Source organism: Eutrigla gurnardus (genome assembly GCF_963514095.1).
Source record: "Eutrigla gurnardus genome assembly, chromosome: 21".
In the NCBI taxonomy this organism is placed as follows: Eukaryota; Metazoa; Chordata; class Actinopteri; order Perciformes; family Triglidae; genus Eutrigla; species Eutrigla gurnardus.
Window position 1 is genome coordinate 12,148,849 of NC_139932.1, and position 103,000 is coordinate 12,251,848.

Here is a 103,000-nt window from a genome sequence, read left to right on the forward strand (position 1 = left end):
ACCATGTGGAGGGTGAGAAAGCAAGAAAAGTATTCTGTCCTTCTTTCTCTGTTCACACACACAAACACTCAAACTATTCTGCTCTGCAAAGAGAAGACATTTAAATATAAATTAATGGTGCGTTAGCTCGTACAGGAGGAAGAAAGCAGCTCGCACTGTAAAAGTAACTTAACTTTTATTTTAGGGAAGACGAGAGAATTAGCTGAACAGAACCGTCTTTTGTGTTACTGCTGCAGCTTACAGTTATTTTCATCATTGAGTCCAACATTTTCAAAGTACTTTGGGAAGCGGAAAAAAAAAGGGTGCAGTTCTGCTGGCGGCTCTGCCTTTCAAAAGAGGCAGTGATGGCAGCTTCAGCTTGGAGCCTTTTTAACAGCATGATGTGTTGCTTGTTTTAGCTGATAAATGGTCCACAGCATCTTCAGTTTATAATATAACACAACAGAGAGAAGCAGCAAATCTGGGGAGCTGAAAGGTTCGGCATTCATGTTCAGCAGTTTAACTAATCCATTAAATCGACTTATGCTTTCAGAACTACTTTGTCTGCTCATGTAAAATGAAGATATCATTTTAGGGGGGGGATTAAATGATCAGCAGCATAAAAACAATACATTTTATTCTTGTGGGATTTCTGTTTTGAGATCAAATCACTGTTGAATCCACAATAACAATGCGTTGGTGTTCAATTACTGAAGAGCCAACAACTCTTGCTTTGAAAACTGTCGGATTGCAGAACCACAAAAACAACAATGATAAGCATGACCAGCGAGAACAAAAAACAGACATTTATCCAGACAGACTAAGCGATGGGAAGGACACCCCATCATTAGTGGAGTTGGACCACAAACTCGCAACGATTCTCAGGCTAAGACTTCAAATCCTCACCATGCAGAGACAGCGATAAGGGAGAAAAACAGACAGATCCTCCCTGTTCAAAGCCTCAAAATCCCCTCATCATACGTCAGCCGGATGCCAACACATTATCAGACAAAAACACACATCACATACTATTGCCTAATAAGACTTCATAAACAGGATTAGCTGTAAGCGTCTGGGTTATTATTATTATTTATACCAGAAGAGAACAAATAGGCTGGGTGAGTTCTTTCCTAACGTACTTTTTCCCTTCCAAAACCGCACATTCACAGTGTTCCCAAAATACACTGTGGTTTGCTAAATGGTATTTAGGGAACAGAGCCTAGACAACAGACGCACACACAGCTGTTTTCTCTTCAACATCTATGATTCCTGTGACCAAAATATAACGTCTAAGGACCGTTTTCCTGTGAACCTCCCAGATTCGGGGCGACATTTCCGATAGCAAATCTGGCATTTAAAAAAAAAAAAAAAAAAAAAAAAGTTGTAATGTGCTTGTTTCTTCTCCAGTTCATTTTCATACCAGTTACCCTGCTGCTGACGGCAAAACCGTGTCAACAAGAAAGCTTCACAAACGCTCCCTCATTACAAAGCTCTCAAAGAATTCATCACACACACATGCACACGCACACGGGGTCCGCAGCCTTTAGGCTCGCCAAGTCCGTCTGACCAGTGGTCTGTCTGAACTGACCCATTTACAGAGAGAGAGAGAGAGACAGAGAGAGGTCAAGTAAGACGGTGTGTATTATGAAGGCCACAGTTTAAATGAGGGCTCTTTGTGTGTGTGTGTGTGTGTGTGTGTGTGTGTGTGTGTGTGTGTGTGTGTGTGTGTGTGTGTGTGTGTGGGAGGGAAGTGGACATGCATGTCTTTGTGTGCAGGAAATAGTTGGGTGTAATTAGCCATATTGCAGCCACTGTGTGTATGTTATTGTGAATTAGCGTCAGGGGAAGATATCCGTGTGGCTTCACGCTGCCCTTGAGGGAAAATAGATGGACTATTCTCACATTAAGAACATTCTTTCGTTAAATAAAAGCTCGATAATCTAGTTGGTAGCATCGTGAAATGTCAAATAACACTCAGCTTTGGTGCTCAGTGTATTTGTTTTTTTTTATAATTCTAATAAATAGGAGGAGGAAATCATTTTAGAGAAGATCAGAATCTGCTAACAAACATCACATTGGGACAAACAGACAGCAGTTTGCAGACTCAAAGTTTATAAGATTAGATAAGTGACTATTTTCAGCATTTTAATGCTATAAAAGCTGCATGCTATATTTAAGGCCCTCACTCACACTCAGCTCTTTGTTTTGATTGCTGTGTTTTGGAGTTGTCTTGAGTTAAGTTTAATTCTTCTAGGATAAACTATTTGTCAAAATTCATCTTCTGTCGATTGGCCAATCGAAATGTTAAAGGGAGATCCAACACGGCTAAATCACTATCTAGCTCATTAATGGAAAAAATCTGTGTACGTACTTTCAAACAACCAGGCATGCCGAGACACACAAAGACACTACGGCTAAAAGAGTGTTTAGTTGAGGGTGTGGCGAGTGTGTGTGTGTGTGTGTGTGTGTGTGTGTGTGTGTGTCAAATGGAAAGTGTGTATGTGGAAGTCATGTCATGTTTTTTATTCTCTTTAGATGCCATGTAATTGGTTTGCCATCCATGCCAAACCGTTTAATCTTATACCTTACAGCTATTTTAGTTTCCCTTTCAATTCTTAAAATGTCTGAGGTGTTTTCCAAAAAGCAATGTTGGACTGCACAACTCACAAAACATCCGGGTACTCACTGAGCTTAAGTGGCAGATGTAATCCGACCTTATCTTATATTTTATTTCTTAAACATTAGATCCCCTGTGCAGGGTTTCCTGCATTATATGATAGAACGCCACTAATGTGAGGAGAAATAACTACAGTTTTAATGAAATATAATAGGCTTATTGAGCCTACAGCTCACTCTTAACCGCACAGATGACTTTTAGTCTCGCGCGTTGAGTTTCATGACCTCGAGGCGTGATGGTCCTAATTATACCTTAAAAGCATGACACCGTTTCTGTGGAAGCGTCTTAAGTTCAGCAGAGCAGAGGAGAAACGCATTAAGGTCAGTCAGTGAAGTGTACGTTTCCCAAATCATGTGATGTGTAACCGTGTACCATCGGTTAACCAAGCTGGCTTAAGTGAAAAGAGTCACGATTATCCTGCCAAAATAGTCACGATATAAACTCGATAATCATCAAAATATGGGAACTTGAAGCAGCTAAATCTGGCCTATTACCCTTTAAACAGTATGAGAAAATCAAAATGGAGCAGCAGAGAATAGCAGAGATGTCAGAACAGAAAAGGTTTCTCTCACTGGTGTTCCTATCAGTGTAATGTTTCTCTGGGATGTCTCATAAACACACGACGACAAGAGGATACCTTCTCCACGAGTCTGGTAACTCGTGATGTGTAACGCGAGCTGGTCCCTCTCTCTCTCTGGGAGCTCTATATTTCATGATGGGTGCAGGTTACATCTCTGAGCTGGGGGGTGGCGTGTGTGTGTGTATGTGTGTGTTTGTTTAAGTAATGCGTGTGTGTGTGTTTGTTTGCAGGCCTATAGGAAACATGACGCTGCTCAATCGACGGTGAAGGGGCGATGGTGTCAGGGGGTTTCTGGGTGTGTGGAACAGAGGTGGAAGGAGACAGGGATCCTGTTTTCCATCATGTACGGTGGAATCCCTGACAATCTCAAGTGACACCAACTGACACTACACTTGACCTATACAGGGCTCCATCATACAGCAACACACACACACACACACATCACACACACTAATAGGTCATTAGTTATTTATTGTGGATGCACGTTTAAGTGCCATTGCCCTGGTAAAATGCGTCTTAAGATGTGCCGCAAACCTTAAATCATCAGATAATGAGCAACACAACATGAAATGGCCTCAAGTTATCATTCGCCTAAAATCACAAACAGTGGAGTTTTTAGTATAATCCTAACTCATCAAGTTATATTGATTTGTTTAACATCTGGAGGTTTTGTTAAATATGGGACAATAAAATAAAAAAATGCATTTCTGGACCCACTGACTGATGCCATGTAGTAGGAACGTGGAGAAACTGTGTGTATATATTGGATAGGAAAGCAGTAACCGCAGATGAAGTGAAACGACTGAGTCGTACAAAAACACACACGCGTACGTACATGCGCACACACACATACGCACATCCTAAAAAAAGACCTGCATTTGCCTCTTGTTCTCTCTTCAGAGGGGAAGTATGGCCTTTTTACATATTCTCCTGTTTTTGTTTTTCAGTCTCTTTCGCTCTCTCAGATAAAACAAAGAGCAGTTGAACTACTCTGTGTGTGTGTGTGTGTGTGTGTGTGTGTGTGTGTGTGTGTGTGTGTGTGTGTAGGCAGCTGACACCCTCACAGCAACAGAGCAGGGGTTGTTGAAGCATACAGCACTCAACAAAAAAAAAACAATATGTGGAGTTTTGGGGGAGGGGGGGGATGCAAAGTAGTAAACACACAATGCAATGAATACACACACATACACAAAGACTGGACTCACCTCTTGTCAGGACGTGCAACTGACTGGTGTTTCGTCCTCACAGCCAAATTAGGACAGGAGCTGAACATTTGGACATAACAGAAAGAGAGAGACGGTCAAGACCGGCCTGGGGACAATCAACAGTGTTTGTGTCTCAGGTTCTTGCACAATGATGAAGCCAGTCATTCAGGACGGAGACACTTCATTTAGTCACTCAGACTAATAACTACATCTCAAGATCTACAGCGTGAGTGTGTGTGTGTGTGTGTGTGAGTGTGTGTGTGGGTAATTGAACTCTTGCTGGTGTCCATGTGATGCACGGTGAATGTGTCTCTTGTTGAACCACACACACACACACACACACACACACACACACACACACACACACACACACACACACACACACACACACACACACACACACACACACACACACACACACACACACACACACACACACACACACACACACACACACACACACACACACACACACACACACACACAGTAGCTCTTGTGGAAAGTGAGTAAAGGATCCCCATGATCACTATCATCATCGTAAATATCCCTAACATGTCATCTTCCACCATCATTTATCCTTCAGATCTCCTGATAATGACAGGATAACAAGGCAAGTAGCCTGTCAGTCAAAGGCACACAACACTGAAGTCATTCCTTGGGCTCAACATGACCCTCGGTCAGCTCCACTGTGTGACATTGGTGTATTACGCTGCTATCACAGAATTCACAAAAGGCAAAGCCATTTCTTCCATATCTTTGCTCAGGCATTAAAAGCATCTTTTAGTAAACAAATAAGCTTTGCAGCACATGAATCAAATGATGGCTGTCCTTTTCTTTGGAAAGTCGCTTCAAATAACTCTTTCAAACAACCTTAAGTCTTGTGAAAGGAAGAGGGCTCTCATTTAAACCATGGGCTTGGAATTCCAGGAAGATTTTGATGTTGGTCTCATTGACTTGACTTCTGACAAAATCTACAGTAATGGAGTAACCGTATGTAACTGTCGGTTTGGGCTTCAACAAACCACACTGAAGCATCTCTACATCAAACAGGTTCAGAGTCAACGTGCACCTGTTGTAGATTTAGAACTTATCTGTAACACTTGATTTTAAAGATTTAACCTGAGGAACAATGGCTTATCCTAAAATAACACTCTCCATGCTATCATTAACTCAACTGTCAGTCTACTGCAGTACAACTGAGCTCGTACCGTGGCACTTGCAACTGCAAAACAACTTGACCTTTCTCTGTTGACCTTTTAGCTGCGAGTGCTATATATTTCTATGAATTATATCGCTGTGCTGCAGGCCATTTCTGCAGCAGCAACATAAGAGGATATGGCAGTCTGCTGTTGTGATGTAACTACATTGCAGCTGATGATGTAACCGGCTCTGCAGACAGATTGAAGCTGCACAACACGCACACACACACACACACAGCATAGTGAGAGAAAGAAAGTGTGAGAGAATAAGTAAAAGAACAAGTGAGAGAGAGAAAGAGTGAGAGAACAAATGAGACAAAGACAGAAAGAAACACGCTGGTCAGACAATAGACTGCAGTCTGGGTCTGTGGATGCTAGAATTACACACACACTCACACACACAGCTATGTCGACTGGCAAGTACTACTGAACTGAAATCAATCAATGACTCGTAGGCTGTGCAGTCCAATCCACAATGTGTGCAAACGTACAGGTGTGTGCGTTAGGATCGCCCTGGGAATCCCAGGCCTGCAAGACGCCTGCTGGATGTAACACAATGCCTTGTCAACATGCTATAGGCAGCGAACGCCACAGTGATTTCATCGCTCATGTTCCATCTATAAACAAGTTACAAACACACTACCCGTTTGCAGACTTTTGATCTGGCGACCACTGGTCCCTGCCGTTTTCCACAGCGCTACAATAAAGTGGCACCTCGTAGCATCTCACACCTGACTGACAACTATCTTGTGTGTTATGGATTCACAAAGCAAGCACCCTTCATTGTTACGTAGTAAACAGTGAAGTACATTCATTACACAGCGCTGCCACACACATATCTGACCTGGATACCTGAGTGCCTGCAGGTGAAATAAACATTAAATCATTGGCTACAGTCCGAGCGCAGTCAAGCCCAACAATTACAACAGCAGATGAGACTGTAGATGGTAATTTCCACTGGTGAGATTGTTTCATAATAATATTTTCGAATGAAATATAATCTGAACAGTTCTGCTTTCTCAGCCTTGCATGAGCATTTCTGATGATGATTTTAAAGGCCTATTTGTCTGTCCTGACTGTGCTACGTGTTAACATTATGGACTCCTATGCGGGACTCTGCCAGAGCGGGGAGGGCGGTTAATTTAGGGGTCAAATTATGATCGCAGTGGAAAATCTGGATGAGTGATGACAGCGTTAGTCGGACATTGGACCAGACGTGCTGGCTGGATGGCAAAGCACGTTGGATAATTGGATGACCTGCCAAAACTGTGAGCCTGACCGCCTGCTGAAGCCTGCAACGGTTTCCACCCACCCCTCACCTCTCCCCAATGGACACAAAATAGGTAGAGAACACTGGCTTTAAAATAGAAAAAAGCAGAGCACAGAAGAAAGGGAGTGACACAAGCAGACAGAATTTAGACCTGAAACCTCTGTTACCCATCAGCCAACTGGCATCTCAAATGTCAACATGCATCTTGCAGACATGTAATGTTTTGCAAAGTCAAACTGATGATGATTAACCTTGAAGACGACAACCTAAACAGTCAGTTTGCTGTGTGCCATATTAATTAGCGTCGTGATTTGAGGGCGAGGTGGACCGTCACGGCTATAAAAAACACCGTGGGATGGGAATACGGTTGAGTTGCAGCTCTCGTTGAGTGGAGGTTTGCTGAGGCTGAATATAATGTGTTTACAACACATTAGTGTCACGTACGTTGGTAACGTTAAACCATAGTAACACAGTGCGGAGCAGACGTAAAGTGTGTGTTTTTCACTCCTAAAAAGGACATGTTCCGTGCGGCGCCGTAAATCACTTTAAATGCAGCTAATAGTGTAGTTAGCCTCCGTGTAGATGCACTCGCGGTGTTTGAAGACAAACCTCCGTGGTTTAGTTCACACACAGCTCCTGCTGCTGCGGCTAGCTCGCTTCATGCTAACCACATAGTAAGCTAGCGTTGAGCTACCGGCAGGCACAAAGAGCCCACACAGCTGGCCCTAATTAATACCCGATCAATGCTGTCCGTACACACACACACACACAACATGCTCGGTCTTACCTCCTTGACAGCGCCGGCAGCTCCAATCCTCCCCGACACACACTCACACATACACACACACGGGCAAACGAAATGTGATTTAATACTGCATTGAGCTAGCCCGGTCCACTGTCTGGAGGAGATGCTCTGTGTCTGCTCAGCGATGTTTGAGGCATTAGCTTTTTTTCCTTTCAGTCTCTCACTGTAAAAATACAACTTCAGGCCAGGGCCCGTAAACCACAGTGTAAACGCGCCATGACATTTTTTAAGCCGATAAACGTAGCCGACAACGACGAGGAAATAAAGCGGGCTTGCGTGTAACTCCACTGAACAAGTGAATACAAATTAAAAAAACACAATGTCACAGCAAAACGTATCGACATTTCATGCAGTGGCGCGGTATATCGCATATAAAAACAAACTGCCGAGCTGAATGCATAGAACTGTATCTACCTCTAGTGGACATTACAGCCCACTACAGGAAAACAATACAATGAGCTTGCGCTTTTGCACCACCTTTACGGTTATACGCGCAGAATGATGGACACTAAATAAACGTGACGTCGCACAACCAGGAACCAATTGGCATCCAGGATGAGCGGCTACAGATAACGGACCCCAAAATGCCTCCGTCCGCTGTAGTCAACGGCCGCGTCTGATGAGAATTACGCGACTCGTTACTCGAAACGTTATGATTTTAGGTGTGTGCCACACAGGGAGAGGAACATGCCGGCCACCGACGTAGGAATGCACTGAAGTAAGTCACACGCTGTCGTACACAAAACACCTAACGGTTAGCTTAATGCTACTGGGAGTGTAAAAGCTAGCTGTCATTGTAACATGAAGCTAACGTTAACTATCGATAAATGACAACATAATTAATACAGAACAGATTCTCGCTAGTATTAGTGAGGCGTTGTTTGGCGTGGTTACGTGTGCCACGTTTTAAACAGCCGTTAGCAGCTATTCCAACGTAGCTGTCTATGTGTTCTTAATCAAAACACCCCATAGACTTAACATTCGTCCTAATGATGAGTTGTGTCTGACCCACGGACGTCTGTCTGTCTCCTCCAGTCGGTGAGATGTCTCTGGCTCAGAGGGTTTTGCTGACCTGGGTCTTCACCCTGGTCTTCCTCATCATGCTAGTGCTGAAACTGGACGGCAAGGTAAGTGTGTTTTCTCTCTTTCTCTTCATACTTGTCAGTCGTTTTTAATCAAGACAGTTGTCCATTTACTTTAAATCCCTAGTGAGCTGGATCTTATTTGTGAGTGATCAATGTGATTTTACCCCCAGGAGTCAAATCCTCTCTCTCTCTCTGTGAGTGATTAAAGGTTATGGTTTCCTCCCTCCAGGTCCAGTGGAACTGGTTCCTCATCTTCCTTCCGGTCTGGGTATTTGACGGCATCCTCATCCTCATGCTTGCTATCAAGATGGCAGGCCGTTGCAAGCCCGGCTACGACCCGCGCAACGGCTCCCCGGACCTGCGTCTGCGTGCCTGGTACCTGACGGCCATGCTGCTCAAACTGGGCTTCTGCCTGACGCTGTGCGCCAAGCTGGAGAAGCTCGCGGATTTAAAGCTGACATTTGTGTGCATACCACTGTGGACCCTGTTACTGGGGGCACTGGTGGAGCTGGGGCTGAATATCTTCCCTGAGAGGAGAGAGGCCTAAAAGAGGGGATGAATCATTACACTGATTTAAAAAAAAAGAATAGATTTGAGGTTGTATGACCAAGACTTTGTGAAATTGGATGTTTTCTTTTAGCCGGTTTCCATAGAGGCTCAAGAAACGAATGACATCATCTCAGATATTAGTATTTATCTTAAGAAGAAGAGACTTACACATAAGAATCGTAGTGTGTTCAGTATGCTATGAGGGCTTCAAAACGGCAGGGAGCTTGCTGGCTGTCTGTTCATTTAAAATGTAAAAGAAAAAAGGCAAAGAAACAAAGAAATGTATACGACTACTGTGAAGCCTACACTGGAAGAAACAATGACAACCTCCACATGTTTACTTTTGTCCTGTTAAAGAATCTCACACAGGGAGGAACCGAATGGTATTTAATTTTCTCCACTTCCTTTATTTAAGCTGAATAATGTTAACTGTCACTCTTGGTACCGAAGTCATGGCGTACGCTTTAGATATTGTGTGGCTGTATTTAAGCACAAACTTCTTTTTCATTCCTGAACTGTTTAAAGTTATAAATGTTGTGACAATAGCTCGGGTTGGCTGCACTGACATAAGGAAATTGGGATAATTTTAAGAAATTCTTCATCCTGGAACAACTTGTGGTTTTCCTCCAGGCTGCCCTGTCTGCTCTGGACAAGGTCTCTTTTGTGCCATGTAAATCATCATGTGCCCCATGATAATAAGTAAGCTGTTATTACTCAAGGTCCGTACGAGGTCACTCGGAAAAACACCTCGGCGTGTATCCTGCTAACGATCATGTTGCTACTGTATATGACATTTGATTATTGGGGTTCAAATGTGCATCAGAATGCTTTCTATCAGCAGTTTCTGGTGGGATGTCATCATGGATTCATATTTTATCTTTATGGTACGGCTGACACTGCAGATGACTGATATTTGTTCTGTGCCATCTGATTGTTTATTAGTATTTTAAGTATATTTTTTGCACTACATTGAAATGAAAAGGTGACAGGTCATTTGAGTTTGAAAGTATTTGATAATGGATGCACGTCTTGTGAAAATAAATGGATTCTGTACGTTGAACTGTGGCTATTTGTCTCAGATGGTCATAAAAATACAAAGTGTTTCCATGCTCAGACGTTACGTGGCAGGTACAGGATTGATAGTTTCATATTTCATTGTCAAAGAGGTGAAATGATCCAATATTTACAAAAAAAAGCAAATGTTGGAGTTACAACTACAAGAACTTTTATTTTTCTCAAGAACCCTCAGATTTATCTTGTCACACATTGGAGGACTTGGAGTATTTTAAGGATTTAAACCAGGTAACATGAGTACATCAGTACTAAAAATCTACAGCAGACAGTTTTCTACTTTTACTTTTGGTACTTGGTATATATTTATCTGATAATAACATTTAATACAGTATTGTTTTAGGCTTGTATTTCATGTTTTAGGGGTGTTAACTTGAATGATGAGTGCTATTTCTAGATAATTAGTACGGCGGCACTAGAGGGAGCATGTTTAAAGACTGGACAGTCTGTGTGTCTCAAGACTTTTCCCTCCCAGACGCTTGTTCTATCTGCTCCCAACTTCCTGCCTCACTCCCACTCCGTAAAGGTCAATCGAGCTTCTCTGGCATTCCTGCTGTGTGAGAGAGAGAGAGAGAGAGAGAGAGATAGAGAGCATGAAAGAGAGAGAGGAAGAGGGCTTGTTTTGAGGCCTATTTGACCTGACAAACACCAGCCTTGGATAACGGGGCCGCTGCATTGTGGTGTGTACGAGTTGTCTGCTCCAATCTCGGCAGCTAAATATCGCTGAGCTCATTGCTGCAGACTGCAGTGAGTGGGTGGCTTGCATAACAGCAACACAGAGAGGGAAAACAAAGGGCGGGTATATATTAATAAAAAGAGGTGCTACAGCAGTGGGCTGTTGAATGTACTTCTGATATTGGTGTGATATAAATATTACACCTTAGAGCAGCTTTAATCAATAATCAATATTCTACTTGTATGTATGTATGTATGTGTGTATATACACACACACACACACACACACACTATTTGTACGTGAAAGCAGGCAGACATCATTATTTCTAATAACCCAATTCTTCATTATCAATATAACCTTATTGATATTAAAAGATCAATGTGAACTCATAAGATGATAATGTCAGTGTTGTGTTCACAATTTATCACCATGCATATACATTTACGACATCCCTCTTTACATTCAGGCTATTAATTTGCAATACTGCTTTCTACAAATGTACTTTATTTTATAATTTGTCTATAATGTTTCTCGCACAATTTCACGTGTTGGATGCTCTATAGCACTCCTAGTGGTCAAACACGGTCTCCCACATGCGTACAATATTTGATATGCATGTTTTTTTTTTCTTTTTTACATATGGACATTCATAAGAAGAAAGTAATGTCTTTTTTTTAACCATCCAGACGGGAAAACATCAACTCGCACCACAACATTTTCCATACACTGAACCTTTTATTAGCTAGGCTCATATTTAAAGTAGAAACCACACTACAAGTTTTTTTTCCTCTTTACAAAAACGTCTTATGTACACTACAGTGCTGACAGTTAGAAATCACAGAAATAAAATAGAAAAAAAAATGATGAGATAAATAAAACTGGGAAAACAACGCCAGCCCATGAAGACTTTGTTGTTTTCAACCATAATCATCACATTTGTACAAAAAATATAGATGTCAGATTTTCTTTTCTTTCTTTTTTTTTTTAAACATCTGAAACCCAAAAGCATAAAAAGAGCTGCAGAGCGCCTCGCGACCAGCATCAAGTGCTTAATCATCACCTCGCTCTCCCCAAAGCCACAAAGCGAAGAGTTCTGTCTCACAAATTAAGTCCTCAGAGGGGAGCTGACCGAGAGAGCCCAAGGTTTATGTTTAATTTTCCACAATTTTCCAGACTGGCGGTGAGAATAATCATCAAAAATCACAACCCTGCTTTTAGGTCATCGTCCCACAAAGCCACAAAGTTTGACTCGTCCCAACTTAGACCACAGATATTTGGAGGGTTGTCAGCAGCTTCAGAGACCAATTTAAGGCTTTGCTCTCATTTTCCAGGGAAAACTTAAAAAACTGGGGACAGAACTCCTTCTCTCGTGGCTCTGGACCATTTAGTAGTTCACAGTTAAGGACAGGCACTGGGGAAATGTTGTGGGCTACATTAGCAAGTGGGCTGTACTCCAATGTTGATAGTAAAATCAAGACAATCAATGGGGGGGGGGAAAGAATCAAGTTTTCAACATCAAAGTGAGAAGAGTTTGATTCTAAAATCAGATATTCACTGCTTGGAAAAACATATTCATAGAATTTCAATAATTTATTGTACTTTTTTAAAAACACAAGAGGTCACTTCAGTCGCTGGTTGATAAATAAAACATTCTAACAGACAGGATCCTCCACACTGTGGAGAAGTTGGACTTCAGTTAAATAGATAAATAGTGCTTTTGGAATGAAGTCTTGACAGTGTGCATTCTGTGTCTTGGGAGCTTTGCGTCCATAAAGAACATAAACTATTGTATCACAGAAGTCTTGACGCCTGAACGATAAACATAATTGTCTTGGAAGAACCGGAAAATCGCCATGTTGATCATCCGACATGATCAGCATCTTTAATAACTGTTTAAAACGCAGCGGTTATGTTCATGTTACAAAGTGCTGGAGAAGCCTTGACCTTCTGCATCCGTGTGGTATTGCTCTGCCCGTTCTGTTGTTCTCATCCAAACTTTACGGCGCTGCATAGGTTCTAATACGATGCTGCAGATTGAATATTTCAATGACCCTGATTTAGGCTTGTTTTTAGGAGACAAATATATCAGTGGATGTGTCCTGAATGGGTTTTTTTGTTTTGTTCCTGAGACTCTGAAGGCCGGTCTGCGTAACAGCCTTGGGCCCGGGTCAAATTAGTCCTTGGCTGAACAGCAAGTCCTCCGCTTCCAAAATTAGGAGTACCCTGGTACACATCCAACAGTCACTGAAAACCACAGCAAAGTTACACTAAGAGCTCTGCCACTGGCACTGAGGGCTACAGGTACAAGATAGCTGCAACACTTTTTTAAGGAGTAGTTTGACATGTTGGTGAAACACACTTATTTGCTACGTTAGATTAGCTTCTGTGAATTAAACATGTTTTAAGGAATTTCAACAAATCTATTCTAAATTTGGACACTTTTTTTTTAAACTGCAAACAAATATCGGTTTCAAATATCCGATTAGCAATCATCGGTATCGGCTCTGAAAAAGCTATATGGGTCGACCCCTAGAAAATAAGACCAACTAGTGATAGCAGCAGATTAGCTTAGTTTAGCACAGAGACTGGAAACAGGGGGCAAACTCCAACTCCCAGTACCTCGGGAGCTCACTAATTAACATGCAAGTGTAAAAACTACAGATGGCGGCTTTACAGTGGGTTAGGCGCCAGACTATTTCTTGGCCAAGAGCGGTAACTTGTAACTAGTCGCCGCATGTGGTCTGGTTTCTCACAGTGTTGCCAGTCTTTATGTTAAGCTGAACTAACTGGCTTCTGGCTCCGGCTTCACTTAGCACATAAACATGAGAGGGATATTGATCCTGTCATCTAACGGTCGCCAAGACCGCAAATAAACACGTTTCCCGAATGTCAAACTATTCCTTTAAAAGGTGACTCATTTTATGTTCCTACTGATATAGATCAGTATATTTATAATTGACATGGGGGTGGTGGTTCTCTTTTTTTCTTAATAGCACTAAAAACTGCACTAATATTCTTTCTGGACAATAAAACACTGGAACTGATTAGAAAAATCCCAACAGGATTCAATAGAACATTACTGACTTTTATCAATAGCTTTCAAATCAGAATAAAAATACTGATATGGGGAAATGCATTCCTATTTCTATTCAGCAGATTATTGCAGAGCATTATTGCTCAAAGTACAATATCATGGAGACATACTGCGATATATTGTATTGATTAAGATGCATCGATACAATATAGTGGAGGAAATGCAGTGATATTACATCAATACAATAGTGTATTGTATAATATCACGATTTGACCCATCATTATTCAACAAACAGTCTTGGGCACAAAGGATATACTAGAAAAAAAGCCACAAAATGGAAGCATTAGCTGCAAGTTTCACAAAAAGGTCATCCTCTCAACCTTTTTTTATATAAATATCCAACATAAAATTTCTCTTTTTTTTCTCCTTCCTATCTCTGATAGCTCACTTCAAAAACAGCAGTTTGGCAGACTAGGGAGCTCATTCAAAGCTTGAGCCTGAATAATATCTTTTAAAGTCACTGGTGCAGCCATACATGACCGACGGTCCAACACTACCAATCCAACCAATTCTCAATATTTCTGACCCAGTACAACCCAAGCATTTAATACAATCTAAAGCAGTCCAGTCAAGAGGTCTGGGGTGAATACAAGTCAGACTCTGCTTTATAAACTACGATACTGTGTTCATGCCGATACACAACGTCCTCCTCATTATTTCCTTTTTACATCGTTTTACAACATCACAACCAAAATAAAACCCTTCTACATATAGTCATTTAAAAACGGCATCGTTATGTACAAAAACTACTATAAAATCTGTTTCTGCTCCTCTTCATGCGTCAGGGGAGGGAGGGCAGAAGGGGAAGGCTGAGGGGGAAGTGGAGGTGGAAGAGAAGGAGGAGGGGGAGGCGGTGAGGAAGAAGGAGGAGGCGGGTGAGGGAAAGACTGAGGCTGGTATTGTGGCTGTAGCGGGTAAGAACCGGGGGGTTGTGAGAGGTAAGACTGAGGGGGGAGGAAGTGGTGAGGGGAGTAGTGGGGATGCTGAGGGGGGAAGAAAGAGTTGGCGTGGGAGACGAACTGGTGATGTTGAGAAAGGTGAGGAGGAAGGGACTGGGAGCTGGTGAGGGGAGGCTGGTAGTACAGCTGGGACTGTGCAGGGATGTTTGGCTGGTGTGGCGGATGCAGGTGAAGCTGGCTCATGTGGACTGAATGCGGTGGGGCTGTCGGACTGTGATAAGAGTTCAGAGGTTGAGGCTGTGCAGGCAGAACGGGACTGGATAACGGATTAGGGGGGAGGATTGGCGGTCTGTGAGGAAGATGGGAGTGTGGCATGTGAGGGGAAAAAGAGGAGGGGAGCATGTGTGAGAGGTGAGGAGGTGGGAGGTGCTGGGGCGTGTATTGCTGCATGTACATTCCTTGCCTCCCGGGGTCCTGTGACGGATGCATCTGTGGATCCACTGACATCCTCGTGTCCGCGCCGTGAGTCCATCTCTCTTGGAGCGTGTGTGTCCGTAAGTCTTTCGCCGCTCGAGCTGCCATGTGCGTCCACGTGTCGACTTGTGAACTCGCAGTAGCGTGTGTTTGTACATCCACGGCAGGTGACCCGTGTGACGGCGGCCACGGCCGCGTGTCTGAGGGCACGTCTGGATTCGGGTGAAGTGAGCCTTTCGGTCGGTCTGATCGAGAGGAGGAAGGCAGTCGGGAAGAGGAAGAGTCCACTGCAGGCTTGGGACCGGTCAGGGAAGATGAAGCAGGGGATGTAGAAGATGAAGAGGATGGATTGGGAGCAGATAAAGGGGAGCGCAAAGGAGCAACAGCTGAAGGCGACGAAGAAGAGGAAGACTTAGAGATGGGTGATTTAGGAGTTGAAGACGAGGATCTGGCACTGGAAGACATCATTCTGCTGTCCGAATGATGGTAATGGTGGTGATGATGAAGGTGCTTTGATGATGCTGCTTTGGGTTTTGTTTCCTGATGAAGAGGATGAGGGTGAGATGAAGGCAATTTATTCTTGCACAGAGGAGGCGCTGGAAGTTCTGCTTTGACCTTTGCAGGAGGTGAATCCTGCCGTTTGGGTTTTCCTTCTTCTTTTCCCTTCACCTTCTCCACCTCTTTGTATGGAGTGCTGCTCATGTCCGAGCCCACTGAGAGAGCGGGCTGAAACAAATGAGGATGATCATCCTCTTCCTCCTTTTTGGCAGCCAGCAACGTCCTGTTTTCCGCCACACCAACCTCCTCCTTTATCCTCTCCTTCATTCCTTTCTCATCCTTCCTCTCTACCTCTTTTTCCTCCACCGTTTTCGTCTCCTCCATCAATTCAACCTGCTTTTCCTCTTCCTTCACCTCCTCCTCCTCCTCCTCCGGCTCCTCTCCCGCTCCATGGTAGTATTGTCTTAGCCGGACGTGCCATGCCAGGCTGCAGACAGACGACACGGTCTTGAACTGGTGGACCACGTTGCGAGGGATGAAATAGACATCATCGTGGCACAGGCGGATGCGAGCGTAGTGGATCCCCTCGCGACGCATCTGGTTCAGTTTGGCATCATCCACCCACTGCACACACTGTAAAGACAGGAGGGTTCAGATACAGGTATGCTCTAAAAATAACATCTTTTGACACTGATATGTATTTTTAATATCAGTCCTCGTGTTATTATTCTTTCCGAACATTGTTCAGCACAGTAAATACATGTCTTGTTGTCATAAAAACTTAAATTGTAGATAATAAATTGCAAATTTCCTGCAGTTCCACATTGCTCCACAAAGCGGCAGCATCCACATCTTATTAATTTAGCCTCCCCCAGCATTAGATAGTGTTATATTACAACAGTGAATAATAACTCTGTCTAATTTGGGAGATAATAAAGTTTATTTTACTGCCTTCAGTGTGTGTGTGTGTGTGTGTGTGTGTGTGTGTGTGTGTGTGTGATGTAAAAACCTGAGACAGCGGAGGTTCGTGCAGGTCCAACTGCAGCCTCTGAACTACATGAGGGAAATCACCAGCATGGAAACACACGACGTCTTTGGTTACACGAGGAGGCTCCGAGCTGAAAAGGAGGGAGGGAGGGACACAGCAAGAAGGATTACCTGATATCTCCTGGGAGAGTAAGCTGCATAAACTCCGACTGAGCGTGTGTTGCCTCAAACCAAACAGCCGAGACTACCTGTGCCCAACAGTGTGACGACATGCTGCCCCACCAGCCTACCTTTCTCCACCCCGTACAGCCTTCAGCACCCCCACGGCTGCTGTGGTCTGTCGTTCAAAACCCTGACCGATGTGGTCGGCGTGGGCCCGAGTCCGGTCCTCGAACAGCATCTCTCTGGGCTCGCTGGTCCTGGGCAGCGACTGCAGAAGGTTCTTCACCTCGTTAGTGGAGCTGCAACGGGACAGAAATAAACACTGTAAAGTGAGAGGTAGAAAAAAACTACACAAGAGCATCCACACAATTCTACAAAGAGATTTCCCCAGTCTCTGCTTCCCTGCTGTCTAAATAAAGAACAAAATGACTAAAGGTGAGTGAACAGCTTTGTTTATTTTCTTTGTCTCCCGACCGCTGTGGCAGAAATAAAAGCACCAGACAGTCTTTATCTGTTGGTATTGTTGTTATCTTTGTTGACTTGCTCATTGATGTAATCCAGACGCCACGGTATGACAGAGGGAGCAGAGAGAAATGGTGAAACCCTGCATTAATGTGGATATAATAAACATTCTTGTTGTGTAGTGGGGTAGTGCTGGAGCAATTTAAATAAGACATCAACTGCTCATTCCTATATCAAACAATAATGCAATGTCATAAAATGGTAAAAAAAAAAGTATTTCACACGAATTCCAAAGGTCCAGTTTGACATATTCAAAATGACTTTTTTGGTTTGATTAACACCCCAAACCCCCAAATATTCAATTAATTATATATTTAGAAAATGACACATTTGCAACAAAAATCATGTCACATTTTATTATTATTTAACAATTTTCCTTGAAAGATATCTTAACATTAATACATGATCAAACTAGCTGCTTAATATTTTTGTCAATCAATAAATCAATGAAGTGTTTCTACTTTCCTCTGACCCTATTTTGGTGCTTCATAGCATTCCGGAACGTGTCACTTTTGATAATCAAAAAAATAAATAACAGATTTTGCTGCTTTACTCTGATTCATGCAGTTGTGAATTAAATACAAACTGAGGATGTAACCTTGGGTTCGAGGAAAATACAATGGGAATTTTTGCACTATTTTTTCATATTTTAGAGAATGAATATAACAGTAAGTTGCAGCTCTAGAAATGTTTTGACGTGGGTGAAAACACACTGTGGTTATTCTAAAACATCCTTATGGTGCAACGTCCAAACTAGAGGTTTCACAGCAGTGTAAAAACATTTAATATCTGCAGATACACAAATGATACCCGAGCTTTTTCCAGCTACAGAATATCTTTTTCTTCACATGCAAAAGCATTTCCAAAAACGGCTTTCCTGGCATGGTTAAAATGGTAAATAAAAAAATACTAGTCATGGGAAAAAACAGGAAATAGGTAATATCCTCTGTGTGCTTAGTGACAAGTAAAAGTGTTCGAACACGTCTACACTTGGCTTCGTGCATGCAATCTGAGAAGCTGAGGAGTAGAAGCAAAAAAAAAAAAAAAACGAGCCGTGTTGCCAAACAATAGAAGTACTGCAGTCAGCTCACTACTGGATCAGTGACTCACACTGGAGCTGCAGTCAGATTTATAAAAAAAAGAGTGTAAACACACACACACACACACAGAGTCTGTGAGAGATTCCTTTGAGAGTGTAACACAGACAGAAAAGCAGCAAGACTACCCGTGCTGAACACTTAATTGTGCATTCATTCATTCAGAGATAAGAGGAGAGGCAGGAGCTGATGGAAGAGGAGGAGAGAAGCAGAGGAAAGAGAGTAGGGGGAATGAACACACACACACACACACACACACACACACACACACACACACACACACACACACACACACACACACACACACACACACACACACACACACACACACACACACACACACACACACACACACACACACACACACACACACACACACACACACACACACACACACACACACACACACATCTCAGTGTGTTTGAGCCGACTGCAGGCTGAAAGTAATGAATGTAAAACCAGGAAACCTGGTAAGTGAAACACTGAAAAGAAGAGTGCTGAATGTGCACATCTCGAATGATATCTGAAGTCTACCGTCTCCCTCCTCGCCACGTGAGGCCCTGTTGTTCTGGCACAATGCATGCCAGGGCTGCATGTGGGAATTACGTCTCTGCACCAAGTCGTCATGGTAGATTCCCGTGCATTTATTAAAGAAGAAGAGGAGAGGTGGGGAGCGGAGGGATAAGGCAGTAAATGGAGTGTAAAGAGGAGGGAGAAAGGGGAAACCACTCATATTTGACACTCAGATTATATTAAATATTTAATTGTAGTCTAGCCAAAACAATATGTTTGTCTAACTTACAAAAACACAGGTTATAGGCTTTACAAGCAAAAATACTCTTCAATATTGACTGGGAACTATTCATTAAAAATGTTAAAAGTGTACAGCCGGCACATTCTTCACCAATTAAGAGTTTGTTTTGGTCCACACTGTTAGTCCAAAAAGTGGAAAGACTTTTCCAGAGTGGTGAGTGATACTTTGGTACAGTCCAGTTTGGGTGACGTGTTTGAAGATGCTCCGCCTCTCAACCAGCTGATCTTGCACTCACCCGGCCGGTTATGGGCCAAATATTTTGTCAAAGCTAGAGAAATCAACACTGGACATACAAGGCTCGACACTAACAGTTGCCAGGTTGCCATAAACAACCATTTTGAGAAATTGACAACCAATTCTTGGTCTTTGGTTGCAATCAATCGCCAGCGTGGACAGCAAGCAGCAAAATGTAACCCCAAAAATAAATTTATTTTTTAATGAATACCAGCATTGGTAGTATTTAAGTATTGTTGTAACAGTCAGAACCAGACAGTGCTGAACATGCGTTGGGGCGTTAAACTCACGGCTCACGTTACATTATTAGCCTTTATTCTTGTTTGCCACATCTTTATTATTATACTGACATATAACTGGAAATACAGTGGTCATTTTTTGTCTCCTTATATTTTTAGTATTTAAGAAACTATGCAGTTTCAGCAACCAAAAGCTGATGCCTGTCTGCCTGCCAGCCTAGCAACCTCTTTTAAAAGTCAATGTCGAGTCCTGACATACACAATAGTGAATGTGAGTGCAGGGGAATTAAATGTTTGCTTTTGTCTGACCAAAAGAACCCAATATTTAATTTGAGTAAAGCAGTAAACCATCATGAGGAGAAGCTGGAACTGGAAAACGTTTTGAGGTTTATCTTAAAAACAAATGAGACTTTATTAAATTATTCTAAAAAAAACAGTTAATAAACCTTCTGTTGCTTGAATTATGATTAATCAAATGATCATTTCCTCTCTCTCCTTGAGACTGAGCATGTTGGTGTTTTTATGTCTTGCTGATAGCTGTCCGGACTCACGCTGTCTGTCATTGGTCATGCAGTCTGTATGTGAACAGGAAAAGCATGCTGTGTCAGACCTCTGTCCTGTTTGCAACTGCTGCTCGCCACGGCTGCTGCCGCTGTTACTATGCAATTATTGTAAATCCCTGGAAGCACGGTGCTCTTTCACTACGAGCTGAAATACTTGGGTTTATTTTCATCGTTCGACCACTATAATCAAGCTGAATTCTCAGACTGAGAGTCTCAGTGCCGTCGGAAATGCGTAACAGCTCGACCTTTTCACTGAATACCAGCGCGAAAACGAAGAGATGCAGAGAGGAGGCGTTCCTCGTACACAAAGAGCCTTCCTTCAATACAACATACGCTCAAACTGTAGACAAGGTCTCGCTGCAAACAACATTGCTTCCTCTCTTCCGATATTTCTTTCAAACAGATATTTAGAGGCAGCTGAGGACAGAGAAATGCGAGGGAAGTTGATAAAAGAGAAGGAAAGAGGAGTTTGAGGAAGAAAAGAGAGATCCCACAGGCGGGAGATTATGTGAAAAATCGCACCATGAGATGTAGATGTCATTTTGTTTTCATATTTCATGGTGATTTACAGTCGAGTGATGTATTGAGACGCACAGGAGAGAAAGGAATGGTTTAACCACCTCACTGTCTTTATCCATCTATCTGTGTCTCTATAAAAACAGATTCTTTCAGCCCCAGCTGTTACTCAAGTGTTTCTGACAACACTCACACACACTCATCCCCTTTAAAACACTGTGCATCAACACGTTGAACATGTTTATGCAACAAAATGCATTTTATTCCTCTCGCATCCAGGAATCCCTGACTGAATAAACTTTGATGCATTTATATGCAACAATCAACTAGTGCTGCAACTAACAATTATTTGTCTTTCGCAATGCTGAAGCCCAATGAAACACGCTTTTTTGTCCAAACATTAGACCAAAGATATTCAGTTCATCATATAAAAACAGAGAAAAGCAGCAAATCCTCACAATTTAGAAGCGGTAACCAATGCATGGTTGGTATTTCTGCTTGAAAGTTGGTTATTTTTCAGCTCTTAAATCAGAAAACTAATTGAAAAATCCCAAGATCTTATTATGAATATTGCTGTGATCACCAATCAACGGAGACAAGAGAGAAATAAATGTGGATGGGGGGAATATGTGTGTGTCGTCCCGTGCTTGGCTGGTTGCCATGTGAAGTAGTGTCTGGCTCCATTAGCATAACGATGATCTCATCTGAGCAGTGAGCTACATACCGCTCTCATCAGACACACGCGCATCCTCTCTAATGGTCTCGCTCGGAGAAATCCTGCGTCTGTGTGTGCGCGCGTGAGACCGAGCTTATGTGCGGGCGACAATGACACTGTGACAGACGCAAACAGAGAGGGTGTAATTGCTGCATCCGGCGCTGCTCGGCTACAACAAAGCGTCACGCTGCTACCGCGGCTGCTGCTTCAAATGTGCGAGCTTTGTTAACGTTTTCCACAATTAGTCCCTGTGTGCGGCGCGAAGAGTACGGAGGCGAGCTGGCTCAATAAAAAAAAAAAAAAAGGTACAGGCACAAGCACCAGAGACTTGTAGCGAGCACAAACATTCATAGAGAACCAAAATCCCTGCTAATTCTGTCTCGCTGCAGAGCTTAAGTAGGATCAAACATATCGTCTGGCTTCATTTGTGTTTATTTATGTAATGTGCAATTAACTGCAGTGTACGCACCGTTTTCTTTTAAAAGGGGACTTTGGTATATCAGCAACAGGTATCATCTGTTCTCCCGGTCTGACCCACATGATTGGACCGTCGTCACTCTCTGTGGGATCCATCGTCCTCAGACTGGAGAACGTTCCCCACGGGAGAGTCCGCTGCAGCCAGACAGACAAAAATGGAAAGAAATGAAAGCAGTTACAACATCACTCACTTCCCCAGTTTAACCAAGTCAAGTATTTTATTCATTCCAGAGACTCCCAGAAAGAAATCTCACGCGTGGAATTTTCCCCTTCCCCCGGCAAAACTTGTCACCGAGATGCTTCAGAGGGCGCCGAATCAGAGCCAAAGCCCTCAACAGATAGAAAGTGCCAGAGGACGTGCATCTTTTGATATTCAGCATACGACGCCACTCCTCTACATCGCATGCAGGAGATTTGAAGTGTCGACGCAGAATGGCAAATGGAAGAGAAGCTCATCATTCCTGTGTTTCAGGGACATCAGTTCACACAGTATTTTGATGATCTGTTCCTACCCGCACGCACTTTTAAAGAGAACCAACTTCCTGAGCTGAAAGCTGGAAGCTGCTGCACACCTGACAACTTAACGTCTCTTCTTTGCCATCCACCAATTTGAATATTAAGCACCTTGTCGGTGTTTGTGACGAGCAGAGCAACATTTCTGCCGTTCAGGTTCCAAATAGTCAGTGATGTAAATGCATTAAAATATCTGGGCTTCGATCCACCCATTCTGTTGCTGTGCAGCCGTACTGCCATTCATCCTGTCCCGACTCACCTTCAGGAAGGGTGAATCCTCCAGCATGCCGAGGAATTCTGGGAAATAATCCCCGACCTCCTCGTCCACGGCTCCCACCAGGCTGATCTGTCTCATTGCCCCGGCTCTGTATGTCCCATTACTGTACGTTTTCTTCACCTGCAGCAACAACAGGAGAAATAAATATTAGATGATATTGCAATGCAGGAAGGTGAGATTGATTACTCGCTTGCTCATTTCTTATCAAAAATATATTCTTATTTTATTTATTTTTAGAGGTGAATCTGGAAAAATTTCGACATATCGAGTTGATATGAACCCAAATACCCTGATTTTGGTGGGTGACGTATACATATAGACATACTGTTTGTGTGTGTGTGTGTGTGTGTGTGTGTGTGTGTGTGTGTGTGTGTGTGTGTGTGTGTGTGTGTGTGTGTGTGTGTGTGTGTGTGGTTTCACTTGATGTTTCTGCTCCACCAGTATGACTTAACGGACTGTTTGCTGCTCTTCACTTGGCTGACAGAGCAGTGTATATGTGTGTGTGTCCAATAACCTTGGCCCTCAACAGTCTTTTTGTGTGTGTGTGTGTGTGTGTGTGTGTGTGTGTGTGTGTGTGTGTGTGTGTGTGTGTGTGTGTGCGTGCGTGCATGCGTGTAGTACGTGCAGCATGTGGACTGCATGCTGTACTCTTGGCTGATCAGGATTTGTGTGTGTGTGTTGGCCAGATCCTTGGCTGCATGCCTCCAGTGAGTCACCACTTGACAACAAGGCAGAGATAAAGAGAGAGAGAGAGAGAGAGAGAGAGAGTGAGGGGAAGAGAGACAGACCAGAGGGAGGGTGAGGATTCACTGTAGGGAAAGAACGAGGGACAGATGGAGAGAAGTGGCGAGAGAGAGAGAGAAAGTTTCGGGAAGACAAGCTGTCAAAGAGACAGAGATAACAGCAAGTGAGAAAACATGGAGGCGAGGATGGAAATAACTCAAAAGGGGAGTAATAACAGAATGAGGGTAAGCAGGTGAAAATGAAGATAATGTGTTTTTTGGAAGATAAACGAGAGAGCAATGGCAGGAGGAAAAAAAGAGGGGAAGCAGACAGAGTAGGAAACATCAGATAAGGAAAAAAGGCAAAGATGATAAAGATACAAAAAAAGGAGGGAGGCAGAAGGAGCGTGACCAGGAGGGAGGAGAGACGAGGGCAGGTTAGACAGGATGGAGGGAGGGAGGTGAAGAAGTAATGAAGACAGAAACAATGAACTGGAAATAAAAGGGGGAAGGTGCTCGGCAGTTCCCAGGCGTGTCCTTGAGCAAGGCACTAAATTCCAAAACGGCTGCTCAGAGGCCAATCATGTTGGACTATAGCTGAAAGCAGCTCTCAGGTGTGTCGTCTGTGTGTTTTGTTGGTGGTCCAGTAACTCGGTTAATTATACAGGCTGGATGATTAATAGAGATCGGCCACAATAACTGGATTATGGGGGTTGAAAAGTTATTTAAAAATTTAGATAAAACTCATCACAAAAGTGACACGGATGATTACAGGTGTTCATAATCAGCTTTAGGCACATTAATGTTTAGCAAACAGACTCTAACCCAACAAATACGGAATCTATATCAAGATTGATAGAAGAAGATTTTTTAGGAGCTTAAAAATCAACAGATAGTATTTTTATTCTCATCACAGACATTGGGTACACCCTGGACAGGACGCCAGTCTATCACAGGGCTCTGATCTACTATCAATTAACAAAATAAATCAGTTCATAATGCGTAGACAGGCTGAGCCATGTGGTGCGTTTGTTCACTTAATTTTGTTGCCTCTGTGCCCCGACACTAACTGTGTAATATCCTCCTAAGATGCTGATGACTAAAAGCTTGAAATACTCACTCTCCACATGCGTACAAACATCTCAACTTTAAATAGTCTCACTGAGTCAATGACCTAGATACTGAGAGGAAAATGTGTGCACACACAGATTCAAATGCCTTAATGCTTACAAGCATGTGTGACGAGCGCATTCACTTCCCTGCATATTTTCATAACAGTGTGTGCTTATAAGAGTGTCTTCCCTTCCTGTGTATTTGTGTGTGTGTGTTTATACAATGCATAATTTAACGGCAGAATAACTCCCACGTTGGCAAAGGGAACGTTCTCTCACTATCAACCTGTGATAGTGAGCGGTGTTCCCGGTGGCGCTGGGAAACACTACCTCTGCCTCAAATAAATAGATAGTTTGTGTGTAATAAGTGAAGGCAAACAGAAGGAAACAGGAAATGTGCCTGACTTCCTCTGTGTGATACTGTTCAAGATGCTCCGGTACTTCCTTGCCTCTGCGTACGTGCATGTCAACACACTCGATGGGTAAAAGTGTGACAACAAATGACCAACAACATTTATGTTTCTTTGACTGCTAAACGTGACAATAATTCAAAATGGGCGATACTAATGTCTCAAAGCATTAAAACTATAAATAAATACTAACAAGCCAATAATAATAATTAAAAAAAAAAGGATCTGGACTTAAAAAGAATGAAAACAGACTAATAACTTCTATTAATCTAAAATGTATTGCGTTTCATTTGGTATTCGAGGTGCGCAAATTTAGAGCCGACGTCATTATATATAATTATAATTACCGTCATCTCTCCCCTGCCGTCACCTTCTCTGGTGATAAGGGGTGATTCTCAGTCCCTGTCTACTCCCCACTTGCCGTTTTACTCAGATTATCCGTTGTCTCCATCAACCGCTCCCTCTCCTCCTCTCCCTCCCTCCCATATAGTGCTCACGTCCCTGTTGGGAAGTCTATTAGATCATGCTTTGCTCTTTCCTGGTCTCCTTTCCGTCACTGGTTCAGCCACTTGTTAATTCTATAACAAGTTTCCCTCCTTTCGTCAACACATCCTTCACTCTGTCTGGCTGAGACTTTCATGTCCTTACATCATCTCACGACTCAATCTGACCTCAACACAACCTCTGAATGTCTGCCCACTTCTTCCGCTCTTTCCCAGCTCTGCGTCTCCGTCTTTCGAAAATCATTATGTCGAGTCAGTCTCTAAAGCACCACACATTAGTGCCTGCGTCACAACAAAGTGTTCTGACTGGCTGGTGCTTCATACTTTTCTGATATAGTCTCTTCCTTGGCTAACCGTAAAACACTGGCATGTGAACGCACAAACACAAATGGCAACAGTGCTGACGGCGTTTACCGGAGGAGGAGCGTTAGGTTTCCATGACGATGCAGGTGTTATCAGTGGTAATCGCCGTCACACACACACACACACACACACACACACACACACACACTCCTCCATTTCTTCATTTGGGGCTTCACCTGTTGGTAGTTTCATCTACCAATAATAATTTACCACAAAACTCCGAATCATCAGTCTCAACGTATTTCTCACAGAATCCACAAGTGATTCTATCCAAATCAAATGTTTTATGCAAGAAAAAAATGATTTTCAGATTTAAAGCGTATGCCTTTGGTTGTAAGAGGAATTGGAGAAGACAAATATTGTTTTCCGACTTTCCTTGCCTTTTGGGATAACATTCTGTTCATAAATCATTTCCAATACATTTTAACTGCTTGATGCTTATATAAACCTTTTGAGTAATTGTTCAAAGGGGAATTATTATATCATCGAACAGAACATTTGAAATAAAATTTACCAAATAATTTCGTTATATGTCCAATTCCTTTTTCCAACCATGCCCCGAACCATCTGTGAGCTTCACATAAGATGGGATTGTTTTGGATGCTCTAATAGAGCTACAGTATGAGTATACACATGAGCACAATGTGAGCACAGATTAGTAGAAAATCGAAAAAAAACTGCACTCTGTTCTTTCGCCTTGTATTAATCTGATGCTGTAAATAAATTATTACTTAGTGACTAAACCGGAAAGACCAAATTACCTCACTGTCGAAGCACATCATGTATTTTACTGTGGGGCTGTACTTGCCCTGAGAAAATGGAGTGCTGTAATCTTCTATAATCCTTAGCACCACTGAAAATGCCTTCAGTCAGGTACTGAATACAAAACACTGCAGCCTGAACGGCGGCAAAGCAACTTTGAAACCTGCAGTCAAATTCGGAACACACACACGGCTCATTATAAAGTACGACTGCGTGGGTGATTGTGTGTCCTACTCCAGCAGCCCAAGAATGAGAAGAAGCAGAGCTGTAAGCGAGAACGAATGCACAAACACCAAAGGACAATGCGAGCTGTTGCAAATCTCTAAATTCTTCCCTTCTGTTCATCTCACACATGCACATTACAGAAAGCAGCTGTTCCAGTCGTTGGCAACTGGAACAGAGGACCAAACAACAGAGCAGGAACATAAAAAGTAAAGGGATAAAAGCGAGAGAGAATAACAGACTAATGCGGATGGAGGGAGACACTGAGAGAGATAAGGCGAAAAAGAAAGGTGGTGGGAACATGTGTGAGAGAAATCATTAATCTGTGTGTAGCTGTGCTGTTGTGTAGATATCAGTGTGCATGCTCACATCTGTTTGTGCGTGTGTAGCCTGTATGTCTACATCCCAAGGTCACTGCTGAGAGCTAGGAGGGAGGGAAAAAAATTAACAAGACCAGTGGACAATGACGTTAGCCCTGCAAGGAACACTACTCTTAAAGGGACAGCTCAGGGCACGGGTCTGCAGGGGGAAACTCAGTTTAGACAATGGACAGTCTGAATGTTTAATTCATTCATTATCCTGGTATCATGTATTCAGTCACATGCAGAGATAAAAAGGCGGGTTTGTTGAAGCAGAGCCGACCAAAACCGAAACAAACACACAGAATAACATTATGAATATTTCAAAAAAAAGAAAAGAGTAAATGCCAGGAGGAGAGCAATCGAGAACATAAACTGCTCTACACCCTGTAGTAGTACACACACACGCATGCACATGCACACACATGCACACACATGCACACACATGCACACACATGCACACACACACACACACGCAGGTAGCTGCCTTCACTCACATTGAAAAAGAGCAGGCAGTATCTCTACGCAAAGCCACTCGGGAGCTTTGAGGCAACAAAAGGCTTTTCATTAGTGAACTATAGACGTGGGACAGCTCTAACTGAAGAGGTCTAGCTGTGTCGCTGTGCTCAGAGGGAGACAATCCAGACAGACACCACCAGCAATACACACAAACACAGGCATCTTGTTTTTCCAGTTCCAGTCCTCAAAAGGTTGCGTAGCGTGCCAAGGAGGGGGATCGAGGCTCCCATACTTGTGCTTTACAAAAGGAAGAAAAACTCCCCATTTTGCTGGTGTTGACTCTTCTTACTGAGCTTTCACAGTTTAGAACTTCACTTCTTGCTTTCACACCCTCTTGCTACCCTTTGTCACTTTCCTATTATATCAACCAGTTCTTAATTATTTTGTAGCCCATTGCACTCTCACCACCTTTTACCACTTGCATCTCCACTGACATCTCTCACCTTTCTCTCTCTCTATATGTTGTCCTCTTGCTTTCTGCTTCCTTCCTTCATATCACTTTGCTTTCTAACATTAACAGTCCCCACCTGTGCACTACACAAAACTCTACCATCATTATTAAAGGGGCAATATATGACATTAAGGACATCAACACAGGAATAAACTCCTATTTTCGATGTAAAGATACAGTGGAGTAATGTCTACACGATTCGCTCTCCGTCTGCGTGTGTTGTTATCCGAGCTTCTCCTTGCTTTGTTGACATACTGTAGCTTGGCTGACAACGCAGGTTTTTAGTGCATGTGAGCGTGCACGCTGGCTAGCTCATCGCTGTTCTGCATGAAGCATAGCAACAGGTTCCCTCTCCGATAAACACTGTAAGCACGTTTGACGTTGTTTGTGCTGTTCGAGCCGTTAGTAACGTTCGCAACAAGCTGCCGGCTCACGTTGCCACATTGAGAGCCAGCGAGAGGTAATTGATATGCACTCAATATCGGATCTCGCACGTTTAGCGTTGACATTTGCTCTGAGAAATTTGACATTTGTAAAAACGCCAAAACATGTTTAATGCTGGACGGATTGAGACAGCTGCTGAAACCAGATGGTTAAACAATTCAACTTTCCATCTGCATACAGCAGTCATCAGGTCTTTTCCTTCAACCAATCCCTCCCACAAGATCCCATCATCCTCTCCCTCGGCTTCTACAGTTTCAATATTTTCCCTTCCCTCCATTTCTTATCCTCTCGAGCCTTCCTTCTTCATTGACAAACAGAATTTCACATAAATTCTTCTTGGGTGCAGTTTCCCATAAAATTATATAAAACTGGCCGACACTGAGACACTCTTTGTATTCCAAAAATCAGTGAAATATCGCTTCTCAAACAAAACCTAAGGTGTTTATTCATGTGTGTGCACCTCTCTGTGCATGAACAACCCATTTCATGTGAAGACAATTTCAGAGAAGATTAGTAGGCCTCCAGCTCTTCCTGTGAGTGTCCCTGCATGTGTGAGAAAGTCTGAAAACAAAAACACGCTGTGTAGACAGCTGGAACTGTAACATGCCATCATTATTTCCTGTTGCAGTTCACCTACAGTGTCTGCCCTCCATCATCAAATAACACTCAGAGCATCATGGGACTTCATCAGAAAAAGGAAGATTTGAGGTTTTCTATGACCACAGACCACAGACAAAGTCCTCGACAGTGTCTCAACAGGTCCCGTGTTCATGGACAGTTGTGATATTGCGATACTGTTGCAGCAGATTATATACAGAGGACAGAATGTAAGAGGCTTAGAAGCACTGGGCTCTTGCGATTTTGGACTTCAGACCTTTATTTTTTTATTTATTTTTTTTACTTTTCATGTCTGAAAGCTCACCATCTGCTCTGTGCTCTCTGCATCTGCAGCTCCAGAACTGAACAACCAAAAACAAAACTGTGTAAATCAGTTTTGCAGATGAGTGATAACGTCAGTTCAGATGCAGGCCAGCGTGCATTTGTCCCACCGATGTTCAGCCCCACACACGCATTCTTCATGTGTATGTGATTGTGTCTGACTGACCTGAGAGTAGAAATTAACCATAGTGGTGGTTTCGATGTCCTTCTTAGCCAGTATTTCCATTTTGACCGGAGCCGATGGGAACTTGGTTGAGAAGTAATCCAAGAAGTCGGGCAGGTAGCCAGCTTCTCCGTGGACGATCCCCATGACGTAATGAGCTGCCTAAAAACAGTAAGGACAGTAATGACATGCAGTTATAATGTTAGAAAGAAACACCTACAAATTAAACAAACAATAAGGTTTAAGTGCATGGATCTATCTGGTTGATATGTGTACCTGGGATGAGTCCTCGCTGAAAGCCAAGGTGACAAACTCCTGGGCAAATCTCTGCCTCTGGGCCATGGAGAGAGAGGAGAGCTGGGACGCATAGGCGTGGGCCACCAGAGCCCCTCCGTTAGGCTGATTCTCTATGTGGATGTACTGGGCAAACTCCAGGCCCGCCATGCCAGGATAGGTGCACTGAAGCTGGTGTTTGATTTGGGAAGGTTGTGGTGTCTTCATGGAGGTCGATGGAAGGTTCAGAGAGTTGAGGAGGGAGCAGTTAAAGAGGGATTTGGGGGCAAGAGGGGGAGAAGAAGGTAAGAGATGGGCAGATTTGCTGTTAGCTGGAGGGAAAACGGGTAGCGGGGACTTAAATGGAGACAGGGAGGAGGTGTGAGTGGAGTCAGAGGATGGGGAAGAAGAGGTGGGAGGAGGAGAGGTGGGGAGGAGGAGCAGGCCGGCACAAATGGTTTGGCAGGAGCGGTGATACATCTTCACTCGTTTGTGCTTCTCCCCCTCTTTGTGTTTCTTTTTCTTTTTCTTCTTCACTTTTTTGATTTGCAGCTCCTCCAAGTTGATCTTGGCTTTCTCCTTTTCATCTGGACAGAGTGACAAAGAGAGCGAGAGACATGGAGAGAAGAGACTTATTAAAGGAGAAGACATTTTTACAAGATCAACACTAAAATACAAAAGAAAATGTAATTCCTCAAAGGCTTGAAGGCAGTAGGGAGACACTTTGTTTATGTGAGCTTTGTAAAAAAATTAATTCTAATCAAGTCTGCTGTTTGATGGATCAACAAACCAATCCACAGCCTTTTTCATTCCCGTGCTGTAAGAAGACACTTGTCACTGTACTTAACAGTGAATTGGGTCCTGCAATGATGAAAGCTCAGAACATGCCTCCAGTAAAATAAGGTGAAGAAAAAAAGTACATTATTATAATTTAGATTATACTCAGTAAAACAGCTAAAAAGGAAAAGAAACAATAGAGGGTAAGACTGTAGCATTATTTATTTTCATGGTTTTTAACGGTCCAAACAAACTGATACCTAACAAATTCCCCATTTAAAAACCCATATGAGAAAAAATAATGAGTCCTAACTATATTAAGTAAGTGTAGACAGATGACTCATAGCTTCTCCCAGATGGCGTGCATCTCCTGGGGTGCATGCAGAAAATAAATTGAAGAGCCCTGAAATCCCTCGAGAAAAGCCCATATGACTAAGCCAGGGAAACAAGCTTTCGAGGGCCATATCTGAGCAGAGATACTCCCGTACATGGTGGACTGTCTCTTGGATGCCCGAGGTAGGACAGAGTGGAACATGCAAATTTAGGCACAGTGCTGTATGTATTTATTTATTTTGTGTGTGTGTGTGTGTGTGTGTGTGTGTGTGTGTGTGTGTGTGTGTGTGTGTGTGTGTGTGTGTGTGTGTGTGTGTGTGTGTGTGTGTGTGTGTGTGTGTGTGTGTGTCAGAGCTGTTCACATCCATCCGAAAATGAGTTGCCAGCTGGTTCATTCTTGCCCAGCAGCGGACGTGTAAACAAGTGGACATGTATATACATTTACTGTATACGTGTGTGTGGATGTCAGTCACTCTGATAGCTGCTGCCTCAGCATTATTCAAACATCAGATATCATCACACACACACACACACAGTCTAGTTTGCACCACACACACGTTCAATGCCAGATAAGGCAGAATGAAAAAGACAGAGAGAGAGAGAGAGAGAGAGAGAGAGAGAGAGAGAGAGAGAGAGAGAGAGAGAGTTTCTGTGTGTGCGCAATAAAGAGAGCAACAGCAAGAAGGTATTTGCAGTACAATACCTAAGCTACTAATCCAAAAGCTCTTTAACACACAAGTCACCCCTCCCCCAATTCTCTGTCCACATACACAGAGATTTATTCACAAACCTCAACCTTCATCAATCCACAGAGGAGCAGCGAGATATGGAGAAAATATGTGAGGTGTGACACATTTGTTGGGTATTGCGTTGTGATATGAAATGTAATAAACAGATGGAAGTCTCATGGCTTGTTTGTTTGTTTGTTTTTTGTTATAAAAAGATGATTTCATGTTCGGATTACAATAATAATATTCTACTTATCCAATATATCCAAATAGCCTCACTTGTAGTAAAGCAGCCTTACCGTCAGAATAGCTGCTTGCTGATTATTGATTTCCTACACATCTGCCTCTCTCTCTCTCTGTGGCCCCTTTCAACTGTAAATTTAACAGTCTCTCACTAACTACATTTCCAACTTCCCCTCCCTGACGTCGCCACTCACAACATTTACCAACGTAACTGATTAAACGCCCCGCTCACCATCACTGAACATCTACTCCCTGGCAAGGAGCGTCTCCTCTCTGACTCCTTTAAATCAGCCTCTCCCCATTTCTCAATTCACCTTTCCGGCTTTCACATTCAAACAGAGAAGATGTAACATTCCATGTCCACCCTCCGAGACAGAGGATTGAAAGAGTGAGCAGGAATTGCCATCTGCAGACGGTATGGCATGTGGCTTACTAAGCCCTTCAAATGTCACTGTGTGGTCATGGCATGCCAGCACAAAAGGAAACAGCAAGTCCGACTGGTGCTTCAGAACAGATGTAATCCATCTGAATAAAATTGGCGCCCGTGCATTTGGTTTGTGGTGTGTGCGCATGTCTGTTTAAAAAGGTCAAGCCAAGCAAAGAGCGAGAGACGGACATTATGTAACCGTGCTCCGCAAATAATTCACGACAGTCGAAAGGTTAACAATGAAACTCGCCACCGCATTCACAAAGTGGATACCAGATAACACGGACATGAACACAACAGTGCCTGACTGATACACCGCGTGGCCTTTCACATATTTGTAATGGTGTAAAGGTTGGCAGTTGTGCACAAATCATTTTAGTACATAAATGTTTTATAGGCTAAATTTTAATTCGTTTTTTACCTGCATTTGCTTAATTAAAAGTTTAAAAAACTAAATCTAATCTAGTTTAGTGTTCAAAATGTACCATTATTGTATACGTTGCGTAAAGTTGTTCAACAGTAAAATATGCTGCCTCTGTATATACTGTGCTGTTTACTATCAATTATTAATTTAGTGTATAAAACGCCAGATAATTGTGAAAAAGATGCCATCGCAATTTCCTGTTTGTTTTCCACCTCATCATCCAAAACTAATAAAAACTAGTATTCAAAATACAATCATATAATATCATATATGCTTGATAAAATAACTTTTATAGAGAATTATCAAAACTGTTCTATGTATCAACTAATCGAACAACCCAACTCATCATTTAAGCGCTGACTATGGCTTCTTGTTTCTGCTGTCTCTGTTAATGTTAAGACTCTTTTCCTGGTGTTATTTACACATTTTTATTGGTAAGAATCACAAAAAAGTGACTTTACCAAAAAGTAAAGTAAGAGACGCTAAGCACCAGGGTAGGGTGCATTGGCTGGGCTTGTCTCTCATCTTCTCCCGTTATGATGCCAGCTACCAGATGAACAATCGGCCTACACACAAAAACACATAGGAAATAAAACCTACGCACAAATTCTCCATATGCAGAGCAACACTATACAAAGGTCAACGTAACGCCAGGAATTAAAGTCTCAAAGAAAATATAAAGTTGTTACAACCAAGGTCACGCCGTGCTATATTGGGCCATTTATGGCGGCCCCGCAGCATTAGCACATTCTCAACACCCACTGGGATGCTGAGCAGTTGTGTGTCTGGTTGTATGTTACAAAGATGATGAAGATGATACTGTACAGCACCCAGGGAAAGTGGGCCAGTGCAAACGGCTGAGGTACAACAGGGTGCACTTCACCTCTACATCATTTATGACTCAACTCAGTGCAACACTTGTGATGCTTTCAACCTGTGTGTGTGATTTTTTTTTTTCTATTTCCACAGCATACCTTGGAAAGTGGTGGAAAAGACCGATATAACAAGTAGCCTGTGGGGTGTGTAGCTTAGTCTACTGAAACCACCAGAACATGGTTATTGATTTAAGAACAGACGACTCGAAACAATAAAACATTTGACAAAACAAATACGACAGCTTCTTTGTGCCACCAAATCAATAACAGAAAATAACATAAAATATGATCAACTACTTTCACTAATTTCTTGTATAGTATAAACCAGGCTACATTTAAGACTTTATGATGTGTTAAATACCATATAGAATGCAAATTAATACCCGTTTCGTGAGCATACCAGCCAAAATATGAAAGTGTGGAAGCCAGTATGAATTATGTATATTACCACATTTTTCAGTAACAATCTATAGCAGTAACAATAACTCCTAGTGCTATAATTGATTACGTTTATGCAACCTGGATCCAGATAAGTGGCCTAAAATGGATAACTGGATTAACCAGTTAGGATCAACATTTGCTCATAGCGAGTTGGTAAGCTTGCTAGTAGCTTATGTAGCTAGCAGTGGTGACTGTGTTTGCTCTAGATGCGATGGCGCCAACTGAACAGGCTCCTACGCAAACAATCCGCTGTCACGCATCCCACATTAAGTTTATAATGTGTGTAACGTCTCCCACAGCCATTTTGTAACCAATGTTATTGCTCACGGCAGGAAAGAGAAAATATCTTCTAATAACCGTCTCAGTTCGGTGTTTTCCAGACCTTTCAAGATCTGCTGATGCCCTGATATATTAATATTCATAAATGTTTCCAAAACATGCTCAACATCTTAAAAACCCTTCTTCCCTACATAAATCATTCGGTTTGCACCAACGCGTCTGTATGTTTCCACCAACCTTTAATCGGCTGCTTGACTTCGCCGTTCTCCCTCTTGATCTCGTTTACCACTTTGTGCTTCTTCTTCTCCTTTTCCCTCTCCCTGTCTTTGACCTTCTTCTTCTCCCTCTCCTCTCGGCCTCTCTCCTTCGCCTTGTCCTTGCTGGAGTGCTCTGTGAAAGCAAGAGCGGGGGGTTAAAAGGTTGCAATGGTAGAAACTCTCTTTAGCATTAACGCTGAACTCACTACGCCGAGCACGCTTCATTCCCTTTGATTTTTTTCCCTCTAACCCGTTAACTCTTGCCAGGCGCGTCACCTTGGCCATCGCCCTTTCTTTAATCTTGTTGGTCCTCCTACTACAACATCCATGGCTTTTCCTTTCGTGCTGCAACAAATCCATCTCTCCACCGAGCCTTTACCGTTATCTCTCGCGTTTCCATAGCGCTGTAATGACCTTCCAAATCCCTTTATGACTGCAGCAGTCGCTCTGCAATTTCACACATAAGCATCAATATATACTTCACGTTTCTTCCCCAACTCATCCCCGTTTCATGTTCTCCGACTCTGCCAGCTCCAGTATGCTCCAGTCTTAAAAGTCCTACAGAATCCATCTTTGCTTTTTGACTCATTTTATTTCCTTTTGCTTCTCCATCTGACAGAATCATTTCAGTGTAGGGGGAATATTACAGATCAAGGATTTGGAGCGCACTATAAAGTTGCACTCACTGCAAATCGCTCTGGATGAAAGCATCAGTTTAGAAAGTAAATATCACACCATCACTCAGACGTCTTTAGCGCTTTCTGAGCTTTCTATGTGGTGAAAGTCATCATCTCTCACCTCTAACCGAGCTGGGAAAACCTCACCTTTCTAAAAATAACTGTCATTTTATAGAATCTTTTATGCATCTCCTCCTTTGATTCATTATTTCCTTTCATTTCTCCATAAAGAAAAGAAGAAAAAAAACTTTATTTTTTCCACAGTAGTTCTTTTGCTGATGCTTTCTTTCTTTTCCTTTCCAAAGAACTTTTTTCTTTGAACTCAGTCAGATCCGCCTTTAAAAAGGAAGCTGTGTTTTCAGACTGTTCGCTCTCCTGTGGACGTGCGGAGCGGGAAAGTGAACACAGTGGGGTTGGACCCGCTGTTTGCTGGATCAAAGGAGAAAATGCTTTGAAAGTAAAAAGGCTTAAAAAGGAGCAGAAGGAGAATTAGAGGTACATCGATACACCCTTTTTCAATGATTATATTTAAATAAATACCTCTGCATTTTCAAGTTCAGCGGGTCATTTTTTCCCGCTACTTAACATGCAGCAAATCATTATCCTCATACCCTGCGGTTAATAGGAGGTATGACGGGAATGTTAAACCATTTTGAGAACTCAAAATGCACAAAATGAATGCTGTAAAATTACCAGACACTCTAAGCTGGCTGGTGAAGAAAAAAACAGCATGTTTCAAAACATCAATTTAGATCCACGGGAAGCTGCGCCTAGAGAGGAGGCCCCACTTAGATCTACTGCCAAATTAAAAAAAACATGTCAAACCATGCCATGCACACATTCATGAACCTTTAATTCAGAAGCAATGGCGTATAAATGAACCCAGGTGTCTGACTGAACATGAAATACACTGGAGATGTGCTCCGATTCATCACAGCTTGAGAGAAGGGTTTCCTCCTTAAAATACAAAAGGAGACCATGACAAGGCTGGCAACTTTCAACTGGTGAGTTACCAAAATGTAAAACAACGTACATTTTATCATGGAAATGCAGCACAAACTCATGGTGTAAATAAATCAGAAATTAATGGGATCCATGCAAGTGAAACTGCTTCTCAGTGTTAGTTTTTTTTGTGGTTTTCTTTTCCAGCTTTCTTGCAGCAGCAGAGTTTTGAGGGGGGGACACAGCAGGTGGTTTTCAGTGTTTGGATGATCACAGGAGAGAAAACACTTTGAAAGATAGAGGGCCAGAGGCAGGCAGTTTGTTCACTTCAACTACGCCGATCCCCACTGCTATCAAACTTTTTAGAGCTGGGGAGGAGAATTATTAATTCAGAGAGTCAATGGGGTATCCACATTTGAATGTTTTTTTTTTTTTATGTGCATTCTACTTGCTACAACAAGCTTCCTCCGATCGCCTGTTCTTAAAATGCAAGATATTTAATGTATTACATTGAACCTGTGTTCAACTGGAATACGTGTTTAATGCTGTAGCACAGCCAGGTTTGAGTGTAAGCAATGTGACCTCTCCAGGGTGTTCCCTGCCTCTCACCAAATGCATGCTGGGATACGCTCCAGACGGCCCCCCCCCTTACCCTGAACTGTAAAATCTTCTCAAATAAATAGATGAACAAATTCTATTAAATTTACAAATTGAGTTGATCATACAAACATTCCAATGTCCTTAAATATGATTTACATAACCTCTATTTACAATATTCTGAGGGTGAATATTATGTGTATTTTGTTACTTGTGAATCTTAATTAAACTGAATCAAGCTAATTCTATTTCCTAGTACTTTGTGGAGGAATCTGAGGGTTTCAAGGATTATGCAACAGTGCTTGAAAAGCAGTCCCATGTGAATAAAATTAACAAGCACATAATTTCTGCAGGAAATTAGCTCACTGTGTCATGCTGTGGGAAACTGGGATGACAGAAAATAGGTAAATGTCACCAGGGACTGTGATGTGCATATCTACGGGTGAAAACGGTTACATGCTTTTATTTGAAATACAGTCTATCATTAAGCAGGCATTAAACCGAAGCCGATATATTGAGCTCTTTTTGGATCCGTGTTGTTGGGACTTGCTGTAACGCTACAGGTAAACCTGCCCACAAGGAAAATGCTGCTACTCCAGATGGTCAGTCTACCCCTGCTGGTGTGGCAAATCCATGCTTCACCATTCAAGCTGGGCTCAAAATGAATTAGCAATAAGGTTCACGCACTCTTTGTCATTCTATTGAACTCCGACTGCACGCACAGAGTTAAGTGTCTTGTAATTTTTTGGAGTGAACAAATGAGCCAGCCGACAGTAACTTAATTGGGTGCTGATAGCAGACCGGCTACATTTTCTCTCCCTCCCCCCCGCTCACTGTACTCGGCCACAGACGAGTGGTCTCAGACACAGTCAGGGATTCTGTCAGCATGGTGCATTCACAGGCACACAAAAACCCATTACTGCAATTCACGCATGATTCACACAACAACCCAACGCCTCCAGTAACCCAAGTTTGCATGATTTGATTAATGGTCAGAATGATGGTCCAAAACAATGCATGGCACGGTCATTGCCGTTTAGAAAGTTAATGTCTTTGAGTAGATTCGTGAAAGCTCCTGTTAATTAAAAGTCTAGTTAGAAGCAAAGCAGGCATGAAAGCTGCAAAAACAACAAAAGAAATAACCATGTCATTTATTTGTATCAGTCCTAATCTGTGACTTACATGGGACATGTACCAAGAGTTTTACATGACAAGAGCAATTTAAACATTTGCAAGCATTTCAGCTTTTTTTTAAAAAAAGAATCAGAATTAAACTAAAATGTCAGGTTAATCTTCAGGAGAACTGTATTTGGTTACAATCATAATATCCGACTGCATGTAAATACACTGGGTGTCAAAGCAGGTCAACTTGTTCTCAGTGAAGGATTAAACCTGTGACCTTTGAGTTAAACAACAATTTCTTTCACGCCGGATCAGCCTGCCAAACTGCGGTGACGCTTCCTTGTTCGCTGCGCTCGGTCAGACATGTGTCTCTTATTTCAAGACCAAATGTAACCAGGAGTCACTGCTCCCTTGGCAGTTGCCTTAAGCCATGCTCCAACAGCAAACCCAACACTAATAATATTACTGTGATGACATGATACTCTTTTGATCCCTGTAGGAAAAATTCTTCCCTCCCAGGAAGGTCGGAGCGCATTCAGCACAGTGTCGTCCTGTTGAACAGCAGTCCGTCTAATAAGTGGGACAGCCTACCAGTCAACACATATTAGAAAAACCCCCGGTTAAAAGTGTGTATCCGTCAGCGTGGCGTTAAGCCTGGATGCCGACTACAGCTGTGTCACAGAGTCGAGGAAGAAGCTTCACACACCGTTACTAGCTTTTACAAGGAGATGCAGCTCAGACGAGCATTTTAATCCCATTTTTTTTTTGCTCAGGATTTAATGTGCGATTTCCAGCAACACTCTGCTCCACATTCATATACTTTCTCATCTTCAAATTTAAATCTGCTCTCTATAATTAGAGTCTCCCCACTACTGGCCATTGAGCAGCTCACTACGGCAATTACAGGCTCAGTATTTTTGCTCAAGGGCACCTCAGTGGGACTAAAATGTTTCCAGTTATGATGAGGTGAACATAATAAACATAATAAAAACTACATTAAATGACTTTTAGTCTTATGAATGCTCAATAAAAGGTGTTTAAAAGATGCTGTTTATTTAAGTCACATTATGTTTTTGGAAATCCCACTTTTGTGTTCGCATTCTGTGCCAAGACAGCCACCAGCCTGTTCAGAAATCCCCGTGGAGCGTGAGAGCACATCAGCCTGTTTACAAGATTGCGCTCCTGATGGTGTTTGTCAGAGCTACAGGCCAACAGCACGTCTCGTCCTGGTATCCTCACACTGACTGCAGTGGCTGTTCACAGCGTGTCATGACCTCTTAAACTACCCAACTGAAAACGGGTGACATCACGCACTCGCACACATTTGCATGTGTCCACTCGGTATTCCTCGGTATTGGTGTCAGGAACACAAATGACATCTACAAGCAGCAAATGCAGAGATTTTGAACGCTGCTTTGGTGCGAGGATTACAAAAAAAAACTCACCGCAACACATAAAATAAAAAAAGCTTTAAAAAGGCTCACAAATGAGACAATGATAAAAACAGAAACACTGTGACCTAGTCAATTAAATATTTTTATATTAATTTATTTACAATTATATACATATATTGTTTCATAATTAAATGTTGTATTTCATGTTTCCCCCTCCCTCTCACTCACCTAATGGCAAATAAATCAAGTTAAGGTTGTTTTTTTTTGTGGTAAAACAAACGCATGCAGGAGCGGTTCAGTGAACGCAACACGCTCTGCCTGTAGAACATGGAGTAACAACGAGCAGTGGAGCTCGGTTTCCTATACAGCCCGAGGTTACAGAGGGGGGCGTGGTGCGCTACCAAAACAACACTTACCCTATAATGGCGGGCGGCTGTCATATTGTTATGACAGCAGGCGTGTAGTTTTATACATACATCGCTCCGAAGGAAATAAAAAAACATTATTAATAATATATATATATTAATATGTGCGCATTCGTGTTACATAATAACTAACAACGCACCTCATTTGGTAAACTGACCTGACTGATTATATAGTGTTTAAATCCCGATTACATCATTTCAGATCGACCCTGTTACATTACTGTTAAAAGTACGCGGATAAAACGACGACGTAACTACGCAACAATTCCACGGCAGCACGAGCTCACAATGCAACTGCCAGGTCGCGCGACTGCTGCTGCCCCTGGACCGCTGCCGTGGCGCTCGAGGGTTCACGAGCGGGTGAAAAACAGGCGACGACCGCTGGCAGCCATAGCCTGTGGAGACCTCGACCCAACAGAGCTTTTTGTAAGACGTTCGACGCGACGTAAACCTCTTTTGTAAATGTGATATAAAGAAGAGGTGCATACACGACATTAAAGAGCGGTACCTTGTCCGAAAGCGGGACCGTCCAGACACATTCGGGCGCAGACAACCGCACACTCGGGGCCACATGTTCGTCCCCCGAGTGGCTGCTGGTGCGAGGAGCTGAGCAACTATAACTACGATAAAACACAACTCAAACTTATCGATTTCAAGTAAAATGTAAAGAAATACACCGGTGGCCTACCTTTGGATGGCAACACGACCTCCCCATTTTCTCTATTCACCGCAGAAGTGTTGTTAATTCTGTTGACGTCGTTGTTGTTAACATTACTCCCGGGTCCGGAGGTCACCAATAGTTTATGTTTCTTTTTCTCCTCTCCGCCTCCCTTTCCCTTCTCCCACTGTTTATCTTTAACCGGTTTCTTGGGTTTGGAGGAGGAAGGCGGTTTGTGGAGGAAGAAGTCGCTCTGTTTGAAGACTTTATGCGTGTTTGTCGGTGGTTGGGATCCGCCAGTGGCGGGCACCGGAGGGTTGCTGCCGCTGCTGCTCGTCTTGACCGGGCTGAAGCTCCACAAGCCCGGGCTGCTGCCGTAACTCTGCTGCTTCGGGAGCTGTTGGAGTTTCTCTTTGCCGCTACCGTTGCCTCCCACTCCTTCCCTGCTGAGTTTCTTGGGTTTAACGCTCCTCTCCTCGACTCGGACCTTCTTGGGCGGCGGCGGCGGGTTGAAATCCCGGGAAGACTGAGAGCGGTTGTCAGGGGCTCCTTTCGCCTCGATCGGCTTGATGAGCGGGCTTTTAGCGGAGGCGACCGCCGGGGCTACCGCAGAAGCAGCTCCGGTGAGGTGAGCGGAGCCCAGCGAGTCAGCCATCTTGAGGCTTCTCTCTCTATTTACTCTCTTCCCCCAACGGCCGCCGCTGCTGTTTTTTTTTTTTTTTTGCGCGACGCGCAAGGAGGCAGTGAAGGGGCGGGGCACAATTTGATTGACGGGTAGTCGAGAAGGGGCGTGGTTCAAGCTTGACTGACAGGTAGGGCTAGAGAGAGAGGGAAAAACTAGAGGCGGGGTTTAGCAGCTGCGTCTGTACTTTTTTGTATTTTTTTTTGTATTTCGTTGATTAATCCAACCCAGTACAGACTTTGCCTCAATTAGTACCACACCTGTATTATTTAATTATCAATTAAAGTGTTGATTAGTAATCAATTTGTTGCAGCTTCAGACACATCCTATTATAAAATACTGTAGATGCCCATAACATTTAAAATATGTTGTTTTATTTCAGTTTTACTAGGATTAATTAATAATTTACATCTGTTTCCTAAAGGGTGTCCGCTCTGAAAGGACATCCACTTTCACTGTGACACAACCCTACAGTATACTGCCCACAGCTGACTGATAGGACATGTAGAGAAGTGTGGTGGTCTGTGGAAATGGAAATATTCCCATCAAAAGGGACAAACTTGCCCTCTTTCATCCCATCTTCACAACTGGATGAGCTTATCCCTCTCACAGAGAACACATCATACAGTGTCGTGGATCCTCCCGAGCCATTTACACTTTGATTTACTGACACGAAAACAGTTTTTCCTCTCTCAGGTTGATCGGCTGAGCTGTCAATAGGCGGCCTGTCAGTGAGTGACAGCCAGCCTGTGAATACTAAATATGATTAGCGGTTACATGCTGCGGGTTGTAAAGTTGTGACAAGATTACTGCATGATGCAACGGTGTGTGGTTAACCAAACGAGAAGAACACTGTAAAGTAAGAGTGTGTATCAGATTCTCCAAGCATCTACTTTCCATGACGGCACACCTAAGACCTAATCTGGTTGAGCACACTGTGTTGTATATTTCTAGGTTTTACAAACAGAGCTGACGTGGTTTCAGTTCCTTCATGTAGCAGTGCAGCCTGCTGCTACTGCTCACACACACACTGAACACTGATTGGCTGTATTTGTAAGTCATTACATAAGACGTTAAACTGCTCCATGGGAAAACTGAGGTGACCCAGTTAAAATAGTAACCTGGCTTAATTCATGCAACGCAGGCAGTTAGAGAGAGAGTGTGTGTGTGTGTGTCTCTCAGCAAAGGAATAAAATATAGGATAGGAAGTTAGAAAATGTGCAGTGGTGGAATGAAAGTACTGGATCCTGCCTTATAATGCAGTATACATGTTTTTACACAGCTATGGGTGTAAACTGTCATTTTAATAATGCATTAACTTCTATGAGTTTTTGTCTTAATTGGAGGCATGTTTCCAACAATGTTTCTCACTGTTTGAGCAAACCAATAATGGATCAATGCGTGTGATTGCCTTGTATGCATTCACTTGTGTTGTGCAGCTGTAAATATAAATAATACTTCATTTCAAATATCAGTTTGTAGATCCCATCCCTGTAACCTGTGCTCTTATTAATGACCGTAGCCGAAGAGGACTGGCACAAAGCGGCCTAAAACCACCTCTGCTGCACCATTACACATTAAATATGGTATTGTAATGAACGGTGTAATTAATCTGAAATGAGCGCTGGCTACGTGTCAGCAGAAGCAAATGATCACAGTATGTCTCCCCACCTGCTGCGCAACTCTACGCGTGTAAAGTGAATATAAATGTGAAACCTTCAAGGTCTCGGTGTAAGACGCGGAGCGACTGTGTTTATACCACCTGCAGTGATTCATGAATCGGCATATTAGTGTGTGTGTGTGGATACTTGGCAGATCGTCAAGGTGTAAGAGAGGTCTGCTGCTGTAACATCCTCTAAACACACACACACACACACACACAATGATTGACACTATCAGATTATATGTACTGAGCTATCAGCCAGAAAGACAGAATTAATTTAATTTTGCATTCTTGGCTTCAGAGAGAAGTCAAAGGGATTTATTAACAGATTATTAACTGTTATAAATTGTATATTAAAGCTGTCTGTATGTACACACACACACACACACACAAACGAAAAAGAAACTGCACCCAAACGTTTTCAGCATCTCATACGAATAAAAAAACAAGGCGTTTCTTTACTTAATGTTCATTTTTACTGATTGATTTCTGCAACATACAAACATTTTGTGTGTGTGTTTATGTTTCGTGTGTGTAAGGAGGGGCGCGATGTGTGTGTGTGTGTGTGTGTGTGTGTGGGGAAGAGGGCTGAACGAGAGTCCCACGGGAGGCGATGAGCAAGCAGCAGCAAATCACATCGTTCATACTCACACCGCTAATGATGATTGGAGGAGAGGGGGAAAGGGGGAAAGGGGGAGGGCTGGCTCTCACTTAAAGGCACAGGTGGGCTCTTTTCTGAGACTGAGGCTAGTATGCATGTGGAGGGGTCAGGTAGGTAGATGGGCATGTGGCAAGTAAACAAAAAGAAATGGTGGGCTGGAAACACGTTTAAAAAGCTCTTTTTCTCAGCATGTCTACTAGTTAGTTTTCTGGCGTATTTGTTACTTTGAACCACCATCAAGTGAAAAGATACATCTGCTGGCGCAGACATGCTGAAAACGACAGCCTTTTAAAATTAAAAAAACGGCAGAGAGGAGGGTTTGAGTGGGATAAGAGAGAGAAAACAGCAGGGGAAGTGTGAGGGGAAGCTGAAAAATAACGAGATGCTCTTGTCCGGAGCAGGAGATCCATCTCTGTCGCGTGTTCTACATTAAAAAGAGCTGAGAGAGGAAAAAAGGAATCGCAAAGTGAAAAAAAAAGTCTGAAAAATAAAAAGATGGAGAGGCGGAGCATGTGAGAAGAGAAGAGAGTAGTGGGGGGTTCGGGTGGAGAGCAGTGGACTTGTGGAGCAACAAACAACCGCGTATACAAAAATAACTTTTAAAATACCATTTACAAAAAAAAAAAAAAAAACGACCATTATTATTATCATCATCATCATCATTAATATTATTATTACAATCTTATTCGAAGCCCGTGGTAGCTATCTGAAAGGGGGGCTGGCTGGCAGTCAATGCTTTTCCCCTGCCAACCAATTAAAACTAAATTTTAAATCTTTTTAAGCATATAACTCGAACATAAAAAATAAAAACAACCCTGAAATATTTGCCAGAAGCAAAAACGATAAAGGGCAGCACAATAATTTACAGTTTGAAGGGAAACACTGTGTAGAGGAGGAATAATCATCATGCACCAACTTTCTTACATCTTCTGTTAATAACAATATTTAAGAGATAACAAAACAAAAAAATCTGAAATATTATATACCTAAACTGCCCTTTACAGTTTTTATCTTTATCAAACAATGCATATACTGTATAGTTACGGTAGCTAATGAAGTTAGCAGAGAACAGTAAGGAGAAAACAGTAGTCCTGGGTCCCTATCATCATTGTCTCACACGTGCAGAAGCAGATACAGCATGATTTTTAAATTTGGCCCTCAGAAGAAAAACCAAACTGGTCTGATTTGCAGAGAAGTGGTTGTTTCGGAAAAACCAGACTTTATAATAATCTGTCAAGTCCCACAGGAGTTGCAAGTGAGGTGTAACATTCCTACTCCGAAACACTGGAGGTGTACTGTGAGTAAAAAAAAAATCGATCATCCAACAGAAGGAGGAGAATCAGAACAGAAAAGCAAAAAAGTACAACAATGGAAAAAAAAGGAGTGATGAGGAAAAAAAAGACAATTTGAGTCCCAAGTAACAACCAAGAGAAGCCAAATAGAAACAGAGTGACATGAACTGAGGAGAGAAGTCAAATTAAGGAGGACTGTCTTCTCTGAGAGGCAGACTAAGGCAGGCTCATGTTCCCAGCAGTGAGATCCAGAGTCACAGAGATGATGAGTTTAGTCATTACCGATGGGTTTTAAGGTCATTTTAACCCTGTTGTGGCTGGAAAAAGCAGCATTCTTGGGCTCAGAGTTGTGAATTTTGCTGTATAAGTTGCTTGTTTTTCCCCCTGACTTTTCTAACTTTGATTTTTATTATGAGATATTTGAGAAGGGCACATCACTCTCTGGTTAAACCATTTGCAGATCGTAGGTGAGTGATGTTTCACAAAACTTTTCAAAACATTTTCAATATAAATGTGGCTTTGATTTCTAACGCCACATGAATACGTCAACACGGCCATTACAGAATTAGCAGATATTTGAAGGAACGGTTTGACATTTTTGGGAATATCTTTGTTTGCTTCCTTGCCGAGACTTCAATGAGTTTAGCATGAAGACTGGAAACAGGAGGAAAAAGCTAGTCCAGCTCTTATTTTACTGAAGTTACTTACCAGCCTACCCACACTTCTACAACTCACCAATTAATGCTTCACATGTAATTTATTTAATTAGTGCAAAAACTGAATTTACGGCTTTCCTATCTTCATGCTAAGCTAAGCAGCTTCTGGCTGCAGCTCTACAAGCCCTCATCTAACTCTCCACAGGAAGGCGAATACGTTTATTTCCCAAAAAAGTGGAACACTTCCTTCAACCGCCACAGAGCAGGACTCTGGAGCCAACATGGCTGCTACGACCACTGCAATGACCAAACTATGTCACTCTATGACTCTGGTAAACATGGTGGTCAGCATAGAAACATAAAGTACTGGAGCTGAAATCGCTGCTGCCAACGCAAGGATTAAATCCTACAAGGATTCACGCTGGAGGTGAGAAACAGGTGTCGATTGGATAAATCAGCTCGAGTGCTTCCGTTTCTAGGCTGATCCTTTGTAAGGTAGCACCAGCACACAGAAAGAGGGAGAGAAAGAGACAGAAAAACACGGAGAGAGAATACCCCTGGCAACCTGTACATACCCAACAGAAAAGGTTGCATCATGGGTAACAGATTATCGAGGTGCGCTTTGAAGATTGTTGTTCATTCAGTAGGAGGAAGAAGACACCTTATGGGAGTTCAGTTAAACCTCGGGAATCAGCTTCCCACAGTAGCTTTTCCGATTAAAGATAATTCCTGATTTGTGATGAAAAAAAAAAAAAGTACTTATATTCTCATTTGGCATGAAAGCAAAATTCTATTTCAAATGTAAGGTTTCATGTAAATCCCTCATAATTTAGCCCATGCATCAAAAGTGAGAGAAGAACCTTTTTTTTTAAATCTACTCTCAAGTCACCAAAAAAAAAAAAAAAAAAAAAAAAAAACGGAGGGGAAAAACAAGAATTATTCTTTAACCATTAACGGGAACACAACCAGACTGATCCCAGGTCAGTGTCTAGAGAAGTGAAAACCTCTAACGTCAGCAAGCTGAACAGGAAAACGTGGACAAGCCACTTGACCAGTAAGTGTTCATCTGCTTTGCACAGTGGCACTTTGGAGGGCTGAGGCTGAGGAGGAGGAGGAGGTGTTGCACAGAGTCACACAGAAGGTGTTTCTATGTAAAAGTGTGCCGTCTGTCCGTGTGGTATCTATCAACTAGATTTTTTTTTGGACCAGCCAGGAGAAATCGGTAGAGTCCATCTCCTGTCAAGGGAGGACAGTGTTGGTGGACGGGCAGATGGATCGTCCCATCATGTCCACTGCAGAGGGGGTTCCCGAGGGCCTTTGGGCTGAATGCAGCGGTTACCGAACCCTGACAGAAGATGGAAAAGAAGCGCTTAGCTGGGTTTTCTTGCTTTCAACTGAATAAAAAAAAACACATCCACAAAATGTCTTCCCCCCGGAGGAGAATATGCCTTCAATTATTACCCGGTTTCTAAACCATCAAACATTTTCTGCACATGCAGCCCCTAAAGCCACGTTTCCTCATCAGAAATGGAGAAACGCCGCACAATGCACAGAAATGATGACATTAGTTGAAACCATGTTTGTCAGCAAAGTTTTCTGCACAGGGACTATAAAAAATCTCTACTTGTGCAAATGATATTTGTGAACGACTCGAAGAAACCTGACAAACGTCCAGTTTGAAGAAGGCAAATTCACCGACAAAACATGTAGAAGATGTAAGGCAGCAGACTTACCCACCCAGGTCTGCCTTGCTGCCTGTTGCCGTGGTGCCAGCAGACGCGGGATCAGCTGGAGGCGTCTTCTTAACACAGTCCGACACATCTGCACACAAACACACACACAGATTAACAGGGTGCAAGCACCATGTGAATATCAGGGCTTCAAAGTGCTCAGGTGGTGCTGTTTTAGTGATGTAAGGCTGCGTATTTAAACCGCAATCGTTTTACTGAAGGAGTTTCTAAATTGTGTAACATTATTACCAACCTATTATTATTTATATTTTCTAGTTTAGTCTCTTGATTTCTCGTTATGTAATAATACGATACATTTTTGGATTATTTAACACACGTAGGCCTCAGGCTCAAATGGTCCGATATGAACTGCACCTCACTTTTAACCTCCAACGCACAGAACGCCACGTTACACCCACGTGCACGAGGAACATATACACTACTTTGTGAGAAGTTTTACACCGAGAGAACATTTGTTCTGCCAACAAACGGAGTTCATGACATTTAAAGGCCGCCTATCAGCGGGAAACGAAATGAAGCCAAATCCTATTTGACTTGAATTCCTGTAACGATTTGTTTTTACTAGCTATGAATATAACCAAACAGTTATTCCCTATTCGATTATTCCGTCTCTGTCACAGACACGCAGTGAAACTACTGAGGCACTAAATTGGCAGTTACCGTCATCACACAACCCTATTGCACGGATAAGCACACGCACGCACATTTTTCATTTCACCTCTCGACAGAAATATTTTTTCCCCCTTTTCTGTATCTCTTTCCGTCTCGTTATGAATCACTGACTCGCTTGCTCTTATAGCTGCCGTTTTGACAAATTCTGTCTCGCTCGGGCTAATTTGTAAAACACTGGAGGTCCGTCTCCCGCACTGCTCTGCTGACTAACTAATGCGAAAAAGCATGAACACAAGGGCAAACAAACAGGGCGGCTACGATGCCTACCTTTATCTGAACCGCTCCATTCAGCCGAGGCCGACGTCTTCACCTCCAGAGGGTCTGGCGGAGAGAGAGCAACACAAGAGAGTTGGAGAAAGAAATAACTACAAATGAACAAAACAAGAAAACTTAATTTTGGCACATTCCCACACGTCCATAGCTTTCAAACTCTCCAACATTAAGCGACACTTTTCCTCAATACTTCAGCCTCACAGTGAGGAGAAAAAAAAGCTGAGTTCTCATTCTCTGTTTAGACTGAGTCGTTGCACACGAGTGAGAGCGAGGATCCGTCTCTGATCATAAATAGCAGATGATGACACCGAGGAATGAAATGACATTAAACCTCAAGACATGGTTGTTCTAGATTCCTACTTTGTCACAGTACCTTCAATACATTCCCCTTTCTATATATATACTTCTAAAGCACTACAAAATAAAAAAACTATTGTGTGTCCCAGTTCCATGCTACAACACACAAAGGGAATGTAATTTTTTTTTAGTATGCATACTAAGCTCATCACTAAATGTCTTTACAGAATCCCTGCAGGTCTGAAATAATACAAATGGTGCCCCCTAGTGTTGTAAAAGTGATAAGGCCTCTAACAAAAGTGAACTCTTTTCATTTCATGTGCTCTCAGGTGGTTGAATATTTTACTACTCAGAACACCTACACGGGAAAAAAAACAAAAACAGCAGAAGGCAACAGAGTGGCCCAATTAGTATTATTATTATTGACAGGCCTTCCTGTGAAAGAGAGGACACAGGCTTGAATCCTGCAATGAGAGAGACTGAAGCCCTACATGTTCGTACCGTATGGAAAGAGAAAATCACATTTCTCCTCTTCAGCGCTTCTCAGCTTCGGAGGCGACAGACTGAATCAAACAACCACCGCTGATGATTTCATTCACACCACTAAGAAACGTATCCGTCCACCTTCTTTGACCAGCCCCAAAAAAAACCCCACCACATCCAGGAGGTGACCCAGTGAATCCACTGTACCGGAAACACACCTGTGAATCCCGACCAATGCAAACGCACCTGTGGCCAGGAGGAAGGACTCGGGGGTTCTCGCAGGGAGGGGGGGAGGGGAGTCGTCGCTGTCCCAGCAGTCTGGGTTAAAAGGTCAGAGGTCATATGAGAAGCATCGTTAATTACTGGCCCGAAAAGAAAGACAAGAGATCGGCAGTCAAATGTGAACGATGCAAAGAAAAGTGCTGAAACTCGGAACAAGTGTTCCCTTCATTTCTTCTCTATAAAAAAAACGTCAAAAATCTGTTTAGTCACTTTGTATCGACTGAAATTTGACTGTATTTTGTCATTATTGACTATATACTTCGATCATTAAGTGGATCTGCCAATGCATGGTACCAATTGGAATAGTTATTAAATGCCACTAAAAAATATTGTCATGAGTAAAGCATGAAAAAGAAAAAAATGTTTATGTTCATTTAACATTTAACGCTATTTATCTGTTGCATTCTCGTTCTTATTATTATTCTTCAGTAAATCACACACATGCCTCAAAACTAAATTATGTTTATTCTTTCTTTCTACGGCAATTTTGCACCGTTTTCAACAGTAACAACTTCAATTAATTTAAGTTACAAATTACCTTTTAAATGAAAATGATTTTATATATTAAGTTACTGGCATGGCCGATTGAGTTGCAACTACTGACGTGCTCCACAGTCATCATGATTGTATTTCATTCCATTCTCTGGATTTTATCCTCTTCAAATTGAGCATTATTTTTACAATAGCCATCGCTGAGGGAAATCTTGTATTTCTATGATGCCTTTAGTAAACTAACCATGGGTCATAACCATCACGATTAGCTCCGTTGCAGCATCTCAGGAGAAGAAAGCAATTCAAGGGGACACGTAATCAGGGAAAAATTATTGGGTTTGAGTTCCAGCTGTTTCAGTACAAAATGAGTATATCTGCCACTGGTCTGGGTTTACAATGACAATTCCAGTATGTCTGACCAACACAGCACTGATAACAGAATCTTTAAGGGGCCTGACAATAATGACTTTCCTATAATGCACGGTCCAGTTAAAAATAAATACGGCTATTTTTAATTCAAGCACAATATCCAAGAAATCGTTTCATATTAATGACCTTAATATTGACCAAGAGTTTGTCTGTCTCTTTCTTAATGAGACCTGGTCGGTCTCTAAGGGAAAACTGGCTCCTTAATCATATTTTCTCCAGTTCATCTGGAGGGGAAAGGAAGCAGGACAGCTAAAATTAACTCTTTGAAGGGTTCTTTGCTTTTGAGTATAATGTAGTTATTACAAAATGTCAGCCTCATTTGTTGGCAGGGACAATATACTGACTCTAAAATGTTGAATCATCTGATCTACAGTCACTTCGATTCACGCAGGGATGGTTATACCTTAACGGTTGATTTAAGTAAACAGGAAGTACATGCATCTGTCAATTTGTTAGGTGCCAGTTATTCCAGCTCTGCACCATTTTCAGGAAAACAAACACAAGTGGTTGTATAGCAGATTAATATAGCTATAAGTGATGAGAGCAAGAGCCAAATTATATTGTTGTTCCTGATTAAACTAAGTGCAGTTAACAATGCAATTACAAAATCCAGCTTCAGAGACAAAGACACATGTTGTTTAGAGTCAGTGCTTCCATCACATGGGGAGTTTAACTGCTAATTTTCAGCTAAAAATTATTATTTCATTTTTTATCTCGTAGTTTTGTATATTTGTATTTACCTCACATTTAGCATGCATTGGTTTCCCACATTTTTTTAACAGTTTATATTTATTCTGTCCAATGACGGCTAAAATGTTTTGAGTTGCACTAACCTACATAAAATGTGCAATATAAATAAAGTAGCAAAACAAGCAGCCACCAGTTTCCTCTGGACAAAAAGCAGTTGTTAGAATCTTGCAACCAAACAAACAGCAGCCATCAGCGTTTCATGACCGAGTCCAAAGCGCTACCGCAGCCCAAATAAATCATGTGCCACAAAGCCAAGCAGACCAAAACGCAAACCAGTCCACTCCAAGACCGTGAGACAAAATACTTCTGCATTTATTTTAAATATTGGAAATAGCTCACAAGTGCATGATGCCAGACATTTTTTTTTACGATAACATTTGAATTTAATCTGATTATCTAACAGGAACATGTTATTTTTGTGTCTTTTCCATCTTTAAAGTTTGTCTTGTGGCTGATTTAGAATAAATAAGGAACAATAACAATGCCATGTCACTTGTAATGTAACCTTCAACACAGCACTTTATGTCTGGTTCCTGAAATCATGCCGGACATGCCGAAATAAAAGAGTACTATATCTTTCATTTCCGACAGACTATTTATTCAAACATAAACAATTTGTTAAAAAAGCTATTTTACAGCTAGCAAATGGATTTACATCATGCCTTCACGTAAATCCAAATATTTAAAAAAATGCAGTCCGTCTTATTTCATCAAGCTTTGAACCCATTCGAGATCGAAACCGCTCCAAGACAAAGTCCACTTCAACCATTCCGTGTCAGCTCCAATCACAGCAAGAATCAGAGTTGAAAATCTGGAGGATTTTGAACTCAACAAGAAGAAGCAATCTCAGCCTTTTACAACCCCACTTCTCATAGTCGGCATCATGACGGCGAGGCCATACCGATGCACAGAACGCATGACACTGCAGTGTTCAACCCGACGTGCACAGTGTGTTTATGAGTCTCATGCAGTGTTGATCCTTCACCATCCGACATGCACACAAACGCACAACCGCACTGAGACAAAAACACACAGAAACACGACTTCTTCTCTCCCGCTTGAAAATCCACTCGCTCAGGCAAACACACACACAAGCTGAAAGAGAGAGCGGAGAGCTGTTTTGACAGATGTTTGCCTGTTAACATTTGCAGCATTCCTCGCAAACCAACCAATTAGTCATACAGCCATGCTTGAAATGAGGCTCGCTGGAACCATCTCACTCCGTTTCTCCATCGCTCCCTCACTCGTTGCTCGTCATTCCTTTCTTCCTCGTCTCATTTCCTCCATCTTGGCCGAGCGTTACAGAAGTGTGTGCGTTGACAGATACAACTTATCATTTGCACGTGGTCTGTCTGAGACCTCTGTGTCTTTACTGACCCAGAAAATGACTCTACCGTGTGGGTTCTCTGAGTGTATGTTTGTGTGGATAATAAAGACAGGTCGCTTTAGCGCTTTACCTGAGTTTTAGTAAGTAGAACTTAATGAGACTCCTCAGAACTGAGCCCAAATGGCCTTCAGTGTTTGTGAATTAATCACTGTTTCACGAACCATCAAAGTGTTGTCTAATTCGGATTTATTCAGTTAATCCAGAAGCCTATTTATCTGCCTTCCTTTAGAGTTGTGAATTGATTCTGTCAGGAAAGCAGTCAGTGAGTTAAAGCAATTAGACCGACTCATTGAATAAAAGCGGATCGACGTACTTGCTGTGGTTGCAGAGGGTAACGGAGAGTTCTGCCCCGCGATCGACATGGGCAACACCTTCCGGACCGGCTGCTGGTCTCCGTGTTGAGGGGACGTGGTTACCATGGCCGTTGCCGTGGATACATTAGTATGATAAACCTCCTTTTCTCCGGACAGCTCTCCATCCCTCTCCTCTTCCGAGTTATCGGAGTGCAGGGGGTTGGTGAAACTCAGGGCAGTCCTAACGGGAGTGGAGGAGGAGGAGGAAGAGGAGGAGGAGAGGTGGGAAGAGGAGGACGAGGATGGAGCCACGCGGTCTGAGGACGAAGACGAGGATGAGGTTTTGGAGAACTGTTTTTCAGGGCTGTTGCAGGCCTGAGCCCACGCCGCATGGCCAGCCTTCAACTCCCCTCTGTCCCCTCCCTGCGTCTCCCCCTTCTCACTCTTCACAGGGAGGTGGTTTGGTCTGGCTAGGACGCCTCCGTCTGTATGAGTCTCCCCACAACCACCTGCTCCTCCCTCCGTGCCCGAGTCCTCTGACAGCGAGGAGCTAGACGTCAGCAGGGACTGGCCAGAACGGGCTTTGAAGGCGTGGCTTCTTTGGAGCACTGCTGCGCTATTGGATGAACTGCTACCGATTCCACCTGTTACCCCCATGGAGGAGGAAGTGTCAAAACTACGAGGTCCTTCCTGCAGTGGCACCTTTTTAATCTCAATGCTCAGCTTCCTCTCGATCCGAGGAGCACCAGAACATTCAACAGCTGGGGAGAGGGGCGAGGAGGGAGTCTGAGTCTGGCTTTGGCCCGATTCTGATTTTGTCGATGTCGATTTGTTGTTATAGTTGTCATTGAGATCTAGATGTGAGACCTGAGTCTGCTCTTTCTGACTTAGTAAATCTGGGTCTTTCTGCTCTGAGGGACTGGTCTGCTTGTTGGGACCGGGTTCGGACTGGTTCTGCTGCTGGTCCGCATCTTTATTCTGAAAGGAATAGGAAATTAAAATAAACATCTTCTGCAAATGCATCATCGCCTAGAAAACAACAGAGGGTTTTCTTTGTGTCGGGGCACATCTGAAAGTAAGTAATTCCCCTTTTTCAAGCAAAAATTGTAAAATTTGTGAAGATTTGTTTTTATTCTTTGTCATATGTGACAGTAAAATGAATATCTGTAGGATCTACCATCAAAAACACAACAGAGTGCTGTGCTGTGAAATACACATTAAACTCGGATGGATTCAAAAACTACAATTCTGCAAATCTGTACGTCTCTGTATAAGAAGACTGACCTGAGAGGTAGCCAGGACGTGTATCACAGGCTTGGGATGGTAGCGGTCATTGTCCTGCCGTACGTTGGTGACGGTGGGGAAGGCTGAAGGGGGAGACGGGGTCAGAATTGGGGGTACAGGGTGAGGCTCCGGGGGCTGGAGTATCTCCTCCTTCACATCACCTTCTGCCTGGGAACTAAACAGAGAGGGAGAGAGATCCTTCACTTGTACGCTAACACACTTTTATTATGCTAAAATGCAATTGGCTTGAATGTTAAAATACTTTATTTGCTTGAGAAAGAAATAATAAAGAAAGAAAAACGTTTAAAGGCAATTAATGAAAAATGTCATCATACTGGCCAGACATTCGGACATCCACGCTTTAATTTATTTTCTATTAAAAAATGCTGAAACTTAAGATGATGAAATGTATTTGAGACATTGTATGAATGAAACCAAAAGAGTTTCTGATCATGTTGTGAAGTTTAGTTTCCTACCACTAGGTGGCAGAATAATTTAAAAAAAGTAGCAACATGCTAAACCTGAGACAAATTACATGTTTTCAGATGTTACTCTATGTTTCGCTGTTGACATTAAACAAACTGGAAACAGATTCACGGCTACAGAGTTTATCCCTCTGAATGAATGCATTGTATTTTGTGTGTTATGGTTTCTAGAAAGAGTGGAAGACAAAGGATATAAAAGCATCATCTTCTGCTTTTATTATATTCTTTTGGGTACAGCAACCTATTTAAGTCACTGTTGGTCCAAAGCAAAAAGGTAATGTTTAGTTAGCTCTTCTACTGGCTAGTTCAGTATAGTATGTGCAGTAGGAGTATGTATTTAACTTAAAAAAATCCCCCACATGCACAGTACTGTCTAATGCGCTTAGAAACTACTTATCAACACACCTATGGATAAACCAGTGTGGGTGTGTGAATCGTGCACAGGATACTGAGGCTGTGATCAAGCTAACCACACAGCGATGGAAAGTTTAACATTAAGATACAGAATATACATGCACATATGCATTTAAACATATACACAGAGGGAAAGGAAAAACAGTGAAAGGATGTGGTGGTGGTGTGCTAAATCAAGAGTGCATGACTGAAGCGAGCGTAATACTGTGCATGATGCTCTATGTGTGTGTGTGTGTGTGTGAATAAAAGACACAGATACAAAGTCAGACACACAGAAAAGTTGCAAGCTAGAGGGACAGGAGACTTTCTATTCTTGAGCAATTTTGGAGTTGCAGTCACAGTAAAGGACTTCCTCATAAAGCCAGTCGGAGCTGCCATTGGCTGCGATCTGCGATGACAGAGGCTGCGATCTGCCATGTGTATTTGTTTATTCGTGGAGGGCAAGCAATGATTTACACCGAATCATTCCGAAGGGGTTAGATCTAATTGCTAAATACAGAAACGCAAGACTAATAACTTTTGTTACAATCTCAGTGGGGAGGTCTGAGGTCATGACAGCAGGAGTCAGAGCTCCACAACTTAAGAGCTTCTAGCTCAAGTTGTATCTTATGGGTCTCTTATCGGTAATATCTGGCCTCAAGCTTAAAGGAATTCCCTTTAATGAAAAAATAAATTACTCTGGAGATTTTCTTCCTCTTCCTTCCGCAAAAGACACATTTAAAAATAACAGCTGATTCCCACTGGTGCTGCTTGTTTCCATGGGGATATGAATCATTTAGAGTATATTCGGGCCCTGCGTCCCTCGAAGATGAGAAAAGATTCAATTAAAACCGTTGCTAAAGGAAAAGCTAAGCTGTTATATGAGCAAACACGACTAAGTCACAGAAAAGCAAATAAGTATTATCAAAGAGTATAAAGTGCATCACACATCTGTTAGCTGCAGCACAAGGACATCTATGAAAAATGCAAGGATGCACTCAAATATAGCATCAATTGAAGTTGTAGTCTCTAGCATTCCTCTGGAGTATATAAACATGTAATAAATGGACTTTAACAACACACTATGATGCAGTTTTAAGTAGATAACTTATTGAAGCATTTGTAAACAACACCTTTTAAGTGGAGGCTGGTGTATACACAGGAAACGACTGACAACATTCATTAAACACAGTTGTCTTAATATAAATTCTGTCTTCACAGAAGCTGGTGACACAGTCAGGAACCATCCTCGGTCACACTAACACTATGCACACGTGTACGCAAATAACCAAAACTCACACACATGTATGCATTGCACACAGATGTGAGCCTTCACGAGAACTCGAAATATATGCACCACCCACACTCACATAAACTCACACACACACACACACACACACACACACATAAACTCTCACACACACACACACACACACACACACACACACACACACACACACACACACACACACACACACACACACACACACACACACACACACACACACACACACACACACACACACACACACACACACACACACACACACGTGCTACGTCCTCCACACGCACTCCAGAGGGAAGAAACTGTATTTTTAATTAGAGCGTTGGTTCGCTGAGGTGATAAAGCTTAAAGAGACTCTTCCTGGTTTCAGGTCGTGCCGAGGATAGATTCACACAGACATCCAAGAAAAGCAGCGAACCTCGCACTTGAACTACACTTCTTCTTCTCATTTAGTAATTTATGACGCACAAACCATAGTTTCCTTAATAATCTCACATGGATAGGTGAAGGGGTTGAAGGGTAGCAGTCTCTCAGGGATGCGATAGAACTTTAAATCTAATTTAAATCCTATACACATACATTACATCCATCAAATACTGTCGAAAACCAGCATAGTCTTCGATACTTCGCCACAGACACATATTGGTCTGAAAGTTCGGAGGATATGACTCTTCAGGGCGTGGTTGTGAATATGTGTGTATGGGTGTAAAAGTCGTGACTCAGTATCTGAGACCATCATGCCAGCCTCATTGGAGAGCCAGCAGTACGTTTCCTTCTCCAACTCACACACACAAACACACACTCACACTGCTGAAGTGACCCAGGGCGAGTGCGGCCAGCAGAATGTGGACTATGTTGGTAAAAATAGCTCTTACCATCACTAAAATACTCCCAGGCTTAAACCTGGCCTGGACATTATTCCTTTAGAGCCGAGAGAGAAAGTCACATACTGAGATTTAGGATTCTTTCAGGAGAGAGACTCTTGGCAGGATCTCCCGAGTTCAAATTTGTATGTTTTACTTAGAGCAGGAAAGAACCTTCTCAGTAAACAGATCGCTTGCAGCTAAATCCCAAAATTAGAACCCTTGAAAAAATGTTTGCTTTCCCATGGAAGCGTCTGGTACAGAATACAAATCAAGCACAGCAAGAGCAACCATCATTTTAGTGCAGTGAGGGAACACAACAAAGGTCATGTCGGCTGCCATGAATGATTAATCTGCTATCATGAAGGTTTGGAATTAGGGAGAGTGAAATGTTGTCAAAGTAGACATTTTTAGAAAACGCTTCTAGCAACAGGTAATTAAGTGAAACAGTCTCCTGGCAACAAGACGTCTCCCTTGACATTAAAGCAACAGTGCTGGGGCAACTCATTAAGGATCTATCGAGCTTGATAGAAAACCTGTAAAGTGTATGTGTTACTGCATTAACCGCCTTCTGTGAATAAATCATAAAAAGAAGGAAAAAGGGGGGACTGAAGATGAACTGGCTGAGAAAAAGTGGAGCGCAAACCCTGCTGGGCACGTGCAACACAGAGAAGAAGGGAAGAGGATAAGAAAGGAATTAGGAGGGTAATAAACATGCTAAAAGAAAGAGTTATAGAGGAAACCAAAGGGGCATCTACACACACATGACAGATACCGCCCAGATGCCTGCAAGTGCTAAGAAAGGGTGTGTTTGATCTCGAAGAGGGGGGTTGATGAAAGCAGATACAGCAGTTCTAATTCAACTAGCCGAGGGTTGTGGCACATGCAACACCACGGAGGGTTGCAGAGCATTGTTAAGAGTTGCAAAATGATCTCTAAATGCGGCTCCTCCTCGGGCTACGGCGTTTGTTCACGGCCGAGCAGAAGTTAACTTCGGTAAAGTGGTGCGTATCTGTGGGTGTGTGTCAGAAAGCTCTGGTGAAAACAACGCCTGCTGCTTCTGTTGGGTCAGTTTAATATGTTTTCATTGTGCGCTCCGCACAAACTGTTGTGCTGTGATTGTTTTTTTTGTTTTTTCTGGTGGTTGTTGTTGTTGTTGCCTTCCTCCTACGACACATGACTCCCACTGTGCTCCGTGACGGGCCACTTCACACCTACTGCTCACTTCTGTGTGTGTGTGTTCATTCATCTGTGTGGAGGATGAGTGTGGGTTATTTTATTCTTCGACTACATCCATTCTGCAAGTTTAAACCGCTTCGACAATCCAAACATACACGTTTCTTACCTGCGTATGCGGGGAGGTTTTGGAGGAGGCGTGTCCCATCGCTCGTCGTCCGACTGCTGGCCTGCTTTGTCTGGACTGCTTTCATTCTGGACAATTCACACACAGAAACAAAAATAAGAGCGGAGCCGCCATACCGCTCGACTCAGCCACTACATAAAATTAAATTGCAGTATAGAAACGCCAAAGATGTGTTGGGAGAAGTTTAGAAACAGTATCTCCATTACATAATTTGTCCTCCAATGAGCAGCTTATGTTTGAACTGTATAACGTCCCACCCAGTGCATGTTTATTGGTCACAATTCTTTAATTGTGTTTAATTTAATAAAAAAAAAATGTATTTATGCAATAATGAATTATAATGATATCATGTTATCAGCTTTGGCTTCACTGCTCAGCGTTTTCTGAAGTAATTAGCGTATAAAACAATCTGAGTGTACCAAATAAAAGAGTTTGAGATGTTTCTGGAATGTTGCTACAAAGTTGCTACAAATTTGCTTCACTGAAGAAGCTCTCCTCCTCCTGACTAATCTTCTCTCTCTTCCTCTCCGGTTCCTCCTCCTCTCTTCGCCCGGTGACTCACTCATTTGACTCTCTCTCCCCTCTGATAATGAGAAGACGACGGGACCACTTCATCACAAACCCGAGACAGAGAGGGCAAAAGAGGCCACTTCCGCTCTTCGTGTACGTGTGAGCACTTACATCTTCTCAGGAACTAACTCAGAGAAAAGACGGAGGCATGACTGCATCTCATTTGGCTGCGTGTCCATGTGTGTAGTGGAGAATCAATCTGGGAGGATTACGTCCTACGAACAATGACGCCTGCGTGCGAGCAGAAAAACGCGTGTGGGATGTGTGCATGTGGAGGCTTATTGTTCCTACTGCCATTGAGAGCACCTATGTGGGTGTTTTAGTCCCTAACAATGGCTGACTGGACATGAGTCAATGTGTGTATGAACTGAGTCAGTACAAACACACTGATAATGTTCTTTGTAAGATAATGACAAGGTTATAATGAGTAGCAACACTCGTACGGGAGTTGCTGTCTTCCTCCGTTTACACACGCCTTCTTTTAAATGATTAATTGTTCAAACTTTAAGTAGTAAAAGTGTAGTACAGTAAAGTTAGAAAGTGTGTAAACATGGTTGCGTGCGTCCCGGTCAACGTCCCCTTGCAAGGATCTCCCTTTCCCAACGGATGCTTGTCTATTCTCAGACTCAAGAGTGCATTCTGGGAGAGGGGTGATGTCATCAGAGCTTCCGAAGCAGGAAGTCGACTCATGGGTTGTTGCCAATGCGCTCTCTCTGTGTCCTCTGTATTTAGGCGTGTCAATCTGACACACACACCGTCTCGTCGATGCTTCTGTCCTCTGGCTTTCTGGCTTTTATTTTCCCACATATACACATAATCGTGTTGGGGAGCAGCGGCGCTATTAGTTTAACTACATTTTCCAGTAGCAGTGTGACTGGGTGTGTTACTGTTTCTGGAGAGAGAGACTCCTTTGTCTTTATTTCACACTTGCTTTGGCAATGTAAATATACGTTTCCAATGCCAATCAAGCCCCTTTGAATTTAAATTACTTTTTCCACTAAGTAGCAGGGGAACACAACCAAATTCTACAACATTCAATGCTTAATGTGAAATCACTTCAAAGTGCTTTCAATACAAGTGTAATGTTTCTGTAACTTAAACTTCTTCCAATGAAGAGTAACTGGAGTCTTCATCCACACGTTTTTTTTTTTTTTAATGTTTCTATGGCAACAATATCTTCTTGACATGATATCACCACTATAACCACAGTTGTATGATAAACTAGCATTGCCCCTTTGGTTTTTCTTATCTATTTGGGCTACTATCTATTTGTTTGACACTGTTTTATTCACCATGAGCACCAACTGGAGGATGCTTGCTTTATACTTTGTATGGATGAGCTTTTCGCTGAAAAATCTGACAACCGTAACATTAAAGCAAGGAGGAAGATCCACCAAAGAGAGACAAAATACACACTCAATGGAAAATGGGCTTTTTCGTTCTTTGTTATGATGGTGTCTTTCTGACAGGATAGAAAGCCACTGCAAAAACTGTTTTTTGACAGTGACCTCACCAGCCCTTTTAACTAGAAATGCTTAAAAAAAACCACGACATGGACATAGTCCCTTAAAGTCAAGACTGAGGCCGAATCTATTGCCCCATCTTTGATTTTATGAATGAATTACTTCATCATATGAGTAAACTTTTGGTTTGGTCGTACTTCTAGTGCAATGGAGGGTGGAACGGGGGCAAATAAGGACACTTCATGTATGGGGGGTGAGCAATGAAGGATAGTGTGAAGTAAATTAGAAAGAGGGCAGTGGTGACTGACAGTGCAAAGCTTTTTTTTCCAGCTCTTTGTAATGGGTCTAACAGAAAACAGCCCTCTGAGAGTTCCCTGCAGAGGAGCGATCCATCTTTTCTCACAAACTCTTCTGTTTCTGTGTAAAGAGCAAAGTTTTCTGAAGGCCTCTCTTCTATTCCTCCTAGCCTCTCCCTCCCCTGTGACTAATTATTTGTGTTTTCATCCCGCTCCAAGTGTGTTACTCAGCGACATCCTGTCTTTCTTTAACATCAGACAGCATGCACAATATCTGTGTTGTCTGTGTGTGTGTGTGTGTGTGTGTGTCATACCATGCCATCGTGTATCTGCGTGTTGGTGGGGCTCTCCAGTAGCAGCAGTTGTTTCTCAAAGAGCTGGGCGATCGCTCTATGAACTAACTCGTATTGCTCCTACAGAGATGGAGACAAAGAAACAAAGAATGAAAGGAGATGGAGAAACAAAGACATAATGAGATAAACGGAGAAGAGAAGAAAACAAAACAAAGGGCTCAAGCAAATCAATATTAAAGCAAAAAATGTTCTTGTGTCTGAACTCAAAAACATCCATTTACAAAGCTATGGAATACAACCTGTGTGGAAACAATGGGACGGCCTTCTCTGATGCACGCTGCTTTAATCTCATTACTTTCCCAGTAAGGCAGTGAGTGTATTGCACCGCATTTTCAGAAATTACATTACAGTTACCGGCTTCCAGCAGGCTCCATCAAGGCCATTCCATCATTTATCTAACGGGGCTTATTTTCCCTCTCAATGTCAGGACGTGCGTGGGAGGGGACATCATAAAGAAGGTACAAAATGGCGCAGGACTCTGGATTTGTTAAGTCGAGATGCTCATTATTTTGAATGTATGCTGCTTAAAGATACAAATATGATTGGAAAATGTAAATTGTAAGTTATGTCACTCCAAGTAAGTTACTGAAATGCTATTAATGCAGTATACGCATTGTACTTATAGGTCTATTTAATATGGCGATTAGTTTGACAACTTGACAAATATCACATGATCACATGTTGACCTCAGCTACCAGGTTCCTTGTGGGAAGACATGGGAAATCTGGCTGTAGCAACACGTTTGATTAGAAATCAAATCATTAATTTGCATTTTCATTAATCATTAATTTGCACTTTTGTATATAACTCAATTTTGCATCAAATTCAGAGGCATAATTCACATGCAAACCATGTGTGTAGAAGAAAAAAACACTAACAAACCTTAGTCTGTACAGCAGAGTGTCGTTGCGTCCTCATCTCTTGGATCAACCGAAAAACATTAAAATCTTCTGGTATTTTCTTGAAAGAAAAAAAAAAACACAGCGCAGCAAAAGGGTTAATTCTCCTTGAATCTCAATGTAACCTTCAGTGTGTGGAAAGTGTGTGTGTGTGTGTTTTTGTGCAGGTATGTTTTAGGTATGTGTAGGAGTGTGCATGTTCACATACCCCGGCTTTAAGGAGGTTCCACGTGTAGTCGATAGCACAAATAGCACCCGTCCTCCCACAGCCGGCACTGTACAGTCACAGTCATACGGATTAGATTAGAAGAGGAACACGCGAGAGCAAAGACACAGAAACACGCTCTTCTCATCACGAGCATGAATCCACTAACAACACACTCCTTACAAATATCAGCCCTGGATTTCTGATTCTTCACGCTACAAAAACAGAGTAATTACACTCAACCACATGTATCCCATCGCCCAGACAGGATGGAGACAGGAGCTAAAGATTATGTGGCATCATGTCCGACACATAAAATCATAAAATTTGATCCCATGCTGTCAGAGAGCTGCTCTAACAAGCACCGTTTCTCCACACACATGCAGCACGGTGCACATCAGCCCACACGAGGCATCTTTACAGACAGGGAGACGCAGCTTTAAGTCCTGCTGTGTAACAGAAGGAACCAGGAAATGTCCTCAGGCTGCTCATTATAGCTGATTACACACATGTGTAACCCATGCATGTGTGCAGCAGAGTTGTGTTGAATACTTCACCGCCGAGTTGTTTATTGTTGGAAAAGGTGCAGCGATCTTTGAGACTGCTTTCTCATGAACGTATCATTGCTTCGACACATAAAATCTCAGCCTATCGCAATCTTATCTAACCACTATAGCTGTGATAACATTACCAACAACATTAGTCATGAGAAACATCAAAATGCTGTACATAAAATCGAACATTTGCCAGCAGTAGATATGTATTTGTATGCTGCTGCAACATTTCTCTGCAGTGTTGAACTTAATTTCCAATGCCAGCCACCTGTTTTGCATTCTCGCGGAAGAAAAACCCGCTGGCAATCCTATGAATCAATTCAATGATTGTGTGCAATGCTGTGTCTATTTTATGACAGAAATCAGTCTTTGTTACAGCACGTGTCTACACAGGTGGATTTGTGTTGGTGTCTCTGCAGGGTGTGTATGTACTGTACCAACCTGCAGTGCACACATATAGGGACATCGTCATTCTCTTGGTATTCTCTCATCAGTCCAATCATATCCAGTATGGAGTCAAACGATGAGGGGACGTCGTGATCCGGCCAGTTCATATAATGGAACTGTGTTATCCTCCGAGTTTCCTGCAGGGAGCCATACAGAGGAATAGTGTATTTAAAGAGGAGAAAGTCAGTATGGGGGCGATATTTTCATATGTAAGGAATTGAACAGAGATGTACACGTCTCATTAATATTTAAAAAATACCACTTTCGATATTGCAATATTGATTTTTTGACAGTGAGAACAGGCAGTGGCAAAATAAACAAACAAGAAAGTTTTATGAAAAGATTTTCATAAATAAAATACATTGTAAAGAAGAAGTGATAGAACTTACATTCTCATTCTCCACCTTCAAAGTCCTGATAAAGTAGTCTGTTCTGGCCTGTTCCGACTCCTAGAACACAGAGACATGGAGAACATTTACAAAATCCTTGACTACAACCGTCATTATGACAAAATGTGAGAAATGCAGGAGTCCAGAACAAGAGACCCCCCCTCTCCACACACATACACACACACAGCTGTGATATTACAGATTCGTCTACTCACACAGGAGATTCTGAAAGGGCCAAAACTCATGGGCTCCTCCCCGAGTAGCGGGAAATACCGCTCACACTTTTTCTAACCAGAGAAGAAACAAGGAGTTAGCTTCAGCTGAGAACAACACAGCTTCCTGTGGGCGCGGGCGCGGGCGCACGCACACACACACACACACACACACACACACACACACACACACACACACACACACACACACACACACACACACACACACACACACACACACACACACACACACACACACACACACTTACTTTCTGGCTTGAAATAAACTCCTAATGTGACATGTGGAACTTTGAAATGTACACACAACACACTATCAACTAGGCTAAACAACCCTGTATATTTGCACAATCAAGGAAGAAATAACTCTACTAATGCATACTTAACTGCATGCACTGTTATGAACACACAAACAAACAAACATGAAGGGATTAAATATCACAGCCTTACCCTTCCCATCTCAAACTCTCGACAAGCCATCACAATAACCTACAGGGAGACAAACAGGAAGGATTACCATCAATATTTACACCCAATCCCTCACAGATAAATAATACATTTACCAGTATATTCATTCCTATACCTTTCTATATTTTTCATCTCTACAGTAGCAGTGCAGACCCTGAGATCTTTTTTTGATCACACATCTATATCACACATATCTCTCTCTGATCCTACAGGAGTAATTATCACAGCTGCAACCTCAAGCCTTTCAGAGTGCTAGTTAAACCTAATCCCAGCTCCCTCCCTTTTCCGTCCATCTGGTTCAAGCATAAGCACTCCGCCATCTGCCTGACAGCCTTATTAAATATTTATTTCAATTACTTTAATTATCACACCCATTTTCGCACTAAACTTAACAGCTTTGTGTTCCTAGTCGGTGAAATATTCACGTTGACGCTGGGAGATTCTGCCGTCTCTCTTGCGTTTCTGCCACCATCCAACGAGCCATACTCACAGCTATATTGTACTCCCAGTTCATCCTCCAGAAGTCGATGACAGTGTTCTGCAGTGGGCCCTGAGTTGCAATATAGGCCTCTGGGCCATCCATGCCCTGCAAGGAGTGACGGGGAGAAAGCAAGAACACAAATCCACACCGTTCATTAAATCTCATTCTGTAAAGGCACTTTATCTCCACACTGTGACTCATATAGCACTTTATACCACTTAAATTTCCCAATTTCCCAAGCTGTGTAATCAAAATGTCAAAGACTAAAGCAAAGGAATTCCGCAGCATTTTTTTTCTTCTTTTTTTACCTTGATGAAGTTAGCATTGACGTAATCTGTGTCCTGATTGGTTGTTTTTAACGTCAGCTTCACCCTAGTGTGATCAACTAGGGAGGGGATAAAAAAAGAGAGAGAGACGCCTTTACTTTGATGCACTTTGAAATATGTTCTGATGAAATAAGACAGGAGAAAGAGAACAGAGTGAATGGAAAGACAGAAAATGGACAGAATGGGATAAAGTGAGAGACAAAGAGAGGACAGGTGAGGACACACAGCAACATCCTCATTCCTAAGTATGTGTACACATCTGTTACGGATGATACAGTTTTTTTCCTTTTGTTTTATCGGCAGCTTATTCACTGTAAGCCTTAATGAATGGACCGACGGATGAGGAAAAGGATAACGGTATGATAAAAGTAGGACAGATGTTGGGTCATGGAAGCTTCCTCTATAGAGTGCAGCGAGAACCATTACATGACCTAGTACAACATACAGTATGTCTGTATCTGTTGATGAATGAATGGGGACAAATTCCTACAAACCGGACGTTTCAGTGAGTTTATGTTTATGAGTCTGTCGCGACCCATTTTTTTTTGTATTTAACCAGATAGTCTAAAGAAATGTCTAAAATTGAATAGTGGTGGGCGATAAATTATGTTGACTGTTTGACGTTGCTGGTGTTTGACATCTTTATTTTTTTTCCTGCCACACAAATTGAATTATGTTTTAACGCTGAGGACATACAAAAGGAATATTTTAATATTGTTGCAAGCAGGACACAAGCTTTCATACATTATTATACTAGCAGGTATTGCATGAATATGCAAAGAATAGGTCAAAATTAAAGTTACGTGTCTGCAGGCAGGTCAACCAGTTGAACTAGCAGGTTGCCATCTTGATCACTTTGGTACATTGCAAGGTAGATGAATGAAGATACACAAGGTGGTGACAGAAAGTAGGAGTGAAACAAGACACCCAAGAGCAACAGTGGCTTATAGAGTCAGGCATGATGGTACTTTGAATGCTACATTGTTCACCCCTACAGTTCTGTTGCATGCCACACACAGACACCTTGTTTCCAAAATGTACTTAAGGGCATTGATATGTTTACAAGGTAATAGTGTTAAGTTTCCTGTCGAAGCTGGTTTACAAAAGCTTTGAGGCACTGGGACTAAACATTAGCATGCATTCGTTGGTGTACTAGTACTCACATGGCAGTATATCTTTATATCTGTTCTTCTTGACATTCTCCTCCTTCTCTCCTACGTTGGTGGGGTAGATCTTCTCCGTCCGATATTTGGTCGATAGCCGCCGTAACCGCTGGAATAAACAACAAGAGAGAAGAATATATTTAGTAGATAGCAATAAATTATCTTCCTTTCCTCCTCTCTGGCCTACAGAGATTATACATGCTGTGTTTTTAAGTGTACATCGAGCTATAAACAGAGGAAAAACAACATGGGTTACACTCATGATGGCAGTCAAGTTCTTTGACAACATATAGGACAGAGATAACTGATAGCAAAGAAGGTCAAACTGTGATACAAGTCAGACAGAAGTTGGTCTTTATCAGAGTATCACACCAGTACGAGTACAGAGAAAGCTTTATGACGGTTTCAGAGATAACTGATGAACGTGTTGAAAATGAAACTTAAATCTGTGGAGTCTCTAAACACACCGATAACTATTAATTTCAGTTTCAAAAGAAGCTTTTATAATATGTGCTCCGAAGTGCCCCGGCTCAAATCCACGTCTAGGTTGCAATGGAACACACACTCATCATTCACCCTTCAACAAACCACTAATGACAGCACCCTACAGCCACACATACTCCTACTCGTCTTCGCGTGGTAACGCATTAAGTTAAGTGTAGTCAGATCTAATAGTAGCTGACACTGATGAAGACGCATGCAGTTAATGGGAAGAGGACAATTACAGCATCTCCTGTCTGACAGGTTGTTACTCCATAGGAAGTTCAGGTTTTAGTTCAAACTACGGATGCGACTGATGATTCTTTTCATTGTTGATTTATCTGTATATTATTCTCTCGATTGGTTGTTTGACCTATAAAACGCCAGAAAATGTTGAAAAACAGCAAAGATTATGTTTTGTCCACAATTTAGAGATACTGTAAAAAGTCTGTAGGAACACAAACTGGAGTAGAACCCGAATATGACAATGTATAATATTCCCTTGGCCCGGACCACCTGAACTGAACTGTAGGTGTAAAGACCCCCCGAAGACTTCACTATGAATTAGGGGACTTTCTGAAACTTCCAGTGAATTTTATCATGCGACTCTCTCTTTCACGCCTTCACTGTGGCCTCAAGTGTCACAATGAAACTTTCAAGGAACTTCAAAAGAACAGCAAGTCTTTTGTACCATAAAAAAAACTCCCGCCGCACGACTCTGATCGGATTCACATGATATCGCTGTCAAACGCCTTTTTATATTCTCTCGTTTGGTTCAATCGCTTCCTGCTCCCTTTCTGAGACAGTGAGGAAATTAGGCATCGCTCCACTTTTTTCCTGTCTCTCTCTCTCTCTCACTCCCCCTTTGTCTGTCTCTCTCACCATCTCTGAGAAAGAGAGCGTGGGCGTTCAGGCTGCCGGAGCCTCGCGTGAAAAATGGTCCCACCTCTTCTCTCTGGCACTGACTGCAGGCTTTCCTCGTGTTGCTGTGACGGGACACACAGACTGCACATCCTGATTTCCTGAGAACCCTTCCTGTGCCCGTTTTTCACCTTTGTCACAGCATCACTTCCGTGCTATTGCGGAGACATTTACAACACACACAGACAGAAAGCCTTTACTCACCCGAAGTCTGGGTTTTGTTATCGGTATTAGAACTGGAAAAAGTTGGACCGGTGCATCCCTAGTTGAGTACATCTGTTCCATTTAGTTACAGCTTTTTCTGTGTATCTCTTCCATACATAACATGTCAATCTTCATGTACCAAACCTTCATAAGAGTTTATTTCCAAAGTGGGTAAAGAAAAATGATTAATCTCTCTCTCACGGTAACTTTCAACTCTTGTTTTCTCTTTACTTTTTCTCCTCAAAAGTTGGCTTTATGACACTTCAGTACATAACTGACTGCTGTGCTCACTGAATACACTACTGACACACACACACACACACACACACACACACACACACCAGCTTAGACTAGCGGAACAGAGGCACCCTAAAGACATTATGCATTTTTAGGCTTTCATTTTGCATCTTTCGAGACTGCGACGAAAAGCTGAGGGAGAGGAAAAGAGTTTGAGAGAAAGAGAGGTACACACAGAGACTGTGGGCGGCAACACAGCTGTGTATTTGCTCGTGTGTGTGTGTGTGTGTGTGTGTGGTAATAGCATTAGAGCTCCTCTGGCCCCATGTGAATTACATTTCCAACAGAGGTCTGCTTCTGTGCTGGGCGAGAGCCCGGGAAGAAACACACACAAATACACACACACGCACACACAAACAAGCACACACTGAGCAAGAAAAGGCAGGCAACAATGATTTGTGATGGTTTGTCATTCCCCCAGCCCACAAAACACATTATGTGGAAACAAACATGCACACAATGGTTCCCTCTAACACTGTAATGATGCTAAGTATTTATTTTCCTTTTGTAGCCCCTTTCACACAGCAAACTGGGAAGTGCACGTGGTTTCTCCCATTAAAGCCTATGAATTCGGACGTTTTGTCGCACCTCATCAATGATTTGTTTTGGTCCAGAATCCTCAGCTGCCATTTAGGGGAAATAATTGTGTTTTCAAAGGCTCACAACTTGTATAATCATGAGGTCAAATTGGAGAGGATTATCCGGGAAAGGAAAAAAAAAAAAAACAATTTCAGTACCTCGCTCAAAGACATTTCAGCACTTTAATTCCAGGCTTACACCTCCGTCTCTCAATTCAGGGGATCAAGACGACAAACACTTTAAGGTCTGCTTCTCTTTAAGCACCAGCTTTTATACAGACAAAACTTCCGTATAAGACAGGCACGGGTAAGACACCGTCTGTTTATCTGATAATATCTAGTTTAAAAATATCAAATCAACTCTACACTTATTTGACTGATTGTGTAGTATAATTTAAAAGAATGTCACTTGTGTCAAATTGTGAAAAGATTGATGTGTTTTGCACCTCCTTTTGTACAAACATGCATATGTAATCAGTTGACACAGGGCGATTATTCAATGCATCAGTGCAATCATGTGGTTAAAGTTACGTATAGCTAACAACAGCAATAAGGATTTGACACAGACAGCATTTCAAAATTTCCACAGAGCCTTTTGAACAACCATTTCAAATTAAATCATTCATCGAGCGGATAATCCAATTACTGCTAATCAAAAACACCTCAAATGTATAAAAGCTATATTTGCATTCCAATATCAGCTTTTTTTAATTTCATACATCATTGGAAAAAAACTTGGATGGAAACCCAGCCACCGTCTGTCTCACTATTTTTTCCTTTACTTTCCACTGTTCCGCAGACAGACCCTGTTTCTAATTACTCTTACTTCCTCTGTTACGTAAAACACACACACACACACACGCTCACAAAGACAAATAAGGGTAAGCCTGGAGGATGCAGAAGAAATAAAGCAGAGGGAGAGAGTCCTCTTTGCCTGCTGCTCTCTGTACCTTTTCTAAACAAACCGACAGGAGAGGTGGGCTGTAACGGAATGAGGAAAGAAGAGAAGGAGATGAGATATTTTGTATAAAGTAGTGATTTGGAGAAACGGGGGGGGGAAGCAAAGTGGGCAGAGAGAGGGCCAAGAAAATAAACATCCTTGTATCTCTCACTACTCGAGTGCACAGCCCTCTTATTTGATGCACAACAGTAAGTGTTGCATCAATTTCTCCAAAATGACAACAAGAGCTGGAACAAGAAGAGAGTCTCTCTTCCTCATTCCTCTCATCCAGTCATATATATATATATATATATATATATATATATGCAGACTTGTTGGGTCAGTCCAGGTCATCTACCATCTACTGAGTGCTTATATGTCCCTTCTGGCCTTAGAATTAAAAGCACAAATGATTAAATTAATAGAATATCTTCGTCACATTAGTCTCGTTCCTTCCACCCTCTATTTCTGTAAACCTTTCTACCCCCTTCTGTTCCCATTATTTTCTCACTTCCCATCATTTAGAGGAGTAAAGCTGCATGACTGAGTTGGCCGGTTTCCTGTGGACGCTCGACTTCCACTGCCACACACACACACACACACACACACATATACACACACACACACAGGGCGTTGCCCCAAAAAGCCCAATGCCGACTTCACAGACCCCCTTCAGGGTGCGACTGAGTCATGTGTGCTCGCAGACATGTTTCTGCACAATGACTTGACTTGGCCTTAAATGGCTCAAGGATGCCAGGGCAGTTACTGGGCAGAGACAGATGGAGACGAAGATTGGGAAAAAGAAAAGAAACCAAGATTTAAAAAAATGTCACACAGCGATAGAAAGAGCACTGGAGTGTTAGCTGTGGGTAGAGAGAGGTAAAAAAGAGAGAGATGTAGCTGTTAGTGGGTCTAACCTACTTTCTGTCTCCTGGCTGAATAAGTCAGCATCGCTGTACTTCCCTGGCACACTGAATAATTCATACACACACACAAACACACACAGAAACACATTCTCTTTCTTCAACTAAGCAGTTAGCACTGATTGGCAGGAAAGATGCTCTTCCTGTAGAAGCAATGGTAAAAAAAAAAAAAAAAAAAACTGCTGCGAGTGTGGGTGGCCAGGAAGTGAGGGTGTCGAGCGCTAGTAGCAGAGAGGCTGTACTGATGGTCACCTTCCATGCACATACACACACACACACAAGCAAAAAATAGGTCACCTCTTACAAAGCTCTCAGGAAAATCAATCTCCGGTGCTGCGAGCACGCGGGGAAAAGATGCGCTGCCACAGCACAGGCACTAAAAGGGTCTGCATGGCTTGTCGGTCGCTACGCTTTTCTCCCGTCTGTTAATTCAATAAGCTTGTTTGCTCTTCTCGCCACTTTTCTCTCTCTGTGTGTACGAGGCATCGGTGTACCAATTCAGGCGGGGGAAAAAAAAGCTGCAAAGTCATATTCAGTTATACAGAATATCTGCACCAAATGTTGAATGCATTATATATTAATCAAGCGAATGAAAAAAAAATGTATAGTTGTGAAAGGAGGGGGTTATGATATTATAACAGCAGCATAAATCTAAGCCACGGCTTTAATGAAATATTCTCTTTCTCACTGAGAGTAAGATGAGAATCACGTTTGTACAATAAATGATATATCATATAAACCAGGAGAGACTCTGGGAAGTTACTGCTCCCAGTCAAGATATAGTTTGGTAGTAAACCTGCAAACTGATGTCTCGAAACTTTCCTTTGAGTGTTTTGTGTCAAAAGAAATAATAATAATAAAAAAATCAAATTTTTCAGATAACATGTCACCATGTCAGGTGTCCGCCGACTGTTGAACAGTTAAACGGAGCTGAATAATCAAGCTCAATCACGAAGGAAATAACATGAAACCACACCCTGACCTTTAGTGCGAGTCAGGGGTCCAGGACTGTGTGGATCATGTGTGTGCGTGAGACCTCCTTGTTAGCTAAAGATCCTGACAAGGATAGCGTCTGACGACTGCCATCAGTTGCCAAGCTGTATACGCACGTGCGTGCATGCACACTCACACAGCATCATGCAGTCATTTCCACTTCATGGCTACCGGCCAATATAGGTCAGTGGAGCACTGATAGCATGAGTGGGCAAGAACATGAACACCCACACACACACACAGTTATTCACGGGCACAAAGCAGAATGCGCTTTCCTTTAATTAACCATCCGTCTTCCTTTATTCTGTCTGTCACTCTTTCATTTTCAATTCCTGAACCATCTGACCGAAAGTCCAACGGTTATGCAAGTCACTCGTTTCAACATGCGAATGTGATGATACAAAAAGAAGAACATGGCGTTGAAAATAGGAAACCCCGAAAGAAACTAAAAGGATTTAATCACCAAAGAAAAAACTTTGAGGTAGTGAAATAGAGGAATAGTGTATAAAGTGAGTGGGTGTATGTATGAGCCTCTAACCTGTGTCTATGCGGTAGTGATTGCAGTCACATCGTGTGTGTGTGAGTGTGTGTGTGTGTGTGTGTGTGTTTGTGGTCAACGAGGGTCATGCTGACTGCAGGAAGCACCTGGTCTGAAATGAATGCACCCGTTTCAATCAGTTACTTAAAACCACGTCACTTCTGGGTGCCCACTTCCTTTGGGACCTCAAATCTCAGCTTTGCATGTACAGTACATTACCTCATACAGTAGGCTGTGTGTTAGAAAGGCGGACACAGAAAACCAATTCATAGGGCTTTAGGTAACGAGTCAATGTGTTTGTGATACAACATCAGAAGCAGAAATAAAGTGGACGGAGGATAAAAGCGGGAGGGAAGGATTTAAGTTAGAGAAACAGATGAGTGACTTAAATAGAACTGAATCAATTACAGTACCGTGGCCAGTAATGGTGACTGGGCAGTCACAGAACAGGAATGGAAAAATAAATGGAGAGCCATCGGATTCAAAAAAGGTCTGACAAAATGTGACTAAATGAAAGAAGATACAACATTTACAGTATGAGCTATTAGTCTTAAACGCTTCATTCAGGGTTTGAAGTGTCCTCGAGTAAGACCCTGAAGCCCTAGTAGCCCTATTCTGCAGCTGACCACCATGTGACTTCCCCTGTGAAGAGCAAAATGACATAATTTTCCCAGCATGACCATCCCCTCCCTCTCCACTCATCATTTGTCTCTGAAATGAGCTTGAAAACCATAAACACCCTCTGAAACGAACTGCTTTAGTTAAAGAATACATGGATATCATCAGCAGGGAAACAATTACTGAAAGCAATGAGAGGCGTGCATGTTTCTGCAGCACAGACACACAACCTTAGAAGTATAACATGTTTAAATATCTGTTAAAATGCTCGACTTCGCTGGCATTCTAGGCAAACACGGTTAACATTTACCGGCATTCGCTTGGTGGTAATTTCCCGCTCTTGATCTAGGCCTGCTGCAGGAAGCAGATGTGGACAAACCACACATAATCCCAATCATCTGGGACAGGAGCTCATTGTGTGTTTAGTGTGTGTTTAGTGTGTGCTTACTGCTTGTGTGCATGTATTAATCACTTCCCTGCTTTGATATTCACGGCCTGTATGGGGGGTCAAACTGGGCTCAGAAACCTGATGTTGTAACACGCCTGTGTGATGTTATACATCGGTTCTGCGCGTTCATCCCCACATTTCTGCGTTTGTTTACTGCTATTAAAATAATTGAATACACTACTCAGGCAGTAGTGTCTACCTTGATGGCAGATGCTGCTGACATGTGTGTGCGTATCGTGTGTTTGTGAGTGCACAAGAGTTGCCATGGCAAAGATGACTCCTCCATGTAACCATTTCCTTCCACCCAAGTCACACACATACAGACAGGGACCTGAGTGTTTGGGTGTGTGGTCTCCTTATCTTGATCAATAAAGTTCTTCAGCCTCGTTGGTGGCTCAGCTAGCTTTCATCACGTAAAGTCTCTCTCTCTCTGATCTCTCTCTCTCCACCCCTCTCTCTCTCTCTCTCTCTAGAGCGGAAATGTTGTGTTATGTCTCTTCTGAGAAACACCCGGCTCAGGGGCAAAAGGCTGGTTTCTGGGTTAAGCCGTGGGAGGGGGGCGGGTGAGAACGAAGGAGGCTTGTGACACTGGAGGAAATTGGGAAGTCTTGTTACAGTAATATGAGGCGGACTTACAACGGTTGCCCCACACACGCACACACTATCACAAAAAAGCAGCCTACCTCTGTAGTGTATGCAGATTTTATGAGTTATGGACCTAATTTTGAATTTTGCATGCATCATTTTCTTAGATTTAACTTACTTCACTCAAATGGAGTCCTTGCATCCGCAATCAGTGAGGTGTATGTGTGTGTGTGTGTGAGAAATACATGGGCATAAAGGCTTCCAGATCATGTGCTGCAGGCTCATGTGTGCAGGCACTTAAAATGCACACATACAACTCAGAGAGGACAAGGGGAAGCCCCCTGGTGACAGTGGAAATAGCAACAGTATCACAACACACTCACACACACACACACACAAAAACACACACTTTCTTGCCTCCCCACTGGGTGTTTTATGTCTACCCAACAGGACACATGTTTAGAGAAATGTGTGTGTTTGCACTTTTTCGCTTTCTTTGATGTGCTGCTCAGGAGTAATCCGCTTTCAAAGGTGGGGCAGGAACACACACACACACACACACACACACACACACACACACACACACACACACACACACACACACACACACACACACACACACACACACACACACACACACACACACACACACACACACACACACACACACACACACACACACACACACACACACACACACACACACACAGAGGCTGGTCCTGAATGTCTAAACCATGTCTAGACTACAATGTTGAGGCCAGTGGTCCAGCAGGTCCATGTGCATCCGTGCCAGCACATTTAGAAAAGATAGGACAGGTAATGCATGATAGGTAGTAACTGTTCGCACAGATCGGATTTAGTTTCTGGACGTGTGGTTAGTCCCCGTCTTCACATCTCCTCAATTCCAACTTCCAACAACTTTGCAGCTACTATTTGCTGGATCTGTGAAATTATTTTTACACCTCTACATCCTGTATGAGATACACGGCCGGGAATATCCAGGCATCTGTTCATATGCATATGTCTGTTCGTGTGCCACATGGGGACATGTGAACAGATGCCAAAATTGCAATGTGCAATTTGTTCTCACCTCTACATTTGCCAACAAGTTAGATTATTCTTAAATTAAAAGGTGCTATATGCACCGTATGCTGCCGTGCCTATTCTAAGTTCTACTGGTTAAGCCCTTCAGCGTTATAATAATGTTGATATTTGGGAACATTCAGCGGTCATCATAAGAAAATGGCCGGAAATCAAAGGAGGTAATTACTTTGTAGATATCTCAGCTTTGAGGAACAGCAAATGTACCATATCAAGACGCATGCCAGTCTGACTCGGTGCATACTTGCGTTTGGAGATCCACTGCAAATGTGGACATGCATGCAAAAATGCATGTGCATGACGAACACGGTGAGGCATTTTCAGAGTCTGCTGTAATAGCATGTTTCTTTCAGGCTGCATGGTGGCCTAGTAGTTACAGAGGGTTTCCCATAACACAGAGGTCACAAGCTCAATCCCTGCAGCTTACATGTCTATCAGCAGCTGTGTGTTCAATCAACCTGGCCTTTAGCTAAACGCTATACACCTCACCCACTCAATGTACTATAAGTGCAACTGTCACCTGAACAATATTAAAGGTATGCTTTTTGTGTAAAAATACACCTGTCTTTAGCAAACCAGGGACGTGAGCCACCAAATAATGGCCTGTGTCGAATACAGGCACTTTTTTGATCTGCCCGTAGGAAGTGACACATCAAAACTGAAGAGAAAAATACAGTCTCTACAACGGCAGGCAGTTAACGATCGGCCCCGTAGATAGGTGAAGCTCGTTTCAGAAAGCCAGATTTGTGAGTCAGCAATATAACTTTGGCATTCATGGCAGCAAAGTGACCCCAGATTGATCGTTCACGGACTTTGATGCCCAAATTCACATCTTCCAGGAAGCGGACAGGTCCAACATGAAGGAAGCTTATTTAAATATAGAGTTCTTCACTGGCTAAATAAAAGCTCTTAAAATGTGCTTTTAGTTGGAAGCCAACTAGTAAAGTTACAGTGTTTATATATATTTATATTTAAGGTTTTGTTCGGGCCAATTGAAATTTACCTCCAGTAATGTGCCCCTAACCTTGCCTCTGTATCTGGCTATTTAAAAGAAATTCTCTGGCACTCTTTCATAGACATCCTAATAACTGGTTTGGAAATTCGTGGGTTGACAGAGCCAGTTGATAACCTCTCTTGTGAAACAAGTAAGATCGCCATTGTTTGGTATTGTGGAACCGGCGACTGCTCAGATGTACCATTTTTTGCCAAACCTGCCTCATGAGACAGACTCCAGGACTCAAAGGTATACTGAATATTGCCTTTCATCCTATTTTATGCATTTGAATGAAGCCAACACCATCGGACCAGAAAATGATCATAACGTTCGCCTTTTATTGATAACATGCTGCATGATATCATTGCTGAGGCTTAAATCTTTTGAATGGTCACTGGAGACAAACACACAAAGCTTGGCAAAGAAAAGGCAGAGGGTCAAGAAATGAATTATAACTGGCTAGAACACAGCATGTTAGTGAGAGCACACAGGTCTATAAATCACTATAGCACCAGGGTTGTGACAGAAATGTGTCCAATTAACACGTTTAACTGCGGACTTGGGACTGTCTCTTTGCACTTCGTGGAAGGCCCTGACACATGATCAGTTGTTGATGTGGCTCCATATGAATGTAACTAAAATGAACCACACCCTTTACTAATTCTGACCGCCCAAGGGCCTAATCAGACAGCACGCATTTTAGCAGCCTCGGGTGACTTTTTTGTATTGTTTTAGTTGAGAGCAAAGCGTTCTGTGGGTTGCTTGCAAATACATTTTTCATTCAGTTAACCTGCATTATTAACTATGAGGTAGCATTGAGTTCATGGTTTGTGTTCAGCTAAGGTTAGCACTTGTTCACTGGTTGCTAGTAACAATAAAAAGCAAGCACACTACAAAACACAGTCTGTCTAATCGCAACCTAAATGAGTAGCAAAAAACAAGGGAAAAAAACAACAACAACAACAACAACAAGACATATGTCACATTTGGGTGCCTGGGCAGAAAAACATTGTAAGTGTTCCTGTTCCTTCAAACATCTGCAAAACAAGCAATGAACAAAACATATAATCTCTGACTTGTTGCCCTTCCATTGCAATGTAATTATGCCTATAAAAGTCATTCTATATATAAACAACAATAGGCAGTTAAAGTGGGTGTTATGTCAGGGTGTTCTGGTGACTCAGTGTGCAAAGGAGTACAGCAATTCAAAGTTTGTCGCAAGGCTCGAAATTGGTACGTCACACCATCAGCAACCGGCCAGAGCACTTACTTACATGTTGGCCGTGGCTGCCGAGTCTTAACGCATGCTTGATACTCTGACACGCAGCCCACCTGTGCTCGATCAGAACACGTTATTTTTTTCAACAAGCTAGTTTGTCTGCTGAATGATTTAGACTCACAAGCAGATGTCGACAGCTGAGAGAAAAATCGGTTTGAAGCTTAGTTTACATGTCACACCATAAAGCAGTAATCCAGCAAAAATTACGAGCACAAAACCACTTGATTACTGTAAACAATCATTTGAAGAAATAGTTCAAATTGAAGCAATAACATGGTGCAAAGATGATGCTCACATGTGCTGTTATAGTCATGCTACTGTTTGGAGGGGTGTGTCATATAGCCAAAAGGCAAATAGGAAATACTTTTCCCTGTAGAAAGGAATTATTGTGTTTCAATGCAACAGACATAATTTCAAAGGAAACTGTACAGCTATCATGTGAGGAACCAAGGCAACACAAGCAGTGAGTGTTGTCCTGCAAGGCTGAAAAGGGTTTCTGATTAAAAGACTGCCATCAGTAGCAACCAGGGCTGTGGAGACGTTTTGTTGGGGAAATGAAAAAAGACACTTTTCTACCTTAACAACAAGCTATAAGATCCTACAGTTCTTCCCAAATTAAAACAGTGGAGGACTGTGATTGTAGTAGGCAGTTTGACAAGACATATTTGTGAGGAAAAGTCTGAATGAGAGGTATGCTGGTGCTAAAAAAGGACCTGTATTTACCCAGTCAACTTGAATTTAAAACAAGGAACCAGCAACCAATAAAATATGAATATTTTTTGTTTTAAATAGAGTTACAACCAAATTATTCCAAACCAAATATCTATAGCATAGAAGCTAATTTTTTCTGGTCACAGACATTTCTCTCTCCCTTATCCACACAGCCCAACGCCCCTCACAGTCTGGTTTGAGCACAATATCCACTACCTCCCAGTTGTATGAAAAACCTGTTTGAAGGACAGGACAGACCAAGTCATCTGCACACAATTGGACACATACACAGAGTTGCCCTTATTTCAGAATTTGTTATGTAGCCAATTTCAGCCAGAGAGGCCTGACACATTGTAAAGCTTTTATCCAAAGTGTGCCCAGGAGTCGATAGAGCTCTGGTTTTAAAGCCAGGACAAAAATGTTATGAAATAGGCCAAGAAAGAATGTTGCAAGCTCCAGCAAGCAGCTTGGATGAAGTAGGGAAGTGAGGAGAATGAAGTGTGTGTGTGTGTGTGTGTGTGTGTGTGTGTGTGTTTGTGTACGTACTTGCAACTGTAAGCAAAAGGAGAAAATGCTAACCCTGACGCTAATTCGCCTATTTCACGAAAAGTCAAACTGCATTACAAGAAAACAAACACCTAACTTCCCTGTGATGTACCCTGAATCACAAAAGGAATCCTAAACCTACGATCTGCTGCTACAACTAGTTCAACTGTAGCCGAGGCCCACTTCTTTCTGAATCCTTTAAAGGCCTCGCTTGTTTGCATTAATTTAAACTCACAAATGAAACATGTGCGCGTATATCCTCCCAGTTAGCACATCGTTTCCTAACATATCTCAATCAAAGCTATTTAAACCATTCTGACCACATAATGATGCAAATGGTGTTATGAAGAAGTGCCACACTGGCTGTGGCTATTTCAGCAATTTCACGGCAAGGCTGGGACATGTCCTATTTTGAGTTGCGAAACACATCCAGCGTTGCAGTGTGTGACAGCAGGTCAGCGGTCATAGCAAGGCAAGGAAAAATATTGTTATCAAAATGTTACTTTGACAAATGAATGTCCCTTTCCCACCTCAAAAGGCTCTTTCTATGCATTAGAAAGTACTAAAGTAACAAAATACAATACTATGAAAATAACTATACTTTGAATTAAACCCATTTTAACATTGTCTAAAAGACTGAATTACGATCTCAAACAGGGCACATGCTGCAGCCCATAACTATAGAGGGACAACAGGAGACAGTTTAGGTTTTATGAATTTCTCCTAGATTTACATACAGTCTAATACAACACTAGATGCAACCCTTCTGAATGCGATGATAGTATGTTTTAAACCTGGTGTTTTGATACAACTCCCTGAGCATTGTGGAGACATTGTGGTGCAGTTGAATTTGATGCATTATACTGTGTCTCTATTATTTTGTGCACTTTAAATATATATATATAGGCCATATATATCTATATATATATATCACAATAAGGGTGGAATATATTGATCTATTGAGCCGTAATGCTTGGGGGGGGGGGGAAGCTATTAAAGGTATTGGATTAACTGTGGTTTAGGTGAATTTGTCATCCACTACAGTCCATATCTGCCTGAAGCTTCTACTAAATAAACAACTGCAGTCATTCTATACATATTTCAGAGATCTCCAGCAATAGACCATAACACAACTATGCACACCATAGGAGATAAAGCATACAAATTTAGCTCGGTTTGGTCAGTGGATAGCCATTGCTTATTGGGTATGATACAGGACAATGAGTCATTGCACTGTATCCTAACAATCAGGCATGGTTATTATCAGACAGCAAGCCATAATAACTGCACTTTAACCCAGAATGTACCTCCTTGCTAAGCTAACCCAACAACGCTGTGTGACGAAAACAACCCGGGGGCTGAAAGAGACGTGAATGTGTCTTGTTTTGCTGTTGTCTCTTCATTTAAAAAAAAAAAAGGGTCGGTGGTGTTTCTGCGGTTTGGGAGACAATGCTAGGCCGCCATGTAAAGCCTGGAAATGGGAGGAAAAGGAAGAGGGCATTGTAGCCGCCCCTGCCTCACCTCCTAGGGGATACAGGGGCGACGGGTGGGGGTGGGATATGGGGGCAAAGGTAGAGAATATGAAGAGGAGAGAGGTTTGGTAGAGATATATTTAAGGTAAAGAAAGCTAGGTAGGTAAATTTTGACCCACCATAAAGTCGCTGCCGAAGTTGTCCTCTCCCCTCTCATCGTCCCCCTCGCTCATGGCCTTCACCCCCTGGATAAACTTTCTCAGGATGCCGGCTTGGTCCATCCTTCTGTCCTCTTGTAACGTATCCCGTTGCCTTTTCCTTTAAAAAAAACAACCTCCCGAAGTAGCAAGGGAGGAGAATATTCTAAAAAATAAAACAAAAAAAAGGACACAAGGGAAGAGGGGGAATAAATAAAAAATAAATAAGCTTCACGGATCCTCCCAGAGACTCATCGTCGGTTCATAACACAACACCTTTTTTTCTCCTTTTAATTATCGCCCCATGTTGTTTCTCGCTTTCCTTCTTTCTTCTTCTGGGCTGTTTTCACACCGATAACGGTTAGTCCCAAAGAAAAGCAGCGGCGGCCGGGATTTCACGTCTACAAACAAGTTCACAACCGCGGCGTCACGTAACGCGTAGACACTCGGCTCTGGAAGAAAAGCAAAAGACAAGAAAAAAAAGACACAAAACCCTGGTCTGGTCAGTCTATCTACCCCTCCCTGTCTACCTCGGTTGCCACATTCACACACTGCTGCTCGTTATTCGCTACTGGGGAACATCCGGACTGGGCAAAGCCGAGGGAGTGCACGCCCCTCCCCTTCCAGGATATGGCTGCCTGTGATTGGACAGCTGACACCAGAGATTAGAATCCCATTGGCTAACGTAGGTGTAGTTCTACTAAAGGGCCACGGTTGATTGGATAGAATGCATGTCTGTCTTTTTGACGCGCAGTGTCGTTTACATTAGTATAATAAATAACCTAAAAATGTATACATATGTAAGTATACTTAGTAGACTTAAATTAAATACTGTAATGTGTTGATTTTGTTCTGTATGCATTTTATTATGTAAAGATATGAATATGTGCAGTAAGATTTTTTCCTCTAAAAGTGTTTTTCTTACATTGTGTAAATTGCATTATTGTCTTTGTTGTTGTTTTGCATTTGCAACATGTTATTTTGCTTTTTTGATGGGAATTCTGTTCAAGGGCATAGACTAAACTGTGTTACTTCCAGCCCCTACAGTAAGCTTTCCTATAAGAAGTTGTTTATTACACATATGTTCCAAAACAAGTAGTTAGATGCCCTGTACTTAGTCTCCGCTCTACCATAAATCAGAATCAGAATTCCTTTATTGTCCCTCAACGGGGAAATTTGTTTGCCACAGCAGCCAAAGGACAGTATGTTACAAAGAACACAATAGTAATAATAACAATAGCAAAAATTAACAATATAAATTATAAAAAATGTAAAAAATAGAATAGAAATAGATAAATGACAAATGATAGAGAAATCATTTTGCGCATTAATATGAAAGCAGTTCTGTTATGTAAGAGGTCCAGGTGGCACTCTGCTTAATTCCTTCAACTCTTTTTAGTGGTGGTGGGAGTCACATGTATGCAATCACACATTGAATTCACTGACTCCACTCCACTGTCTCCAAATAAACATGCGCCTTTCACCACTTGTAACCTTTCACTCTGTCACGAGAGAACAGGTTACAGTAAGCTTCTCTATACGGTTTGATCCTCCTGTCATTCCGCCATGAAATGTTACTGATTTAATCACGAACACAAAATAGACACAGATGGATGGACGAAGAGAAAGAGAGATGGGTAGGTAGGTAGGGGAAGCCCGGAGTGAAGAACAAGCTAACATCCAACAGATTAATGGGTCAGATATATAATCTGGATTAAGATATAACCAGAAATAGAAACAAGCAAATGTCTCATGAAGCATCTCCACTAATGGCCACACAGGTAGTAACTGTGTGTGTATAAAATAGTTAAACATATACACCAACATTATTAATGTTTCATAACTTTATTATAAGATATAATGCTAATTTTGAGCATCCAGGTCATTTAATGGAATTGACAAACAAGCGAGAAAGAAAGACAAAGCAACAGAGATGGAAAGAACAGAAAAGGGAAAATGGTAAATTGGTATTCTGGATAGAGGTGTCGGGAGATGGGAACTCAATAGACACTTATGCATGATTAACTGTCTTCTGTTAAACACACACACACACGCACGCACACACACAGAAGGAGAATGGAGTGACATTGTTTTGCTTTAGTTCTACCAACGACAACAAACAAACCCGTCTATTCAGTCTGAGAAAGAGGGAGAAGGAGAAGGGACGCTGTCACCGAGCCAACAAGCTTTCACACACAAACTGCTTTTTTGTTGCTCCTGTCTTTAAACCTTTTTTGCTCGTTATCCTCAGTAAATATTCCTCTCATCATTTACCAGACTGGCCCTCTCTTGTTTGATTTCTCCTGTCATCTCCTAACTGGGTTAAAATAAAGTGCAATTTGAGTCAACAACGTCAAGATTGACAAGAAGGAGAGAACAGTTGACTATCACATAAACAAACATACACGAGAAGCTGAAACTAAGGAATGTTGGGCCATTTTACTGATCTGTGTCGATGTGATCTCCAGTCTCTAAATCATATTTATAGCCACAGACAATGAAGTCTTTGCATATTTGCATGACAGGTTTTTTTTTGTAAGTATAATTTATGTGCAGACAGAATTGTTATCAATGTCATATGTGTGTTCATACTTGTAATCTGTATGTGTATCTGTGTTTGTGGTGAGATGTGTTTCTTTCTTCCACAGTTCAGTGAAAACAGGTCAAGCAGACTGAATAGATGAACACGCAACAAATACTCTACTTAACTGTGTGTGTGTGTGTGTGTGTGTGTGTGTGTGTGTGTTAGTATTACAGTTGTATGAGGAATATTTTAAGAAAAGACCTTGTGGCCTCCTGAGATCCACCCCCTTCTCTGTGTCACTTCCGTTTCTCAGCCCCGCTTCTGTTTTCTCTGTACTGTATCTGACCCTGACCTTTGACCTCTCTGTGGAGAAGGGGATCAATTACATACCATATTAATATCCCCCTGTTCTCTTCCTTAACATCTCGGCCCCTTCCATTCTCCTTGCCTCATATACCCCCTCTCCCCCCCCCCCCCACCATTAACTCACTCTCGTTTCTCTTTCTACCTCTCTCTTTCTGGAATGTGCTGCTCAGAAGCAGCTGAGTGGAGGAATGTTGCTGTAACAAGCCCATACACAACCCCAAGGGAGGGAGGCTCCCTATGCACACACACACACACACACACACACACACACACACACACACACACACACACACACACACACACACACACACACACACACACACTATCTTTCTTCTTCATGACGTTTGTTCTTTAGCTTTCTTCCTCCTAAACGATAAACTGCCTCTTGCTCATGCTCAGTCTTTCACATGTGTGCCTGCAGTGGAGGGCAGAGCATGAAGCTGCATGTTTAAGGACACAACAGGATGAGGATATCTGGTCTGGTCTGGACACACACACACACACACACACACACACACAGAGATTGAGGTGGAGAACGTGAGCCTGCCTGTTGCAGAAATGAAGTCGGGTGAAAATGTCTGCCCTCAGGGCGGAATGACTCAGTTGCATGTTACACAACCCCATCATCTCGGCTATACGTCTCAGAATGCAGGAAGTCACAAATAAGAAGGTGAATAAAAGCCATAACCGATGATGCCTCCATACATGCTATCACGCTATCCTATATATATACAAAAGTTGGGAGTTCCATGGAGTAATTTAAGAATCTCAGCGTTATCATCTTTCACATGAGTGTAGAAGATGGTGTGAGGGTGTGCAGAGTGGGCTGAGTGGTGAGGTGGCTGATGTGGCACTGCTCGGCCTTCTTGCATGTGTCTGCGTGTGTTCTTGAGTGCAGCAACACCCTCAGTATTACTCTTCCCTCAACAGATTCCAGCCAGCCTGTCTCTGTCTTCACCAATGTCACACACGGGCACAAGTGCACACGCACACACACACACACACACTGGCAGGCGGCCAGACATCGGTGGTTGGACACACTGTCAGATTTAGACACGTAATTACCGTCCTAGCTTTTGGGAGCTGCATGAGTGTGTTTTACGTGGAGTGTGTTTATGTCAGTGACACTGGTATGGAGCGTCCCAGCTTGGATATTGACACATTATTGTAAACGGACAGGGCCTGACATATAATTCTGAAATACTGTCTCAGGGCAAATCCAGTCCACCCTGTAGTGTAACGTTTTAATCTACTGGCACCACCAAGTGGGCAACATTTGCAAGTTGCAATCCAAACGTCTCTACTATATGTTTCAGTGAAGAGAAAAGTGAGGGAACTGATTTTGAGCTCAAATCATGTTTATGTGATTATTTCCACAGGATTCATTTTTTTGATGATCTTGCATTTTTCCATATTGTGTAATAAGTCTGTTCATTGGGACTCAGTGTAATGTAGAAATAGAATGTAGGAATGGTAGGAATGGAATGTAGGAATAGAATGTAAGAATGGAATGTAGGAATAGAATGTAGGAATAAAATGTAAGAATGGAATGTAGGAATGGAATGTAGGAATAGAATGTAAGAATGGAATGTAGGAATAGAATGTAGGAATAGAATGTAAGAATAGAATGTAGGAATAGAATGTAAGAATAGAATGTAGGAATAGAATGTAAGAATGGAATGTAGGAATAAAATGTAGGAATAGAATGTAGGAATAGAATGTAAGAATAGAATGTAGGAATAAAATGTAAGACTGGAATGTAGGAATAGAATGTAGGAATAGAATGTAAGAATAGAATGTAGGAATAGAATGTAAGAATAGAATGTAGGAATAAAATGTAGGAATAGAATGTAGGAATAGAATGTAGGAATAGAATGTAAGAATAGAATGTAGGAATAAAATGTAGGAATAGAATGTAGGAATAGAATGTAAGAATGGAATGTAGAAATAGAATGTAGGAATAGAATGTAAGAATAGAATGTAGGAATAGAATGTAAGAATAAAATGTAGGAATAAAATGTAGGAATAGAATGTAGGAATAGAATGTAGGAATAGAATGTAAGAATAGAATGTAGGAATAAAATGTAGGAATAGAATGTAGGAATAGAATGTAAGAATGGAATGTAGAAATAGAATGTAGGAATAGAATGTAAGAATAGAATGTAGGAATAAAATGTAAGAATGGAATGTAGGAATAGAAGGTAAGAATGGAATGTAGAAATAGAATGTAAGAATAGAATGGAAGAATGGAATGTAGGAATAGAATGTAGGAATAGAATGTAAGAATGGAATGTAGGAATAAAATGTAGGAATAGAATATAGGAATAGAATGTAAGAATGGAATGTAGAAATAAAATGTAGGAATAGAATGCAAGAATAGAATGTAGGAATAAAATGTAAGAATGGAATGTAGGAATAGAATGTAGGAATAGAATGTAAGAATGGAATGTAGGAATAGAATGTAAGAATGGAATGTAGAAATAGAATGTAGGAATAGAATGTAAGAATAGAATGTAGGAATAAAATGTAAGAATGGAATGTAAGAATGGAATGTAGGAATAGAAGGTAAGAATGGAATGTAGAAATAGAATGGACGAATGGAATGTAGGAATAGAATGTAGGAATAGAAGGTAAGAATGGAATGTAGGAATAGAATGTAGGAATAGAATGTAAGAATGGAATGTAGGAATAGAATATAAGAATGGAATGTAGGAATAGAAGGTAAGAATGGAATGTAGGAATAGAATGTAGGAATAGAATGTAAGAATGGAATGTAGGAATAGAATGTAAGAATAGAATGTAGGAATAGAATGTAGGAATAGAATGTAAGAATGGAATGTAGGAGTAGAATGTAGGAATAGAATGTAAGAATGGAATGTAGGAATAGAAGGTAAGAATGGAATGTAGGAATAGAATGTAAGAATGGAATGTAGGAATAGAATGTAGGAATAGAATGTAAGAATGGAATGTAGGAATAGAATGTAAGAATAGAATGTAGGAATAGAATGTAGGAATAGAATGTAAGAATGGAATGTAGGAATAGAATGTAGGAATAGAATGTAAGAATGGACTGTAGGAATAGAATGTAGGAATAGAATGTAAGAATGGAATGTAGGAATAGAAGGTAAGAATGGAATGTAGGAATAGAATGTAGGAATAGAAGGTAAGAATGGAATGTAGAAATAGAATGTAGGAATAGAAGGTAAGAATGGAATGTAGAAATAGAATGTAGGAATAGAAGGTAAGAATGGAATGTAGGAATAGAATGTATTCTTACCTTCTATTCCTACATTCCATTCTTACATTCTATTCCTACCTTCCATTCTTCCATTCTATTCCTACATTCTATTCCTAAATTTCATTCTTACATTCTATTCCTACATTCCATTCTTCCATTCTATTTCTACATTCCATTCTTACCTTCTATTCCTACATTCCATTCTTACATTTTATTCCTACATTCTATTCTTACATTCTATTCCTACATCTATTTCTACATTCCATTCTTACATTCTATTCCTACATTCTATTCCTACATTCTATTCCTACATTCCATTCTTACATTTTATTCCTACATTCTATTCCTACATTCCATTCTTACATTCCATTCTTACATTCTATTCCTACATTCCATTCTTACATTCTATTCCTACATTCTATTCCTACATTCCATTCTTACATTCTATTCCTACATTCCATTCTTACATTCTATTCCTACATTCCATTCCTACATTCTATTTCTACATTCCATTCTTACATTCTATTCCTACATTTTATTCCTACATTCTATTCTTACATTCTATTCCTACATTCTATTCTAACATTCTATTCCTACATTCTATTCCTACATTCTATTCCTACATTCCATTCTTACATTTTATTCCTACATTCTATTCTTACATTCTATTCCTACATTTTATTCCTACATTCTATTCTTACATTCTATTCCTACATTCCATTCTTACATTCTATTTCTACATTCCATTCTTACCTTCTATTCCTACATTCCATTCTTACATTTTATTCCTACATTCCATTCTTACCTTATATTCCTACATTCCATTCCGACATTCTATTCCTACATTCCATTCTTACCTTCTATTCCTACATTCTATTCCTACATTCTATTCCTACATTTCATTCTTACATTCTATTCCTACCTTCTATTCCTACATTCCATTCTTACATTCTATTCCTACATTCCATTCTTACATTCTATTCCTACATTCCAGTCTTACCTTCTATTCCTACATTCCAGTCTTACATAGAATGTAGGAATTGAAGGTAAGAATGGAATGTAGAAATAGAACGTAGAAATGGAATGCACAGGTAGAACTGTATTGTCATAGAATGCACAGGTGCTTGTTATATGTTTCCCAGTTCATTTTTATTTTCAGGGTCTTGAATTTTGCCAACAAACATAAGGTTTAGCCCCCCCCCCCCCCCCCCCCCATCCCATGATAGGAAGAACCTATTAACCTTTTTTTTCGTGAATACATGCATTCACTCAAAGCAGGGTAAGACTTTTGTTGTGGCATTACTCAGCCTCCATACAGAGGCGTCTTGACAGTCCCTTTCTCATCCCAATGTATCAAGTGAGGAGATGGATCGGGGCTCACCACCAACATGGATAGCAAACGACCCAATTTCAGGGGACCGTCAATGTTAATGGCAATGCATCCAATAGTTGAGACATTTCAATCTGGACCAAAAGGCCACCAGCCACGACCGTCCTTATCGAGCCTCAGCGCACAAATCATGTTTTCCAGCTCAGCCCTCTGCGCTGGACAAACTTCATAAAACTATAAGTGAAAATGAAAAGCTTGTACCTTCCTGATTCAGTATCTGATACAGTATTAGTGTTTCCGTGGTTACAATGTGAGAGTTTTTGGTCATGTCTCAACACACTATGTCAAACTTATGGCCTTGGGACGGGAAACCTTGGTGTGTTTAAAAGACGTTGCCTAGCGACCCCCCTCTCATTGTACAACTAATCTAATAAAGGCAGAGCAGGAAGCTCTGGATGACTGCAGTTACAGCAGTAAATCGTAGAGTCTGCGTGGGTAAGAGAGAGACAGACGGTATGGACTTCATCAATGCGGGTTAGTCACATAAGACAAACACATTTTTTCTACACATTGATTCCAAGAATTCAGGAGTCGGTAGAGACCAAAAAATGGAGATAAAAAGAAGTGAATTTATGGTCTTACACACACCATGTCAAACAAAACATGTAAATAAGCAACTGTTTGCTAACAAGTTCGGTCAAAACAAATCAGTTGCAACTGCAGGTTTAAGTAAATGTAAAAAGCCACGAAAAAACTCAATTGCAAGTAAAGGTCCTGTGTTCAAATGCTTACTTAAGTAAAGGTACATAGGTATCATCAAATTGTATTTATTAATAGTATTACGCTTATTACACTTTGTCTCCATTATGGTTTGAGTGGGGAGTCGCAATTGTTAACACTTGTGGATGAACTTTTCACACAACAATAACCCCCAACAAATCTAGAAATAAATCCTCATTCAAACATTTGAAGATTCTTTTAATGGGTGTGAAAAAACCTACACATTTGTAGAAAAATGTGCTTCAATAATATTTGAAATGCAACATATTTAAAGTAAATTGTAAAACTTTGGATTACACAAATTAACAATAATTTAAATAAATACAATTCTGGACAAAATAAAAAAATGTAAAAACTATTAAAAAAAAATCAGCTTTATGAATTCAACTTTTTCATATTTTAATCATTGTAAACAATGGAAAGACAGAAGATTAAAAAAGTGAAACCTGAATTAAGACCAAAAAGCAAATGTACGCTACAGTTACAGTCAGAGGCCTTGCGTGTATTTCTTTTTTGCGTGTGCTTTGATTTACACATTTTTAATTCAAGTACAAAATAATTAAACACTAGCAAAAAACAGCATTTTATGTAAGTCCCTCCACGTCAAGATCAGAAATTGTCCCTCGAGCCCTGAGCTTCCTGGTTTTAGTGACATGGCTCTATTGTAAATAATACAAAGACACTCTGGAGGAGGGATGCAAACACACACATACTCACGCAAACGCGTATGGAGAATGTAAAAGTATTTGAAATATGTACAGAGGCAAGTTACTTCAATTGTAAACAACTGCACCACGGCCATTACAGTAACAGTTCCTGCTCAGATGTCCTTGTTTTGATTTCCCTCCTCTGGATGCTCCTTATGATTCGGACCAATGTTGACACACAGTTTCAGGTCTCTGGATCAGACAGAGAACATTTTATGAGATACATAAATTGTGTATATGACGTATAAGCTACTGTATATGCTTGACTGGAAATTATTGATGAACCTAAATAAAACAACTGCATATCACTAAGATGATGGACAGCGAGGCAATGTGGCTTCTTACCTAGGTCATCGGCTGTGTCGTCAGCCAGGGAGTCAGAGATTGGAACATACTTGCTGCCAAATATCCGCAACAACTGGTCAAAGAACTTGCATTCCTGTTTCTCACCTCTGGAAACAGGAAATATAATTTAGAGTTTGTTATTAAGAGACAGGAAATGTTCAAACATGCCAAGAGGATAAACCAGCATTGAGAATGTGGAGGTTTAGACCTGCAGCATGATTTAACTGAATCCCCAGGCAACGAAAAACTTTACCTTCTGCCTTGCAGAAAGTGTCGGAAATTGGCCCTCAGCCTCTTTATTCTGGTCTGACACTGCTCAGAAGTGCGCAGGTAGCCCTGGCTGGTCATGACCTCCGAGATCTGTATGAAGATGTGTTTGTTCTTTGTGCAGCCCTTCAAGGTCTCCTGGATCTCCTCGCTACCCCAGATGTCCAGGAGAGCCTCAGTCTCCCCATCGCTCCAGGGCAGCTTTGAGCTGTCTGCCACCCACTGGGTACCTGAGGCAACTAACAGAGTGGAAGTTTCAGGATGAGAAAAATAATACACCAGTTTACAGCATAATTACAATAATGATTAAAAGCGATACAGGCTATTGTAGGGACTCATCGGTAGAAAAATGTGTATTATCTGGCATACAGAGAAGTAAAAAGCGTACATAGAATTAAAGAGAGATTTGCCAATGTCATTTGATGACTTGTATTTACGGTATCACTTTTCATGGATCATGATGGAGCCTGATCCTGAGTGCACCGCCACCATGGTCCCGTTTGATGCTTACTGCTAGTATTATAAAGGCGGCAGACAAAGATAAAGAAATGGATTAAATCCAACTCTCACAGGATAATTCCTGGGAGTTTGGCTGTGCTTTCTTGTCCGGCAGTGTCCGCCATGGTCCTGCCAGACGATTCCTGCTAATATTACTACCAACACCAAATGCAGATGGAGCCCAAGAGCCTGGCCTGCTCCAGATTTCTCCCTAAAGTCTTTTAAGGCCTAAGGTTACTGTGTGATATGACAGTACAAATAACATTTTATTGAATATAGTAATTTACAGAGTAGCACAGAAAGCTCCGCAATAAAATAACACTTGAATGCAACACAAAGCGTACTTTTAAAAAAGTAATATTTTGGTGGAATATAAAAACAAAGACACCTACAAATAATCAAAAGGGGGAATTTACAATTTTTGGGGATAAAAATATTTAAAAGATGCCATTTTCTTTGGTAAAGTTTCACCTTTCTTTGGAGTGCAGTCCTCCAGCTCATCTGTGACCGACATGTCTGCGACTGAGCCATCCACTTTTATCTCCTTGCCGAAGATTCCATTCATCTCAGGGAAGTATTTATATTCCTCCCTGAATATAAAGGGAAAAACAATCATCCAAATTCCACACATTTCCCAAGACAACTAAACAATACGGAGAGCAAATTTTAACACGAAAATGTGTCAAATTCACTGACTTTTCATGGAGGAAGCCATGCTTTAGGCGCTTGATGCGGGTGTAGCACTGCTCTGAGGTCCTTATGAATCCTCCGTCACCCATCCTCTCAGAGATGTACTCAAACACGTGGCGGTTCTTCAGGCAGCCCTTCAGGGTGAGCTGGACGTTGTCTTCTCCCCAAATCCCCAACAGGGTGCGAGTCTCCTGGTCCGACCAGGGCATCTTTCTGCTCTGCTCGGCCAGCAGGTGGCTGGATGAGGGCTGCTCGTCTGAGTGAAAGAACCACAGATTTAGTATTGAATCTTTTAAATTGATATAGTATCAGCACAGCAACACTGTACAATTGTCCAATGGCATGATAACAAATTGGTTTGATGATATTTTAACCTACGCAAGTCAGGATCCATGTCTATAAGGGGTTGCAAGGTGGCCTCAGCTCCCGTACTGTCAACTTCCGCAAACAGAGAGTCATCGCCGAGCACCGGAGCCAGGAGGTGGAAGTATCGAAACATAGCGGGCCGCCCGCCGCTTCTGGAAAACACAAATCAAATGCAAGCTGTCAAACAGTCCACTGGAGGGGAAATCGTGGTGTTCATTTTATCCTAACATTTGAGACAATAATGTCTTACAAACAATCAAGAATTGGATGTACCTCCAGCTGTTGCAGTAACGCCTGTAACTCTTCTTCAACCTCTTGATCCGGGAGTGGCACTGCTCCGACGACCTCAGGTATCCTATCGCGGACATTCGCTCAGCTATGTCGGCGAATATGTGCCCATTGCGGACGCTGGTATTCAGGCTGTGCTGCACGTCGTCTGCAGCCCACACCTCGACGAGAGCGATCGTCTCATGCTCGGTCCATGCTGCGTTCACACCGTCTGCAGCGGTTTCAGCTGGACGCAGCAGTCAGAAATACTGAATGGATGCTGTGTGAACGTGATACTACTGTGTGAATGAATGGAGAGGACTGTACCTGGATCCTGCTCTGCGTGTTCCTCCCTTTCTTCATCCTCATCAATAGAAGCCATCTCTTGTCCGAGTATTTCTTCCAGATGGTGGTAGAATTTATAATCTACTTTTTTTCCACATCTAGAAGGATTAAAAAGTTGTACATGTTATTAGAAACATAGTGAATTATATATTTGCAAACGGATAAACAGGCACTGATCTCACTTCTTCCTGTCTTGGCACTGTTGAAAGTTGTTCCTTAACGACTTGACTTTCCAGCGGCACTGCTCCGAGGTCTTTAAGTGGCCGAGTTCACCCAGTCTCTCCGAAATGTCGGCGTAGACATGGCCGTTGTGGATGAAACCCCTCAGAGCTGTCTGAACGTCTTCATCGCCCCAGATCTCCATAAGCGCCAGGGTCTCCTCATCAGACCAAGAGCTAGTTGACGTATTTTCTGCTGACATGCTGATTTCTCCGTCTTACAGTAGAAACACAGCACTTGTCACTATCTGTACCACCGTTATAACCAGTAATATACTGTACAAAAGATTTTCTTTTTGTTTTTTAACGTAAATTTACAACAACCTCGTAAGAGCAACAATGCAACTATAAAATCTAGCCACAAACATTTTCTGCAGGAAAAGCTTTATCCTGTTTTTTTAATTTTTTTTATACCTGTTTCAATCACTGATTCACTATTGGATTCCTCTGACATTTCGATGGAGTCTGCTACCACAGTGGAGGAAGTCGACGGCTGCTTGTCCAGGATTTGTTCCAGCAGGTCATAGAATTTAAAGTCGACTCTGTCATTCCCAGAGGAGCTACAGGTAGAAAAGACACATTTGTTAAGACACCAAATCCCCTGCCAACATGAACCTATACAAAATGAGTATCCGCGTGCAGCATTTACTTCATGTTTTCCTGACAATGCCGATAGCTGGCCTTCAGTCGTTTGATCCTGGTGTGGCACTGCCCCGCGCTGCGGAAGTAGCCATCGGCGGCGAGTTTCTCCGATATCTCAGTGAAAAGGTGACTGTTGTGTGGGTAGCGTTTCATGCTCTGCTGGACCTAAACATGGGGGAATATCTTGGTAAAGGTTGTAATATAATATATTATCATGATGTACATGCAGCCTCCATTATGGATTTGGATACATATCTCTTTTATTTTCTAAAATGATATTATTCCCCCAGACTACAAAGCTATGACTATGTAGGTCCTCCTGGAGATCTCTATTCCTGACACTCAAGTGCCCCTGCACTTGCTTTTGAACAGGAGGGGGGAAAATACATGACGAAAACTTAAGGTTAGGCCTCTGGGATGTTACCCATGTACATTTTTTTCCTCAGCAATTCAAATAGTGAGATATTGTCTACCTGTGGATCTCCCCAGATCTCCAGAAGAATGATGGTCTCCTTGTCCGACCAGGGGACCTTCCTCCTGTCTTCCTGAATGCCCACAGCAGACTCTGAAGAGAGCAGTACAGGTATTGATTAGGAGGCAGGCAGGGTGACATAGTGAGATAAAAAAAAAAAAAACGCAGTTTGATATCCGAGCTCCCTTTCCACACCTCCCACTGTCATCAGAGTTTACCGAGATCCTGCAGGGAGAAAGGCAGCAAGTCGTTGTCTTCGGGCTCTTCTGGTATTTCCTCCAGCTGTGGCACCGAAGGGAAGTCTTTGACCAAAAGGCTTCCCAGTTCGTTGTAAAACTTGCACTCGACTTGTTCTTGTCCCTTCAAGCTATATATAAGGATACGAGAGCAGATACTGTAAATAAACGCAGCATTACAAACTTTTCCTCTCACTCCATCTAGCTATATACATACATGTTTTGGTAGCATTGCCTGAAATTGGATTTTAGCCTTTTCAGCCTGGTTTGGCACTGCTCTGGTGTCCGGGAGAAGCCCTGAGCAGACATCTTGCGAGATATGATGGAGAAAATATGTCCGGTTCTGTGTATTCCTCTCAGCTCCTGTTGCATCTTGTCCTCTCCCCACGTGTTGATGAGGGTCAACGACTCAAAGTCTGTCCACGGGACGCTTCGAGTTCCTTAAATAAAAACATGAATTAAGTACAATCATTTTACTGGAATTGTCATTTGAATGTTACCTAGGAAAAAGAAAAAATACATATATCTATATATATAAATAAACCAGACAAAAGTGACAAAAGTACCGATTTCCAGTCGGCTCGTTTGGCCGTGGAACTGAAAGTCCTCATCGCCATCTTGTGACTCCTCCTCATCGATGACATCTTCGACATCATAGTTGACCTCGGGAACATCCGAGGGAGCTGAGGAGCCGAGTACCCGCTTCAGCTGCTCGTAAAATTTATACTCGAGCCTGGATTTCCCTCTGGGGTTAGAAAACGGAGGAAGGCAATGAGTATTTTGCTTCAACTACTTTTTCCCTTGATTGTTTTACAAATCACAGCAAATACATCTAAGGAGGGAAACACAGCAGAGCAGAGAAGGAAGGAGGACAGTTCATTTATCACCCACTTCTTCTTCTTGCGGAAGCATTTCTTTAGTCGTTTGATCCTGGTCTGGCACTGTTCCACCGTTCTCATGTAGCCTCTCTCTGCCATCTTCTGAGCGATCTGTGTGAATATGTGACGGTTTTTCAAGCAGCCCTTTAAAGCCTGCTGCACAGAGTCCTTCCCCCAGATGTCAAGCAGATTGAGTGTCTCCTCATCCGACCAGGGAACTTTAGTGTCTGACACAGCTGGGAGAGAACCTTCCTGAGAGTCTAAAATAAAACGAGAAGCGTTATTCAAAAGGCCTAATCTTAGATTTATAATCCCTTGTATCCACTGATCCATACAAAACATAGACTGAACAAACCTGTATATTCTCCCCAGATGGAGATTAAAGGAGATTCACCTGAATTCTCATCATCCACTGACGAGTCCCTGCAAAGGTGGAAAAACACAAAAGGATAAAGCTGACAGATTGGCTTACACACTTTTGTCTTATCTCATCAAAATGAGTTCTCTCACTTTGTGATATCAAAACATATGTTTGGATCTAAGCATGATTCAGCCACAAAGAACACACACACAAAGTAAATTAATGACAAGAAGTTCACAAACCACAACACATTTCCCAAAGACTAACAGTGTGCAGCATGTTTGACTTCAGCAGTGGTGCTCTGAGCTTAAGATCAGCACCACACCATGCTATTGACACCATGACAACGCCATGCCAATCCATCAAATGATTGTTGAGATATCTCAATGTAGTTCAAAGGTGGCGGACCAACAAATGGGAATGCCAATCCTTTGAGCTGTGAATATGGATAAAAAGCAAATGGAACCATGAGTGATGAAAATAAAACACAATTTATGCCTGTCCATCAAACCAGTAAACCCCACTGTCACATCTTTGTGTTTAACAAATTAAAAAATATCAGGAAAATCTTACAAGAGAGCAGTCGCCACCGCCTGCCGTTTTTTGGGCATTTCCACGCCTCCGGTCTGCTTCCTCTTCCTGAGAACCCGCCCTCCTATAATGCTTTGGCTGTTGTCTCTGGCTGCTGGATCTGTGTCCACAGTCTCATTAGGCGTAGCGTGGTCTATGGTCTCATCAGAATGTTGTGCACTGTCAGAGTTTTGCACAATGCTCTCCTGAGAAATGTCCCCGCCCCCAACCTGCAGCTGCCAGCTGCCCGACTCTCTTGTGTCCTTCAGTCTTTGTCTCACAGTCTCAGAGCTCCTCCTCAATGCCCTCTCCAGGCTGCTCAAGTCGGAGACAGCGTCGGGATGTTCTTTGTGCTCTGGAGGGTTTGAATCTTTGAGAGCAGGTGAGGATGAGGTGGTGTTTGTGACAGATTTGGTCCCAGGAGGCAGAGACAGGGAGGAGAGGATGCAGTCATCCATCGGTAATAACCTAGGATCTACGCATTGGAAAGAAATACTGTTAATTAGACCCAAGCTTGGTTCAAACATTATTCAACAGACAAGAAAAACATTCATTTTCATCTTTCTCTTCAAAACCATTTAAAAGCTTTAACGCTTAAATAATTTTTTCTGCCGTTTGATGAAACAACCTGGAGTAAAAATGCCAAATCTGTCTATGAGGATTGGGTGGATGACATGACAAGCAGACATGTTCCAGAGTGTTCTTCTAAACTGCAAATGCATTCGCATATTCTGTTTCATTACCTTTCTCTTCAAAATGGCCGAGGTTTCTGTGGTGCTCAAGTACACCCTTAATTTCCTCTGGTGGGAAAGTGGATTGTAAACAGTCGTTTAGGAATGACGGAGCGTCTCCGAGCAAGGCCGCCAACTGAGAAGAGATATCAAGTTACCAGCTTTAGTAATCGTGCACTCTAGACTTTTTTACACTGCCAAACGAGTCACAGTGAGTTAAAATGCAAAAATAACGTTGTGTTCCTTTAAACTTGTGTTTCTGCCACGCTGCCGTGCTTCCTTACAAGTTTAATATATTAGAGTGATGGTCTAATGAGCATGTAACTGCTAATCTAACACTGTTATATAGCTACTCTGTCACTGCTTGCTATGGAAAAGGGAGAAAAGGAAGCAGTCCACTGGGACACAGTGTTGCACCTGTATCCTGTTAACCTTCCTCTATATCTGTCTCTGGGTCAGTGGTGTAGACAGATGAGCCCCTGCACTGAGCCCGTGTGCCACAGCCTGGAAAAAAAAGTGATTCGGTTGGAGTAACGCCAGAGCTATCTCCCGGTGATACACTTCTGTGTTGCGTCTAGTTTATTCTGATAGAGGAATACAAGGAAGAAACTAAAGGAGAAGTGCAGACCTCTCAAAGGGCCTGGCAACCTCCCCGGGTAGCTTCACATCAACGCTGCAGAGGGCAGGTAACAAAATAGGGATATAACCGTAGCCTGAATTGGAGCTGTTACATAAGCACTGCTGCTGAATGTCAGCAGCAGGGTGGCTGAAGAAAGGCCTGAATACTAGCACTGCGTTTGGTGAAATATATTTCCACAGGTTTTTTCACTTGACCAATTATGGACATGACAGATTTGCATGGGATTAAGATCACAGATGACCTGGCTTTCCCAGGTAGTCCCGTGCGAATATGGCTGAAGATCAATTTAGACATTTGAATTTTCACAGAAAAGACACACAAATCACAACAAGGTAAATTAGAAGCAAGAGTTGCAAAGAAACATGGCACCTGTGTGATGTCCGGAACTGGCAGCAGCTGCTCCAGTCTGGATATGAACTCCCACACCAGCATCTCGAGTGCAGCATCATACTTTGGCCCAAAATACACAGGGAAGATTTCCTGCAAATGAGAAAGAGAGACAGATTAAGAGAGAGAGATGCATATAGGTTGTGCAATGTATACAAGATATATTAGGATCAGGTAAAAAGGAAAGAGTGTTGTCTCACTTGGAAAAAATATTTTCTTTCCGAGGGATCCTCCAGTAATGAATGCACCAACTCCACAAAGTTAACCTCTGACTCCTCCACCTGGTTAATGGTTACCTGTGAACACAAAAACAAACACTTGACGACACATGCGACTATATTGTAGTCCACGTTTTAGCTCGACTTTTACAATTCAATACACACTCGAGTAAACAACCCTGTAGTCACGTGACTCAATCTTTCATAACTTAGCCAGTCAACTTCCACACAATGAAAACAGCTGTGTTTGCCAGTGACTGTTTACTCACATGGTGATCCTTTGCAGTGCTGACAGGAGCTTTAATTCTGTCCAGATGTGGCTGAATGGTCTGCATGTCCACTGGGTCCCCACCTCGACACATCTCCAGAACCAGCTGAATGAGAAAACACACACAATAATCCTGGTTTCCTCCTGGTGGGACACAGGACTACAACTACTGAAGAACTTTGTTTCATCTTTGCGCTCTTTTCTGTGTTGTACAAAGTTAAATTGTGTGACTTTGTCTTCAAGTGTTGGACCCACCTGATTTTAAATGGATGACAGGAAATCAATAGATATAAGTGAGGGAGAATACTCACATCACATATATACTCAATAGCTACTTAAGATTGCTTACACATTTTAAATGTGCGTCTTTAACTTTGAGAGAAAAAGGCCTAAAACAAGTAAAAGTGTCACCATGGTATGATTGCATAGTGCTTATATTACTGACCCTGGCCCTGAGACCCAGGATGAGCTGAGCCCTCTGACTGTAGCTCATCAGCTCTGGGACCAGTTCCGTCACCATGGTAACAAACTCCTCCAGCATCCCATAGTGGTCCACAAGTCCCTGCTGCACTACTTGCCACACTGCGGCTGACAAAAGCTGCAAGGGTGGGGCCAGCAGGCGTAGATAGTGGCCTGGACGATCATTACCTGGGGGGCGGAGGAAGAAAAAAAGGGTTCAACATTTCATGTAATTGACAATTAAAATGATTTTGATCCGGCCAGTTATCATCTATAAATAGTTTCTGTGCATTAACAGGGGACAGTGAGTGTTTCAAATTACCCACAACCTGATAGTAAACAGGAGCAGGAGTAAACTACCCACGCCAGGTAACCCAATAAGCAGGTAACATGAAACATCTGCACACATCTCTGTTGGTTGAATTACAGTTTTATGGTTCATATTCCTCATCAGATGTCTCTTCACAATTAGTTGAGGAAACGGGTCCAAAGGGTTTGGGCAAAATGATCATTGACAATATAAATTTAGTCACACCATTTATATCATATTAACAGAAAATTGGCAATATTGGACTTTAATATAACCTTTGCATCAGTGCCACTAAGTGCTCTTTTATCAGGCACAGTCAAAGAAAGACACAATCATCTGAATATTCTATAAATTAACTTTTCATAGAACAATCAGATGCTCATGTCCGAGGAAAATTCTGTGATAAGACTGAAAAGCCCGAGAAAAGGAACAGAAACAGAAAAATAATATTACATTTGCTGCAACAGAGGATTTTATCTAGACTGTCTCACTCCTACTTGTGAAAAAGAGAAATATGTCAACGCGACGAACTAAAGCGAAACATTAATTTCCGATGATGCTCACATCGACGGCAATGCATGGCGACAGAATGTAGCTTCTCTAACAAACAGCAATGGATTTTAGATGATCATGTTAGATTATTATGTTGCAGCAGAAAGAAATATTTTCATTAATAATACCCGCTGTACCACAGACAGTCTGGGAGCAGACAGGCTGGTGTAATTTCCCCATCTGCTAAACTGCATTGTTGTTGTTTGGACAAGAAAAAAATGATTCCAAAAGCCCTCTTCAGGGGAAAAAGTGCAAAACAGCAGTGGCAGTTGTATTAACCACAGTGCACAGAATCTATCAGCACTTCAACAAGCAATCTGTGTGTCAATAACATCCTCCCCGATGCTTTCCATGCTGGCAAAGGGCACACCGTGCACGGGTGAACTTCATTTATAGTGGCAAAGCGCCTGCTCAAATAACGACGTAACGGTGCTCAGGTGTACCGACAACAGCATCCACCAAACTCAAAACAAACTCGCATCCTGCGGTAGAACACATAATCCCGTCTGTATAGGAAGCTAGAGAGGGGAAAAAAGGGAATCGAATAATGTTCACATCCATCAATGAGGGAGATCACTGAGCCTCTGGAGGAGTGATGGAAATAAACCAGCACTTGGGAGACGCTACAGCGGATCAGGTCAGTCCTGCACGCTCGCTGCAGGAACATGATACGGAACACAAGCAATACATGTAAAGTCGCTGATAAAAGACAAGAGATCGCGGATCATTACAAAACGTGCTTTCCTTTTCCCATTCCACGCACCTCGATTGCTTCCACTTTCAGTTCCCCGTTTTATTTCCATTTAGCAGCTGACAAGGGAGAAAAAAAAACGAGCAGATGTCGCCCTCTGGGTTGTAGCGATCGGGAAAAAAATATGAGAAAACCTAATGAATCAAGTCTGCTAATTTATGATTAATAAAACATCCATCGGCGACCGCAAAACGCACAGAAGCGCGAGCGCGATTTTGCAGGAAGCGTTGGCAAGACTCTCGCTTTTTTTTTTTTTTTTTTTTTTTTTCAAATCTCGCTTTTTGGAGTAGAGACAGAACAAAGGTTTCTGGTCTCATCCGCCTCAGTCCAGATCACGGCAAGCCCTCTTTCCTGGTTGGCTGACGAAGACCGGATCAACCGGGCAATTCAGACTTTTGGACTAGATGGCGCAATTTGCTTTGCATTTAGCGCCGACCTGAAAAGTGGGTGTTTGTTTGTTTAAAAGGTGAGAAGCGTTCAGAAAATTACCACTACCAACATAAGAAAAATACACGCCAAGGGTCTGCATTCAAAATCTGACCTAATATGCATTAACAGCAAAACACTCATAATCTAGCATACTCTGCTAAATATAAAATAGACTACACAAATAGAAGTACTTCTATTATTATGTGTATATGTTATATTACATATACGTAACTTGTATAGATGTATATTCCACCATTGTATGTGTTTATGTATCTTATAAATTCTTCAACTTTCTTTCTGTGTCTTTTATTTATTTTAATTACACAAGCGATTATTGGTGCAACAGCTCAACACCATCTTAACCGTAAATGTGCAACTATCATAGTCATATTACGGTAACTCATCTGCCTCCCTTTATTCAATCATTTTTTTACATTGCATTTTGGTGACTTCTTTTTATTCAACCACAATCCTAAATTGCTTCATCGAAATGTGTTTTGCATGTTGTGAGTCATGTGCCACATTTCATGTAATTGATATAAATGTGAACAAATGACGCAGTTGTGGCGTGCAGGGATCTCTCGCTCACACAAAGAGCATCCGAGACAGGATGTCAGTGTAACAGAGGACCAAAATCTGATAAAAAAAAACAAAAAACATGTGCAAGTTATGTGGGACTCTGTGGACAACCCCCTTTTAATTAGGTAGACCTGCTCTGACGGGTCATCATAAAACTGAAGGAAAAACACTTATATGTGACAAGGGGCAATGAAAATGTTATGCAGCTCCTTTAATAAGACACTTTATGTCCCGTGTTCAATGTAAATTAACTACTTTTGCTTAAGGACTGAAGTATACCCAGTAAAGCATATAAGTATCCAAAGGCTGGTTAAGCCTAATGATCCTTTTGACATTTTTGCACAACAAATAAATAATGTCAAATCACTTAGAAAGAGTTTATCTCGTTAAATTAAGTCTGCAGTCATCTCTCTTATGTCATCAATCTGTGTGTATGTACATAGAAATGTACATGCGGGAGACAAAATGTAAGTTACTACTTGCCATCCAATTCCTTGCTCTTCATTATCTTCCAAGTCCGAAAAATGAGACGTTAACGTTTGATGAATTCCAACCTCTTACTTTGAAAACAGGGAACCGGAAGTCCTAGCTAACGACTCATTCTTCATTTTGTTATTGCAAAAACTTGAGCTAGGGTGCACTATCCCCTAAGACTTTGTGAGGGATGTACATTAACTGTTATGGAATAATAAAATGCACAAGTTGACTGACAAACGCTCAACTCTACTGCTAGATAAATACCTACAACCACAACGGTTAGCAAGCTAAGCTAGCTAACGCCCGGTTGAAATGGTAACCTTATGCTTGCGTCTAACTAACATTAACGTTACTTGTTATAGAGAAATGCAACATTTGGAAACGTTACACGGTTCCTCGTAGTTCCGCTTGGCGTCGGTGGAGCTCAAGTTGGTCCGACATGGACACATACATTTAGAGAGGAGTTGGGGTTTGGTGTAATATCTGTACCCCGCAAACAAACACCGAGCCCTGATGATGCCGGTCTGTCCGAAGAGCCGGTTCTTTGAACGGAGACCGAATACAACGACCGTTTCTTAAAGCTACGACCGCCAGTTCGCCACACTGAATCGGTTATCCCATTTCATCTATGGCCCAGGACAATACAGGATCGGCCACCAGTTTATTAGGCACATTACCGCCACCTTCTGCTTCGGAGTGTGGGCCGAAAGCTATACCCATTAATTTTGTTTCTGTAATAAAACAACAAGAGGAAAAATGAACACTGATAAATTCACGTAATAGTTTCAGTTATTTCCAGCCTCTCAAATTTGAGGGGTTCAGGAAAATAACGGCCACACTAATCAACAATTGAAATAATTAAATGCAAGCAGCTTTATAACACATTTACTGTGGTTATTGTTATGGTGTTGGGTTTAGGTGTTGATCACACTGAAATATACATTTTTACCCTCAGATGTAGATGCAGAATTTCAAAAACTGTTGAGATATTTAAATGGACAACAGACAATGAATTCATGTAAAAATACTTCACCTTGTCTTCAAGACATAATCAGATGGAGAGGTGGAGATTTCAAAGTAAGTCTACTACATTTATCTACCTCATGATTTTATTTTCTGTATTTAATACATAATTATGATTAGATGTTTGTGATGCAAATTTTTCTTGTCAATGGACTACTGTACTTCATTGAAATCCCTGACTAGGATAGTGAAAGCAACGTATCATAGCAACTGGACCATCAGGGCAGACGTTGACATGGATCTTAATCATGCAGTCACCCCGTCTCAAATTGGAGTTACGAATCAAAATTCAAAGCTTCAAGCATTCATTGAATTCCCTGACAGGGAATCAAACAGGGGACGCAACGGTGAGAGCGCCAAATCCTAGCCACTAGACCATCAGGAAGTGCAAATATGGGCAGACGTTGACATGGATTTAAATCTTGCAGTCACCCAGTCTCACATTGGAGTTACGAATCAAAAGTCAGAGCTTCAAGCCTTGCCTGACCGGGAATCAAACCTGGGCCACGGCGGTGAGAGCTCCAAATCCTAGCCACTAGACCATCAGGGAGTGAGAATGAGGGCTAAATCACTGACCGGGAATCGATCCCGGGCCACGGCGGTGAGAGCGCCGAATCCTAGCCACTAGACCATCAGGGAGTGACAATGTGGGC

At 42.0% G+C, this 103,000-nt stretch overlaps 4 protein-coding genes across 8 annotated transcripts; 1 reads left to right on the forward strand and 3 right to left on the reverse strand.

Moving 5' to 3' along the window:
* Window positions 1–8,277: 8,277 nt before the first annotated feature.
* LOC311032072 (transmembrane protein 60-like) lies at window positions 8,278–10,495 on the forward strand. The gene is made up of 3 exons (XM_084038682.1): window positions 8,278–8,433; window positions 8,751–8,842; window positions 9,030–10,495. Exons 2-3 carry the CDS (start codon window positions 8,759–8,761, stop codon window positions 9,345–9,347), a joined length of 402 nt encoding a protein of 133 aa, XP_083894808.1. The 5' UTR covers window positions 8,278–8,433; window positions 8,751–8,758; the 3' UTR covers window positions 9,348–10,495.
* Window positions 10,496–11,594: 1,099 nt separating this feature from the next.
* On the reverse strand, window positions 11,595–41,852 carry LOC311031812 (uncharacterized protein). Its single transcript, XM_084038320.1, has 9 exons — window positions 41,049–41,852; window positions 35,184–35,336; window positions 30,423–31,006; window positions 30,150–30,308; window positions 23,160–23,297; window positions 22,380–22,522; window positions 17,339–17,509; window positions 17,071–17,179; window positions 11,595–16,694 (listed from the first exon to the last, which is right to left on the reverse strand). The coding sequence occupies exons 1-9, from the start codon at window positions 41,671–41,673 to the stop codon at window positions 14,940–14,942; spliced, it is 3,837 nt and encodes a 1,278-aa protein (XP_083894446.1). The 5' UTR covers window positions 41,674–41,852; the 3' UTR covers window positions 11,595–14,939.
* Window positions 41,853–43,740: 1,888 nt separating this feature from the next.
* On the reverse strand, window positions 43,741–80,981 carry ptpn12 (protein tyrosine phosphatase non-receptor type 12). Of its 4 annotated transcripts, XM_084038646.1 has the most exons (19): window positions 80,700–80,981; window positions 80,406–80,589; window positions 66,599–66,707; window positions 65,418–65,494; window positions 65,119–65,214; window positions 64,611–64,649; window positions 64,146–64,217; window positions 63,931–63,990; window positions 63,536–63,678; window positions 62,544–62,610; window positions 62,319–62,396; window positions 61,398–61,496; window positions 58,737–58,822; window positions 54,366–54,540; window positions 53,102–54,059; window positions 49,695–49,766; window positions 48,663–48,716; window positions 47,710–47,793; window positions 43,741–47,317 (listed from the first exon to the last, which is right to left on the reverse strand). In XM_084038646.1, the coding sequence occupies exons 2-19, from the start codon at window positions 80,505–80,507 to the stop codon at window positions 47,256–47,258; spliced, it is 2,433 nt and encodes an 810-aa protein (XP_083894772.1). In that variant the 5' UTR covers window positions 80,508–80,589; window positions 80,700–80,981; the 3' UTR covers window positions 43,741–47,255. The 4 variants fall into 4 exon arrangements, with proteins under 4 accessions (XP_083894772.1, XP_083894771.1, XP_083894773.1 ...); XM_084038645.1 differs by having other exon boundaries at window positions 80,406–80,981; XM_084038647.1 differs by having other exon boundaries at window positions 47,706–47,793; window positions 80,406–80,981.
* A 7,524-nt stretch (window positions 80,982–88,505) lies between these two features.
* LOC311031853 (uncharacterized protein) lies at window positions 88,506–101,939 on the reverse strand. 2 transcript variants are annotated; one of them, XM_084038379.1, is made up of 24 exons: window positions 101,331–101,939; window positions 98,213–98,415; window positions 97,769–97,873; window positions 97,482–97,577; window positions 97,264–97,374; window positions 96,267–96,390; window positions 95,527–95,998; window positions 94,948–95,015; window positions 94,606–94,852; window positions 94,281–94,459; window positions 93,932–94,154; window positions 93,697–93,845; window positions 93,480–93,571; window positions 93,014–93,171; window positions 92,779–92,924; window positions 92,329–92,581; window positions 92,129–92,244; window positions 91,808–92,048; window positions 91,547–91,686; window positions 91,175–91,424; window positions 90,950–91,068; window positions 89,967–90,210; window positions 89,714–89,820; window positions 88,506–89,560 (listed from the first exon to the last, which is right to left on the reverse strand). In XM_084038379.1, the coding sequence occupies exons 1-24, from the start codon at window positions 101,350–101,352 to the stop codon at window positions 89,553–89,555; spliced, it is 3,873 nt and encodes a 1,290-aa protein (XP_083894505.1). In that variant the 5' UTR covers window positions 101,353–101,939; the 3' UTR covers window positions 88,506–89,552. The 2 variants fall into 2 exon arrangements, with proteins under 2 accessions (XP_083894505.1, XP_083894504.1); XM_084038378.1 differs by having other exon boundaries at window positions 88,507–89,560; window positions 89,967–90,219.
* Between the last annotated feature and the right edge of the window lie 1,061 nt (window positions 101,940–103,000).

Coding starts and splice junctions, on each gene's coding strand:
- LOC311031853 (XM_084038378.1), bottom strand. CDS start 101,352: ATGAAGAGCAAGGAATTGGATG. Junction 97,874..98,212: donor TCCTGGGTCTCAGGGCCAGG/GTCAGTAATATA, acceptor TTTCTCATTCAG/CTGGTTCTGGAGATGTGTCG. Junction 93,172..93,479: donor AGATCTGGGGAGATCCACAG/GTAGACAATATC, acceptor CCCCATGTTTAG/GTCCAGCAGAGCATGAAACG.
- LOC311031812 (XM_084038320.1), bottom strand. CDS start 41,673: ATGGCTGACTCGCTGGGCTCCGCTCACCTCACCGGAGCTGCTTCTGCG. Junction 35,337..41,048: donor GGTCGTGTTGCCATCCAAAG/GTAGGCCACCGG, acceptor TTGCTTTCACAG/AGCACTCCAGCAAGGACAAG. Junction 30,309..30,422: donor TCAGCGAGGACTCATCCCAG/GTACACATATCA, acceptor TACTGTTTTTAG/GCAGCTCATTACGTCATGGG.
- LOC311032072 (XM_084038682.1), top strand. CDS start 8,759: ATGTCTCTGGCTCAGAGGGTTTTGCTGACCTGGGTCTTCACCCTGGTC. Junction 8,843..9,029: donor TGCTGAAACTGGACGGCAAG/GTAAGTGTGTTT, acceptor TCCTCCCTCCAG/GTCCAGTGGAACTGGTTCCT.
- ptpn12 (XM_084038646.1), bottom strand. CDS start 80,507: ATGGACCAAGCCGGCATCCTGAGAAAGTTTATCCAGGGGGTGAAGGCC. Junction 66,708..80,405: donor ACTTCGGCAGCGACTTTATG/GTGGGTCAAAAT, acceptor TGTTTATTCCAG/CGGTTACGGCGGCTATCGAC. Junction 64,650..65,118: donor ACTGGGAGTACAATATAGCT/GTGAGTATGGCT, acceptor GTCTCCCTGTAG/GTTATTGTGATGGCTTGTCG.